The 138,486-nt window shown below is 40.5% G+C and overlaps 6 protein-coding genes across 11 annotated transcripts; 3 read left to right on the plus strand and 3 right to left on the minus strand.

Moving 5' to 3' along the window:
• Nucleotides 1–5,330: 5,330 nt before the first annotated feature.
• Nucleotides 5,331–49,181, minus strand: PMS1 (PMS1 homolog 1, mismatch repair system component). 2 transcript variants are annotated; one of them, XM_059853446.1, is made up of 13 exons: nucleotides 49,121–49,181; nucleotides 46,730–46,876; nucleotides 42,892–43,074; nucleotides 40,846–40,948; nucleotides 39,561–39,724; nucleotides 28,442–28,558; nucleotides 24,628–24,750; nucleotides 23,331–23,474; nucleotides 21,230–22,125; nucleotides 16,761–17,216; nucleotides 16,058–16,188; nucleotides 7,315–7,475; nucleotides 5,331–5,751 (listed from the first exon to the last, which is right to left on the minus strand). In XM_059853446.1, the coding sequence occupies exons 2-13, from the start codon at nucleotides 46,859–46,861 to the stop codon at nucleotides 5,560–5,562; spliced, it is 2,802 nt and encodes a 933-aa protein (XP_059709429.1). In that variant the 5' UTR covers nucleotides 46,862–46,876; nucleotides 49,121–49,181; the 3' UTR covers nucleotides 5,331–5,559. The 2 variants fall into 2 exon arrangements, with proteins under 2 accessions (XP_059709429.1, XP_059709428.1); XM_059853445.1 differs by lacking the exon at nucleotides 49,121–49,181 and adding an exon at nucleotides 48,847–49,001.
• Nucleotides 49,043–55,507, plus strand: ORMDL1 (ORMDL sphingolipid biosynthesis regulator 1). 4 transcript variants are annotated; one of them, XM_059853447.1, is made up of 6 exons: nucleotides 49,165–49,179; nucleotides 49,410–49,472; nucleotides 50,328–50,429; nucleotides 50,553–50,733; nucleotides 52,958–53,109; nucleotides 54,041–55,507. In XM_059853447.1, the coding sequence occupies exons 4-6, from the start codon at nucleotides 50,560–50,562 to the stop codon at nucleotides 54,174–54,176; spliced, it is 462 nt and encodes a 153-aa protein (XP_059709430.1). In that variant the 5' UTR covers nucleotides 49,165–49,179; nucleotides 49,410–49,472; nucleotides 50,328–50,429; nucleotides 50,553–50,559; the 3' UTR covers nucleotides 54,177–55,507. The 4 variants fall into 4 exon arrangements, with proteins under 4 accessions (XP_059709433.1, XP_059709430.1, XP_059709432.1 ...); XM_059853450.1 differs by lacking the exon at nucleotides 50,328–50,429 and having other exon boundaries at nucleotides 49,043–49,179; XM_059853449.1 differs by lacking the exons at nucleotides 49,165–49,179; nucleotides 50,328–50,429 and having other exon boundaries at nucleotides 49,366–49,472; nucleotides 50,540–50,733.
• Nucleotides 55,508–55,916: 409 nt separating this feature from the next.
• OSGEPL1 (O-sialoglycoprotein endopeptidase like 1) lies at nucleotides 55,917–60,535 on the plus strand. Its single transcript, XM_059853452.1, has 8 exons — nucleotides 55,917–56,156; nucleotides 56,275–56,524; nucleotides 57,164–57,551; nucleotides 58,213–58,417; nucleotides 58,498–58,646; nucleotides 59,210–59,340; nucleotides 59,485–59,556; nucleotides 60,398–60,535. The coding sequence occupies exons 2-8, from the start codon at nucleotides 56,313–56,315 to the stop codon at nucleotides 60,486–60,488; spliced, it is 1,248 nt and encodes a 415-aa protein (XP_059709435.1). The 5' UTR covers nucleotides 55,917–56,156; nucleotides 56,275–56,312; the 3' UTR covers nucleotides 60,489–60,535.
• Nucleotides 60,536–60,784: 249 nt separating this feature from the next.
• Nucleotides 60,785–64,497, minus strand: ASNSD1 (asparagine synthetase domain containing 1). Its single transcript, XM_059853451.1, has 3 exons — nucleotides 63,013–64,497; nucleotides 61,961–62,142; nucleotides 60,785–61,110 (listed from the first exon to the last, which is right to left on the minus strand). The coding sequence occupies exons 1-3, from the start codon at nucleotides 64,495–64,497 to the stop codon at nucleotides 60,849–60,851; spliced, it is 1,929 nt and encodes a 642-aa protein (XP_059709434.1). The 3' UTR covers nucleotides 60,785–60,848.
• A 12-nt stretch (nucleotides 64,498–64,509) lies between these two features.
• Nucleotides 64,510–67,571, minus strand: ASDURF (ASNSD1 upstream open reading frame). Its single transcript, XM_059853453.1, has 4 exons — nucleotides 67,414–67,571; nucleotides 65,773–65,826; nucleotides 65,182–65,257; nucleotides 64,510–64,590 (listed from the first exon to the last, which is right to left on the minus strand). The coding sequence occupies exons 1-4, from the start codon at nucleotides 67,486–67,488 to the stop codon at nucleotides 64,520–64,522; spliced, it is 276 nt and encodes a 91-aa protein (XP_059709436.1). The 5' UTR covers nucleotides 67,489–67,571; the 3' UTR covers nucleotides 64,510–64,519.
• Nucleotides 67,572–92,547: 24,976 nt separating this feature from the next.
• On the plus strand, nucleotides 92,548–108,895 carry SLC40A1 (solute carrier family 40 member 1). 2 transcript variants are annotated; one of them, XM_059853454.1, is made up of 8 exons: nucleotides 92,548–92,787; nucleotides 92,996–93,063; nucleotides 97,219–97,378; nucleotides 98,181–98,296; nucleotides 98,614–98,740; nucleotides 101,735–101,977; nucleotides 103,831–104,490; nucleotides 105,588–108,895. In XM_059853454.1, the coding sequence occupies exons 1-8, from the start codon at nucleotides 92,748–92,750 to the stop codon at nucleotides 105,905–105,907; spliced, it is 1,734 nt and encodes a 577-aa protein (XP_059709437.1). In that variant the 5' UTR covers nucleotides 92,548–92,747; the 3' UTR covers nucleotides 105,908–108,895. The 2 variants fall into 2 exon arrangements, with proteins under 2 accessions (XP_059709437.1, XP_059709438.1); XM_059853455.1 differs by lacking the exon at nucleotides 101,735–101,977.
• The last annotated feature ends 29,591 nt before the right edge of the window (nucleotides 108,896–138,486 follow it).

Here is a 138,486-nt window from a genome sequence, read left to right on the forward strand (position 1 = left end):
ACACTGCACTCCCAACACTAAGACATGCATTTCCAGTTGAAGAAGTCCTACTGGCACCTCTGAGCACCTAGTGGACACTACAGGTTTTTAGGAAACTTCCGGTCAGTTTAGGCATTAATTTGTAATTATTTTGGAACACTTGTTTTGGTTTTGTTTTCTAAGTACATGATATTGTGTCTGCAGTTTTTAGATATTTCTTTCCAAGAAGCTGTCATATTTATAGCTTCTCTTTAAAACTGAGGCAGCACAACACATTTGAAAATAAATGAACTGAAACTATTTTCACATGACCCCAAAAAAACCCCACCCTCTCCTGTGCCACCTAACTGGTACTATTCCAACAGCAGTGCTTAACCTGAGCACACTCTGCAAAAGCTTCACCTATAATCAACTTCACATGGAGTTCATATAAAATATGTGCTAGACTGGGCCCTTAAGAGCAATTCCCACACCCCTTATAAATACAGCATGTTTTATTTCAGGTGAAACTTCCAATACAGAAATAACCTTTGAGCAAAACCAAAATCAGGGTTACTTTGAGTAGCTCAGACCAATGAAATCATCAATAAAATTACTGATGTGAAAAAACATTTAGGCTGGGTTGATGAAAAACTACAACAGCTTTGGATAAACATTTACAACTTCAGATAAAAAGTGATTAAAAAAGAAAGTAAATATTCTTTAACTGCAGATGACAGCAGCAGTACAGTTAATATTTAATCATGACATGAGAATATTCAGTAGTGGAAGACAGGATTAACATATTGCTTTAAAACATTCCATTACTTTCTGCATCTGTTTACTGATAATAAAAGAAACAGCTGTTCTAAATGTAACATTAACAGGTGTAAACCATTCATTTGAGATTTAAAAACAATAATTCTCCTCTGTTTCCTCCTTAGCTATTCTGAAATGACAAACACCCCTCCTATTAGCTTACACAATTAACTCGTAATTGTTTAACCTCTCTGCATGTCCCCAAAACGTATACATGTGGAGTTAGCTTCCTTCTCCTTTTGGGCAAAAGGCTCTGTTCTCCTGCACTGCACATCCTGAACTAATGCACCAGATGTGTCCCATAAAATGGTTGGTCACACTGTTCAGCAGCTTTCCTTTAGCAACTGTTCTATATCAAATTTACTGTAAAAAAGCATCGTAATTATGAAGTAACACTGTATCAAATTCACAGACTGAATATCTCACTATGCTCGGTTAAACTATGAATGATAATTGAGCTTGAAATTGTATATTTACTTTAAATAAGTCCTCCAAATCATCTGCAACAATGTGTGCTTAATTCGAAGCCATTAACAAAAGATTTAACATTTCCCCATTTTTACTCTCCATAATTTCAGATATGATACTCCATACTTACAGAGAGAGGGAGAGAGGGGAAAAAAAAGAAAAGTTCTGGTAGCCTTCCATTTGCAAATCTAAATGGATGCACCTGAAATTTCTTATAATTGCTAACCCATCCTGTTAAATGCTGGGTACAAATGAAACAAAATTCTCAAGAACCCCCCAACATTCTATTGCAATCAAAAAATAAATTCAGAATTATAAGTTTGTTTAGCAAAAGAAACCAAACCTCTATACAAACCCAAAACCTGACCCACTTTATGGAAGATAAAACAAACTCTGAAGATCAAATATTACAACCCTTTGTTTGCTGAAGTTAGCTTTCATTAAAGTAAAACCAGTAAGCTCGCAGGAGAAAAAAAAGGAATGAAATCCTTGAGACTAGGGAATGTTTGCTTGTAGAACTAAATAAAGTGCTTGGGAATATTGTTCCTATTGATAGATATTTTAAATATTCTGTATCAGAATATGGAAATAGAGCAGAATCCATTCTAACAAATCCCAAACTCCATCATCTAGATTTTACTGTTGCCAATGACTGCTAGGTGCTCCTGAAATAACTTCAATGTTCCTCTGGTTTTGCTATAGTTCTCTGAACTATACTACTCATGATAAAGGGAAAAAAACAAACAAGAAATAGTCCAAACTCCTTCCCACACACAGAACTGGTTTACTGGAACAGAAACTTCATTAATAAGATTGTTACTACATTCAGAAAAGACACATATAAAAGGTGCTACCTCAATTTCACTTTCATACCCATATTTATATGCAAGGAAAAATAATTGTTTTTTCAATGAGATTTTCCTCTATTTATAAAGTCAAATTTATATTCAGTTGTTTCCCATTGAAGGAACGTGCAACTTCTCAAAATTTGGGTGAAGGGGACACCTGAGCTGCAAACACACTACCAGAACCAAACCTGCCTCAACCAATGATACAAACGATCCTCTGAAAAATGCAAAGCTACGTATGACCAAAAGGCTTTGCAAACTTTCCTACGAGTCTGGAAAGCTCCTGCCCCTCCCCTAGGGAACGCTACCACCTGCCCTAGGCATATTTTAGGAAAGCGAGCATGCACACCACGAGGAGCAAGGTAAGCAATAACCCTTCACCTGCTGGGGACGCGAAGGAAGGAAGGAAGGAATGATACTCATCCGCGGTCAACCCCAGACCTTAGTTTAAAGACCAACTTGTACAAAACCGAAATGCCAGCAGAGGGCAGCGCAAATACGACAAGTCCCTGGAATGCCCCGGCCCAGCCACTCGTGGGGGACAAGGAGGTGGCTGCCACTCGCTGGCCGCTGGGACACGCACCCACCGCGCTCCGCAGCTCTTCCTCCCTGGGAAGAGGTCAAGGACGGCAATATGCAACTGCACCCAACGTCGCACACTTCAGGTTTTCTTCTTCCTTTTCCACGAACTGCCCGAGGAGCTGGGGACGGACTGACTGCAGGGAAAGGCAGCCTTTGTGTGCTTCCCCGAGAGCCTCGCGGGGGTCACCGTGTAGCAGCCCGTGCTGGTGCAATGGCAGAAGCCCTTCTCCGGAATTCCTACCTCAGGCACACCATTTAACTTCTTCCAACTTGGAAACCTAGAACTGCGGTATTTCTACTGTTTAAACCAAGAACATAAAATAGATGCATCACTAGAGGCATCTGTGAGAACACCTCTAGGAACAGAAAGTAACATTTCTCTTTGTTCACACTGAATAAAGCAAGGAGAGACCTCCACCCTGTCCTATCTAAAGCCATCTCCCACCAGCAGAACAACTCCCAGTTTCAGCTTGCAGTCCCAACCATGAGTACTGTGGTGGGAAGACACCCACTTACAGCTCCAAAGCTGTGCTCCAGCAGTCACTACTGGCACCCAGCCACACAACATCCCCCAGAGACAGAAAACAAACTCTGTGTACACATTCCTAAGGAAGAACTCCAGAGCAGCTCTTGGAGGTATAAGTTCAGCAAACACAGCAAGGAAAGGAGGAAAGCCCCAACTCACCTGGTGCACCTGCACTTAAAATCCTGATGCTAATTTGCTTCCATAGCAACTAAACCCACCCTGGCACCTATGAATACCATTTGCCAATCGTGTTTTATTCTCAGTCTAGGGCCTGAATACCAATTAAGACTTGTCCTCTTGATGTAGACTCATGTGTTATGAAAGATACTAGCACTGGCTTCAGTATAATCAGGATATAGCTATCTTACCTTTTGGAAAAGAAGCAGCAATTATTTAACTCATTAAATACTGTATGTTATACTCCAAACTGATTAAAAGTAGTGCACACATTAATTTAATTTCCAACAACCTTAGGAGAGAAACTTCTATTCTGCAGCTTGCTTCTGGCTTTTCACTGTAATGGCACCTCTCTAAACTCTCAGAATTTGTATTCCAACAAGAATAAAAATAAACAAACTATAACCTTCTATATCCCATGCAAGGCTGGGATCCTGTTTCCCCATCAGAGCCAAGGGTCACGTCTCCTTTCTCTATCTCCATCCACCTTCTCACTTCCATTCTAAAAATTCACATCTTCTGCACTGAGTGACATTTAGAGCCAAGTGTCCAGTTTGCAAGTGACATTCTCATTTTGTACCTTGCTACCATTAAGCTTGGAAAGACATCCTGCTTATGCCCTCTGATCATCCTTGCTCTTTATGAAAAGGACACACTTACTTTAATGGCATAAAGAAATAATCATAAAGGTCCCCTGCAGTGAGCAGGGCCATCTTCACTAGATCGAGTTGCTTAGAGCCCCATCCCACCTGACCTTGAGTATTTCCACAGATGGGGGGGGGCATCTGCTGTGTGTCTGGATAACCTGTTCAAGTGCCTTACCACCCTCATGGTAAAAAAATTCTTTCTTATGTGTAATCTAGATTGATCCTCTTTTGGTTTAAAACAATGACCCCTTGCTCTGTTGCAACAGGCTCTGTGAAAAAGATAATCCTTGCCTTTCAGGTTAGAATTGATAATCATTGCCTTTCAGGTTAGAATTTACATGTTGTGATATGTGCCAGTGATGTGATTTCTTAAATTAGCACACCAGTTCAGCAACAGTGATTTACACATTCAAAGACTAGGTTTGTTTGTCTGGTCCAACATTCCTGTCCACAAACTAACTTGCACTTGGGCCTTTCAGCAACCTTCAACCATTTACCACAGAAACACTACACAGCTAGGTCCTACCACTACATTTTCATAGTGCCAAGGTTTGCAAACAACAGCAGGGCATAAACAGGAATTTTTCAGGTGAGCTTGAAACTTTTAAAACACACACTTCCAGAGATGAGGCATCTGCTGTGCACAGAAGGCCTAGGGAGTAGGTTTAGAGAAGTAGGCCACTACTTGAAATAGAGGAGTAAACATTGTGTTCTGGTAGGAAGAGAATGAACCAGTTTACCAAAATCAGTAGCTCTCTATATAGCAGACTGTGCCCTAGTTATGCCACATTCTCCCTGAGGGAGGACAGTTTATGTTTCCCACCCCCAAACAGTTTGGTATAGCACTGCACCAATAAACATCCATGGGCACCTGATTGCAGTGCTAACCTCTGCTCCTGTGACTCACACCCATTCTGCTTTCGTGGAACTGGCAGCTTTTGTTGATCTGAAGTTTTTAAACTTTTGTACTGTACTTCTGAGAACCATACTTCTGTAAGTGTAGAATTTTTGGAGACTAGACACTAGGACTGTCAATACTCATTTACATGAGCTAAGACTTTCCAAATGGAAATACACCACCATAATAACTGCACATGGCATAACTAACTATAATAACTGCATATGGCAATGCCATATTCAAATACTTACAGCTATCTGGCATTCCTCTGAATATTAACAGCTGATGTCCTTAGTATAATAAACTTTGCCATGCTCTGTTGAAAGCAACTTCTAACCACTTCACATCTAAAAAATTCTGACATACTGGTATTTCTTAAACCTGCAGCAATAAGAGGAGGAAACCAGTTGAGAACATTTCTTTAATAAATTCTTTTTAAAAAAATAGTGGCGAGTTGTTTTTCTACAGTATTTTTTCTGCTTTCAAATAGAATTTTTATTTAAATAAAGTCTTTAGGAGGTGAACGTGTAACAATGAAAAGTCATTAAACAAAACCTTTGCACAAAACATACTGAAATTACAGAGTAGTGATCGAAATTAAGCAAGAGAAGTATGACCCCAAACAAAATGTTCCATTTACTGAACAATTTCCATGGAGTTGTGCTTGTCAACTTCTGGAATATCTGTTAAGTGATGAAAAAAAGGACGACCATGAACGCAGCCTTTATTTTCCTTTCCAAGCTGTTGCTTCATCCTGTAAATTGTGTTTTGCACATCTTCTTTTGACAAATGTAAGGGCAGCTGCCGAGCTAAACGTACTGCTTCTCCCTGTGGAAAGGAAAAACAAAACCAAAACCCCAATAGTTTAAAAGTACCACTTTTTAGCACATCAGCCTGTGGCTACCAGAAAGCAGGAATTAAAAACTCACTGTTTAAAGGTCATCCTTTCCTACTGCTAAATATTCCAAATCTCAGAAATCTAAATATAACTTTAAACATTTCTTATTGGTCAGTTCATGACATTTCTACAATGGAGGCATGCACATTCAGCCCCCTGGTTATGTTTACACTCTTTTAGCCTACTTTTGCAAGATGCTTTGTCTTTCTGATTTCCTGTTGTCACCAGCATCAGATATACATGTTTACCAGTTCACAATCACACCACAAACTTTAGAACTTCAAAAAGAAGTTTTGTTTCCTCCTCCAAGATGGGCTTTCCTGCCACTGCCTTCTTTTCTGTACTTAAGTCATGTTACCTGGACAGAAATATATGTGGCACACAACCTCCCTTCATACTGTACAAACCTGAGCACCATTCATAATGATTTAATCTAAATCATCTCATTTTCTTTTTCTGAGATTTCTCCCACTCCTCCAAGTGGGAAAAAGATCACTGTGGACTGTTTTAACCCTGGAAGGCTGCTGCTTTAACCATTACCCTATGCTTTCTTCTCCATCTATCAACTGACAACAAAAGCTGCAGACATGCTGCCTGCTCAAACATGAAATGAATGATTAAAGTAGTGATGCTGAACATGACAGTGAATGGCATTTCCAGTGTTTAACCTCCCAGAATGGTCAAAAAATTCAGTGCTTATTTCTGAAGAGCAGTTTTCACAGTTGTCTGGGTTTTTTTACAAACCATTCCTGTCTCAACACCGAACTTATCCCTTCTTTAAGCTTCTTTCCTGAGTGCATGAGAGTGGTTCAGTAGTACCTAACAGAATCACTTGCTGCAAAAGCAGCTTACTACCTCCAAAAGATAGGGAAAGATTTGTGTAATAATGCTTAAAAGATAAAACACATACCCTGTGTAAGTATGTGCCTAGGTCCCAGTTTGAAGTAACCCAATTCAGGAAGGCATGTTATAAATGCCCAAGAAGAGACTTTACATATATTTTGGTAACCTTTTTGAAGAGAATTGGAATGGAAGAGCATTAGTGAAACAGCTAGACAGGAAGTGATTACCACTGCTGTTGGTTACTCCAGCTTTAATTAGTTCCACATCTATTAGTTGTCTCTCAAACTTCATGCCATTATTGTCTCTGGATGGACAATTTATTTTATTTGTACAGAAAATATTAACATGAGTCACTGCCATTCTGTGGCAGTTTTGTATCCTAACATGGAGAAATGCCTTTCCAGTCTGAAAAGTCCTTACAGAGGAAACACTTTGTGAAAATCACCTTCTGGCATGCGTTGCATCTGATGGAAATATTTTGGTAAGGAATACACAACTCAGAGAGAATATGATACTCTTTTTCAAGAGTAACTTCTGTTTAGAACACAATGAAATTAATTAAAATACAAAGCTGAAGAAAGATTTTCAAGCTGTTTCAGGAATTATTTCAAGTTTAGCTGGCTGATACTGAAAGAAAGCTTCTGTCTCACCTCCAAGTAATTTATCACTTTGAGAGGCCTACATTCATATACTTCCTTTGCATTTCTGTTAACTACTGCATTCAGAATTTCTTTCAAATCAGAAATTCCATAATATGGCAGACAATTTGCCATCCCTTCTATTTCCAGATGACTTTCTGTAGCCGAAACACCTGAAAATACAAAAACAAAACAGTAATTCATGCACTGCTTTGATTTCTATTCTATAGCAATTCACAGAAAATTAAACTGATGCAAAGTAATTTAGTACTTTAGTCCAATACAATTAGGAAACATTTTTGTTCCTCCCTTGGAATGAAAAGCATTTATTTGCACAATGTTTCATTATGATGATGTGTGTTTATTCACATCACGAATGTCTCAGCTTACATTAATCCAAATCCTAGTTGGCACCATTTAATGCTTAAAACATTTGCAGCATTCCTAGTATTGAGCACAGCTTTAATTAAAGCTTCTGTGACTTTAATTAAACATACATAAAATTAAAATTGAAGCTAGCAATAAAACACCACTTAGTTTGAAAAAAATTAAAACAGTGTTGGCACTATTTCCTATATAAGTGGTTTAAACATCTGTAGAGTTCAAATGTTATCATAACAAATTTGGATTCTACTGAAATAAAAAGCAGTTTTTTCTCCTACCACATCTGAGGAAAAACTCAAACCCATAAAACTAGAGGTTCTGTGACTGATTTTGTATTATCATTCATGTGGCATCACTGCTGGAGCAGGTAACACTCTGAGTAGGAATGATGAATAAGAAATTAAACAGCCTTTCTAAGAGAGTATCTATTCAAGCACTGAGGTCTATATGATTTCCCTCCTTATTAACCTTTCAGGAAAGAAAAGTGATTGAAGTTGTTCTGGTATAGCAACTTTTTTCCACTGCCAGTTAGAAGCAGGTTCTCTGGTGGCTCACATATTCTCATTCAGACTATCCTCTCATTCATCTTGTGTGCATCTGAGAAACCTCAGCCCAACCTGCACTGCTACCTTTGCTTTTCCTCCCCTACAAGCCTAACAAGTACAAAATTTGACACAGACAGAGAAAAACTGAATTACTAATGAAAATAAATCCACTCTCGTGTCATGGCTCCAGGTAGGATAAATTACCTTCAGCTCAAGTCATAAATGGTTTTTTGCAAAGTCAAAAGAGCTGGAGACAAATAGATTGCTCTAAGGGGGATTAAACTAACAAACTCTCACAAGGCATAATTCCTGTTCCTAATCCAAACAAAAACATGAAGCATTTCAGATGTGAGAGAAAATATATATATGCATCATTAGTCAGCAAGATGTACTTTCATGAGCTGGTAGAATCAAGGTCAGTTATCCATGTCCAGGCACTACCTGTCAGTCATTAAATAAGATGAACAGGATAACTGTGCAGGTGAAAACTTTTCCCAAAAAAGGACAAATAATGCTCTTGGGCCTCTTTAAGCTTCATGGCATGAGATACTTTGATGAGTGGGAATCTGATATAGAGAACAGCCCCTCATCCCCCCTCGCCCCAAAAATCACATAGCCTTCTTCCAACTATGTAATAAACACTGCTTTACATCTGAAACTTTATTTCATTTTTCACCCAGCATTGTCTTCCTTCTCTTTTTCAAGCTGCCTTTCCTGAATCACAGACAGCAAGCAGAGACATATTTTTATATAATACTGTAAACCTGTGTTCAGATTCAGCTTAAGGCAAAATGTTAAATTATATGAAAGTTTGCCAGATACAAAGGTGAAAAAAGATGATGTACTCTGCTAATATTTCTCCATGAGCAAGCCTGTCAGTAAAGGACAGGAGGAAAAGATAAAGTCTCTTTTTAAAATCTCCTTCAGCTATTTTCTCTTAATTTTTGTCCTATTTTTGATTTGATTACAGATTAGATTTGAGGAACTATTCCAGACCATTTGATTATGCTGCTTTCTCTCTAAAATTATAACTTAGTCTATTTGAAAACCTCTTAATAATTACCCCTCTATTTGCTACCAAAGACAGGACACAATTTTTTTTAAGTTTCAGGTATTTAGACATTCAGCTTAAAAACCTGTATTTCCTGTACTTCCTTTTAAAATTTTATGACAGTGAGGCTCTGAATTTGCAAAACATTTCCTCCTATACTCTTCAGCTTCACCAATAGCCATTGTTCCATCTGCAAATTCTGACAGCCAGATTTGGCTTCACCATTTTCTCTTTCATCTGAAAGTCAAAGTGGGCTTGAAAGAGTTTAACATAAGAACAAACAATACAAACCCTGGCTAAGGGAGATTTATCTCTTTGGTATTTCTGTTTGTGTGCCACTCTCCTTTTCTGCTAACATTCTTTAAACTGCAAAGTAGCCCCATTGCATGCTGATTAACAAGTATTTATCTGCAAGCCTCTGCAGGAACTCTGACATTGGCAATACTTGATGATTCAAGCAGATGTCCAAGCCTCAGTGTACTTGTAAATTTTTAACAGAATATATATTAGGATTTTTGAGTATTCAAACAGCAGTTCTCAAACAGTTGCCATAGTAGTTTCTCTGAAATACTTTGCAACTTCCAAGGAAAGTGTTTCCATGAACAAATAAACTAGCTTTCAAATGAGTAAAAATTCGGTTTTCTCATTGTTACAAATTTTCCCTTTCTCCTTCCAAACAAAGCATTTACAATCATTTTTGGATAATTCCTTCTTGATGGCCAGGAAAAACTGCTCCCTTCCAGCTGCCCCCTAGATTAGGTGACACTCTAACACTGTCTATCTCCCAGTCTATGGTCAAAATCAAACTGAAATCGAATTGCAGCATGGTTTTCCACTGGTGGGTTACAAGAGCTGAGGCAGTTCATATCACCAAGAACAATGGGTTATTTACCTGTTACTGCTCTTTGAGGCCTTATAAGCACATTCTTTGGACATATTCATGTTGACTGCATGAGGCAGACAATTCTACCCTAAAAGCCTGCCTTGGAGCATGGCCAAAGACCCAGCATTGATACAATACCAGCTAAGGTGTGTGTTCCTTGGTCTCAGTTCTTCTCCAGCCAAGAATTCCCATCTCTCTGTAGGCCCTTCCCAAAGGCAAACAGACAGATGTGCAGTGAAGGCACATTTAATAAACACATCTTAAGAAGAACCGGACAGAAAGTAATCCATCTTACTTCTTGAACTGTTCCCTGCACGTAGGGGTCACTGTGAGCAAACAAATGCCTGGCAGGTCCCAGAACACTGAGTATTAAGTAATTTGCTTTATTAAGTAAAAGCAAACAGACTGCTCTCCCAAAGGTAGCATCACTTGAAGCCTCAGTAAGGCCAGAACATGAGGGGGTGGGAGGGCAGTGGAAGACAGACTGGAGCTCAGCGTCACAGCTTTGCAAATTACAACAACTGGCACATTCCACAAAGAAACCATTGATTTTGCCTAACTGACACACTGACAGCAAGAAGTGTTTTCTTGGCTATTTCACAACATGTTTTTCACTATGAGCTATCCAGAGAAAAATCTAGTAGGAAACTCCTCAGACTGATGAGCAGTTAATATTAAGAGTAACAGGGAGACAATACTAAGATCTTAGCCTACCAAAAAGATGAAGCAGATGGGGGACTTCCAAAATCTAGGATACTTGGAACAATTCTGGCTGCAGTCATTTAGTCTCTGAAGAGAGTAAAGGTACTTACCTTTCTGTCTTCTAGCAAGAACACATTCAAAAGGCAGACTTATCCTCAAATGAAACAATAGGCAAGCAAGATCTCCAACTCCCACACTCTTGCAAAAATTAACAGCCAAAGGTGCATTTGTGAAAATAAAGACGTTTAAGGAGCTTTTTCACCAAAATGGCAGAACAGGAACAAAACTCCACGTGGAACTGAGTTCTTTTCAGGAAGTAAACAGCTAATTCCTATTAGGAATAGTGTATCTAGTGCCACATGGTGCCATGGAGTTCAGAGCAAGGCCTGTGAGAAAGATTCCTGGTAAATTATGAAAGTAAATAAAGCTCAGAACCACCCCACTAGCTAAAAGGTATTGGCCATTAAAGAACAGAGTTGTATTTCTATAAATTCCAAGCAGTGCAAGGAAATAAGATTCAGTTTCTGAGTATTAATCCCAAGATTAATGCAAGATTAATGAATGAGTCTTTTTTTATCCTATGAAAGACACTGCCCCTAACATGTCATCCAAGTAAGGAAAAATTAATACTTTCTGGGTGGGTTCTTTTTCAAGTAAGAAACCGTAAGAATGAAAATCTTCATAAAAAGCCCCTCTGTGCCACAAGTTACCAGAAGCTAACATTCTGAACCACAAAGAAGCCTTTTCTAAAAAGATCAGTTGAGATGAAAACCTAATGCAACACAGGATTTACTGGTCACCTTCCAGATTAAGGCAGCTGCTCAGGGTTTTTTTAAATAAATAAGCAGTCAGTTCTGTATAACACCCCAACACCACAAGGAAATAAGGAATAAACCTATGGTCCTATATTTAAATTTGAACCGTTTTGGGGATGCCTAGAGAGGCTACCTGGAACAGAGGCTAGACAGATTTAAAGGAATAAAGTAGGAATTTATTAAAAGACCTTCAAAGGATACACCTTGGGCAGTACAAGAGGCTGGCTGTGGCTCTACCTGAGATGGACCCCGAGTCACAAGTTTTCACACTTATTTAAGTTTTGGCCCATTTAAATATTTGGGCTAATTGTCCAATTACAGCTTCAGGTTAAGAAGTCCCATCCTCCCAGATTGCTCTCTTCAATTTGCCATTGTTGGCCTGAATCTGCAATGGTGTTCTTGGTTCTCAGGCTGGAAAAGGATTGTTTTGTCTGACTGAACTGTGAGGAGAAGTTGCTAACACTTTATATGAAGTTCAAAGTTCCACACTAAGGCAGTACAGAATGTGAAAAATATGAAAGCTAAAACTTAAGGCATCAATAGTTATCTAGGAAACTGTCCTAGTGGGGTGCACAGTACCAAAGGAAGAGGTCCAATGTTCCAAGTTAGCAGCTGGGTATTATGAGTAGACTTAATATATGGTAATGAGCAGCAATACTCTGGGTCCTTCTCTTTGGTAGAAGAATATCTGTAGAGATTTAAACAAAAAATCAGTGCAACCTATTAGACTGACAGTCCTCTTAAGAAACCACCATGGGTCAAGGAAAGCCTCTTCTATGACTAAAACATCTGAATGTCAAATTGGAGCAGCTAAATTTCCTTTGCTCTTGTTTTGGGAGATATCTTAGATCTATGATGGCATCACAGACTTATTTGCATGGATCAACAAAAAGGCTTGTTATTTTGCAAAAAGAAATTGCTAGAAATACCACTTGCACACTGAAATTCAAATCTTAAGAAATCAATCAATCAATCAATCAATCAATCATTTAACAAATCTGCTTGTGACGTAAGAGGATCTCTCTGGCAGAAAAAGCAAACATTCTACTACAGAAAAAAACCCTCTTCACTCAGGATGAAAAAGGAAGCCATAGTAAGTGTCTATGAATGAGAAATCAATCAGCAGTTAGAAAGGAGTATCTATTATGATCATATCAGGGCTAAAGTCCCAGAGGAAAACACAGACTTCTGAATATGCTGCATCAGACCCTGGCAGAGAGAAAGAGCTGATAGTTCAGTTCAGCTGAGAAACAGCAAATACAAGGACTGATCCAATTAACCCAAAAAGATAGGAAAGAATTAGTTACAAAGGTTGTGTGCACAGAGAATGGGATTTTGGTGTGCTCCTATGGATGCTGCTAAGGAGAAACTCTCCAGTTACCACGGGTTAATGGCACATTTCCATTCTAGGACCTCTCCACAGCGAGCATCATCCACCATACAAAGTATGGCCCAAAAAACTGACAATATATCCTGAAGAAACATAACTTTTCTGAAGGAAATTCTAGTTCACAAACATCAGAATGCCTCTCTCTCAGGATGTGTCTGAATTTCAAAAACCCCACAAAAACAGACAGTGAATACAGACAGTGAAAAAGGTAATGCTTCTAATAAGGATTGTGAAAGATGTTTTATGAAACAAACTGGTTCTTTCAGAGCCAAGAGATCCCACAGAATACTCAGGTCTAAGTGGCACAAATCACTCCTGATATGCAAGTCCCCTTCTGTAAAGATTATACAAGAATCTATGAATTAAATAACCTTAAACCTCTTAGTGAAATTCCCAGAGGACGACACATTAGGAATGTTAAAAATTAACACTGGTGTGTCTAAAAATCAACTCTAATAAGTATTTGTAGAAGATAGCGTATTTCAGTTTAAGAAAAAAGAGAAAAAGATTAAGAAGAAATCCTTGGGTCAGTCAAAAAAAAGCTGGGAAGAAGAAAGAAATTCCATTTGTTTACTGGTATTTCTACCTTCATCTACAGTGGCATGCTCTTTTAATAAAAAAGGCTGTAACTGCTATAATGTCATCAGCAGAAGCTTATAAACATGACTGACAAGACTCATTAAGTTTTCAGTCAAGTAGTTAAAATAGAAAAATGGGACAAAGAACTGAATTAGATTCCCATTCTTTACTGGGCTATTCCTATGATTCATCAACCTCCACAGTGCATACAAAGCATTTTCACTTACTGTAAACCAAGTGAGAACAGTTTCCTTGAGGTTTCATTTACTTTCATTTACATCTTAGAAACACAGGATGGGAAGACTATGTCCCAGTTACTGTGTCAAATCCTTTGTTATAATAGCATTACAATGCTGCTCTTAAACTAAGCAAGCTGTCTTAAAAACAGTTTGCCATTAGGTTTTGGCCAAGACAGCCACTTTTGTTCACAGCAGCTAGTATGGGCTGTTTTGGATTTGTGCAGGAAACAGTGCTGGTAAGACAGGGATGTTTTTGTCACAGCTGAGCAGGGCTTACACAGCAGCAAGGCCCTTTCTGCTCCTCACCCCACCCCACCAGTGAGGAGGCTGGGGGTGCACAAGGAGCTGGGAGGGGACACAGCTGGGCAGCTGACCCCAGCTGACCAAAGGGACATTCCAGACCATGTGGCACCAAGCTCACAGAGCTCGGGGAAGGAGAAGGAAGTGGAGTGCTGCGATGATGTCTGTTCTCCCAAATGACCATTCCATGGGATGGAGCCCAGCTTTTCTGGAGACAGGTGAACACCTGCCTGCCCATGGGAAGCAGTGAATCAATTCCTTTTTCTGTTTCATTTCTGTACACAACTTTTGCTTTACCTGTTAAATGGTCTTTACATCTCAACCCACAAGTTTTCTCACTTTTACCCTTCCAGTTCTCTCCCCCATCCCGCTGAGAGGGGACTGAATGAATGGCTGTATGGGGTTGAGCTGCTGGCTGTGGTTTAACCATGACACATGTACAGTGTCAAGATTGGTCAACAACTTTCTGTTGTTGCTTAGAAATAAATTAGAAATTAAACTCTTCACCCAGGATAAAAAATTATTTGTCTTCAAATTTTCACATTTAATTTATTCACGTCTAGTTTACATTAATTAGATTTCGAGCAAACTTAAAATATCAGGAGGTAAAAAAAAAAAAAAAAGTTGGTGAGCAGAAGTGCTAAGCCACAATCCCTCTCTCCCTTATTTGCCTGAAGACTTATCATAGACCTCCTCTGCTTTTGATTTGCTTGTCTGAATAACCATGTAAGAGCAGCCTCTTACAGTACATGCTTTATTTCCCTAATCATTCACTCCATGATTATTATCAAGAATAACATCAACACCTCTTCTACTAAGGTGTTGGTATTTATGTAGAGATGTAGTCAGTCAGAAAGAAGTTTCCCTGTTTTTGCTGTGCATGATCTAGTAAGGAAAACAGCTTTGGCTCTGTTCTTCACAAGAGCCAGCCTCTGAGTGAAGGAGTTGGTCTACATCCCTTTTTTGTACCTACCCTTAAAAGATCCCATATGTTACAGTACATCTGTCATCACTGTACATATGAGGGGATCTGTAACACATGAAGCTATAGCATTTCTAACAGCTCTGATGGCCAATCTTTTCCCTGAGCTGTCAGCTAGGTGCTACCCTCAAGGAAGCTTGCTTTTCTTGGAATTCTGCTATAGAATTTGTGATCTGCAGAAACTCCATGGGGTCACCCCTGTGCTTCCAACAGATCCCTAGAAAACATTCTTCAGAAAGATGTAAAGACCTTTGAGTTCTCTTGATAAACTAGAAAAATCTTCTATGAAATGCATTTTTCTGTGATCAACAGAGAGGTATTGAAAAGTACACACCTTCAAAATATATCCAGATCAAACTCTGAGAAAAGGTGTGGTGATCCTTTGACCATCTCTTTGCTGACCCCTTTGGGCTCTGGGTTACAATTTTAGTAGAAAAGTAGATTAACCAGGATCCAGCTCCTTACTGGACCTCCTCAATGCTCAGCAGTACAGGAGTCAGCTAAAGCACATACTTGCAGAAGGTGCCTGGGCTCAGGAATTTCTGTCAGTTTAATCTAAATTATATTAGAATGGCAATTGAGGATATGGGCATTGAGCATTTTGAAAAAAGAAGAAAGAACTAAGGAAAACATGCATTTCAGGGAATTCTTTGAAATACTATTAAAGTTTTCTCTTCAGTCATCAGTTTCCATTACTCAATGTTCTGTGTGGAAGACTACATTCTTTGCCAAGAAATAAAATCTCGATGTTAAGGAAAGCACAGTGATAGTGCTTTAAAAGACAAGGTGATGCAGAATAACATGATCCACATTAACAATAATTTAAATCATTAAATCATAGGAAGCAAGCTCCAGTGCAACTAACAAATTTTAAAAACATCATACCTTCTATCACTTTTATCTGGAATCCATTTGCTGCAAGCCTTGGATCTGACAAATAACCTGATCCACGGAAACTCAGGTAATTCCTCTGCATTTTATGAAGAGCAGCCATATACTGAGATCCACCAATAAGACTGGAAAAAAAATCCCCAAAGTGTTAAAAACCAACATCCCTAATGTGAAAATTACAAGTGTGCAAAAACCACAGAAAAAGGTATCAAGTGATAAGGAGTCATCAAGATTTGATGAAGTATTTTGGAATAGCAATTGTTTAAAGAAACAAAATGAGAACTATTCACTTATCTTAGTGAAGGGACTGAGCTTAGGCATAGAGTAATAATAATTCTATCAGCCATTTCCTAGTTCTTTGAGGAAAATCAGCTAAAGTGAAGTTGTAAAAATGTGGAGCATTTAATTTTCTTCCGGGGGAGGAAATCTGAATTTGCTGCACTTGGTCTTTATTTTTAGTTGAAATAAGTATGATCTTTGAAACTGGTCAAAGATCATACTTATTTCAACTAGAATAAGACCAAGTGTGCTCAGTACTTCAAGATCAAAGTATAAAAAACAAAACTCTGTTTTAATAGATAAGTGAGTGTACAAGTAAGCACAGCATTAGCAAACAGGGCCTTGCCAGAGTTTACTGTAAATAATTATCAACTGATGTTTCAAGTAACATACACATTTTTGCACAATATTACTATACCTGTCTGTTAACACAATTGGAGTGTCCAGTTTCTCTACTGGAAGCTTATGGTTCACCAATAATCTCTTACATAGCAAGGCCTCTTCCAGTCTATATGGATTCAGCAACTTGACATTTTTTTCAGTAGCAAGGATCCAGACATCAGGAAAACTCTGACGACGGATGAGGAAAAGCTCATGTTCATCTGAAACATTTCTCTCCTGTCTCTGAAGGTGACGTCTACAGGAACTCAGTGAAAAAGGCACTGTCACAGTTTTCACAGGCTGTTCCAGCTTCCCCTTCTTTTCAATCTGGTTATGAAATATCTTGTCAAGCTTCTGTTGGTCAGATGCAGAACTCTTCAGCTTGGCTTTGTGTTTTTCTGCCTCCTTTGATGGTCGGTGCATTGGCTGTGCATTGGCTTTCTTGACCTCTCTGTTGTACCGTTCCTGATCCTTAGTGGCTTTTATTTCATAACTTAAAGGAGAAAACAAACTGGTAGCATCAGCAGCTAAAAAGCTCCAGACCCCAACCCCTACCACACTAAAGCAGAAGGAAAGGTAACCAAGAACCCCATCCATGGTCCATTCAAGTACCCATATCAACATCCTGCCCACTGCAATGAAGATGGTCACAGGGCCTCTATTACATCACATCTTGAACAAAAGCTGGAGATTTTCCTTCATCAAGACAGCCAGCAACTACTCAGCAAGACAGCCTCAATTACTGCAAGTGGGAGGAACTATTACTGTAAGGAATAGAGTGCATCATCTAAAGATCTACAGCAAGGTTCTTTTCAACTCAGTCCCTTATTTAATTTGCAATCAAATACAGAGTTTTTGAAGGAGTTTCTTGTCACAGGCACATCCAGCTCAAGTCACAAAGTAGTTTAAGCTTCTAGAGCTCTACAGCCTTGCAGGGGAGGCCATGGAGCCAGCAGGACTTTGGAGCTGTAATAATTTTCCAAGCCCCAGGTCTTACTTACTTAAAAGCGTATTTGATTTCAAATGGCCTAAAATTAGCAATATGAAGTGTAAGAATAGAGGATATCTATGATTATCACAGAAATCTGTAAGTAATAATCAATCTTACAGATTTTTCAAAAGCAGTCAATAAAAAACTACTCCTAAATGCTGTCTAAATGGTTAAAACATTACTACATACTAAACCTCTACAACATGAATGGATTCTTAATGAGTTTATAAATGTCAGTGAGATACCTAAACTTTTATAGGTCCCAGGTTTATGCTTGACTACTGCTTATGAATTTTACTTTTCTGAAAGCAAGGGTTGTGATTTGCTGAACTCCCTCTTTTTGCCCTTATGTGATATTCTGAATTCTAGAAGGTAATTAAAACCAGTCTAATCTTCAATTAAAACAAAACCAAAAAAAAGTAGTACTATCATATGTTAGTATTGGAAATAAGCATTTTAGCTGGTCATATTTATTTATTGCTACTTGCTGGAACAGTTTGATTCAATTATGTGTATGCACGCTGGAAAATTAAGGTCAACAAAGGGGTCACCATTTGCAATTAATTATGATGTGCTAGCATTCACATATGGTACCAATATTTAGTTAACTAAAAAAGTCAGCTTAAATAGTTTCTTGCAATAAATCACGTCCTAGAAAATATGGAGCAAACATTAAGATAAAAAACATCTGCTCCTTTTAAAATGAATGGATGAAATCACTTGAACAGAATTTTTTTTAATCCCAAATTCATTTACAGCTTTGACCAAATCAATAAATACTTTGTTTTGAACAGACCTAACTGTAATGCAGAAAAATATTTAAGTGTAGGAGAATTGAGCCTTCAGTGATCACTGATAATCCAAAATGAAAGCACTTCCAAACAAAGTCCAACTTGCCTGTCAGTTTAGGCTACCACCAGAAAAATTCTAGTCTTACAAACTTTAATTGTGAGCACCTTCCAAATTCATAAACATCAATATCAGCGATTTGCCCAGAACCAAAGAAAAACTGCAGATTTACAAACTATGAGGGAACACCTTTGCCTTTCTGAAAATCCTTCCACAGAGGAACATATAATCAACAAGTGCTACAAGAACAGTGTTCCTCTGCTTTGTGGATTAAGACTGCAAATTCAGGATCTTTTTCTGACACTACAAAACCTAAAGACATGAAAATTTCCAAAAGTGGATGTAAGCAGAGAGTGGAAGAGTAGAACGAAGTCTAGTTTCAAAGGCAGCTTTGGTTTAACTAGAAAAATAGACCAATGATATATTCTTTCCCCCTTGCAATGTAAACCCAAACAAAATAATAAGCATACTAAGAAACCCCTTTTAATGTATGTCTCTCAGCCCTTATAAGACAAATAATCTGAATTTTAGTATTTGTTGCAAACTCTGACAGCAAAGACCATGCTACCTGAAAAAATATTTCTCCCAAGGTACAAATCTACTCATGAAGAATTACTGCAGAGTGCTGACAAGGTGATTTGTTAGTCCCATGACAGCGTGTGTAACTTTGAACCTTTCCTACACCTCCAGGGTAACTACTCCTGCCACTATTATGGCACTTGGAGTGATTTTTCCCACTCCTACCTGAGCCTGATATGCAGGAAACATGAAGGCCAGAAACACATTCAAGCTGTATCAAGCAAGAGCCGAGTGACTGCAAGGAATGAAATCTTCTGCAAAGCAGGGGGATATGTGATGCTGCCAGCATGGACATGCACGGAGCTTTCCTCCTCTATTATAACCTAAAGACCATAACATTTGACATTCCGGTTGTGAAATAAATGCTGGCTTGTTTTGAAAAGGCCATCCTGTGTCACTACGAGACATCTGGTGCTTGTACTACTCCCAAAAGGGATTTAAATTAATTGAGACCCGATGGAGGGGCCACAGAGAGAAACAGAGATGCTGAAACCATGCACACCCATTGCACAAGGCAGGACTTTATCACAGAAGGGTGAAGGACTGGAGCCCAGGAAATGTGGGGTTGTGCCAGCAAGGATGCATGAAGCAGAGCTGTGGCACTTGGCTGCCCCGATGTATTTACATTTGTTGTTACCTCTAGGTGGCCCAATTTATCCAGAGTACCTGGAGGCAAGACTCATGTTCTCTGCCTCAACTCCTTCTGGACTGCTGCTCTGCAGGAAAAGTTGTCTGTGTATCTTCTCCTATTTGCTATTCTCTGAGGCAATTTTAAGACCATAAATGTGAAAAGGTAAACCAAAGCTGGTACCTATAGATACAACTAGTGGTGAATTCTTCATTTCCCTCAACAGCCATGGGACTCAATTCTACATATAAGGAAAATATATATACACCGTGTGCAATATATTGCATTCAATCCCACATATAAGGAAAACTTGATTGCTAGAGAGGTCTCCTTCCTGAACTAATGCAAAGTTAATCTGTAGGCACACTCTTTAACATAACAGTTGTACCAGGAAAGCAACCATGAAATCTCAAAAGCTAAAGCAGAGCAAATTAAAATTTTCTGAAACAGCTGGCAGAACCTTTTGTTTCATTTCATTAAAAGCACGAATATAATTGGAGTAGATTTCTACTATTACATTAATATTTCTGCTTATGCAGAGATGGACAAAACACTTTCTCATATGTATGGGTTTGTGACCATGGCATGTTGCTTGCACAGAAAACATTAAATTATGTAAACAAGAAGCTAGGTGAAAAGATTTCAATTAACTCTGGTACAGCTAACATTCAGAACAACGCAGATGTCTTATTAAAATATTTCCTTTTCTTGCAGATGGATTTCAAAAACTCAGTAACAATTAATTTTAGAAAAATATGGAATTTAGCTATTCAGATTGTAATCCACGAAGAGACTTGATCTTGTTTGAAACCGATTTAAATTTAGACAGATTGATTTTTAGCAATTAAAATTGTTTTGAACCAGCAACAGAATAACTGGTTCGGGGAAAAAGTAATTCCTTGTGTCCTTTGACTGGGTTTTGCAAATACAATTCTGAGACAGCCTTGGTTGGGATACAAATGAAATTTAGAGGAATGGAATTTAGCCAGTGTTTGAGTATCAAAGTTCCTAAAAAAGAATTCTCACTTTATAGTAATAAAACTTGAAAAACCTCTGGAGAACTCAACAGTGCCTCATCCATCACCATGCTGGTTTTCAAGGACACTGCATTGGGAGTGATACTGTAAAGGCTGCTCCTAGAAGTTTGTAGGATTCAAACAGTCAGTTTCTTGCCTGTTATCTTAAATAACTGTTCAGAACTGTCCCTAACTACTGCTGTCCCTAATCCAACTGCTGCACAGCCCAGTGGCAAAAGGAGTAATTCCAACCTGCAGTGCACAACTGCACACAGCAAAACACAACAACTCTGCTGTGAAACAATACTGATTCTGATCTTGAGAAGTCAAAATTCATTATCTATTTTTTCATAAATAACTGGAACGTTACAATTCTTTTAATTCATTACAAGTTACTCTTTGGTAGCTTCCAGATTCAGAAGCAAGACACAGCCTGAACTTACTTCTGTTTTTCCTCTTCATTCAAATTCTTCCACTGCTCTTCAATTGTCAGCAGGATGTCATTCATGCTGGTCTTTGGATTATCATCTATCAATTTTGGACGACACTCATGTGTGAAAAATTCAAATGCAGACTTTGGTTTCTTAATTATTTTGCTATTAATTAAGTCATAAGCTGTCACACGTCCAAATTTTTCACTTATCACATTTTTTTTCTTTATGCTTTGATTTGAGCTTTGTGGTTCACTGCTTTTTTCACCAGTGTATTCATTTTGCTTATTAGTTGTCCCTCCAGCTTCAGGAATTAAGATCTTAACAGGTTCCAGCTTGCCTCCCAGACTGTCTTTAAATGCATTTCCCATACTCCAACTATCAGCAGAGGTTTCAGGTAGGTCCTTAGGGACTAAGGCTTCCTCATTTTTATCTATTTTGTCAGTATTATCAGAACTCAAAACATGCTCATTGGCTTTTTTAGACTCGGGGTCCACAGGAACACTATTACTTTGAATACCAGCCATATTCTGTCCATTCTGTTCTTCCTCACACAATAAATTTAAGGAACTGTCTGGAAAGGCATCACTCTTAGAAGCCTCTCTTTTGTCCAGGCAACTGTGTACATTATCACCACTAAATGTCTGATGATTTAAGCAGATCTCTGCGTTTTTTCCTGCTTGACAGTTTTGCATATCACTGCTGAGTGAAAGGAATGAAGTATGAGCATGTAGCTCATCATTTCCAGATGGTCCCATTTCACAAACAGCCACATCTGTTTGGTCTGTTCTATGAACAAACATGTCTTCTGAGGTAACATCTGTTTTATTACTTTCACCAGGGACTGCAGCAGGTAGTGGCCCATACAGTGATTTCAACACATTTTCAACTGCAAGTAAGACAGATTCCTGGGGGGGAAAAAAAAAAAAAGAAGAAAACACACACAGAAAAGTGCACCTGAAAATGTAACTGTCAGATACAAAGAATATGGAACAATATGCAAAGTGCTCTTATTTGGAATAATCTTTAGACACATCTGGGCGGATCATTGCATTTCAGTTGTTCACACATCCCAAAAGATTCTGAACTGGACACTTTCAGCTTCAGATATTTTGTGATAGGCATCCTGCTTCATTAGTCTACTCTGATATCACAGAGCAAATGAAATGCTTTCTTTATAACAGGGTTTTGACTTCTTAAACCAGTATCATGTAAATTTATTCCTACCTTATTTGGAGTTAGAAGTTTACAGCCAAAACAGGTGCACCAGCAACATCCAATTTTATGTGGATGTGCTTTCATGGTCCATGTTTCCAATTCAACTTTGCACCAAGTGATGGAAATGAGCAAGATAAAAAACCCAAACCCATAAAAACCAGGAATAAATTAAAAAAAAAAAAAAAGAAAAACAAAAAGAAAAGAGAGAAAAGAAACCCCAAACCTTTTTCTAATGCCAAAGGAAAACTAGATCAAATGTAAAAATGCTGTATTAATTTTCATACAAGTGACCCTTAACAGGCAGGACATTTACAAGAATAACACAGACAAATACAAAAGGTTTTTATGAATAAGGGGATTAACATACTGGTGTGACTACCTATATTCACTTTGAATAAGCACATTAATAACCACCAATGTAACCTTTCTTATTTTTGTGGCACTTAATTGATCAATCAATAATATATCACACACAATGACAAAAAAGTGCTTTGATGAGAAATAAACTCCCCTCCTGCCCACCCTCACCTTAATGGTGGTGTTTAAACAGTGGTTTAAATATGTAGTTAACCATCTAATCTATACAGGGCCACATAACATAATTCCACTTAGCTTCTCTCCCTGTAAAGCCATCTGAAACCAAAGTGGTACATGCAGATATCTGACAGCAGGAAAACCTTTTAAATGAACTGGGAAACTAATTTTGAAGAATCCCCCAGTTAGCCTGTTCACTTTTTGATCAAAACAGTGCTCTGACAAAGGCAAGCTGTCATGTAACTAAAAAAAACCCAAAACCCAGTGACAGTGCTTATGTTTGAACATTCTGGTAGTCCCAAGGCCCTTATCATGCTTATATAAGGACTGACAACTCAGAAACAGAACAAACCTTAATTACCTTATAATGCAGCAAAACTTGTGTTTTATCAGGTGTTATATTCACATCCACAGCAGAGGCAGGTACAGAAATGCTCAAAAAGAAAACAGGATATAAACGAGTGCAGTCCTTTTGTGTCACCTGACTGTAGTATTGTCGAATTAACTAGATTGATGCAATAAAGAGATGTCAGTAAAGGCAATAAAATAGACACAAATGCACAGAAACAAAATCTGACATTATAAAAGCATAACTGGTTTGCTGGTTTTGTCGTTTTTTCAAGTTAAAGAAATGCTTAAAAGGCCCTCATATTTATGTATGCCAAAATAATCACCAAAAGGGCAGTTCCTGGTGGTTTCCATGCCTTCACAGCATGGAGGTAAATGTGATATATAGCCTATTTTCCATGCAGGGCACTGTATTTTTACTTTGTGTGCTGAATCCCACCTTGAATCCAGGCTTCCCTGCTCTTATAAGGAACCATCTCTGTCATGGGATTCAAACTAAGCTTTGAACTCCCAGAAGAGCCAGGCACAACAAATGATGCATGGAGATGAATTACCCTTATGCAGCATTTACACACCAAGATAAGTTCAGGGTTTACATACACAAAGCTTTGCCTGCCAATTGAAAACTGTCATTGTGTCCACTTTAAAACCTGCAGGAACACCTTGGCATGAGCATGATTTTCTTCCCTGGCGATGACAAGGATTAGGACAGATAGGCTGCTCCAAGTGAAGTGCTGCAAGGTTCAGTAGTGAGAGAAACCCAAGAGTATCAAATTCTGCCTACACAATGCCTAGCTGTAGCCAATGCTGCTGCACTATCACTTTCATTTCTACCCAATGCATACACAAATTTAAAGGGAAAGCATAGGTGTTTGCTTGGTAAGCCCACAGCTTGAAGCGGACAAAATCAAAACTATTTCACAGAAGAATTCTCTTACAAGAAACTACATAAAGTTCCCTTATGGGAAATTGCACAGGTGATTTCTACAGGCTAATGCAAAGAATCAACTATCCTGGTAGATATCCTGGTAGATCAACTATCCTTGCATAGAGGATCTGAAATTAACTTTGTTAAACAGCCAAAAACACAACCTCCAGCTCTATGGTCTGGCTGCAGCAAATGGAATAGAACTGAAGCACCAGCAGTATCAGACTTGTGGAAGGGCTCTCTGTTGTAAATGCTAGTATTTTCACCTGTAATACTCTAAACTGTTGCATGGGGGGTGGAAAAAGTTGTAGATTGCTTAGGTGTCTCTGTCCTCAAAGAAATCACATTTCTATTCCTTGAATTAAAAGCTAGAGGATGTTACCTTCAGGATTTCTTTCTGAAGAACTGGACGATTATTTATAAAAATGAAACTCCTTTCTGAACTTGAAAGGCTTGTTAAAGAAGTGTCTGACTGAGCTTTTGGGAGAAATCCAGAAAGATTTATCTGCAATGATAAAACAGATACAGTGCAAAAGTCTTTTGAAGAACCCAAAATGTTTTTTTATAAAGGTGAGATAGTAAAACAAAATTGTACGGGAGTCTAAGTCATTCAAATGCATGCACTGCTTCTCAACAGCTACAATATACAAAGATAAAGGCAGTTAGAGGGGAAAAAAATAGGCTGAGAAGGATGGGTTTGTATCTATTTCCCTTGGTCAATTTATTGACATATTTCCCATTTGGACCACCAGCTGCAGCAGGATGCTGCCTGGAGCTGAGGCTGTGGAGAGCCAGGCCACCAGCTCTTGGCTTGCTGACTGTGGGGTTGCCAACCTCAGCCCTGTCCAAGCCAAAGGCACAGAGCGCTGCCCAACCTGGCCAAGGCAGCAGTGAACCACCCCTAAAGGGAAAGCCCAAAACACACAATCCCTCCTTCTCTGTGTACAGGGCACCTTAAATAGCCTGTCACAGGGCATTTATTCAGGGCACCTAAATTTACCTACGCCACCTGTATCCAAATCATCTGACTCTCAAGAGTGCTGAGCACCCACGATTCACAGGCTGCAGCAGAACCTGTGAGCACAGCACTGCCAGGGAGCCTTGGAAACAGCACATGATTTGTGTACCTAACATGAACTCCAAGTTTTAAGATTTTTCTGTTGAGATTCTTTACAGGTTTTTCAGGTCAAAATAAGGCCAATGACTCGTTCTGCTTTTCCCATCTCTTCCCCCTCTCCCTCACTAAGCAACTTTGAAACTGTTGGATGGATTTCAAATCAATCTGATAAAGAAGCAGAAATCCCAAAGATGTATTTCTACAATTCCTGTGATAACTGACAGCTGTTTGGAGAGAACAGCCTCAAGATAATGACCTTACTAAAGAAAAGGCAATTGTAACTTTTCAAAAGCCAGGAACAGCAGCATGCAAGAACTGACATGCTGGGCAGCCCACATCCTGCCCCACACATTGCCCTCCTCCACCTGCCCAAACTAAGAGGTGAAAGAACACTGGGGCAGCATGAGGATTTTGCAGACATGAGAAAGTCTGGAGAATGTTCTGGTAGCAGGGTGGATCACTGAACACAGAAATGAGTCCTCATAAGCTCTGCTTTTGGCAGAACCCCTTGTATTTGCTAAAATCCAAATTATCATGCATTTGAAATGGAATTTAAGATCCATGGGACTTGGCCTATCCTTCCCATTCATCTACGTCACACAGCTATCTGCTCATGTGCTCCCTTATTCCCTCCTGACCTTGTACCAAGCATTCTGTGCTAAAGCTGGCGTGTTCTGGTCAGCAACGTCGCAAAGAACCAAACACCACTGGTCAAATTAAAGAGGTGTCAAGTATCTGTTGGATGATTATCAGAAAACAACATGCAGCACTTTGAGATTTTATTCTGCAGCTTTAGCACATCCTCCCTCAATGTTCCTCCTCTGTGCTTCTTCTTCTAATTCACAAATATTTGTACAAGTCTTTCACTTCCAACAATATTTTTATATGCAGAAAACATTAAAGCAAAACTGAAAGTCTCTTAATAACTCATTTAACAAGCTGCCAGATTTAGAAATGGCTGACTGCTGTTACTATTTACAGCCATGTAGAATATCAGCATGCTCATTAAAAGTTATCTACAATTTATAATACTAGTCTTAGTAGAATTTTCATATATTAAAGTATGTGAAGTATGAAGACAAAATTACAGACTGGAAAATATTAATGAAACTTTGATTTCACACTAGATCAACTGTTTTCAAAATTATTACTTTAATAAAAAACCCACAATTTTTATATGCATTAAAATATATCTGTGACAGGTGGACAGCAGAATGCCTTTCTTTTATACTTATCTTTCTCCCAATGGCACATGTAGCTGCTAAACTTAACCTTCATAGGAAAAGAAGACACTAGGGAAATTTCCTGTGTGAAAGCTTTCGGCCCAAATAAATCTATCCATTTACAAGACTGGGGATCTGAAAAGTTTAAAAAGTTGTGCCAGTTCTTTATTTTCTTGGTTTTCTTTTTGTTTTACAAATAGCTCCTGAGTTTGCATGCTTCAAAGCTAATTTGAAATGTGTTCCTGTTTCATTCAGTACCCATAATGGAGATGTTTTCAAGAAGGCCAGTCTTTAAAATCCCTGGATCACTTGTTGAAGAAGTTTGAACTCTGCAGTAAGGAACAACAGGATTAGTTTTGTCTTCAGAGTAGACTTTGCAGCAAAGGAGCATGAAGCTACACAATGAACAAATAGGAGTTAATAGAATTAAAGAGCTGCCCTCTGGTCTGTGTAGCCAATAAGAGACAGACTGAATGGGAAGGAAAATAAGCAGGGTATGCCTTGCCCTTAAATACCTGCTCCAATACCTGCAGACAAGGGAGGAAAAAATGATTACACAGGCAACTTAACTCTGTCACTCCGTAGTGTTTGGCTGCCTAGTTTAGAAATGTCCACAGTTTCTGACTGTCAACATTATGCATGGATCACTTATACACCTATAAATGATGCACATGGTATTTTACACACTATTTAGAGACAGAGAGAGAGATGGAATGTTCCCCAACTTCTATTCAAGGAATATGGATGCCTCACGATATAGCAGAGAAGTAATGTGAGAACCTAAGTGCCTCCTCCAAGCTAGTCCCTTCTAAATACCCCCTTCTCTTCCCTTTGGAGCCCCCTGCACGTGTCCTGGGGGCACATCCAAGCTACATTCAGGTAAGAATAGCTCTGGATGTTCAGTTCAGACATAAAGAACTAAAACTTTGTGAAGTACAAGAAGTGACTTTGCTTTGTTCCCCCTCATTCTACTGCATGTATAAAAACACTCTGGCAAACTCAAGATTTAAGTCTGAATAATGCTATTAAGCTGCACATATAAACAGTGAGACCTTAAAGTCTGAATAATATTATTGAGCACCATGCTGAATGCAGCATTGGGAAGCTGTGTCTAGGAGCCATTGTGACTTTACAGGGATTCATCTCGTCCTGTCAAGGTTTATTACCATGTGATACAGGAAAATGCAGCTTACAAGGTTCCAAGTCAGCAAGATTCCCCTTTAATAAAAAATTTCTCCAACAAAAATTGAAGCAGAGTGAAAAATTTTTGAAAACATTAAACAAAGGAGGGTATGATGGGTAATTCCCTCATTTTCAGAAGGGGAAAAAGAAGCCAAGAACACAGAATTTTTTGAAAACTAGGAAGTGCTTAGTTGAAAAACGTGTTTGGTGGAAGTTTTGCATAACTTGCCCTTCTAAGTATGTGTTTCTTTCACTGCTCAGGTGGCCCCACTGAAATTGAGGGAATACTCTTTAGAGTACAAGGCTAAGAGGCCACAAAGATGAGAACCATCTAAATGCTCAGATATTAATGAGAGCACAACCTGCCTGTGAGCCAGGAATCCCAACTGAGACAGCTCTGAGCAATCAGCAATTCTGCATTTGTCATCACAACTGTTTTTACTGCCATTTGATCAGTGCCACATGAGTCCTGATGAGGTGATTCTTGGAGTGGATTTTCAATCACCAAACCAATTAATTTTACAGAGAGGACAGTAATAGAATCAAATGCATTAATCAGATGTCAATCTGGAGACACACCTTCTTTTTCAAAGTCTTCTTCTTTTTGAGTATTTCTTTAGCTCTCCTCATTGACAGAGCTGAAGTGAATTTGGGAGAAGGAAGTTAAAACTCACCTCAGGATATTCGCAGCAGTGTTGAAAAGGTACCATACTGCTCATAACGGCTGTTCCCAGAACTGACATACAGGCCATTTTGTGATCTGATACCCTGGTCTTCTGCCAAATAACTGCCTGAAACAAATGGCACAGAGTCAAATTTTTGACATTATATTTGTTGAACTCATGTCATGTCTATGAACATGCATATGCAACTGCACACACACTGTATATGTAACATTCTGTACCTTGACCCTCTGAAAATCACAACTTTCAGTGTTAACAGACTCGATATGGTACCTTTTGACACGTCTTCTCATATTCTCTTACTCATTTAGACACACAGCAATTGGAAAACTAAGCAAAGCTTGTATTCATGCATGTTTTGGGGCTATTCTGGACTTCTGTACCCGAGGGCAACTGCTAAAACCAAGTCAATACAAATATTACTTCTCCTCTTAGATACACAGCAGTGGGATTTGTGCTTTTCCTGAGCATTAAAGTAATCTCTCACAGACTGGTCAATATTTGAAGGTGGGCACTGCAATACTTAAGTAACTTATTCCAAAGAGCTTGTTTCAGCAGAAATCAGGCTATTAGTTGTCCATCCATAGCTCTCACCTGGATACTCTAGGTGTATGATAAGCCTGCCATTTAGAAAGAAAAGCAGTTTCTAAGGAACTATATATTAGAAAAGCAGTTATTTGTCTAATGAAAACTTTGACAAGTTAGAAGGATGAAGGACCATCTGCTGTATTAGCTACATGTCTTGAAATATAATTACAAAGACTTAATAAATAGAGTAAGGCAATATGAACTGCAACTTGCAACAGAAGTTACTTGTGAAGTCCACTTATGCATACAGAAGGTATTACTTACTTTGGGAAGTGAAATTTTTTCTATCACTAATGAGAAGTTCTATGCCAAACAGTCACAAATTTAATTCTGAATCTGCTGACTTTCTCTGTTGTGTATCAACAACAAAAATGCTATCCTTGGTTGGTTTTCTGCTTCTAGGCAACTGAGACTGCTACACTCGGGTCCACTTCATTTGGCCACTGCTGGTTGCCTGAGTGTATTCAATGTTTTCCTTTAAATACAAAAGGAAAAATAATGCAGCATGTTGCATTTTAAATGGGATGTTACAGTGCTGTTGAAATTTATACTTTCAGTAGGTACTAGGTGTCCAATAAATTCAAAATGAGCTTACAGTATTCAAGTACATGCTGTTAAGTGAAAGGATGGTGAGAGAGCAAAAAATACACGAGCACCCATCTCAAGAAATGCTATACATAGCCTTAAAATTCCACTTGTCCAATGGATTATTTGCTGGCCTTCAGGGGTGAATTCCACAGAAGAACACAGTTCTCCTGGAACATGATATTCCCTTCCTACAGGACAGGTGGAATTGTAAAGCTTTGAGACTGTTGACCCTAAACTATTTCCCAAATCTTTAATTTCCCAGTTCCCCTACCTTCTACAGCATTTGTGAAGTGGGGCTTTTTAGTCCTGCCTGAATGTAATTCATCTCCTATAGAGCAGCCTGACAGCCCTCTGCACATGCTGGATCACAGCTTGGTTACTCTACAGTGAGGTGAACCCCTCAAACATAAAACACAATTTACATCGGGGGGCAGGGAACAGAAAAAGGGGAGAAGGAGAAATGAGTAAGGAGAGCCATGGGTTGGGTGCCCACAGCTCTGGCAGGGAGTCCCCCTGTGCTCCAGAGCAGGCAGAGGTGAAGGACAGCCCAGGGCTGCCTCAGCCTCTCTCCTCTACACCTGCTCTGAGCCTCCTCAAAGACATTCTGGAGTGATGAAACAATCTGTCCTCTTCTTTATAGCTCCTCTTATAAAACATATCCTGTACTGCTTCTATTTTAAAAGTGATTACTTAAAATGGAAACAGAAAGTGCCAAGTGATTTTTTTCTTTACTGGATGTATTTTAAATTAAATGCATGTGACCAAACTGAGAAAGACACTTGTTACATGACTAATATAAACATCATGCTGTTTATTTTCGGGTATCCTAGTGTGATGCTGCAGGTACAGATATAAATCTTAGCTGCTGATTAATGCAAGGCTATTACACAGCTAGACCTGCTAGAATGGCTGATACTCAGAACTTTGAAAAGATCACTTGAGTAAGGCGGTTTTAAGAAAGCTGTGGAAAATGAGAATTTATTAAATGCAAACTTGCTAAAAGCAGATACTGTAATAGGTTCAGATTAATTTTTTAAATAGTCATATACTCACCAGATACTCAGTACTACAGACAGAATTTTAGGAAATAGTTACCACTGTAGGTTAAATTAAAGTCACAAACTAAAGAGGCCATGCAACTCCTAAATTTCTATAAAGACAGAATAGAGTGTTACTCATTTCTAGCCCTGACTGCACATTATGAAGCAACAACATAGGAAGAGCTGGTGATTTACAGAAAATTATTTTTCTATATTCCCCAGATGTATCAACAAGCATTAAAAAAAATCAGAGAAACAATTCTATTTCATTTATTTTGCAAAGTGTTGCCATGAGGTTCCTGCACTACCCTATTTTTTTAACCTTGCTTATACCCTTTAGTTTAGCTAAAAATACACCCCTCTCACACACCCTCCCATATTTTTTTCTAGGTCATATAAAGCGGGTGTCTGGATGAGCCAAGGAAGAATCTGACTCTAGTCAGTATGATGACGCTGCAGAAACAGCCTACTCAAAGATATATTATTACATATGGCCCATCTTAGATTCTGCAAGAGCCAGCCAAATATATTCCACCTCTCTGTTTCATTGAAGGGGATTGCACGATCCAGATCTTACAAAATGTCCTAATGCATATAAAATCTATTGCACATATGCAGAAGATAATGATGTGTGTGTCTGTGTTTACCTATTCCTCCACCCCATGCAGCCCTAGGACACAGGCACAGTTTTTTGGAGGATGACAATGTACATTTCAACCTAAATGATTGTATGACTCCATGCACACACAGACTAGGCATCTGTTATTTCAGGATGAACATATATAGTGCAGGAGGATTCCTTGAAAAATGTGTGAAGTGCAGAGAAAGAGTGTGCAACCTCTTCCCACTGGGTCCCTGCTATACAGGACTAGAGAGAATTAAGAGTTGCTCAGTATTTGTTTCTTCAAAGACCTCAAGGAAAAACAGAGACAAAAAACCAGTTGCTCTGCATCCCTAACCATCCTTTATATTTTAGAATTTCAACCAGCAGCTACAGTGATTTGCAATCCCAGATAAAAGGAAAATCTTAATTAGAGCTGCGACCAGATGCTTTTTCCAACTGGGGCTACTTCAGCACAATTATGATTCTGAGAGTCAAACTGACTCATTCCATTTACCTTATTACTACATAATGGCAGTAGACTTAAAGTAGACTTTTAGTACCCAAACCCCACCTATTTTCTTTATTTATTTCATTACCATCATATTATTCACTCTGTAATAAGGTTTGGGAGTGTAAAAGTCTAGTTGAGCAAGCAGTTGTACATGAGCTGTAGGCTGGTAACGTAACTCGAGTTAGCTCTTTAAAAGAGAACTGCATTTTAAAGTCTCTCCAGCTTTGTGCTACATGCTTCAAAAATCTTGTCACCCTGGCATCTGAGATCTCACTGCAGATAACTCTTTGGGCCAGTATGTTCCTCAGCTCCTTGACCTAAAACCTAATAGTCTTTTAGGTTTCAATTGGAAGCATTGCTGCCTACCTGCTAGAGTACACAAACAGGAAAAAAATGAGGCACCAATAACCCAAGATTGAATTGAGCCCAAGGGAAACAAAACCACATCCTCCAATACTATGTGTATAACCTCTTCATCTGAATGATGCACAGACACCCAGCTCCAAGGGCTGGCACATTCTCTGCAGTGGAAGAAAACCCATCTGCTAAGATAAAACTGATCAATGGGAAGACCTCACCACATTCTTTAGAATGCCAGCCTTGAGAAGCGCTGCTGTTTTTCAGCCCCACGCCTTAACTGGTGTCCTGTTTTAAAACCAGTGCTAAGTTACCTTACTAAAAGGGAACCCTTACATAGACTGCCCTTGAACAAGGAATCACAAAAAATTTTCAATTTAGCTTATAAAAAAATTAAGAAATTAATCAATTATTTTCCTAGATATTTTACACCTACCCCGAAGGAATCAGTTGCCCCCTCCATTTGTATGTGATGCTGGGACAATTACCAGTGGAGGAGATACCTGGTACAGAAACTCAAGGCACCATTTTTCCCCTCATCAGATGCAGCTACATACCTGTCTATCCAATGGCATCACATATTAGAGCTATCAAGGGGATTTGTTGAAAGACAGTCATATTCCACAGCACTGTTCATTCTACAAATGCCAGTGTATTCCCTACTCAGATTTCCCTTTCATGGCATGAGAGCACCCTCCCAACAAAAAGACTGTCTTGAGCATGACACAGTGGAGAAACTGGATTTGGGAGTTAGGAGAGGAACTAATGGATATTACAGGAGCCAAGGATCTTCATCTCGTAACATCTATCTTCAAAGCCTTTCAAGATATTCCAAAGACTATTGAGAGACATGTGCTTTTTGAATGCTTTAATCACACATGTTCAGCCACGGCTGTTCAGAAAACCTGATCTCCTCTTATGACCAGGTGACCCACCAGGTGGATGAGGGGAAGGCTGTGGATGTAACCTTAACTTCAGCAGAGTTCTAGGCACTGTCTCCCACAGCATTCTCCTGGACAAACCATGGCTTGGACAGGTGCACTCTTTTTGGATGCACTCTGTCTGGATGGCCAAGCCCAGAGAGCGGTAGTGAAAGAATGAAATGCAGTTGGCAACTGGTCACTACTGGTGCTCTCCAGGGCTCAGAATCAGGGCTTAGGCCAGTTTAACATCTTTTTCAGTTATCTGGAGAAGGGGACTGAGCCAGTACCCTCAGCCAGTTTGCAGGCAACATCTGGTTGGGTTGGAGTGTTGATCTGCTGGAGAGCAGGAAGGCTCTGCAGAGGGATCTGGACAGGCTGAATTGATGGGCCAAGGCCAGTGGTGTGAACTTCAACAAGATGAAGTGCCAGGTCCTGAACGTGGATGACAACCCCCTGCAGCACTACAGGCTGGGGGAAGAGTGGCTATTAAGGTGCCCACTGGAAAAGGACGTGGGGGCACTGGTTGACTGCAGCTGAACATGAGCCAGCATGTGGCCAAGAAGACCAATGGCATCCTGCTCTCTAGCAGGGATAGTGCAGCCAGCAGGACCAGGGCAGTGATTGCCTTTCTGTATTCACCACTGGTGAGGCCACACCCCATGTCCTGTGTGCAGTCTTGGGCCCCTCACTACAAAAAAGACATGGAGGTGCTGGAGTGCTTCCAGAGAAGGGCAATGAAGCTAGAACACAAGTGTGATGAGGAGAGCCTGAGGGAGCCGAGGGTGTTTAGCCTGAGAAAAGGAGGCTCAGAGGAGATCTTATTGCTCACTGCCTCACAGGAGGTCATAGCCAGGTAGGGGTCAGGCTCTTCTCCCATGCAAGCAGCAGCAGGTCAAGGGGAAATGGCCTCAAGGTGCACCAGGGAGGTCCAGATTAGGTGTTAGGAAAAATTTCTTCACTGCAAGAGTGGTTAGGTATTGGAACAGGCTCCCCTGGGAAGTGGTGGAGTCCCCATCCCTGAGAGTGTTCAAACACTGAGCAGACGTGGCACTTCACAATGCGGTTGAGTGGGCACAGTGGTATTTGGTCAAAGGTTGGACCTGATGCTCTTGGAGGTCTTTTCCAACCTTAACGATTCTCAGACTCTGTGAAAAGGTTCATTCCCCCAGAGGGTGGCTGGGCACTGAAACAGACCCCCCATGCTTGTGGTCACAGCACCCAGCATGACAGAGTTCCAGAAGTATCTGGACAACACTCTCACAAACATGGTGGGATTCTTGGGGCATCCTGTGCAGGGCCAGCAGTTGAACTCAATGATCCTGTGAGTGCCTTCCAACTCAAGATATTCTATGATTCTGTTAAATTTCACTTCCTTAGCAGGAGGAAAAAAAAAATAAATAAAGCCTCCTAAACAATCAAACTACTGTCAAAACCCAGTTTTCAATCTAAAACTGTGATTCAGAAAACATACATCACAGTGAATTCTATTTAAATAAAGGGAGGTTTTAAAGCCTTTTGTAAAGCAGCAGTCAACAAAAAGAACATATATAACAGTGACAAAGTACATTGCTAAAGAAGAGGGAAAATTGCCATGCAGCTTTGGAAACATCCTTTTTTTCCATGTACCTTTTTAAGCTGACAGTGTGAGTGCAAAAGCCTTGCAAAGGCACATCTCAGATTCTGCAACACACTGCATATGTGAAACAGTAATTGTTTTGAGATTTTTGACATATACTGTGCTGTCATTTGTAAAAAGTGATGGATGAGAAACTGGAAACCTCAAGGAATTAGTAATAGGATATAAAGCATTTCACCTCTGGGTCACCAGTTCAAATTCAACCAGGTTGGTAGTGAGCAAAAGTAGTTACCATCTGGCAGCTGTTCTCTGGCTGATGTAAATTGAGTTGAGGGTCTCAGCGCATTTCCTAGTGGACAGGTGTCCTCAGCACAAAAAAACACCATAATTAACTCTCTGTTTGGCTTTCTCAGAAAAGCCACTGAACAACGAATAGAAGCAAAGACTGAGCTGTATTCCAGGTTAGAATAGAAGCATGTTGGCTGCAGAGCACTGCAGTTTCCTAATCATAATTCCTCTTTATATTTTAAGACACACAGATTAGGGAGGGATTTCATTCATCATCATTACATTAAACAGAGTAGCCTTTCCAATTCAAGACAGAGTTTATGTGCTGCTATTTCTGTTCAATTCTGATTTTTTTTAAACATGCAGCTACAGCAGAGTTTGAAAGCACAGTGAATGAATGCAAAGTATATTGACATTATTAAAAATGGTAAATTTACCCTAACACACTCACTCTCTACAAATCCAAACACACTCACTCTCTACAAATCCACACTTATTACAGAGGACAGGGACACAGAAAAAAACCCCTGGATTTGGATTACTTCATACAAACTGTTGGTTAAGATTATGCAACTTTGGAAAACAGAGGAGACTTACTGTAAAGAAAACATAGAGATGGCATCCTTTAAATAAACTCTACCAACGAAAGAGGTTTTGGGGAAGACTACTACCCACAGTTATTACAAGACTTTTTAAATGGACTTTGCATCCAAAAGTTCTGACTCACGACTCTCATAAGAAATAAACAAGAAAGTTTTAGGCAGAACTGCATGTGACCAAGCTTCAAATGTTATGTGTGAAAAAGACTGGGAAAAAAAATTCACTTATGCCAAGTTTTCCTCAACAGGAACTGGAAAATTTACTGAGCCTACTTATGGCCCATCTGTACTTTGCACAAGACATGGGACCACTTGTGCACAGCATGACCTGTTGATAAGCACCATCTAAATCATCCGCTGCTGAAATTTTTTTGGCTCTGCTATATATGATATTGTTAAAATAGGTACAGTTACTGGGTGTCCTTGCTCATTTTGGCATTTGTGGAATAAAGGCAGCTGAAACAGAATTAAAGCATTCCTCAGTCTTACAAAACACTGATGAAATACCCTTCCTATTTCTTCAACATCAGTGGTTCATAGAGACTGAGCTGAGGGCTACTGGTATTAAACAGAGAAAACTGCAGTTCTAGAGAAGAGCTGGAACTACTAAAAGCTGTGTTTTACCACTTTGAGTAAAACACAGCCAGAGCTCACAGGTTGCAAGAACACAGCATTTGGGGCTGAAGGGTTTGAGGCAGTTTAAGCAGTAGCTGACTTTGAAATGTTCTTAACACGCCTTCAGATAACATTAACTTTAAATAAACTTGCTGAATACTCATGTAAATTATTTCCATTTGGCTGTCTCATTATTCAATATGCTTTCAAGGAACATGGTGATGAAAGAAGAAAAATACCTCTTTCTAACATAACCATACTGGCAAGAGGATCAACATTATCAGTATTCAAAGAATGTCTTGGCAGGATAAACCTTCATAAAAAGAAGGAGCACTAGCTAATCCAAGTTGTCAAAATAGCAATAGTACCTCAAGGGTTGATCTGCAAAGTGATTCATTATTTATTGCTAATGCAAACAAAACATTCTGAGCAGAAAGAGCAATTGAGTGTTTCCTATCTTGAAAAGCCACTGATGGAGAGTCCACAATAAATAAATCTGAGGAGGAATAGAGAATATCTATTTTCTTACCCACTAAAAATCAACCAAAGGCTGGAAGAGGTGGTTCTTTTCTGGGAAGAACCACACTTAACAGCAATCAATATTTTCAAAACTAACACAGACATGAAATGTAGGAAGAAGAAAAAAATTCAGGAAATTTCATTCAAAAGCATAAGACACACACCTTCTGAAAAAACTCACTCAGACATGGTGGAAATTCACCATGCAATGTAGCATGCATCCTAAAACAATCTAAACTTCAACAGCTCAAAATAAGTTTCTGCTGGAATTCATCAGGCAACCATTTTCAAATGCCTAACCTCAGACACTTCATGGCAGCTTCAGCCTTTGTGCATTCCTCCTCAGTATCGCCAGGACTATGCTCTCACAGAATGGTTTGGGTTGAAAGGGATCTTGCAGATCATCTGGGTCCAACTCCCCAGCCATGGGCACCTTTCTCAAGACCAGTTGCTCAAACCCCATCCAACCCACCATTCTCCTTCAACTTCATATAAAATACAGGACTGTAAAAACTGGGGGGATTTGGTTTTTCTGGGGGAGGGTTGTTTTTAGTTTTATTTTCTGACGTGGCTTTTTTTTTAAAGTATCGTTTCTGCAATTTATTTAGAAAACTTCCTTGAAATACATTTTTATTTACACTTTTTTCACTTACTATCTTTTCTAGTCTTTCAATCCATCTTTCCTTTTCTCCTTCTGTTATAGCTCATCTCTGCTACCTTCTTGCCCTTTTAAGCCCAGGAACCTGATTGTACTCTCAAGGTGTACCTTCTTCCATTGCAACAGAAAGTACTGGTTCAGCCTCAACGATTTGGGATTCTAAGAAGTCCTCTGAATAATTGCATATACAATTTGTCTTTTAAATGAGCACATTATCTATGAGCTACATTAAAAAAAAGCTATTCTTAAAACAAATGCACCATTGACCTACTACAAGTTGCTACACACTGGAAATACAGAATTTCAAATCTTTTAAAAGGTGTGATATGACAGGTGACTTTTTATTTTGTACAGAATGCCAACAGCAGTAGAAAAACAGGAATCTGAATACATATTTTATAAAGTTCAGTTCAGTTTTTAACTTTCAGACTATTTTAAAGCCTCTCCACACGCACAGAGACAGACTACACTTTCTGTCTACTTAAGCCTTTAATGTTCCTGTCTCAGCAATGGCTACTGAGCGACCTCTTGTGATGAAACATGTGAGCACTTTATCACTTCTTTCCTCCTTTTAGAAAATAAATTAAACGAACAAAAGGCTGGCAGTACAAAACGAAAAACACAAAAAACCAGCATCATCTTTATCACTACAATGAATGAAACCTTTTTACCCATTCATACAATCCCTAAAATTGGGTATCGAAGAATGTACCTCTGAAGCTAGTAAGTGAGGTTCAAAAAAAACCCCATTGTGCAATGGCAACTATCATGCCACCCTTCACACCATTTTTGCAGGAAGTGTTGGGAAAAATACATGTAATCACCTTCTTGGACCTTACTGCCATTGTATTAAAACAGGCAGAGAAAAAAAAACCACCCCAAGATACTCAATAGTCTGATCAAAGGGATGAAATCAAAATACCATAAAGAAAATAGCATTTGTGACTTGTTGAAGAGGGCAAAAACAAACCACCAAGAAGACAAAATTAGTTTTATTGACCAGCATCAGTATTGTGAACCACTGGTAGATATGTCGAAGAGCTCAATACAATCTTGGAGGCAGATACCCCCCAAAATATCTGGTTTCAAATTCTCAGTGATCTCAGTGAAGTAAGACTGCAAGTAGCTACTCCTTCTCAGCCTTGAAATACTAATTCTGTAGCCAGCTTTAACTTTTTACAGTATCTACACAGTGATATTTAAAAATACTTACAAAAATACAATAAAAGCACATTAAACAAGTCCAGAGGAGGATGGGAAATCTGTTGTCATTTCAGAAAAGTACAGTGCCTTTTCCTACTCCCACTGCAAAGGAACTGAAGTGTGACCGTTTGATTGATGGGGTAACTGATCAAGTCTCAGTGAGCATGACAAATATCAACAAACAGCATTATTTTAGAACAGAAACAGAATTACTGAGGGATCTGGCCACGAGATGTCACTCTCTACTTTGTGGCTTAGAAGTTCATCAGCACAGCCTCCCCCTTAGAAGTGTAAAAAGCCAGGGTACAGCCAATGAAATCTGTTCTGTTAAATTTGGGTCAGGGTAAGAGGAACTGCTCAACATGTCATTTCTGTAGCTGTAATGCAGAATTACCATTCAGCATGCAGTGAAGTCAAAGTAACCTCCAAGAAACCCCTGCATTCATCCTCCCAGGTTTAACCAAGAGCAACTAGCTCAACTAAATGCTGCTGTTATAACATGTTACTGTTCTCACACCAATGGCACAAGCTGTTTTGAACTTTCCAGCCTTTGTAAATAAAATCATTGTTATGTACTGAGCTCTTATCACTCAGAATAGAGCAAGCTGCCTGTGTGAACTATAGCTTCTATCCAGGTAGACTGCATAAAATAGTAAGTTTTACAAGTTTTTCAGGCGGCTTTGGTTAACATTTTATCAGGCCCTGTGGTCTAGTAAGGTCTGACGTCTTGGTTTGAAAAACATCACTACCATCTTTACTAACCACTAGCATGTAAAATAATTTTTATACTTCATATATCTAGCCAGGCATCTTCTGCAAGAGACCAAAAATACCTGACACTGAGTTTTAGGAGCTTAACATCAAAATTTGTAGCCATTATAAATATACACCTATGAAAGGAGAAAGTAAGTGGAAGTCCAAAACAAAGCTATAATGAAAGAAAAATTTTAGGAATGAAAGATTTTGTGTATTACACGAACTGCACGGATTCATCAGAAACTGATCTTTAAAACAGCTTACAGAAAAAAATCTCATTATTACCTTATTATGTGTTAATGTTATCCTCAGGTCTGGTTTTATGATACCATATGCTGTCAGTAGATCTTGGACTTTTTTCAGTTCGTCCTTACACTTTCTATTTGTTGAGTAAAACTGCTTTCTTACAGGAAGATTCTTAAACAAATTTAGGACTGTTACTGTAGTACCTGAAAGAAAATAAAGTAGAAATTACACTGAAAGCAAATCACTGACTGGATATTGAGGAAAGTATTTTTACATAAACAGACACATTTGTATGCTGCTGCACTAAATCAGGTTATTAGCATGAGAAGAAATATACGAAATTAGCAGCCATTCCCCCCAAAAAGGCATCACAATTTTTGATGCTTCTCCTTCATTTAGAGTTATGACTGCAGCATTCATCTTTCTTTCATACGCACTAACAACAGCAAGAACCAGCACTAAATAAAGCTGTCTCAATGCATAAGTTAGCTTTCATTAGCAAAATGATTGATTTAAAGACTAGAATCTAATCACACATATCTGGAGGCAAAGGAACACTGTGCTTCACTAAGGGCCTTCACAAGTCTTTGCTTTAGGGTAGTACCTGAAGTGCCAAATATCTCTGCTCAAGGTACAGTACACATTAGGAGGAGGAGGAATACTCATCTACCAGCACAACCACATGAATTCCTAGCCCATAAGGACACTGCAAAGCATCAGATATGTCAGAGAACTTAACAATTTCAATGAAAGACAAGGCATTGCAACCTGCAGGCATTCTGGCTCTCTCTTATTTAGAGGCTTTATACAGGCTAAATCTTAATTTTTACTAATCCTTAGTAAAATTTAGGCACACACCCTTCCTGCAGGTTAGAAAGAACTGTGGCTTTGCCTGGTCCTACAGCCATGCTGCTTCCAGCAACGCCCATGTATGGCAGCAGGGCAACTCCCTCCGTTAAGCAAGGATTTTGCTACATACAGATACACTACTTCGGTCCTGAAGAAATCTTTCATACATATACTTATACAGACTTGGAGCATTTAATTTTTACAGGTTTTATTTCCACTGTCAGCTTGAAGAAGTGAGTCACAGAAGGAGAAACTAGTTTATAATTACAATCTAGAACAACTTCCAAGACGTATCATTTCCTACGCTATGACAACACATTCTCAGCTGACAGACACAAGGCATGAAGCGTTTACAGCTGCAAAGATTTCATACTCAGCCTTTAAGTACCCAACAGGTATTTCAACATCAGACAGAGCCTCAGAGAAACACAAAATACACCTGTCACCTTGCAACACCAGAACAGTGATAGCCTACCTTGCCCAAGATGGGAAGGCTTTTTAGAGGTTACACGTCCATTGCTATCCAAAGCATACTGCATGCTGAAATCATCAGCAGCTGTCTTTGTGGTGACCAAAACCTGAAGAGAGTGATGTAAAAAACCCCTACGTTAATCAGGGATAGACAAAGTTCAGAATGAGCTTAGATAAGCTTTGCTACCACACTCACCACACCAATTGCTGTTACTTTAGTCACCATAATTACATTTAATTAGTTTATAAAATTTTTCTTGAACAGGTACTTCTTACAGGCACAGAAACATTCAGCCTTATTCTGCATGTTTCCTGCCATTTAACTAAAAGCATTTCTATCATGATGATTCACAAAGCACAGCAATTCCTGCTACCTACAACATACACTGCTCTATCTTCTATGATAGCACAGATTAAATAAACTTTATCAATTGACAGTTCTGCATTTTTACCCTCTGTGAGACAAACACAGTATGATAACTTAAATTCAAGTGAGATTCCACAAACTTAAAGACTACTCTCAAACGAACAATGTATTTTCTTTCCACACCTAAACATATCTGGCAATCAGTCACAGCAAGTTTTGTAAGCTGTTAAGGTAATTCACAGATTGCTTTAGCAAGAGCAGTCATAAATCAGAGTTCAGTTACCAACGTTGTGAGTAACAGAACCACTGCCCTTTAACCACCTGGAAGACACAGTTTAACACACACACGGAGTTTCAGGATATTTTGGTTTATTTTAGTGTCTCCCACGAATCATTCAGCACTCAGTCATGCCCCTGGAGACAAAAACAACAATTGATTAACTGGGAATTACAGTATTGCAGACCTACTTAAGGGCCAATAGCAAAGGACCTTCAAACTGAAATTTCAGGGGGCTGTTTGGGTAGGCAGAACACAATTAATGCCAGGAGTGTTAATTAACATAATTACTGATACAAGGAGTAATACTTATTAAAGCACTTCATACACTCAGGACACCTCCCATCTCTTATGAAACGTACCATAGAGCTGATTAGAAGCCCTGAACAGATGGCATTCTGCTCTGAGAGCTCATTAGAAGGAACCAATGATTGAGGTCTGTCATCATCTATCAAAACACCAATATTTTCAAAAGCATATTTGGAAATCTCCATCCCAATACACAACTCACTCCTGCTTAGTGCAATGTGAATGCAGCCCAAGGGACCAAGGAGTGAAGCTGTACCATCATCTCTCCTGAGTTCAACAGCTGATGGTTCCAACCAGACACCAGCATTGGTATCTTCCTGCATGATCTAATCCTCGGCAGACTTGCACCTAAAACTTGGCCTTGGTGCAGCAGGAATTCAGAAAGGGAGAGCACAAGAGATCTGGCAGACGCTGTGCCTTCAGCAGCCTGAACACTTTTCAGATGGTTTTGAACAAACATATTTACTTTTAGCCAACAAGTTAAGTAGCCAATGTCAGTACACTGCCAATCCTCTTAATACAAACACATGGCTCAGACTCAGGTAGGTCAGGTAGCAGGTTCCTGTTTACTCACAGGGACAAAGTTTGTGCAATTGCAGTCACACACATGTCAAAGAGCAACAAGGAGCCCAGCAAGATCCCATTACTGCTGATCACCTAGATAACAAGGCAGAAATCATTAGGAATGGTGGCTATGTGGGCCATCAGCTCCCTGAAATTACTTCTCCTGGCCATCACCTTCTGCTCCTTTCTTGATCAACCCTAATTCAAGCACCAAAGCCGGCCATACTCTTTGACATGATACTCCCTGCCACAAAAGGAAAGAAAATACAACACAATCTGTCTGTTACCTGTTCTGACTAAGCAAAATAAACAGAGCACTGCTGCGACCTGTGTGACAGAAAGGTAGGACTGACACAAACAAGAAATTTGTATGACATGGATTCTGGGGCTGGGGAGAAAAGCAACATACACAAGCATATCCTTGGCAAGTCACTGGAACATTTAAACTCTTTGCACAGAATAAAATTTCCATGAACACATATAGGCAACAAAAATCCTAAGGCAAAGGCTCCACATTTATTGCAAGTGCTCACTTCTGATATGCTGCAAATCGATCCCAAAGCTTCCCCACGGAAGCCGTACGTTGTCAGCCTTTCCAGGTCCTCAGAAGAGCTGATTTTTGAGGTGTAGTGTTTGATTGCCATAACTGGGACATCATCAACCTTGATCCCACTGCCATTATCTCTTACTTCTATTTTGCCAAACCCGTAATTCTCCTAAAAAAAGAACAAAACACAAAGGAGCAGTAAAACAACTGTTTTGAAGGTTACAGCTTCTAACTAGCCATACAGAAATGGAAGCTTTGCTTGTTGGGAGGAACTGAGCAACCATTAAATGTTTCTGTTTAAGGAAAAAAAAGAAAAGGAAAAATACACCATGTTAGGATAACAGTGATGGTTTCTCTAATGAAATAACATAATTCATCTCCTGTGATTTGGAAATGGCAAAACCTAAGCTCAAAAGGAGATCTATAGCTGGAAAGCTGAAGATTTTTTTGTTTCTTTTCATCTCTCTTACCTACTCAGTACTGATTTTTTTGAAATCACTTGAATGCAGCTCTGCATCCACTGAATTCAGCAGACCCTCACTTCACACCATTTTCAGTTTCAATTTTGATTGATGTGATTCCACTACATTTTCTAAGTTCTGCTTTCCAAGTTCAATACACAGAAGCTGAAATTTTAATGTGAGGCAAGGCATGAATTGTAAGGGTAATAAAAAAGCTTGTAAAGAGATACAGTATTTTACAAAAAGAAGTAAAGGTTCCCAGAGGCTCTTTTAAAACAGCCTTCAAGGAAGCAAAGTTCAATCTTTGTGATCTACCTTTACTTTTACTGAATTCCAGGTTAAATTTGTCATTCCAGTAGGCACCAGCATAAACAGGGTAAAATTCTGAAACCCAGATACTTACAACAGCTAAATAAAAGATGAAATTTAGGTTCTGTAACATCTCAAACAAGTGCAGCAAAAAATTCTTCCTTCCAGCTACACTATAGTCTGCACAAGAGAGCAGCCCCCAGAGGAACCACAAGCCAGAAGGAGAAAGTAAGCAAAGCTGCATGATCACTAACTAAGCTTCCTCCACAGAAGCAGCACTGGCTCTTTGAAAAGATAATGTTGCAACACACAAAAACTGTGCTGTAGTGTGTAACACATCTAGGTGACCTTACAACTAGTTTTGCTAAGAAATTATTATCTTAAAACAGTGGCTGCCATCACTGATGCTGGACAGAGCATGTGATGGTTGATCACTGAAAGCAGGTTGATTAAACAGAACAAACTTTGCTGTCCTACCTGGGCCTATGCTGAAGACAGTTATGAAAAATTATAATGTACTCACAAGGTTATTTCTTGAAGTAAAAAAACTGATGCAATCAAAACCAAAAGAAAGGTATCTAAAGAAACCATCTGCATTCACACATAATCTGATTTAGGAAGCATCAAAAGCCTGAGGTAGGCTCAGAACCACAATACACAAAAACCAACAGAAATATGGGTATATTTCACTTTCTGTTTTAATGAATGGTGCAAAAGCTGTCTTCAGGTGAAAAACAATGCTTTTGCTCATGTTTCAGTCAACTTCCTACTGGGCAGCAAAACAGAACTAAGCAATACACCTCAACTGAGCACAAAAAACCATGAGGAAATAGACAGAAAACCCTCTACCCTGCTGCTCTATGTGCCAATGAAAGGTTTGAGAATTTTACAATGAGCCCCTATTTTCCATTCTAATTTTTGCTTTCTAACTAGTTAGTTGTTTAAGAAAGGTGAGATTTATCTGGAATCAAAATGTTACATAAATGATTCTCTCTTTCTCTTTTAACCTTATTAATTTTTACTTGTGCATGTTTTATGTAAATACTATGTAAATATGCTTAAACTTTGTATTTTGTAACACCTCCCTGCATGAGCTGAATCTTAACAAGGTTATGAACCCATGAAATGTTTCAGTTGCTCTGCCAGGTCACTGATGCCAATCAGTATGATTCAGCTTTGGTACACAGTGCAAAGATGCCAAATAACATCACCTATGGCCAGTCAAGACAAACACCAGCCAAAGCTTCCCACTACAGTTCAGCACTGCCATGACTCTTATCTGAGACCCATTCCATCTTCAGGTTAATTTCTGTCTGTCTGTCTATCTGTCAGAAAGGAATTTTATCTTTGTTCAGGCAAATTGGATAAACTATGCCCTCCTATTCCATCTGAAAAAGATTAAAACAATGCAAATGCTGCAGTTTCAGGCAAAACCCATCAAGCTGTAAAAGGGAATTTCAAAGTTTCTCTTCTCTGTTACGCTTTTGAACTAATCCAGAATTAATGTGGTCATTGACCTCTATTACATGGTCAGAGTTACTTTAATTTCCCATTAAAAAATACCAGAAAAAAATCCATTGTTTCACAGTATTACTTTCTAGTGTTGTACAGAGTACAGGTTTTCTCTTCTCCCCTATTACCCACAGAAGAACAATCATCAAATTTCTTCTAACTGCTGACAACTTGAGTAAAGCCATGTTTGTTTGTTTGGAACTACAGTGTTTTGGATTGGGCTGGACTGACACAAAAATGTCAGAGTAGTGTAGATGACTCATGCACTGAAAATGGTTAAAAATGCTCTTTTTCATTGATTTGGGACAAAGCTGGTTACTGTGCTGTGAAACCCACACTAGTTAGAGGGCTCTCTCCTCTGCAAGGCTTGTTCCAACCATTCTGGAACACTCCAAAACCTTTCTGTTCACTTCTTGCAGCTACTGATCAGCTCCCAGGATCTGATCCCAATACCCTTCACCCCCACAACTGTGTACACACCACTCACTCTGGAGTTACTCAAGAAGTAAGATACTCTGCAGTCTAAATATTGAGAAGACAGAGATTAGGAGAGACATGGCAAAGACAGAACATCTTCAGCTCACTCAAAGCAGTAACAAACATGTGCCTTGGCATCTACAGGAAAGCATTCTCACATGGAACAACTCTAGACTCATTCAGAAAATATAGCAGACATGGACAGAGAAATAAGGAGAAAATGAATTGCCCTCCTAGTTAAGAGGATTGGTCTAACACTTAATTCAAGAATATCCTATGCATTCACTGTTATCTGCAGAAAGGAAATTGGATACTATTCTGAATACATACATTTATACAGGATATAGCAATACTTCTTTCTTACTAAGCAGGAGATACTGCTACTAGACAGCTGCTGAAAAAACACTGCAAAAGCAGAAACAGGACAGCAAGAGGAGCTGACCAGTTACCCACTTCACCCAATCTGTTGGGTAAAAAAGGCTCAAATTCTTTATTAAAAGTAGTAATTTCTATTGTCAGAAACTATCCCTGAATGACATGTCAACTTTTTTGAACAGCTTATAAAAATAAAGAGTTAGAAGTAGCCGGAGTTCACCATGTTAATTAGAGACAGGGTGCTGATTTGTATTACAAAAACATCTTTTGTTTTGAATGGCCATCAACCTCTTCCACTGTCTCCATTTTCACCTTTCTCACAATACTTTCTAATGAGAATTAAATATGTCAGCCTAACAGCAAACCTAAGTCCAACATATTTTAAAACAGGCTATTAGTCAGACAACATAAATTTTAAGTAGGAAAAGGAAGATTAAGAAAGCTGACAGTTTTTTCCCCACGATACACTCAGAAGCACAAATATGCCTTACTGTTTCAGAGCAGGGCCTCAAAACACAAATGGAAACTAATTTTGTACCATTTATACTTGAGGTAAGAATGTATACATATAAATAGATAATAATCATTGCCATTCCCCAAATTACAATAGCCTAAAAAATCACATTTGCAATGGAACAATTTTATTGGCATCTTATTTTATATCCAATTATTTCTGAGAGAACGACTTACCAGTTTAATATCAATGCCTGTAGCACTGGCATCCAAGGAATTTTCTATCAGCTCCTTCACCACACTGACAACTGAAGTAATCACCTGAGAACTTGAAAGGAGCCGAATTGTCTCTCCAGGCAGCTGTTTCATGGTGGAAAGATTCAGCTGCACAGAAAAATAACAGAAAAAGAATGTAAAAGGAACACTACAATTACACAATTCTAAGAAACTGTTTCACAGGAACTTTGAAATGTAGAAAAACACAACATTATGGCTGCAAAGTGAAATTTTCAAGTTACAGCAGGAACCAGCTTCCTCTGCAGTCAATAGGTGTTGGGAGAGAAATGGGGAGGCAACACACTGGTGCTGAAGAAAAGCCATATTCAATGGCAATGGGATCTACTGGCAAAAAATGAAAACCAAACCCAAAAAAGTTCTCTATTACAGTCTTGCCTCTCTGATCTGATGTAGTGTGCCCTCAGTCACACATTCCTATGTCACTCTCTCACTTGAAAATGAAGATGCCTTATGAAGCAGTGGAGATTTATTTTTTTAATTATTGGAAATACAAAGGGTTATAAAAGTCCTGCTATATTATAGATACACTCTCCCATGAAGGGACTATACACTGATCTGTGAATTTTAGCATGCATTTCTATTTAAGTACTTACATTGACACAAACAGCCAAACCCCAGGAAAACTATTTTGCTGATCCTTGTAGCTTGCCACAAAAGAATTCAACCACAGTTTTATATGTATATGAGAGAGGCAGGGGAATGGTTCAGACAGGTTTCTTCTCTTCTCTAGTTAATATTATATAATGCTATTTACACTGAATGACAAACAATCCTGGCAGTCCTGGCCTTCCCATTGATTCAGTCCAAGGTGTGCTGAGGAACACAGACTGCACACTCAGCACCTGTCCCAAGGATATGAGCACACATGGAGGAATGGAACGAACACAGATTTCCTCCTGACACAGCCAGGTCCTGGTGAGGGATTGCAGCCAACATCCCTAAGTAGCACTGCCCTGCAGGGTGTATGCAGCCAATACAACAGTTACAGGACATTTCTGTGCCTAAACATCCTTCTAAAGACAGCTGCCTTTATACATAAAAGACAAAGTAAAAATGTGGTTACTTGGCTTTGGGGGGGGGCAAGGGGAGGAAGTACAGTGTTATGAAGTACAAGAAGCACTGAAACTTTTCTAGAAACAGCTACAAAGGGGGTTTCTCTTTATTATTGTTATTTACATTGCAAAGGGAGTTTGCCTTTCAAATGTGGCAAAAGGATCCGATGAATCGTTTTTCCACCAACTGGAAAACAAGAGGAGCAGGAGAACACGTGCGCTGCTGAAGACGGGCGATGTTCGTATCATACGCGTGTTCAGAGAGGCAGGTTTGGAGGCATTCGTGCACTGTACAGGACTCCTGTATCAAGTGCTTCATGATTTACTCATGGGAGTAAATCAGATGGGAGCTGGATGCCTCTCCATCAAAAGACACTAACTAAGATATGGGAGGATCTTAAAACAAAAACGCTGGATACCTCAAAGGCAAGTTTTCTATGAGGTGTGACTGATGCAGGCAGCTTGGGAAAGGGGTCAGCTCCTGGCTGTGTGCCGTCCCCTGCTCTGGACCCCAACTGAGGTCACATCTCGGGAACACCTCTTGGGAGGCACAAAGGGACCTCTGGGACGTCTAACCCATGGAAAGGAACCTAACCTAGGATGCCTTTTAGCTAAGAGACAAGTATCTCAGCTCAAGCCACCTTACTACTGTAACTTTTCACGGACCAGAGGCGTTACAGCCGTGCTCTGTGGGAAAGCGCAGCATTTTCTGCGTGGGAGCCCCATCACTGATCTAACCCTTGGATCCTCCTACAGACATGTCCGACATGCCAACAACTGCGGTTCGACACATCCTCAGCTAAGCCGGGAATAAAATCTCCCTACATTTCACGGTTCTGGCCCCACAGATGTCTAGAGCCACACCAAGAACCCCGCCCCCCCACCCCGAGCACCGCCTGCCTCAGGGGCCCTCCCTCAGCACGCACTGAGGCATTTATTCGGTTTACGAGACAAAAAAAAACGGGCGAAAAGCTGCAGATAAACCCTGCGGGCCCTCGAGTTTACCCCAAACCACAGAGCCGTCCGCGGTTCCCGGTTCTCGCTACGAGAGGCGGGGCGCCGCTCCCGCTCTGCGAGGCGCCCGCTGCTCCCCGGGGCCTGCCCGGTCCCGGCCCCGGCGCGGCCTCAGCGAGGCGGCGGTGCTTCTCTCCCGCTCCCGCTCCCGCCCCGCGGCTGCGCTACCTGCGCGCCCGCCCCGCGCCCGTGGGCGGTACGGGCCCGGCCCGGCCCCTCCGCTCCCCTCCCGACCGGCCCTGCCCACGGGCACCGCGGGCTCTACCTGCGGCCGGCGCCCGACGCTCCGCTCCGGCTCCTCGGCGGCCGCGGGGCTGCGGAAAGGTGGGGCCGCGGCGGGGGGCGGAGGGACGGGCGGCCGGGGCCGCCTGCGCGCCGGGACCGGGGAGAAGGCCACGGGCACGGCCGGCCTGGGGTAGCGGCGGCGCCGGAGCGCGGCCGGCAGGGGAGGGATGGCAGAGGAAAGGCGGCGGTGCAGCGAGCCGCTCGGATCGGGCTGGAGTCGTGGCGTAGAGTGGGAAGGGATGGTGGGTCACGTCAAGATGTCTGTCTAGGTGCTGGCTCGGCGGCTGCTGCATCCCGGAGAGAGAGGAACAGCCTGGCGTCGCCCGCCCCAGGTAATGTGTGCCCGGCAAGTGCAGGCTTGGAATGCTCTGCGACAGGTACTGGGTAAGGTCCGCAGTGCCTCGGTTCGGGTTCAGGTTCAGAGTAGCTGTTTTGGGTCTACTGCTGTTCATATTGCAGAATACTCGGGTATTTTATATTTAGTTTATACTCCATACCTCACTAAGTAATTGTCAGAAACAAATTTCCTACCGAAAGCAAGCTTGCTTTTGCTGGTTAAGCAGTGCTTTTGTATTCTGATTCAGATGATTGCTAAGAAAAAACACTTCATCCTGCTTCTATAAATGAATATCTATAGTCCCAGAGATCACGTGAGTTTTAAGTAAGCAGTAGTTTAGGTGTTTAAAAAAAATTATAATTACAAATTTTACTGCAATAGGATGAGAGTGGCATTGTAGCTAAGTTCTGTCAATTTCCTGGATGTATCAGCACATGAAATTATCCTCTGTATCTCTGCACGTGTCTGTTGCTTGGAAAACTTTTGAACCTGTTCTCTAATTTAGCTGGATTTAGAAGATGGAAATGTCTGTCTGGAAGCTAATAGATGGGGAGGGGAGGGAATCTTCACTTTGTTTCAAGAAAAAGGCATAGATTACTCCTTCATTACTCTTTCTAGAAGTAGGTGGCTGGGCAGCTGGTATATGCAGAATTCTTCTCTAACTATTATATGAACAAGAGAGAGGAGGAAGATTGTCTGATGTGGGAAGTGGAAAAGAGCTCTGGATATTGTAAGGGATGAAGAAACTTAATTCAGAGGATAAAAGTTACTAGCTTGGTTTCTTACAGCTTTGCAACTGTAGCTTCTGACATCACAGCTTACTATTTTTTTTTAAATGTCCCTTCTATAGGAGGCTTGTGAATTTTATTTGTTTGCACTCATTTTAAACAAATGGTTCCCAACTGTCCCTTTGTGCTGATTTCTCCGTAAACCATAGCTTGAAGATCTTGAGGTACATCTGTGCTCTCTCCAGACCTGCTTCTTTAAAGCAGCTTTTTCCCACATTTGTAAATTGCATATGTTAAGTACTCTTCTGTAACAGTAGTCTCAGTCTTCAAACAGATCTGTTTTATAGGGTAAAAATGAACGTAGGAGTTGCCCACAGCGAGGTAAATCCAAACACTCGGGTGATGAACAGCCGTGGAATGTGGCTGACATACGCGCTGGGAGTCGGCATGCTGCACATTGTCCTGCTCAGCATTCCCTTCTTTAGTGTCCCTGTCGCCTGGACTTTAACAAATGTCATTCACAACCTGGTGAGTACCCCCTCTTGGAACAGAGTTTGAATAGAGGTTGTTCATAAGTACTTATTTTCAGTAGCAAGGGAAAAGTAGCCAGTCTGTATGGACAATGAAATCCTGCTATCCAAAACACCACCTCTCCTTGGCCTGCCCACAAAGGACTGGCTGTTTTGAGGAGGAGGGGTGATACACAACCACTTTCAGTTTAAGCATGAAAGACATGAAATATTGTTTATGTTTTCTTTTAAACAGCATTTAATTAGGCTGGAAGGTTGCAGACATAAAATCATCATGCCAACCAACTTTCACAGTGTTCTGTATGTTATTAGAGAGCTGTGCTGAATCCATAAACTCCCACATTTTTAATTCTTGGACACTATCTACTAATTTTTCCACATAAATCTGTTAGTATCCCGAAGTGTCACCATACAGGACATGAGAGAAATCTCGCTTGAAAGCGGGGGGAAAACTGAACTTCTTTGACCCCAGCCCTGAAAACCATTTGTTACTCAGAGGGTTGTGACTTGCATGATGACTTTTGTATGCAAAAGATTTTGTGAGCTGCTCTCAGCTCCTCTCCCCAGGATGCTATCATTTTCCTGTAACCACTTAAAGTAGTGCAGCTATCTATATTGGTCCTGCCATACTTAGGGGAGAGAGGACCAAAACCCAGCAATTTAGATCATACTTGAGGTTTGCTAGCTCAGCTTTCTAACATTGCCAGCACAGAAGACAAAAAGATAGCTCCTTCCTTGTTGAGGAAAATGATAGTTCACTGAGGATGGGTAATATCCTCTTGAATGTCAAGTTTTAATTTTTATTTGAGCTTTTGTTTTGTAGATAGGTTTAAAACTACTGGTGGAATTGTAACTGTCATTAGAGCGTTTTGTGTGTTATCTTTGACAGCATCAGACATGTCTGACTTCAGAAGATGTTGGCAGAGACAAGTATTACTAAATATTTCCCACATGCCTTACTGAACTCATTGCAAGTAGCTGTAATGACAACAGGGATGAGAGCATGCACTGGCAAGTAGTTTTGTAGTGGAGCACTAGAAGATGAGTATAAATTGCACTGTTGGATATTTCAGAATTTAAATGGCACTTCTTTTGGAAACAAATCCTCAAATGGTTTGACAAAAAAAAAAAAAATCTTGGATTTCCACTAATGGAAAACTCTTAGCTAACCTTGAAAGCATTTTTGATGGTTCTTTCTGCAAGTATCACTGGGAAATAAAATACAGAGTAAGCATTTGGATCTGTCCTAAAAGTGGTTTTATGGCTATTAAAATAGACACTGCAAACGTCATGAATCAAAAAATTAATTAAACAAATCAATTGTCCTAGGTTGACAGGGCTCTAGTCTGGAGGCTGTTCCCAAAAAAGGTGGAAGGAGACATGAAGTGATTTGCTGAGATTTCACCTCCATTATAAGAATTTGGAAGAAATATGATTTTTTTCTATATAAAGCTTTCTCATGAAAATTATTGTATGTGCATAGAAAGAGAAGGAAATCTTTGATATTGTCTCATAGAGACTCTTCCCTGAAGTTGGTGTGCTCTCTGATAGAAAACAAGTGTTTTTCAACTGGAAAAGGGTGTACTCTCCTTTTTGAAACCAAGAGGTCCAAACTGGTCTTTCAGAACAAACCATACATGGCATGTTCCCATCAAACAGGAACAGTCGCAAGGAAAGTCCAGCTTGTTAAGGAGAAGCAGCAAAGAGGTGGGCAGATGGTATTGAGCAGAATGCTTAGTCAGTTTCTAAGGATTTGAGGCTGGTAATGAGGTGAGAAAGCTTTCAGGAGCTGGTGTGATATTGTCAGTGTTTGTAGGTGGATTTTTGCTTTATGCACACTCTACTGCTCATCACACTGTTAACGCTGTGCTAGGAAAGTGGTAATACAAATCAGCCGCCCCACACTTGTTACAGTGCTTGGTAAAATTCTGTTGAATTCAGGGAACTTTTGCCTACTGGTGTACAAGGCAAGGGAGTGGATTGGATGCCACACAGACTTGGGCTTCAATTCTGACTCTGCACAAGCTCAGGCAAATCACTTCTTGTCTCTTCCTTCTTCTTCAATAATTTGTCATTACAGGCTAGCAGCTCTTCTGGGTGAGAATTCCCTCATTCTTTTTTTTTTTTTTTAATTTTTAAATTTTATAATGCATTGAACAATGTAACAATTATTTAAAAATATTACTAAAAGTGCCTCTGTATTCACTTTTCATTTTCCCCAGGGAATGTATGTGTTTTTGCATGCAGTAAAGGGAACTCCTTTTGAAACACCTGATCAGGGCAAAGCTAGGCTACTAACACACTGGGAGCAACTGGATTATGGAGTACAATTCACATCTTCAAGGAAGTTCTTCACAATCTCTCCTATAATTCTGTGAGTTCAAAACTGTGTTATAGATCAAGGGACACATAAAGCCATGGTTTCAAAAGCTGCAACATGATGGGTTGCAATTTACAGTCTAAAAGCATTTTCTGTCTTTTTTTCTTGTTTGTTTGTTTATTTCTACATCACAGCTGTAGGGAGTATTTATTTACAGTCTATGTAATCAACAATCTTTCTTCTGCTTTTGACACTCCACATACTGAAGTCAAAGTTTGGAAACAGTTATTAATGGGGCAGGTTTTAATGATTAGAAATGTGAGGAAAACTTTCTGTTAACTCTTGAATTTCTGTAAGAGACTGTGAAGTCATAAATATTGAAAATCTAAACTAATTGCTTTTGTGACAGCATTTGTTAACTGTTTTGCAGCTTGTGAGCTAGAAATGTGTCAGTCCTCAGTGAATGGGATCTGGTTTCAGTTTTCTGTTTACACTATGCAAATGGCGTAGGAATTCTATACAGCTGTTTCCGTTGACAAAAGTGTGGTTGTGTAACTTAGAAAAATCAGATGCATATTTAATATCCAACTCTAAAAGTCTTTCTGTTTGTCCCTGAAGAAAATTTACATGTCCACTTATATGGCAGAGTGAGAGGGGAGGGAAGATCCTGCATGATGTTTAGAAAGTGTGCTCATAAAGGACAGAAACTGAGAAAATAAATATAACTCTTTAAGGTGGGGACAAGTGCTGGAAGAAAACAGTAAACTAAGAGTTGCTTTTTAGCACCTTGAGAGGTGTGGGAAGAAGAGCCTTAGACCATAATTTTGCTGTAGATACTCTAGAACCTCAGGTGAGATATTTAATACAGATACAGATGTTAAACAGTAAAATCTTATTAATCACTAAAGCACTTCTTTCAACTATGCTTTGTATGTGTTTTAGACAATGCTGCCATCAGCTAAGCTTGCTCCCTTTTCTCCTGCAGGTACTTCCTGACGAGTTTCTATACAAAGTATGATCCCACTCACTTTATCCTCAACACAGCCTCTCTCCTGACCGTGCTTATCCCCAAGCTGCCACAGTTGCATGGGGTTCGAATCTTTGGCATCAATAAATACTGAGCAGAAGGTTCAACACTGGCTGCCCCTGACATGGCTACTGCTGCTCCCCAGGTGAAGGAAATGAGTAGTCTGCTGTGCTGAGTATCTCATCGTAGCCAGGGAGTGATGCTTTAACGTCTGAGATACAATTCCTGCTTCCTGCAGCATTGTCTGGGATGAAAATCGACTTTGTAAGAAGATGCCTTCAGATACTTCAGTGTGGATTGGAAATGTGTAGAAGAAAGATTTTCATGAAGAACTGGGCAGGCCCAGTTCTAAAGCCTAATCCCCACTAAGACTGTACGTGTGGCTGATGCAAGTGGCTTGTCAGGAAAGTTCAAGTAACAGCTGAAATGGAGAGCAGTTTCACAAATACCCATCATCCATAATGCAGGTGGTAACTTTACATATAAATCCAGAATCCTTGATGCCAAGGACTGGTGAGGCCACATTCTTAGATTAAGAGAAATTAGGTAGTTTCAGCTGTAATGGATTGTAAGTGGTTGTGCTTGTTTTTGCATTGTAAAAGTTTGTCCCACAGTAACTACTGTAACAGCAAGTGTAAATTGATGGTATAATTCTTGCCTTCTCTGGTCTTGTGGGTTTTTTGTTTGTTTGTTTGTTTGTTTTTTTCTTTGGTCACAATAACTGAACAAAGTCCTTAACTGCCAGCTCAGGGGAGTTCCACATCAACTCAAGAGCTCAGTTTATATCTGCTTTTACAAGTTGCCGCTGTTGTGTTTATTTCATTTTGCTTACCAGGATACTGACTTTTCCATGTGTAAGTGGGACATCCTGAAAAATTGCAGTTTCATTTTAGGTGTGAATTTTTGACTGTTTTCTCTGCTATTCATTGATGGGTTATTTTTCAGTAGCTGAGAGGCCTGTGAGGTGGTGGGGAGAGGCTTGCTGCTGTTGTAGGAGAAGGTGCTCTGTTACGGAGCAAGTGTCTGAACATGGAAGCTGTGTAGGTCGTGAGCTAGAATAGAAGCTGAACTAGAAGTAGGTGATTAGGCAATTCACATGGACTAACTATGCTTTTGCAGAAAAAGGTATAGATAACTTGCATGTCTTGGAAATGTGGAGGAATGCTGTGTTTTAGGGGTACTGTGTAGTATGGGGTAATCTTGTATATTATCAGCTCTGGAATTAGAGTGAAGGAGGTACATCTACTGCTCTGAGCACTTATTTCTCTGTCGTGGAAAAAGGATGAATTCTGAAATCTGCTGTGTGTCTGCCAGCCCAAACCAGCTCAGATTTAATGGAAGACCCCATTTAAAACTTGATCTACCTTTTGGTTGCAGTGGCAGCCAGTGAGCTGGAAAAAAAAAATTAAAAATATCAAAAGACAAGCCTACAGTGGTGTACTTACTTTTTTGTTTCTACAGCAATTTTCCGGCTATTTACTTTATCGATAAAGATGCTGTTAAAAAAAGGGCAGGAGTTACAAATTTTCTTTAGCAATTGGAAGTAATTGGTTTTGCCTGTCGCTTGCACAGAAAGCGGTAACTGGCTGATTTTTAAATAATGGCCATCGCAAGGCTGTGCTGCCTTTGGCAGTCGCTGCCGAGGGGCAAGAACTGCAAGACACGGCCCGAATTTGGTGGCCGGGGGCCGGGGTGCCTGGGCACGGCGGACAAAGCCCGCGGCTTTCGGAGCCGTCCCCGCTCTCCGCACGGCGGCTGCGCCGGCCCCGAGCACCGCCCGCGTCCCCGGCGGGGCGGAGCCGGGCCCGGGAGGGGGTGGTGACACATCGCGACACGGGGACGACGCGAGAGCGCCGCGACTCGGGCGGGGCGGGGCGGGGGGGTTGCGGCCGCCGCTCCCCCTGCCCTGGGCCGGAGGATCCGCGGAGGTGCGGCCGAGCCCGTGACCCGGCAGGGCGGCCAGACCTGCCCTGTCCTGCCCGCTTCCCGCCGCGCTCCTGCTGCCGGCCACAGGCGGGCTGCGACCTCCACCGCCACCGAGCGTAGTGAAGGACTCTCTTCACACGTAATTCAGGTAAAAAAAGACGTTACCCCCCAGCTATTTGCGTGGCCATTCCTGACTTTAAAAGCTCTTCAGAAAATCAGAGCAAAACACGTGCTTGAAAACATTCCACTAATAATAAACGATACAGTTCTCTTCTAGACATAAGCACCAGGTAGATTATAAACAATGAACAGCCTTGCCAAAAGCGTTTTGCGGTCAGTGAAGCACGGCCGAGCTGCGTGGCTGAGGACCCGCTCTGTTCACTCTGGGAGGCAGCGATTTCGCAGGCTGGTTTTGGGAATAGAGACGAGCTGTGACGACACCGGCGCTGCTGTGGTGGATGAAGCTGGCTGTGTTCTGGGAGAAGCACTGCACTGTCAGAAGGAAGTTCATTTACAGTAAGAACAGACTTCTCTCAAGGCTTCTGCCTTAATAACGATTTTATTGCTGTTGTTACTTATAATATCATCCATATGAAAGTCTCCCTGCCCCATGAAACTCAGTAAGTGGTGGGTAGGTGTGAAGATGTATCACTTTGGCCTCAACACATACTGCCTGAGATAGTACTGAGGGGAAGGAAATAAATGCCATGGATTTAACAAGTTTCCTCCACTGTTTTCTTTCAAAGAGAGACAGATTACTTTTCTAGCTTGAATAAAATATGAAAACATTGCTACTGTTAAAATCAGCAATTTTAATTTTCCCTTTTTAAAGAGAAAATTAATTAAATACAAGCATTGGTGTTTAAGAACTTGAGCTGACAAGTGAGGGGTTATGAATATTGTTACATTGTTTTGGACCAGTGTTGAGATACATTTAAAAAGCAGCTGTACCAAGAAAGGGTGAGTTACATCCTTTTCTGGCCTTCTACTGATAATTATGCTCCCTTCAGTGCCCTTGACACTAAACAAGGCATTTGAGAATGCACTAAGGAAACAGGCAGGATGTGACAAGGTTAAGAGGTGCCTGAAAACTATTTTTATGGCATTCTATCTGTTATAAACTACCAATGCATTGCAATTCCTTGGTTTTACTAGATCAGGAGGAATAATTCCCGTGGTGGCACAGCAGCTCCACAGAGAAAACATCGAGCGAGTGGTTCAGGAGGCCCTTCGTGCCAGCGGCGTTTCTGTGGCCGAGCTTGCGGCTGTGGCCACCACGGTGAAGCCCGGGCTCGCCCTGAGCCTGGCCGTGGGGCTGCAGTACAGCCGCAGCCTGGTCAGCAGGCACCAGAAACCCTTCATCCCCATCCACCACATGGAGGCTCACGCACTGACCATCAGGCTCACCCATCACCTGGAATTTCCCTTCTTAGTTCTCCTCATCTCTGGAGGCCACTGTCTCTTGGCAATAGCACAAGGAGTTTCAGATTTCCTCCTGCTCGGACAGTCCATCGACATCGCACCGGGTGACATGCTGGATAAGGTAATCTTTCCTTACCTTTCCTTAGTTGTCCTCTTCTTTTTATTGCATTTATGCTACATAATGGTAGTAATATCATCAGCCTGGGGACAGCAATTCAATGCAATGCAAGTTTTATGTAACTTTTTTTCTATTTTGAAATGCCATCATTTTAAGATACGAAAGAATGTTAAAAATGTACACAAAATATCAACTGTAATGTATGTACATTAATTATATTTTAGCAAATAGGCAACCTAACCAAAACCTGGTGTTGGATGTTTCATTGACACTGATTATACAAAGAAGTTGTATTTAATTAGAGAAGATTTTTAGAGGTATTTTAAAGAGGTATTACTATGCTGTCAGGTTTACAACAATGCATGTTAAAGTATTTCTTACTAGCATGGTTTGGCCTTCACAATCTGAAGTTTTCTGGGTCCCTGAGTACAGTCTGTAAAGTTGGTCACTTATGGTCACTTATGGCTTTGTTCTCAGCACTGTTTTTGAACAGTATTTGTACATATTAATTAAAAAATTGGGGGAGTGGATGGAATCACAAAGGGGATTTTCAAAAGTTGAAACCAGCTTTGTTTTGGTGTCACATTTTACTCCAAGGACTGCAGTACAGTGATGCCGTTCCAGGAAGAACTGATTCTAAGTCTGTTGTTTGTCATCTCCTTAGGTGGCACGAAGGCTGTCTCTAAGAAAGCACCCAGAGTGCCACAGCATGGCTGGGGGGAAGGCCATAGAACACTTGGCTCAGACTGGGAACCAGGACCTGCTCACCTTCCGACTGCCCATGCGGCAGTATCGGAACTGCGACTTCTCCTTCTCTGGGCTTCAGAACCTTGTCTATAATGCCATTGTACAGAAAGAAAAAGAAGAAGGTATCTTTAGGCAGTCAGATACAAACTGAGCTTTTGATGACCTAGACTCAGGAGCTCCCTTTGATGATATACTTTTATAGGTATTCAGGAGGGTGAGATACTGTCCTGTGTTAAGGATGTTGCTGCTGCCGTACAGCACGCAGTGGCTGTTCATATTATCCAGAGGACATATCGAGCCATGCTCTTCTGCATCAAAAACAGCATATTACCATCAAAACATGCCACTTTGGTGGGTATACCTTTTTTTTCCTTTGTATAGCTGACTCTATAACATCATTTGAAGATGCAGATGCCTTGTTGCACTTTCTACCTTTTACATATGAAGATCTAATATGTCTGTATGTATTATATTGTTAAAATACCAACAATATTGAAATAACAGTCATATAAATATTTAGCTGGGTTTTAAGCTAGAGAGAGATTGTCTTACAATCTAATCTAACCTCCCATAACAACTTGCCCTCATGCTGCCCAATACTTGATTGCTGTTCTAGTTACAGTAGAACCACAGACGGGTTTAGCTTGGAAAGGACTTTAAAGATCATCCTGTTCTAACCCTCCTGCCATGAGCAGGGACACCTTCCATCAGACTGACATGCTTCAGGAATGTCTTTTTGCAAAAGAAGCTCATTTGGCATACTCTTTTCTGGAATCTTTTAATCTTGAAATGCAGCATTTATTGCTGTCTTTAGAACTTCAACTGGTAACCCTTTTCTAAATATGATGCTAGTTGTGTGTGACCTATAAGTACTTATGAGTTAATGCCTTTTTTTCTTTTTGAAATGCTGTCAGGTTGTATCAGGAGGAGTTGCAAGTAATCAGTATATCCGAAAAGTTCTACAGAATCTGGCAGATGCAAATGATTTTGCTTTACTGTGTCCTCCTCCGAGACTCTGCACTGATAATGGTGTTATGATTGCATGGTAAGAGTTGTTTCTCTAAACAACATTACAGGAGCACATGCAAAATTGCCATAAGAGTCAAGCAGCTCTTTTTGTGCAGACTGAGCGATGTGCTGGAATGCAGAGCTCTGATGTAGGTTTTTATGTAATTGCTCTGTTGCTCAGGAATGGCATTGAAAGGTTGCGTGCAGGGCTGGGCGTCCTTCACAGCGCTGCTGGCGTCCGCTACGAGCCAAGGTGAGTGACTGCTCCTTGCCAGGCTCTGTCCTCACTGCCTGCTGCGGGCTGGGAAAGGGGAACAGGGCACATGGAAAAGAGGCACATGTTGCTGAGGAGTCTCTCTGCAGCACATGGGAATTTTAAAAGTTACCTTCCAAGGCAGTTTTAAATACAAATGATTGTGGCTGGTATTTATGTTCGTTTTGGCTCAGAAATTTAATTTATCATACATCATAACAGTTCAATGTGTATGATCGTACAGATGTTAGGCTTAAGGCCAAACAAAATGCGTATATCTCAAAAGTACCAGCTGCTCTAAAGTTGGGATTTTTTTCAGTTCTTTTTCCCTTTTCAAAAAAACAGACTTGGATGGTCTCAATACAAAAAAAAATTGTATTACAGTTTTCAGATGAAAAATTTAAAACTCTACTTCAAAAATAATTTGCTGTATATATTCCAGTGAATAAAAACCTAAGTTTTACTTTCTGTAGACAGTGCATTATTTAAGAATATCATGGGAGTTACCTGTGATTCTTTAGTGTTTTGCATGTATCAGCAGGACATAAAATGAATTATCAACTAAAATCAGAATCTAAATAGAACAATAGGCCCAGAAAATGGCTTTGAAATCACAGCTGTGGTTCTTGAGTTTGGAATGGCTACAAACACAAATATTTCCTCATTGTAAAGATATTTCCAGGTACAGACTATTTTAATGGTCACAGTCTTAGAAGTGCAGGGAATGTACTGAAATACTTTGAATTTTGTGCTAATTATAAAAAAGGTCTGTGAAGCTGTACGTCTGTGATATGGCAATGGCAATGTTAATTTTTAACAAACACATAATTTTGTTTTCTAGAGCTCCCCTGGGAATCGATATTTCAAAAAGAGTTGAAGAAGATTCCATCAAGGTGCCGAAATTAAAAGAGATACGATGGTTGGCATCTTAAAAAGTAACTTAATAAAATAAAAGCAACTGTAAATAGTTCAATGAAAAGTGTTTCAATGCTGTTATGTTTAGGGACAATACGTGGATTACAAGTGTTGAAAATCATTTGTCAGACAAACAAATGCTGCGTTGCTATCAGCAAAGTGATTCCAGTTATTATTGCAAACTAAGTATTCTCAGTATTAAAACAAAAAAACTTAAAAGTGCAGGATGCATTCATGTGAGTTCCTCGTAGACATGTACAACTCTGATTATTAATAATTATGTCCAAGTGTGTAAAAAAACCCAGGCCAAACATTGTACAAAAACTTAATTTACTGACTTTGTGTATAGAATAAATGCAACATCTCCAGCTACAGCTCTATAATTCATCTACTGAAAGTAACTTCAGCCTGCTGCATGTGTCAGATGCTTTTTCACTGTTGCTCTCTAGTTTTGCAATCCGAGATCCAAACTGTACTGCCCTTTTTGGCAAAACAGTGGAGGCTGTCAGGCCCAGCTCCCTGGCTGCAAGGCGCAGAATCAGTTTCTCGCCAATTCCTCGAGGTAAAGTCAAATCAGCTTTTTCTGAGACAGGCAGAGAATTGAGGAATGAGACAACATCTTCATCAAGAAAAGGAAACCTGAAAGAGAGATTTGCATGGGGAAAGACCCTTTAAAAATTCCATCAGAATAATATTGGTTTTCTCCTTTACCACCTGCAAAGACCGTGTGAAACTACTCTGTAACTTTGAAACAAAAAGATTTACGCAACAAATGCTGGTATCGTTCTGAATTTCAGGCTTTCACACCTAATCATGTGCATGGTTTAGAGCACTGCACATCCACACTCCAGCTGTTCTTGTGCTGAAGTGAAAATGTGCAACTAAGAACAGATTTGGAAAAATACTGGCACAAAGATCACATGAGAAAACCTTTCATGCACCTGAGTGGCCTCTGCTCCTGGACAACACCTAAGGAATTTTTTTCAACTTGATGGTAGCATGGAGGAAGTAGGCACAAATAAAATGATTCTTCAACCCTTCAGACTTAACAGCCAGGAGATGTGGTGGATATTGACTATGCCTTTACTACATGGATGGATAGAAATACACAGCTCCTGTTACACTTTCTCCAGAGACACTCCCAAAGGTCCACACCAGAACCCTTCCAAGTTGTGCAAAAGACTGTTTAGCTTAGAATTATAAAACCAGCTAGAATTTGCCTATTTCAACATCTGTTGTTTCTTCTTAAAACTTCTAGATGGAGGTCAAGTTGCTAAATTTCCTTAAGTAAACTCTTCCACAATATACTACAGACCACTTTTTTAAAAAACAAAACCAAAAACTGCACAACACAGTACACATTAACAAAACTGCAGCCAAACTAGAGACAATAAAACACACAGGAGTTTCAATTAAGATTTGGTTAGGGGTGTTAAAAGCTGCATCTAACCAGTAAAATCAGTTTTCCTCCATGTTAAAGCAGTAGTACCTGGCTTCTTTTCCGTGATCACCGATGATCCTGTCGTCTCTCCCGAGATTTCGAGAGGAAATGCGCCCTAACTCCATTTCTAGTTCTTTATTAAGACCCTCTAAGCCAAATTTTGTGAAGCAAACACGATGTCGAGAATACCCAGCAAGCTGCTCATCTGCTCCAATTCCTGTAAGCACAACCTGAGGAAACAGAATAGAAGAAATCTTAGGATCTATGTGAGTTAATATGTAACAGACCTTAAATCTTTAACTGCATCTTAAGGAGAAAAATTTTAATACACATCTTTTAAAAGTATTCCTTGTCAGAACGGGCTGTGCCTTACACATTTACAAAGCCTGAAACAATTCCCAGTACAGTCACTGGTAACTTAAATTATCAGACCTTAAAGTACACACAAACATTGCTAGTGGAGCAAGGAAAAAACCATCAAAAGAATGCCACGTGTGTCACAAATACACCAGTGTATTTGAAGAATGTCTTTGTTAGTTTCTAGGATAGTAAGCAGCATTTGTTAAACACCAGCCTTTAAAAATTATTGCCAAAGACTATGCCATATGTTGTAGTAACAGGAATGTACATCCAGAGTACTATTCATTTACCAGCTACTGGGTTAGTAACAGCTACATTACACAAAGTAAAAATGGCTTATACTACTCAGTAAGTACAGTAAAATGTTTTATCAAGAGAAAAAACACTATTACATCTGGCCCATTACTGTGCCTTCAACAGCTGAAATGAAACAGTTCCTTCAGGAACAGAGAAGTGAGAAATCAGAATCGAAAATTATAGATGGTGGTTATTTGTTTCCATTGGATATTATTGCATATCCAAGTTCACTGAAAAGCCATGCCCATTACATGACAAAAGAACTGAATGTGATTTTTAACTCTAGAATTACACAAATATTATAATTATAGAATATTCTACACTCTGACACTGAATTTCAGAAGCCTTATGAGTAGCAAAAATCCCAGCTGATTTCTAAATCAACAAAACTGTTTTTACATTCAGAAGTCAAATGCTAGGCAGAAAACAAAACAAAACAGTACCTTTGCAGGACTTTTATATGGTTTCAGTTCTCCTTGGTTACTAATGAAGCCCTCTCCTCTGGAAGCAAACCAAATTGCACAGCCAATACTGTCATCCAAGACTGTACCCAGTGGATAGATTAAGTAATTAACACGCTGTTTTCTCATTTTTTTCAATTCCTCTAGTGTAACGTTAATTTCCACAAAGTTCCAGGTTCTTGAAGGGTTAATGGCTTCTAATTCCTTCAGTCCTGCCCTACCAGTGATTCTGTCAGGAACATCAAAGCAAGATAAATGAGTACCAGTGTCAGCAGCAGGATCTTGACAGCTTTCTTGAGGACCCAGCAAATCAAGCTGTACTTCATGGCCGGTATGTCTTTTAGTGGTACCCCTGTGCTTAGCTTGCTCTTTCTTCATGAAAGCTACATTAAGGAGATCAATTGGCTCTTCCATAGGCACGTGTTTATCAGCCAGGGCTGCAAGAACCATAGAATCAACGCCACCAGAAAAGAGCACTGCAATGTGTGCTCTCTTACGAGACATGCTTGGAACTTCTCTTGTTATCTGATCTGGATCTCTAAAGAGACAAAGGACTCGTCTCTTGACTGCTTCATTTAAAACATCAATAAACTGACAGGCTAATTTTTTCTTGTGTTCCTCTGCAAGAAATCCTTGAAGGGTTTCTACAGAAACCATACAGTTAATATTGCTAAAATTAGAGCTTGGACATGCACCTGAAGCTTTAGAAACTGTTTTATTTAAGGGGATAACTGGTGCTCTAAGACACAGCTTTGATTCATTCACCATGAGATGTACATGGTTTGGTAAGTCTTTTGACACTTGGTCAAGAACATTAATGCATGTTTCTTCTTCTACTGCTTTCTCTCTGCAGCTGTACTTCCATGGAAACAATGTTAAAGACAAAGATTTAGCTGCTGCACAAGCTTTGAGATCAATTTTGAAAATTCCAGATGCTGGGACTTCTTGCCATTGGTTGCCTGATTCAGAAGAACCACTTACAGATGTGAGACAGAAAGCGCTGTCAACCTCACTACTGAACTGCCAAAGCAAACTACGGCGGCCAAAGTAATCTCTGCCAAACCATAAACTGTGTCTGGGTGCTTCATAATAAATAAAAGACCAGGGACCCTGAAGTGATGAAAAGAGTGACAAAATGTCCACTTCACTACTGCATAAAGCCAGATGATGAAACATTACTTCAGTGTCATTCTCAAGATTTCCTACATGCAGTCCACTGAAAATTTCTCCATTCCAAAGAAAAACATTGTTACTGGCATCTTCCAGAGGCTGAGGAGTCACCAGTCCCCTCAAGTGAAGTACATGGCCTGAAAACAGGCATTCATAAGAGAGATCAGACACAGTTTTTATCAACTCTTGGCTACTGTCTGGTCCTCTTCTTCTTAGATGGCAGAGGATGTCTTCACTGAGGAAATCACGGATCGCACGCTGGCTGCACAAGGTAACAACACAGCAAATACCACACATTGCAACGAGGAATTCACATCCACTACTTCTTGATTTTAGCTTTTTCTGAATTTTCCAGCTCCAGATGTGCCTTCTTTAATTCATCTAATGTATCTGTGTAAGAGAAAATTAAGCAAATAATCAGTTTCATAAACAGGAAATTTTATGCATAGGTAAGTTTAAGTGTATATCTACAATAATTAATAATTAATAATTCCAGCCACTTGTTCAATTAAAGTGATAAACATAAAACACTAAGTAAGCAAAGTGCTATGTTTGTGTTTCATTATTACTAACACAAGCTATATAAGCTTGCTGTAGCATATTCCTTTTTAATTATACAAAGATGATGATTTTTTTCCAAAGAAAGCCATAATGCAATAGGGGAATGGCCAACTCCTATATAAGCAGTATGACTTCAACATGTGTAGTAGGAAAAGGGAACTGACAATAAAAATGGCAATGCTATTAACCCCACTCAAAGAAAGAGAAGCAGCAATTGTTCACTTCAGAAAATTAAATGTATACTTCTAAATTTATACTCTTCTAATGCTTGTTCCATCATCACCTCTATTATCCATTCTCCTATTACTTTGTATTGGACACACAGCTGCAATTTTCTCATTTTAATATACCTTTGAAATCAGCTACAAATGTAGCTTTTAAACATGAACTATTTGAGATACTTTTACACTGCAAACTTACTTTTGCACTGAGACAGCATTTCTGTCCGGTCTGCAAGGAAGAATATGTTGCTATTGGGCTGCTGCTTATAAACTTTCTGTAAAACAAAAGCCACACTGTATTAAGTCAAAGCAGCAGATTCTGGAACCACACTGCAGCAGAAGCTGGTGTGAGTCCAGAGAGACACTCCTGGTATAAAAGTGAAGGGGTAAGTTCTGCCCTGTGAACACCAGCATCCTGATGCTGTATCATCAAAAGCATTTAATGCTCAACCTAAGACAATTCTGAATTTCTCTTTTCCTCATCCACAAGGGATCACATTCTATTTTAAACAAATGCACAGAAAAAGTAAGAATACTTCATGAATCCAAACATCTTAATGAAATAACTTAAATAAAACATAAAAAAGCAAAAAACTCCAACACTGCCCAAATATACATAATCAAATAGTTTGCAGGACAAATTATTCTGAGCACAGCAGACCACATGTTTATTAAAATCCGGATTACAACAAATTAAAGACAGCATGCTCTGATTTTGTTGCCCCTCTTGCCTCCATGTTTATTTCTCTGCTAAAATGAAATAGTTAAAAGCAAATTTGTAAAACCTTACCCGGTTCTTCTTCAAATTAGAAAGCTCATCGACTACAACCTTCTGCTCTTTAATCTGAAAGACAAAGGTGCATTTGAATTTAATGATAAAAACAAGACATCATATTATAACCCTAGTGGTGAGCATGTCTACTGATATTTTAAGACAGCAACATGCATGTCTAGCTGAAGACAAAGTATAAAAATTACATACTTAATTTCTCTAGAAACAGGCTATTTTGCATGCATTGGTATTTCTCCTACCTTCAAAAGCCACAGTGAGGTCAGCCAAACTGAATGTGGCACACTGAAACTGCAACTCTTCCAGCAGCTACATCAATCTCTTTTATCTACAACACCAATAAGGCAAAGCAGCAGAGCCATCCTCTGCTAAGGACTACACCAGCCACTGAGGCACAGCAGAAGTGACAATCTGTAGCTCTGTGATGTCCCAGCTTTGCAGCTTCCATGCAATCAAAAACATCACTGTCTCTATGTGTGGCCATGCAGAAGTAATTTTTTTAAATATAATCACATAATGTTAAGGGATTGCAAGGGACTTTAAAGATTATCTAGTCCCAGCCTGCCCCTTGCTATGGGCAGGGACACATTCCACCAAACCTGGCTGCTCCAGGCCTTATCCAACCTGGCCTTGAACACTTCCAGGGTTGGGCCATCCAGAGCTTCTCAACTTCTGAGTGGCTCACCATTCTCACAGCAAAGAATTTCTACCTAGTATCTAACCCAAATCTGCCCTCTTTCAAGTTGTACATATTGCTCCTGGTCTTCCTTGTCACTACAGCTCCTGACAAAGAGCCCCTTCTCTGGCTTCCCTGGAGGCCCTATTGGAATACTGGCAGGTTGATATGAGGTGTTTTTTGGAGTGAAAGTTCCACAGGCTTGGCAGATTGCATACTGAACAAAGCTGTGGGCACCAGGGAGGAAGGAGTGGGTAAATGAGGAGCACCAGCCTCTATGGCTGAAATCCCTTGGGACATTGTGGGCAGACAAAGTTGAACTAGGCTAGAAGGAAGCCATATGAGAAGCAAGTAAGGGTACTTTGAGGGGAGACCCCACAGCAGTCTTCAAGTTCCTTAGGAGGGGAAGTGAAGGGGCAGACACTGATGTCTTCTCCCTGGTGACCAGTGACAGTAGCACAGGGAACAGCCTGGAGCTGGGTCAGAGCATGTTTAGATTGGATACCAGGAAAAGGTTCTTCACCCAAAGGGTGATTAGGGATTGAACTCCTCAGGGAAAGTGGTCACAAGGCCAGCCTGACAGAGTTCAAATAGCTTTTGGATAACGTGCTCAGGCACGCTGTGATTCTTGGGGTGTCCTGTGCAGCGCAGAAGTTAGACTCGACCATTGGACGTCTCACATATTCTGTGAGAAAAACCTCACTGCGTCTCACTTGACATTTCAAACAGTAAGACCAAAAAAACCGATCTGACAAGCGAGCTATCAGCGAGGCAACACGGGCTCGCTAAATGCAGGGCGCACTGGGGGCCCGAGGGCGCAGCCCCGGGCACAGGAGCCCCGGTCCCTGACAGCACCCGCCCTCCTCTTCCTCACGGTGCTCGCACCCCAGGCGACAGGCTCCGGGGGCCGCCCGCGCCTCGGCCCGGAGCCCGGCACAGGGCCCCGCGGGGCCACCTCCGCTCACCCGCCGGCTCAGCTCCTCCTTGTGGCGCAGCGCCGCGCTCTCCCCATCCTCCTGCCGCGGCGGCCGGCCCGACATGGCCCCGGCGGGCACCGAGCGCTCTCACCCGGCAGCGGCGACAGCCCCACTTCCAACACAGCCGCCGCAACCAGCCGCACCAGAGCGCATGCGCGCAGGCGGGGCCGCGCGGAACAGCACCAATCAGCAGGGGCGGCCGAGAGCGCGCTTGACGCGGCACCAATCAGCAGGGGCGGCCGAGAGCGCGCCTGACGCGGCACCAATCAGCAGGGGCGGCCGAGAGCGCGCTTGACGCGGCACCAATCAGCAGGGGCGGCCGAGAGCGCGCCTGACGCGGCACCAATCAGCAAGGGCCGCCGAGAGCGCGCCTGACGCGGCACCAATCAGCAGAGGCGGCCGAGAGCGCGCCTGACGCGGCACCAATCAGCAGGCGCGGCAGAGCACGCGCGGGGGCGCGGGCCGGACGGCGCGGATCCTGAGGGGGCTCGCGCCCCCGGGCGGGGGAAAGCGGGAGTGCGGCGGTTTGTCCCGGGCGGGGCGGAGCTCCGGGAGCCGTGCCCGGGAGCACATCGGGACAGGCCCAAGGTGGAGAGGATGTTTGGAACGAGGCTTGGAAACTGCTCCTTGTGGAGTGTGTCGGCTTGGTGTGGTGTGACCCCGGGCTGCTGTCGGGCTCTCAAACCCCTTTGAGCGGTTTGCTTATAGGTATTCCAGAAGAGATATGGATCATTCACTATTTACAGACATTAGGATCACGTGTTTCATTATGTTCATTATTGGGACATGTTTCTACAAGAAAGATAGAGAGGGACTTTTTAGAGGGGAATGTAGTGACAGGACAAGGGGGAATGGACTCACACCGACAGAGGGCAGGTTTACATTAGATACTTGATGGAAATTGCTTACACGGAGGATGTGAGACACTTGCACGGGTTGCCCAGAGAACCTGTACCAGCTCCATCCTTGCAAGTGTTCAAGGGCAGGTTGCACAGGGCTCTGAGACCCCTGCTCTAGTCCCTGCCCACGGCAGGAGCTTGAAACGAGATAATCTTTAAGGTCCCTTCCAACCCAAAGCATTCCAGGATTCTATGATTTTATTATTATACAAGATGGGTGTTTCAGACCGTCCATCTAAGATGATCCTAACATTTCTTTGTCTCTTCCATTCCACTATAGATATGTCACAGTGATGCATATGTCTACCTGTCTTTATAAATACATCATTGTCTCATTTTTATCCCTTTCCTTTTTAAACATTGTATAACGATTCTAAGCTCTTAAGAGTAATCCAAACATACAGACCAATTGCTAGCAAATTCTCAGTTGTAGGATTTTATGAGATTTCTATTGCACTCGTGATCCTTGTGGTACTGACTGCAGTGCAAATATAGTTCAAATCTTCACGAACCATTTGGAATATTTGCAAGTTGAGTAAGAGAGGTAGGAGTGTTTTTTTGCTTTAATCTCACATAATCATTCACATTATATATTTTGATAATACTTAGAGTTTGTGACCAAGATTACACCTTGGCTGTGTCCATGAGCTTGGCTGGAATGTCTGTGATGTTGATCAAAATTTTGGCTCCTAGCAGAAGGATGAAGAAAGACAATTTGGCTATGAGAATATTGGGCAATACACTTGCTTGCCAAAGTTGTCCTTGTTTGCTTTTAACAGAAAGAGAAACTGAGGTTACACTTGCCTCAAAGGTCAGTCTTGCTCTTGTGTCCGCTTAAAGCTCACACTTGTGCCTCCCTCCAGCCTTGCCCCACAAAGCTGGGTGTGGGGCTGTGTGGTGGGACAGGTGAGGGGGCTGATCTGTTTTTCTCAGCAGTGCACAGTGCCGCTGTGATTCTGGCAGTCCCAAAACAAAGCAGCTGAAGCTGCTGGGGAGTTGTTGCCCAGGGGTTGGAATGGTTCCAGGGCTTGTGCTCTGACTTCTAGAAGAAATACACATATCTGGGTCACACAGATCAGTTTTGGTGCTACTGCTCAGTGTGCTTTGTAGTTTGTCACTGTTGTTCTGGTGAGTAATGTGTTTAATCTGAGTAACTCCCAACCCTCTGCCGCCCGAGTTTTATTTATTGTTCAGATGTTACAAAGGTTGATGATCAAGTAACACAGTAGTCAAAGTATAATTTCCGTACTGATTATCCTTTTTATGTTCAGTAATAGGTGCAGTTAATGTTTATTAATCAAAACCCCATCACTCAGTGTTATTGACTGTTTCAGAAGAGTGATGATAATGGTTTTGAGGCATAATAGCAAATGGGGAATGGTTTTAACTTCTGGTCTTACCACAGCTTGATGATTCTTCTACTGATATGGAGTGGGCTTTTGACAGTTCCTTTTAAAATGAATGAATTCCTGTGACAAGATCACTCCTGAAATTACAGTGATACCCACAATAAGAGCAGCTGTGTTTGCAGCTCAGCAAAGGGAAAGGTTGGCACCTTTTCACTCCCTGTGCAGGGCAGTGTCATCTCCATTCAAGCTTCTTTCAGGGCTGCTGCAGTTCTGGTGTTGCAATGTGCCTGCACTGTTATTCCTGAGAGCTGGGGAGGGCACTTAGAGCTCATCTGGCTGACAATTAAGTGGGAAATGTCATTCAGTGACACATCTCTGGTCATTCTGCTTGTGTCTGTGCACTTGTGCCCCCTCTGGTGCTCTAAACTATTTTTCTTTTACCGGCATAAAACTATGTCTGGAGGTTAATAATGCCTGACACAATGTTAATAAAGTATCAAAAAATATTTCAGTCTTTTAAAGCCCTCACCTTTTCAGTATCTGGCATCTTTAAAAATATAAAAAAGAACACAAATTACCCAACAAGTCATGTAAACAGCTAAAAACCAGAAGCAGTTACTGATGCCAGAAAGTCTTCGAGGTTGTCATGACCTGTTGCAAAGGCATGGCCAAACCAGTAACCTTTAAATAACCAAGCTCAAGCTCCAACAGGCTGCTGTGAAAACCACACTGAAGAGCTGAGGCCATCCTTGTAACAGCACTGTCCAATCCTGAAGACCTCTGTTCATGATGTTGGCAGTACATTTGTGTCAGAGGATTTTACAGCTGTGAGAGGCACGGGGTAGGACTGATACAGCCTTGGGGGCTTATCAGTCCTTAGCAGCCTCAGAGTTTCCCTGGCTTTTGTGTGGGCTGGAAATCCACATGCTACTCGATTCTGTGTCTCTCAGCTGACACTTGGAAACATGTCCAGCCACCATAATCAGTGTTGGGCTCAAGTCTGAGGTTCAGTGTGAGTGACTGTACTCTGAGGAGACTCGTCATGCTTTAGAACCACCGCTCACAGAGGTCCTTGAAGGGGAGTAGCACCGCGACTATTGGAGCTCTAACGTTGGCCACAAGAGAGCAAGCTGAAACTGTGCTGTCTGGCTGCTCAGAGACAGTCGAGGGAAGAGTGGGGCTGGCCGTGTAACACAGGTGGATGAGGTCTCTAAAAGGGGAGAGGATATTGCATTTATGTGGGTTTTTTTCTGTTCTAAAGCATCCTCAGTTCCGATCTCTCCCTCAGTTCCTGGGTTATTTTGTATTCAGACATTGTATCCTCATAATCCAAATAAGTAGATTCTTGGATGTAGCATCATCTCCATGTTAATTTCTCAGTTGAACCCATATTTTAGTAATTTTCTAATTTATACTGGTCTAAGAAAATTCAAATTATTGAAATTCGTTGGGTTTGCTTTATGGTAATCCTTTTTGTCTGAGACATGAGGATTTGAAGGGAGTTAGGTTAATTTACACAGCCAGGAATCTGGAATCTAGGCAAATTTGTGGTTTGTTTCCTTATGTTAAGTACCTAGATTGTCAATGACACAAGAAACCTTGCAAAACCTATAATCAGTCTACTTTAAAAGTCCTGCAACTGCAAGTAAAACAAGAAGTTTGAGCACTTTTATGGTCTTGAAGTAGTCAGTTTTTTCAGCACTTCTGATACACTGTTAAAGCTTTTTGAGAACTTGTTTGCACAAAAATTCTGTGGCGTTCACAAGCATTAATTTAATTTTTAAATTTTCATTTAATTTTTATTAATTCTGCTTTTATTATTTTCTAATTAAAAGCAGAATTTTATTTTCACATGGAGGATTTTAAGTCTGTTGTCAAAATAGCTGAGAAATATCATCAGTCTCCCATTAGTTTTTACAATCTGATTGCATACCTCAGAGCTTCTTAAAGTGCTGAACCGAACAGCTTATTTGTAAAATACTCCCAGCAGTCTTTCATCTGATGATTTAAGTAAGAGAGGATTCAAAAATAGACTTTTACAAGTTCACTCTGTTCTTCAATGTAAAACTGAAGTAGCTCCAATGAGAGCCTTTCTCAAGGTCTTCTTATGTTGCTGTAGTTGAGAAGACAGTTTCACCTTTAATTTTCATAATTTTTCCTTCCTTAGTGCAGAACAATTTGTTGTACACTTTTGCACTTTGTTAGACTGTAGAAGAGAGTTAAGTTCATGTTAGTGCTAGTTTCACTTACAAATGCAGAGCTATGAGATTTGGGGTTGTCTGCTGCAGGGCAGTCCCTCACATGCTCTGAATAACCAATGCACAGGTTTACTGCAGTAATTGCTTTGAGTATGGGATCAGAGTTCCAGATACACATTTGAGCAGCAAAATGTTCAGGGATCTTAAAAAATCAAATACTGTGTCTTACAAAACAAACATTTTGTTTGCAGCATGAAGATGGAAGCCTGGTCCCTGGATGCTGGAAGCTCTTCTGTAGGTGCCACCAAAGAGCAGGCATATGAGAGGCTTAAAACTGCTCAGGAACTTTGGATAGACAGATGCCTCATTTGGAAGATCTTGGATTGGGCATCTTGATATAAAATCTGATTCATGCTAATATTTCTGCCTAATGAGAAAAGGAAAAGAGCTGCACCAAAAAGTCTGAATGAAGAGTCAAGAAGTCACTCAGGACTTACTGCCCAGTAAGTACTTTTTGGAAGCTGCAGTAGGAAGTCTGGAGAAGACTGGAGGGATAATTATGGGCTTGCTTCTCTTTCCTGTTGGGAGTGCCTCCATGACAGTAAGGACTGTGTTTAATGCTATGAACAACTGATATTTTCTGGAAGATAAAACCCAGAGATTAGATTGTTTGGAGGAGTTGGCAGGCCTGAGCAGGATGGGCTGAAGGCATGGAAGTGGCAGCCTGCTTTTGCTCCCATGATATGGGTCTCCTGGAATCAGGAAATTGGTAATTTCAGCTGAGATAGGTTACAGCCCCATCAAGCACGTTCCTTAGACAAACAACAGACACCTAAGTGAGAGCTTGGGAAGAACAGAACATGTCTGAGCAGGCTGGAGAAAGGGGGAAATGCATAATACCTTTGCAAGGCTCTCTAAGGCAAGAGTGAGGGTAAGGATGTTTGCTCTGAGATGCCCAGTTGGATTAGAATCTTGCCTAGGATCTTTTATTAAATCTGTAGCTCTCATGTGCTTTTATTGCCTTTGTTCTCACTGTCACATACATTTGGACTTAGCTCCTGCTGCTGGGCAAATAGAGCCACTAGAGAGACTGTTTTTCCAAGTTTGGAGATGGGAGTTATTTGAAAGGAAACACTAGGGTTTTCAAATTCTAATGTGCCAGAGGCCATGTGATCAAACAGCTTATTGGCCTTCATTCATTTTTAAACTTCATTCTTTCTGTCTTAAGCTGTGCTGAGGCCTTCCCATTTATTCCATTACCCACTGTCCTTATTCCTCTTCAGTTTTGTTTTTATTTTTCTTCTCTCTACTCGAAGTTTTGGTACAAATCAGCTTGCACACATGGCAAAACAATCTGGGACCCAAAGAAATGGAACCCTTGGTAGAACTTTAAGTCTTGAGGGTTATACTTGTTCACCATCCTTTTATGGTGAGTGAGATCCTTAGTGCTTTCAGGTCCATACAACTCAAAATGCCCAACTGAGACCAATGAATACAGAGAGGAAATCTAAGCCAAAGCTGTGTGAGTTTTCAGGGTGAGAAACAAAACTTGGAGGTCCTAGCTTTTATTCATCATCCACCTATGAACATTAGCATTCCCATGTTTAAATTACTATTTCCATATTTAAAATTGGGCTTTTTTTTGCTTTAGGAAGTCACAGTCAAAAAACTACTCATTGCAGAAATATTCACTGCACTGAATGACAAATGTGTATCTATTTTAATTATATCACAGTATTTATGCTGACTGTTTCAAACCTCAATTTAAAAACCAAGCAATTCTTGCTTCGCAATCTAGACCTTTCATCTCAGTAGCTGGAGAGAAAATATTCTGATCAAGTTCTCATGGAGTAGCAGACTAAACATTCCACAGCTTGGTGACCTCTGACAGAAAAGCTCACAGAAAAGAGTTGGTGAAACATTTATTTTGGGTTATCACAAAACATTTCTATTTGTCATGTTGACATAAAATTTAAAAAGGCAAAATTCCCTGGTTGCAAGTTGCTGTGCCTTAAGCTTTACAATGATTGTCATTGTATTTGAAGTCTAAACCTCACTGAGATGTAACTGTTTTCCCCAAATGCTCTCCTGTGAAACACCATCACTGATCCTATACTCTTTCCCATTTTAACAGATTTTTTGGAATAAGTACAGCTGTTGCAATTAAGGAAGAAGGCCTATGGAAGTACAAAGGGCAGGCTGTAAGGTGCCTCACTACTGTGAGGTGTAAGAATCTCAAGTTTTAAGTAGTTTAATAGCCCTCAAAAGATTTCCTTCTCTTTCAAGGAGGAGCCACTAGAATGGAGAAACCAGCAAGGAAAATGCTGAATGTTTGCCATATCTGTATCTGGTATAGTTACTTAAAATGCAGTAATGCTGTCTGCATTCCTGGTATTTTCAGTGCTGATTTTGAAAATGCTAATTCATCATTTGGAGCAAATTCATCATTTGAAGCAATATCCACAAGGTATCACTGCATAATTTCTGGTATGTATTTTGATTGTTGAATATTTAGCAAAATTTTGCCCATGGCTCTGAATTTAACAGCAATTTAAGTAATAGAATTAAGGTCTTTCTGCCACTGACATACATTATCACATGTGAGAGAGGTAGCCTTCTACCTAGATAAAATCATACAAATTTTTAACATTGAGCATTTGAGTAATATCCTTTTTACGAATATTCTGACATTTCTTTAAAGAAAGATACAGGTGTTTAGCACTTCAGAAATCAGTACAGTAGCTGTCTGGAAAACAAAACAACCCCAAACTAGCACTAGATACTTGTAAATTAATATCTCAGCCTACACACAATGTAAGTTCAGTTAATACTGTTAAAGCAAACTTTTAAAACCTTTTTACAAAGTTATAAATATAAGGCTGTCAGTGTAACGTGACAGACTTACTGAGAAGTAGTGACCTTTGTTAGCAGTGGAAGTCAGAAATAAAAATACTGAATTTACAATAAACAAGCTTTGCCAAATTTTGCTTATAGGTCGCTTATAGGTCTCAGTTGGTTGAAGTGACAGTCCTGTCAGCATCAGTTTACATGGCATGAAGGAGGAAAATTTAGAGTGGCCATTCGTAAAATGGAAAAATTGCTAGTAACATGGACAAGATGTGACTACATTTGATTCTCTCCAGACCAGAACAGATAAAAAGACATGACAATAAATTGTAATGAAGGAACATACCTTACTAGAATTATTCCAGTCCAAAAGGATAAAAGTTCTCCCTAAAGAAGGGAAAACAGGCAACTATTTTTTACTTCCTTTGTATCTGCTTAGCCTTGTCTGCTAAGATTTCACTTTCAATGAAATCTTGAAAAATTATTATCCAGGAGATAATCCATTGGTCAAAATCCTCTTATGGACAGTGTTCAGAGCTCAAAAGACAACTCAAAATTTAAAGCAACTCTTAGACACTGAGTATGGTTAAGATTTGACTGCAGGGGTTCTTGAGTTCTCTGTCCCAGTAGGAAAAAACCCTGAGCCCCTGAACAGTGGTGTCACAGGCTGTGCTTGGCTTAATGGTAAGCGGAGTTAAAGCGATAAATCTGTCACAACTGTTCTAGAATTTATACAGTAATCAGCACAATTAAAGCAGAGCAGATTTGGCCAACACTCACTGAAGAGGCCTCATAGTCCTTGCAACTATCAGATTTACCCCATTACTTACATAGATTGCATTAAGGTATCTGATTAAAAATGGTATTAACTAGAAGGAGGTCATGATCTCTTTAAAATCAGAGGAAGACAATAATTGCTCTTTTTTTTTTTTAAATGTTACTTTTTATCTGAAGTATTTAATTGACTTTTAATCCTCTGTTAAGTATGTCCACCAAATACAGCCTAACACATATTGTTTACTACTGAAATGGATGCATCAGCTCCTCAGCTGCACACAGAGGCATTGGAAGTATTTTTGGCTAAGAAATGAAGGTTTTAGCATTCAGTTACTGTTCATGTAACTTATACTTATTTGTTTATTGTGTTTTCCACAAAGTGTTGCCAGGAGACTTTGCCAGGCTTATTTTCAATCATGCACTAAACTAGACTCCAGCAGACTGTATGCTTCCTCCATCAGTGCTCTGCCTTTATCTTCTTAATAAAACAGCTAACACCCTGCAGAATAAAATATGTTATTTGAATGACTGAAAAATTGGAAAATTTTTTCAGAGATGACACTGGGAAATGAAATGCATTTCTTGTTCTGAGTAAGAACAGTAAGTGCATTTATTTTTTGTTTACTCTCATATTTAGTATTTTAAACTGTAATAAAGTCATTATCATCTTATTACAGAAGAACTTGGATATGTGATCTGCATATTGCTTATTTAAATGAATAGTACTCTGCAAAGCTATATTCTGCTGCTTTCCTCCTGTAGATAATCTGAATCAAATGACTTGATTACACAGTAAGATGAGCAAGGTTTAGGTGATGAAGAACTGTTTGGGTTATTGCATTCTTCTTGCAGGGAATTTAAGCAGCACAGTCTTGAACATCTTGCTGCTGGGGGATTTGCACTAGATTTAATAAAGTTTCAGGTCTCATCTGTATAAATTTAACTGTGTAGAGGTTTGTGAATACAGAAATACAAGTTTATATATGCACATAAGCCTACTGCATTAGATAATTCTACATATTCTATTTATTGTTAGTAGCATTTCTTTATATTGCAGAATTCTATGTCAAATAAGGACAAATATGGAAGTTAGAAGATATTAAGCAATTGGAAACACCTGCAAACAAACGACAACAACAAAAAAAAAAAAAAAAACCAAAAAAAACCCACAAAGAATTTTAAATAGCTTTATACCTTAAGAGGTACTGTTCTTGCTCCACATCTGATCTGTTTTGCCTGCTGATACACAATTTTGTCTTGGGCTTGATGACCTCTGAGAATGCCAGATGCTATTTTGAAAAGGATTTTTAAGTCATCTTGGATAACTCAAATAATATTCTTTCAAGTTTACAGAAGTCATTAAAAGCTAAACTCAGGTGAGTTAACATTTGGTTAAAATTAAAATTCCTACAAACAGAAGAGTAAAGGAAGAAATTTCCCATGTAATCAATCAGACCTAGATGTGCATCTGATACCACTGCAGTTTGCTGTTTTCTCTCAGGCACTGCCCCACTCCAAAACCATGCAGGATATCTTAGTATTTATCTTGGCAAGCATATTCAGTACTTATTGTATACCTCAATATATTATCTTGACAGTGTAGTCAGTGCTCAAGCTGCTTTCAGATTTTCAAACTGAAGGTATTTTTCTTTGGCCAGGCTGCATCATGCACATAGCTGATAAAGAAGGCTGAACATTTGACTCTAGTTACTGAACAACTCAGTTTCTTGCCATTGCAGTGTTAGAGTGTGTCTCATGTTCTGATGCTGAGGACAAAGCTGAGGAGACTGACAGTAAAGGTTTTGTGTTCTAACATGTAGATAGGGAAGTGGAGGAAGAGGAGGTTTGTAGCATTCAGCCTCTTCCCAGCAGAGCTTCTAATGACAGGTTGCACCATCTATTCTGCCTGCATATCTATCCCTATGCAGAACAAAAATGAGGAAATACTTGCTAGATGATTGGCAAGATGTTTGCCAGCAGTGTTGACAGTAATCTTTCTGATCTGACACTTCACTGATACTGTGTGTTTGACATGTGGGAGAATTATTTACAACTCTGTCAGAACTGGAAACATGGTTGAAAGAGGCATCCAAATCGTAGAGATTGTTGCCTCTTTTAAATTTAATTTTATAACGCAAAAAGCACTGAGTGGTGGGGTTTTAATATATTTAGAACTGAAAATATTTCTGTTGCTCATGGTTGGTGAAATGTAATGCCACAAAAATTGCTAGTTTTGAAATGCTGATTTTTTTTAATACACTAATTTTCTGAGCACTAATGGTATTTTTTTTGTCATAGAATACAGTTAAATTAGGAGAACAAAATCTCACTCTTCAATAATTCTCAGAAGGGAATTAATTCAAGCCCCTAAATCTCCTGTAGTTGTGTGTATAAAAGGAGCAGTGAGTTGCACAGCTATTGAAATCTGCTCTGTAGTACTGGCTATTGTAGGGCAGACCAGAATGCCAGGGACTTAGGTGAATCTGATAGATCTTGTACTGCAGGGTCAAATATTCCTGTTAAGAAGTGAACAACAGCCACAAAAAGGCACAGTATCTTGCACTACACTCACTGCTGCTCCTGCTCAGTATTCTAGCAATTGCACAAGTGCCAGTGTACTCTCAGTTGTTTTGTGTCAGAAGATAGGCAGCTGGCAATGCTAAGCTTTGGTTATCATCTTCACTTTTGAGGCTTTCACTGTGCTAATTAGCATGACTAATTAAAAAATAACTGGATTCCCTGAGGTTTGTTGCATTTGCTTTTTAGCATTAGAATATTGTTTTTCCACAGAAGCATTTACTGGAGTTTTCCTAAGATACAACTGCAGGGCATTCTGCTTAGACATTAACACAATTAATTTTTCATGGTTTTTCCAACTAGTTCATCTTTAAAAGTAAGATTTTACAATATAAATGTATCTAGTAAATAGGTCTTTTTGCAAGGATTTAATTATTATATATCTGTCAAGTTCTGATTTTCAGAACAGAGCTCATGCATAGCCAAATTATTTAGCAGCATTTTATTGTTTAATTCTTTATGGTGTATTTCTCATCAGTGGACTGTGTGTTTGGATCAAGTGACTCTCACTGCCTGTGGAGCATATTCTGTATGATCCCATAGGTGAAATATTTCTGGTAAACTCAGCTCTGATTAATTGGTGTTCCATGTGTTACTGTGATTTGATGTTAGACTGTACTTTCAGTTCTTCGTATTTGAAAGTCATTAAGATACTTCCTGCTTGACTTCAGTGCCGTTGCTTCATGTGTTTATTTGCTTATGGTTTAATTGTAAAATAAAACTTTACTTCTGAGGATATTTAAAAGTCATCACCCACTCTGCACTAGGTGTGAAGTAATCTCCATTTCCTGGCCTTAATTGTTGCATAACACTGCAAGGCACAGCGGTGGGACAGCTGCAACATCCTGACTGAAAATTCTGCATTATGTCTGAGGAGGGAGTGGTGTAATCAGGCCAATATTCTGTCCTTGAGCACCCTGCAGTGTCTGCAGAATTATACAAAACATGCCAACTTCAGAGAGGAAGGATTATTCATTGGAGGAAATTTCCTGGGTAACCCAGCCAGATGTAGAGTGGTCATTATGAAAGGCTCTTGCTAGGCAGTAGCTTTATCTAGCAAGCTGTTTTCCTGCAAACAGAGATTTGATGAAAGATCTGAGTGCCACACCTTGTGCATAAGTGTGGGAAGAACATTTATCATTGTTTGGTTTGGTACCCAAATGACGTTGCTGATTTTTAATTTGCTGAGGTGATGAGCAGCCTGACCTCTGTCTCAGAGGGCACAAAGGCATACCTCAAAATTAACAAAAATCTTTATCATGGAGTGTCTTGCTGTCCTTTTCTATTTCTTTTATGATTTAATGGCTTCTTCCACAGCTGTTGCTCTCATTTTGATTCTCTGTGGTTCTCAGGGTGCAAAATACACAGCCATGAACTCCAATTACTGATAGTTATGTTTTGTTGATTTTTTTTGGCAGGAATGCTTGTACAGCTGCTTGTTTTCTTTCATAAAACATCACTGGGGACTGAAATCTTTGTTCTGATGACAGTGAGAATATTTTCAGCTTGTACAGAAGTCGGGTGGTTCTCCTAAAAGCACCTCACTAGAGCCTTTTAGCCTACAAAATTTGAATATACCAACTGTGAGACTGTTCATAATATGGCCATCCTCTAATGCTTTATGATTCCCTGAACAAAGGGGGGGGGGTTTAAGATTTTAGCACAGCATCATCTTCCTTGACTCTTACTCTCCTCAACAGCCCATACTGTATGAACAGTGAAAAAAACCCCAACAAACCAGCTAGTTATGACTCCTTAGCAGAATAAAAAATTCCAAGGTGCCACTATTGGATGAACCAGGAACAGATATAGGTGATATTTGGCAACTGGAAGCATTAATTAATTCCTCAGATGAGATAAAAGAAGATGCAGATGATGACAGAGAAGCAGTGGAACAGGTTGTTCTGGGAGATTTTGCAGTCTCCAGCCTTGGAACTGGATAAAGCTTTGAGTAACCTGATCTCATAGCTGACTTTGCTTGGAGCAGGAGAATAGGGAAGAGACCTTCTGAGCTCTTTTCCAATATGAATTGTCCTAGTATTGAAATTTTTTTGAGATCAAGAAAAGCTTGAAAAGGTCTAGCATCTCACAAGATCCATAAAACCTGCCACAGTGTAGCCTAATGTTTACCAGCAAGGTCTTCCTTTAGTCCATGACCCCTCTTTCCAATGAGCCTGCTCACATCTCCTGTTTCTGTGAGATGACCAGTGTGCAATGCTAGTTAAACCCATTTCCCTTATTTACTGATCTGCCATGGACTCCAATACAAAGATTATACTTATCAGTTGGCCCCAAGGCTGCAAGAAAAACTCTGTTTGTCTTCTGTTTCTCTTCTAGTGCAGAGAGAGAACAAGGACAGTGTATACCATATTATTTTTATTTGCAATATACCTTATTTTCTTCTGCATGCTTAACTGCAGAAATTTAATTCCTTACTTCTTCCATGCTGACAATACTACTGGAATCAATTACTCTGCTTTTCTTCCTTTCATGCTTTTATCACACTGTTTGCTTCAACCTGGCCAGTGAAGCCACTGTTCTATTGTTCTACTCTGGCCATTCTTTAATTTCCATTTTTTCCTAATACGTAAAATAAATGGCTTGCATCTTGCATTTCAGATGTTACTCACTCCACATTTCTTACTGTCCCCTCTGATCCTCAAGCTATGAGCTTTGCTGTGTGGCTGCACAGTCACTGCTCTAACAGCTGCACTTCATCCCACAATTCCTGTGCAGACTGCCCACCAAAAAGCTGTTGCATATCAGAAAGCACACAGCAAATGCCTCCAAGGCATGCAGTGAGGAGAGAGCTCTGAAGAACCTTCAGGGAAAGTGATGTCTGACTAAACTTAGCACCTCTTTACTCATTACACAAGGATCTTCTTTCCTGGGGGAACTACAGTGAGGTCAGACACACTGGATATTAGCTGGTCAGTAGTGCAGGTCAGGAAAAGTACAGTGGTAGCCCCAATACTTTGTCCATGTGCTCCGTGTTCTGAGGAGCACCCAGTACTGTGGACAGTGTGCAGACACATGTTTTAGGTGTTACCAGTGTGACAAATCATGACATGTCAATCCTGCAAACTGCCCAATCTGTCTGCAAACTTTTCTTTTTCTTGCTTAGATTTTAAGAAGGGCTCAGCATCATGGTACCATTGGGGGAGGAGCAGCTCATTTTTAGTACAGTAGATCTGTAAACTGAATTATATATTTTCTATAAAACCAATTCCCAACAGTCAGTTGATAAAGTACCATCTGCTTATAATGGTCATTAATTTAGTGTCACCCTGCTCACCGTAACATCGCTGTTCCACGCCTCCTCCTCCCTGGTCTCTCTGCAGAGTTAAACTTCATGAAGTATGCTTGTGGTGGAACTAATTTGGAAACTAATTCAATGCTGTCTCCATTTTCTAGTTTTCAGAATACTTGACTGACACTCATTAATTTAACATCTTAGTGATACATAGAAAAATCCTCATTCTATAGATGAGAAAATTGAAGGACATAAAACTAGACATGCCTGCATATGACAGCACTTTGAATTTACTGTGCAGACACTATTCATCCACAAATTTTAGAAGACTTTAGAAAATCTCTCCCTTTTTATAGCACAGGAAGTTAAGAGAAAAAATGCCCTTGTTTGGAAAGACACCAAAAAACCCTGTGATAGAACAAAAAGTAGGCTGACCAGTGGGTTCTCACTCTGCAGACACTGAGTTGCTGATAAAACTTAGAGGAAAATACAAGCTATTGATATGCTTTTCCTGGAGTTGGGAGTTTGTGCAGCACGAGTTCAGCATTGGTACCAGCAGGTTTGGCAGCATCAGTCTTACCATGAGCTTTCTGAGCACGTACCCTATTTCCCTAGGCAGGCCCTGTAGCTGCTGCTCAACCCCATGGTGCCAGAACGAGACTGGAGGGAGAGACAGCATTAGAGATACCCCCTGCATCAGTGACAAGACCCCCAGGCAGGGGGAATCCAAGATTACTGGGATGACTGGTTAGCACACTGCTATATAATTTCATTTTGGTATCAGTAGGGAGAAAGCAAGCTGTGAATTATCAGTGCTTCCATCCAACTTTCAGTTAAGCCAGTTAAGCCACAAAAATATCCCTGTTTTTATTTCATATTCACATGTGAAGATATAGATGCAATGTCATTTTCTGCAACTTCTCAAGACATGTTATACATGGTGTTCTTGAAAAGTAGCAATTGTGTTCTATAGTTTGGAGATGCAGCCTGTATTTTTTAAACTAGCTGTTATTTTTTGTTAAATAAGTACAAGTTGCTGTAGTTTTTTTACAAAACCTATATGTATCCTTGGTTGTGTTCCCACCTGAACATCTTGCAGAGATGTCAAATTATTTTTCACTGGGTTGCCTTGAACTACAAATGTATTAAGCTCTATAAGTAAATTTCATCTCGGAATTTAATAATATTTTGGCCTTTCATCAGTCTTTCTAGTTCTCCTTAGAATTAAAAATATGATTTATTCACTGATTATTTAGAGGAGAAACAGAAGTGGACTAGTCACTTGATTAGTGTGGCATATCTGGTATTTCATATACTAATTCACACTGAATAACTGATTTTTCTATTCCTATATTAGATCATGATAATATACTTTAGTCAGTGGCAGTACCTGACCAAACACAGCAAATCTTAATTTTCAACAAACTAAAAATATAATTCAAAATATTTAAGAAATAATTTGTTTGGATAATTTAGAAATAAACTTTATTTCAGGATGGCTAATGAGTTTTCTCAAGTGAGCTTTCTTCTGTTATGCAACACTACCAAATTAGGTCAAGTTGTGATTTCATAGATAGTTGAATCTATAAAACCTGACAAACAAAACCTTAAGTAGATTCATAGAATAGACAGGCATATTAAGTTGGATGGAAATTGCAGTTGATTTATGGCACCCATAAAACACTACTGGCCTAACAGATAAGACTGTTTGGCCTTCCTGAAAGACTTCAGTCTTGAGCAGAGGAATTGTTAGGGAAAGTCAGACTGTGGTGATTTTTATGAATATATTAAAAATACAAAATTTTAACAAACACCTGTCATCAACAGTTTACTTTGATGCTAAGGTAGGAAAAAACCCTTAAAAATGGTCCTAATTTCAGAGAGCTGATGACCAATGCTAAATATATTGTCATATATATGATAATCCACAGTCCCATGTATATTATTTACTCTTGGAATCTAATCTGACAATCAGTTGGGCACATGATTAGCTGATAGATAGTTGTACACATATGATTTACTGGAATCAAACATTAACTAGACACAGTATAATAACAGGTGAAAATGGGTAGAGAAGGGAGTAGATGGCAAAAACAAATGGTAATTTCTTGCTTGCTCTCTCTAAGCATAGACCATTTTTGATGCAAAGCAATGAACAAATCAGCTCAATGCCCTCCTACTGTGAATTTGGCCTTTCATCTTCAAAGCACTTTCCAAACGTTTATTAATTATCTTTACAGCAGTCCGTAAGGCTAATAGATAAATCGCCGCCTTCTGAGGAGAAACTGCCCCACGAAGGTGGAGCCATTGCTTGGCGGCCGCGTGGTGAGTCAGCACGGAATCTGAGATCAAAATCCAGAAGGGGCCGGCGCCCGCGCTCCTGGTCACTCGCTGCAGTTCGTCTCTTTCGTGGTCTTGTCTTCCTGTGTGCCCAAGACTTGATTTTTTTGTTTTCCTGGTTTTGTTCCCATTTGCCTTCTGCTTCCTGCAGGCCTCACTGGAGATCAGATCATGTGCAAATTGGCAGGTACAGTTTTCATTTTTCTTTCTTCCCTCAGCCTTCCTACTTAAGTAAATGCCCAACCTTCTTGTCCCCTTATGCCCTATCCTTGGACTGTGCATTTTTGAGAAAGTAATAAACCTTGAATTGACTGAATCTTACATTCATTAATTTGACATATCAGAGCATAATGATGTAATTTTTCTAATTAAATTGTTGTACCTAAAAAATCACAAGAATGGATCTCATGTCTTGAATCAATTAATGAAATACTCCTTTGATGGTTTCCTGTAAATCTCCAAGTCTAGGTTCCTGTACAAAATGTTAAGGATCTCAACTATTTTATTCCAGTGATTCCCACAGCCTCTAGCCATGTATTTAACTATCTAAGGAGTAATGATTGTGAAGACAGGCATGTTCCCTTGGACAATTTGGGATGGTTCTTAAACTTCTTAGTCAATACCTCATCCAGTTACAACTGCAATTCACTACCAGAGCAGAAGCTCATGTATCGTAGAGGCCTCATTTTCTCTTTTCAGACTGCCTCCTAAAAACCAGTCAGGTAACCCACTAAGACTCCATCCAAAGATTCTCTTGGCTCCAAGGGATCATCCTGGAGAAAGCTGGCCAAACTCAGACCATGTAAATTGCTACTGAGTGATAGCATTTCAATTGGTTGTGTGTAGGGGTTTCCAGTGGAAAATGCTGGACACAAAGACTTCTACAATCTGAAGTAGATTTGGGAAAACTGAAGGTGGCTGTCAATCTCCCTGGACCTATGTTCTTCCCTGTAGCTGCTGTAAAACCTAGTGCAAAAGTGCTGCTGAGTCTCAGTGTAGAAAGATTGGCAAAGTACTCTGAGAAAAGACGAAAATTTGCCAAACACGTGCTGTCCTAAGTTACAAAAGCCTCAGTAAGGTTATTATAGAGCAGGAATTTGATCTGCTTTTCTAAATGTAGACATCTATTACCATCTGAGATGACAGAGGCTATCCTGTCTGCCACTCCATTAATTCACCTGTAGAGCTCAGGTCTCTTACAGGACCTATGTTGTAGTTGCCATTTGGATGTTTTACTTACACAGGATCTTTTGAGTTAGATGCCTATGTTTGGCAACTTATTTTGACCCTACATAACATGTAGTCGCTGTGCAGTTTTTCATCTAAATTAATCACTGTCTTGGAACTTGTTATGGACAAAGCATAAACAAAACACTTGTTTTGCAAGGGGAGATATGAAATCGATTGCTGACAATAAGAATGTGGTCAAAACAGAAAGACTACAGAAGAAAGGAATTCACAAATGAAAAACCTGTGCTCCTCAGGATGGATGTGAATATTGTGTAAATAGACATTAGTTAGAGGTTTAATTGTGACAACGTTGTCTCTCATAATTATAGGTTACAACAACTCTTCTGTTTGCTCGCAAGGTTAAACACATCACAACAATGCTTCTGACCATGTCTGACATCCAGAATTGCACCTTCACTTAAGAAACATCCTCTGCCTGTTTATCCTTTATAATTTCCCAACCACTTTGGAGCCCTATACTTAATTGACTTTGGCATGGATTCTCATCCTGAAAACACTTGGAAGCACGTGCATAATTAATGTTTGAGTATTTCTACTCAACACAGTAATGGGCAGTTATGTGTTTTAAAGGACTGAAGACATTATTAGTGAGCAGCCCATAGATTTAAAAGACTACTTGAAATTTAACTTGAAATGCAACTTAAGTCAACCTCTTCTGCAGTGAAGCAAGAGCCCTCCCTCAGCCCCAGCTGAGGCCAGAAAAAAAAAAAATCAATGTACTGTATTAAGACAATTTGAAATCCTTTGATCTTGCCATTGTTTTATGTTTTCTGTGTGTGAACCCATGTGGTGTAGTTTAAGAATTTAGCTATTATACATCTGTTCTTGGCAGTACCAGTAATATACAGACTTCTTCAGATTTTTTTCCTTCTCCTAGTTGTTTTAAGTTGTTTGAAAAACATTTTCCCTTTTTCCTGACATTAATGTGTCAGGAAAGGATTTTTGTTACCTCAAGACTCACGTGCCAAGCTTCATATGACCAGGACCCCATGATGCTGCTAACTTTCCATATCAGTTCCCTTAATTTATCAATGATCATTTCATCCATTTGGGAGTGCTAGCCATAATAATAGGGTGGAGAAGTATTAGATAACAGCAAGTTATCAGTCATATGTGTGTTTTCTTGTTAGATGATTAAGGGTACTTAGTAGATTCGTGCTTAAGATATTTAAAAAAATAAGAGCTCTGCAGAAACAGGTAAGCCACGTTTCCAGTGCTGCTAGAACAGTGTTTGCACAGAGCTGAAACTGAGGGTTAAAGCCTCCTCTGGGGCCAAAGGCTTTGAAGAACTTTCTGAGGCAGAAATATACATAAATATATTTCTGCTAGCAGACTCCACGTTCCATTTCGGACATTGCAGGGTCTCCCTGGCAGTATCTCTGGAATATGATTCAAGCCCTGGGTGTCATTAATGAAACAGAGAGAGTGCTTTCTGTGGTATTATCTGAACTTTCACTTCAGATTAGTTAGAAATTTAACAAAACAACATTAATATGAATGTTCTTATTGGAGCCCTTATAAAAGATATTTCAGAACAAACTGAATTTTTCAGGTTTTGGTTTTTTTTAAATTTTTGAATTGATTATTATGCTTGCCACCCTTAAAGAAAATAGCTTGAAGATGGATAAAGCTTTCTGTGGGAACAGCTTTCCCTGTCTCTTAGTTGAAGTTTGCTGTGTTAGTGAAGGCATCAGTGACAAGAAGGCATCTGATTGAGTCTGAAGGGTAAACTGTTCTTTGAAAGCTAAGGGTAGGATTTATGAGAATTGAAGGCTAAGTAATTGTAGAATGATGACTAGTTACTAGATGATTATGTTGTCATTATTATTGTAAATAATCAATATAGCACTAACATCAAAGGGTTATGGTAATGACATTGCAAAGGGAAAAAGACTGGCTTATTATTCTTAATAAGATATGGCAACTTAGTTAATCACTGTCTAACATCAAATACAGGCAGGTGGTAGTATGAGGTTTTTCTGGTACTCAGAATTGTGTGTCAGACTCATCTCTGCAGGTTTTGCTAAAGATGCATTTGGCTCAGTGTCATGCCCCAGTGCAGAGCCCTGTTCACACGGGGTGCTGTATGTGGGTGAAGGGCTCTACCTGCAAGATTATTGGCTACACAATTGATGGCTGTTGAAGTGCATATTATTTGCATAACTCCAGAACAGTTCAAATAAATGATTTTGTTTGTTGGCATATGCTTCCTTCACCACATCATTCTAAGAAAATCTTGTACTTTATGCTTTACTTCCAAAAAATTGCTTTCAAATTGTGGCTGGTTTGAACATAACTGTATCTTGGTCTCCAAAGACAAACATGTTTGTATAAAGACTGTTCTGGAGACACCCAGAAACAGAAATTGATAGTGCAACTGAAGCTCTTCCCTTTTCCTGCTGTGGGATCACTGATATTACAGGTTGTTCATGCTAGTGGCAGGTCAAAAGAAACTTGTATTCCCTGATTCACTTCTATTCCAAGAAGTTTTTCAGCATTTTCTTAAATCTAGAAATGTTTTTGTTTGGTGTTTATTTCATTGAAATCAATTGGAACTAAATATGTGCCTGCAGTTAAAAATGTGTTTTTAAGTATTTTCTTGGCATAGAATCAGAGTAAAACATTGCAGAAAGTTGAACAGGGATATCAAAATCTGATTGTCTTAAAGAGGTCAACCATTACCCCCAATAGGAGTTATTTAAGAGAAGGATACCTTTTATTTCTAACAAATGCTTTTTTTTTAAGGGATGCAAATGCTGTGTGACTTGTGTTCATATTTGATTTTATTGTATGTTTCAAAATTTCTTAACAATGAATTAAGGAATAAAGGCAAAATTCATAGGTATTAGAAAGCTGTGGGAAAAATAACAAATCCCAGCTTTTTCATATTGCATACTAAAATACACACAGGAAACAAAACACTGTTTATAAAGCATTATTTTATTGTTTAGTAACAGAACAATGCCACACGATAGGAGAAAGACTGCAGTAAGTTCTAATGAAGAAAACAAACCAAATGAGCTTCAATTGCAGATAGGCTGTTATCTTACCCTCCAGACTCATTTCAGTCCCTTCCTCAACACAGTGTTCCAGTTCAAGTAAATAATTCCCTCTCTTGAGAGTGAATGTGCAGTATGATATAGGCAGTTTGCAGAAATGGTACTCTTGACATTTGGGTGCAAAACATCCACTTGTCCCTAAGTAGCTGTGGTGACTTCTTTTAATTACTTTTTTCTCATTTGGTACAAGATGTTTTCTTTATTTGAGCTTAGGGTACAGTGTTTTCTTATGACAAAAGGACTAAAGGAGTCTCTTGTTGAAACCAGTTGTCCTATAACATATGGCATAACATGTAAGGTATGATTTTCAGTTGTTTTGGTCACTAGTCAGGCTATCACTTATCAGTTACAAACGTTTAGCTTGCTTATGTGAACACAGAGCTGGTTCAGCTCCCTGAGCTGCAGTTGTGTAGAAGCTAGATAATTCTAGCTTCTCCAAACAACCCTCTCAATTCTGAACTTGCTGGAGGTTCTGCATGGTTTTCTCACAAGAGTTTGTCACAGGAGCCTAGCTCTGGTCCTGAAAATAATGATTGTTTCAGGTTAAAATGACTGATCTGTCATCTAGCTCTGAGAGACAGGAGCTGTCACTTTGAAGTCTGAATGAAACAAATCCCATGAGAGATCCCACTGTGCATCTTAGAGCAAGCAGGAGGGAGTAGATGTTTATTAATGACCATTAGTAGGTATAGATGTTCAAATTGCTGACTTGTAAGCGACCTGAACAGGTCTGGAGTAAAACCAGGGAGACTTTTCTATCCCACCTCTGCCTGTTTCCCTGTGCAAGAGCATTGCAAACTCGGAGTATCAGCTGATCCAGATGGCAGTTCTGGGAGTTGAACATGTGGGGTTATGAGCAGCAGAGCCACAGCTTCCCATGCCTAAGTCATAGCAGGGGGCAGTGCAGTAAAGGCTTCTGAGCTTCACCCTTCAAAAGACACAGATTATGTATATACTTTCCAATTTTGCTTGGCTTTGTGTGAGCTGAATGAATAAAAAACCACTTTGCACACCAAGAGGTGTGTCTTAATGAAGAATGGCAACAGCATGATAATTAAACTTCATGAAACCTCTCAGCTGAGTGTAAGATCTGAGTATGCATGAGGTCTCTCACTATGATTCATGCCTCTTTGGTTAAACCATGATGACAATTGTGAGTATTATTTGGTAAAATTGCTATTGTTCTACATTCAGCAGCTCTATTAGAAACACAGTGCTTAAAGAAGCTGCCACTGATGTGGGCAGTTGTTTAAAGCCAAAATACATCCTCTCTTATTTTTTAACCTGTGTCTTTCCTGAAAGTGTGTCTTTGACTATTACTGACATCATAGTTATGCACTTACCAATAATGAAAATATTTTCAGTTGTTTACATCTAATAGTTTAATTGTTGCCCTTGTTGCCAGAAAAATTAAATATAAGGGGTTTTTGTTCTAGACACCTGTCTTATTATAAATACTTTGAAGAATGCCTTTTGAATGAAATTTTTTTATATTTAAATCAGAAACTTTAAAAATCTAAAAACTACTTTAGTATTTATATTTCTTCAATCAAATAATAACTAGAGAAATTATATTAGTATTATATTTTTTAAAAAGCTAATGGAATTTACCCACTGAAAAAACTTTATCTAGGAAGACTATAACATAAATATATGTCTTGTTAATTCAAATGTCCATGTTCATTCTGCCAGTGACCATTAGTCAGGCCTGGTCTCAAATCCATGGCTGGTGTGCTGTGCCATTGTGTAAATTGTTGCTGCAAGGCTGCTGAGTTGGGGGAGTACCAAATAAAACTGGCAACTCCTCTCATACAACTTCCAGCTATTAAACATCCTAACTACATCAGAAATCTGTAAATGTTGTGAAAAGACTGGGGAGCCAGTCAACCTGAAAAAAAGACCTGCATCTTTAAAAATATATTTACAGGGGCTTCACAAAGCAATCTGATAAAATTTGGATTTAGTGGAGTATTTATAAAAATATTTGAGGCTTTTTTTAGCAGCATCTTAGATGTAAAAATCAAAGTGCTCAAGCTACTGTATTATGCTGGTCATCAGTATTGTAAGGGAAAAAATCCTGAGCACAGGCTGACTTTAATAAGCATGTTGGGAAGTTCATCAGCAAAGTGGTGGCAAATTTAGGAGAAAAACTATGAATTTCCCCTACCTGCCAACTCAACTCTCCTGCTTTTGGAAACACCTCACAAATCAGCTATGGCCTTTTAGCTATATATCTAAGTCATCTGGACATTTGGCAGGGAAATTGTTAGAGAAGGGTATAACATACATGCCCGTGGATGTAAGAAGTTCTGGCTGGTGCCTGCTGGCAGCAAGTACCCTGTGTCACTGTGTGCAGTGACTCTGGTGTGGCTGGGACACGTGTGAGCTGCAGTGGACAAACTGCAGGTTTATCTACACCGTGCAGTCCTGTGCATCACCCACTGTGCACCGAGGACAGGCTGACCTCACTGCACACACAATACAGCCTCGGCTGCCATCCCCTCCAGCAGCATCCCAGACCACACTGTGCTCACTCTGTGTCCCACTGGACAGAGCACACATTCTTCCATGACAGAAATCCCAGAGACATACAGCAACCAAAGGATGTTGTCCATGTTTTCTTTGCCTCTTGGCAGAGCTTAAATATCAGCCAAACCCAATTCATTAGCAGTAGAAAAAATTGCCGAGATGATGATTTCACCTGTATAGTCCAATGCACTTGTATAAAGTTCAGTGAACACTCAATCAGAAATTATTATTTAAACTCTAATTCTACAGAACTAGAATCTAGAGAGCACATCATTCTCTAGTAATAACCAGCAGTACTGTGTTGTTAAGTGTTCCTGGTGTTCCTGGATGAACTGCTACAGTATCACATGTATGTATGTGAGCATTATGTACATCACAGACCAGATCAGACCTCATCAATCCAGTAACCAAACCACAGCAGTGGCCACAAGTGCCACCAGGGACAGGGCTGGAAAAGATGTGAGTCCAGTGGGATGGTCTGCAATGGAGCAGGGCAGGCATCTGTGCCACAGAGCTCCTCCAGATTGTGCTGCCTTCCTGCTGAGATACAAGGAACAGCCAGGGCTTAGACCCGAGTTCATCTGTGTGTCTACCTGTGGAATACACTGCCCTTGTCAGTAGAAGTGCAAGAACTGAAAGTTAAGAGATTTAAAGCCACAAAATATTAGTTTTGATATGCTGTGGGGTTTTTATTTAATATGGGCTAATAATATTAAAATTGTTAAGGTTTAGGAAAAGTAATTATCTTTTGAGCTGTTAGTAAAGAAGAGTACAGTTTGAGCAGTAAGACTGTATAAGAAAAACCATCAAGAAAATTTACTCTGCTTTTGATGACTATCTGAGAAAAGATTTTCTGCAAAATTTTTAGGAATATACCATAAGAAGAAAACACTTAACTCACCTAGGATAACCAATCCCATTAAAATAGCAATTTTAGGCTTCCTATGTTTATATTGCATTTTATTTCTGAATTATTTTTTCCTAAGGTATAGTTCCCATTATGCAAAGTATAATCCATGATTCATGCATAGAAAGTCATCTAATTAATGTAAGAATACTTTGAACAAGATCACAGGAGTGGCAACACCAGGACAGGTTATTGGTCTGTTATGTCAGGCATTTGCTTCTGGGGTGGCCTATATACTTGGGGGGAAAAAAACCAACCAACCAACAAAACAAACAAAAAACCCCCCAAAAAACAAACAAAACAAACCAACCAACCAACCAACCAAACAAAAACACAACCGAAACCAAAAGCAATTTTACACACAGATGAGGGAACTTCACAGTATTACACAATGAAAATATAATCTCAGCTCTGGCAGCCAAGAACAATCATTATGATTTCAACCACACAAGGACAGATAATTCTTAAATATTTTCATAGTATCCTGAAATAGATCTAGCTTATTGTACATTTTGACTGTTTCTTGAGTTCTATAAACATGCATTTTTTTGTGGTGGCCAATACCAAAAGTAGGTCACACAGAGTACAAAAAAAGTATTTACGGTAGGAACTGGGATGCTTCATCTGAAGCAGAGAGCCTGAGCCAGCAGCAACTGGGTCAATTCTACACCACCTTCATTGGAATAGAAAAGCTATTTCAATTAATTAGCTTAAATTTTGGTACCCTGTTTACTTGGGATTTTTTTCCTTGGAAGTTCAGAATTGACAGCACCGTCCTTGGCAGTGTTTCAACCACCGGCTTGAGGTACTTGGCGCTTCTCTTACAACCCCAGGTTCTTCAATCTGCATATTCAAAGACGTCACGTTTTCAGGATGCCAGAAAACAAAAAGGCAACAGCAGAGAGCCGAGCCAGAGGCAGCACTGAGGGGCTCACGGTTGCCAGGGTGCCACCCGCGGTGCCCGGCGCCGAGGCTCAGCACCCAGCGCTGCCCACCTGGAGCGGCGCGGGGCGCCCCTCCCGCTCCACCGTGCTCTGGCGGCGGCGGGGCCGGGGCCGCCCCCGGGGCGGGCCGGGCGGGGGCGGTGCCGCCGCCGCTACAAAAGGCGCTGCGCCGCCGTTCCCCCGCCCGACGTTTTCGGCAGCCAGAGCAGCCTGCCGGGCGTCGAGCGGCGCTCGGCCCCTCCGCGGCGGAGCGTCCCCGCCAGCCGCGGCGCATAAGGCCAAGGCTTTCCGACTTCAGCTACAGTGCTAGCTAAGTCGGGGAAGGCAACACGGAGCGAAGCCGCGTGTCCCCCCCCTTCTCTCGGCAGCGGGCAGCGGCGGAGCGGGCCGGCATGGCGCGGGCAGCGGAGCCGCAGGGCCGGCGGCGCGGCGGTCAGTGCGGACGGGCCGGCCCCGAGCGGTTCCGGGCGCGGGGAGCGGGCGGGGCTGCCCGCGGGTGGGGGGCACCGAATCCCGCCGTGTCCTGGCGGCGCCTCCGCTCGCAAAACGGTGTCCACGGCAGCGAGCTGTGCCTGCTGTAGCGAAATGCGGTGGATGTGCCCGCATTTGCTTTAGCATCTGTTTCTTATTTCTCATCTAGGATCTGTGATTGCCTATTTTACGTCTGCAAAGTTTCTTCTTTATCTTGGACATGCACTGTCCACTTGGGTAAGTAAAATACTGGCCTGGTAGAAGTAGGATTTTATTAATCTGGCTATGATTTACCTGAGCTTTATTGGTGCTTTCCAGAAATCTTCACAAATTAGCACACCACCGTAGAGGTCTTGTTACAACACCTTGCTGTTAAAAGTCTTCATAATCTTTACAAGATATGTTCAGTAGGTTTAGTTTTAGTACAGAGTAGTGCAATAGTCAATTCTTGGATGGACTGGTTCTGTACCTTTTAATGTTTTTAGATCACTGTGGAACCAGTGAGACTCTTTGTAGAGGAGCAGAATGAGAGACAGCCCATTGCAGCATTATGTGTGAAGGACTCATATTTACTAATGGGAATTGCTCAGTGTTTACAATGCACTCAATACTGCCACTCACTAGCTAACTTTTTGAAAGCATCTGGAGTTGTCCTCTATAAAATCACTTACCTCCTGAAATTATTTCCTTCTCTGCTAATATAACTTACTATACCAGCTTTTACTCACTTGAAGAATACTAAAAAAAAAGCTACCTTAAGATATGCACTAAAAATAGACAGTCTGATTCTGTTCCACAGAATAAAATTAAGAATATGTGTGTATTTTAACACCATCTTAAGTCTCCATGCCATGGCTTGGTTCACAAATAAATGGAAGGTTTCCCCCCATTTCCTTATTCTGTGTTTTGGTCCTGTGTTGGAACATTTGGGTTGGTTTGATGTATGTGTTGAACAAATGGCTGATCTCCAGTTACAACAGCACATGCCTAACTCTGGAGCTTCGTGCTTTCGCTAACCTGAAAGGTTGTGCTGATGTTTCTCTTAATGAAAGCAGTCTTTGAGTAGTATCATATGTTTGTTTAAACAAATGCAATATTTTGGCAGTTGTTAATATCAAAAAGCAGCGAGCCAAGCAGCTCCTTCAGAGCCCAGGGCTTATTGCCTGCCAATGTTTTTGTCAGTCATGCCCACAAAGTGCCTCACTGGCAAGTTGGCCAACCCTGCTTACTCCTCTCTGGCCAGTGCTTCACAGCTCTGTACTGGGCTTGCTCTGAGTCCCTGAGTAAAGGTGGCAAAGCAGAGTTAGAAAACAGTCTTGCACAAAGTAACAAATTATAGACTGCAAGATGTCTGTTTAGAAATATTAATATAACCTGGTCAGGTCCTGGGGGGTTTTGTGCTGAAAATCTTGACTCAAAATACCCCCAACCAAATCTGCTCAAACAACAGAAGTTATTCTGCAATAGCTTATTTTGACAGAACTGGGTGCAGGACTTCACCTTTTGTATCTCCTAAGCTTTGGTGTTCCTGTAGTGTGAAGGTTTTTGCTACCAGAAACAGTAAACAAATACCTGAATCTTCAGAATACCAAGTAAGAGATCATCTTTGTTTTAGAATGGCTCTGTCCACAGCACAAAACCCAAGAGAAATGGGGTTTTGCTGTAACTGAGTGAGCTGATTAGGTTTCTGTGTTACTATGCCATTCCCAAATGCCAAGAGAGGCTGTAAATGATTAAACATGTCACATCTCCAGAAATGTTCAGACTTGAACAACATCTAGACTCTGTTGGGCCCTTGCTCAGTCAAGTATTTGAATGTGTGCCTGGCCTCAGGGATCTTAATAGGCTGGCCAGCAATGCTGCCCTGGAGTGCCAGACCTTATGCTCTTGCTGTCTATCCCTCAGCAGTAAAGGAACAGCATGGAACTTGGTTCACCTTGTTGGTGTCAGACCTAATGTTTTCCAGGAGATCAGCTGATTCCAGATTCCCAGCCTTATCTGTGCCCCTCAGGAGGTGGTGGCTTGGCTATTCCTTAACTTGTTGGCTTCAGTTCTGATGTGGATTGTATATATTCAGTATAAGGTGATTATAAGTAATTATAATTACAGAAGGGGAGGAGCTGTCTTTAAAAGGATACTGATGCTGAACAGCTGTAGCTATTTGAAAGTTTTCAAAAAGCCACATTTTAAGGTGGGACTAAGTGTATGTAATCAAGGATCTGTCTGTTTCTGTAAACAGTATTTGCTGTTCAAATTTCAATAGCTCTTAGCTTGAAATGACATACCTGCTACAAAGCTCTGCAATCCACTAATACTGTTCTTCTCCTTTATCTTTGCTTATTCTTTATGGTTTTTAATTCTTGAAAGAAAATCATACTTTCTGGTTGTAACAGCTGTGGTTTCCCCAAAAATCTTCTCTGTGGGTTGACCTGATCAAAATACTCTGGGTAAATGTGTTGGATCAAGTTGAACAGTGTTCACGGGCTCTCAGATAAGTGTACAGCAAAATCATGATGTCTCTGGAGTCAAATTAACCTTTTCATGAGTTTGAAGTGAGGTTCAGTTTTTCACTCCGACAGTAGTGACAGGAACTGACTTGCACATGCTTAGGTTTTTTTAAAAAATGCCTTTTTCATTTTGTCTGAATCCAGTAACTGAAACATCTTGCATAAACAAAAAAGCCAAACTTTGTATGGAAGGGGTTTTTTTGATTGTTTTTCTAGCTTAATAAGCAGTTATCTAGGTTAATTCACCTGCATGTATTTTAAGTGAAATTCTATAAAGTACCCACCTCAGGAGGTCATATTAAATTTAAGGGAAAGCAGGAATTGGGAAATGATATGCCTGTGGATTCATTGCTGGGATATTTTCTGTATATTTCTACTAATTAACCGTGGAATGTAAATGGAACATATTTACAGAAGGATTTAGGTGTCTCTTGAGTAAAAAATGGTTTATAATACATGAGAGGAGACACAATATGATCATGCTTATAGTTGCATTTGTCAATTTAGTTTAAAAAAAGCATACAAAGTACCCTGGGGATTTTATATGAAAAGATGGAATTTTTCTTTCCATGATTGGAGTATAATTTTTTCAGCCTGTGTTTAAGGAAACAAGTATCAAAGTTTACATGTTACAATGTTTGCAGAAAACTCCAGTGAACTCAAATAACATTGAAAGGCAAGTGCTTTTTGTGTCTGTACTATACTGAGGGCTAATCACACTTTGCAGTTATTTTGACCCTCCAAATAGTATGCCTTTTATGTAGCTTTTGATTGCTGTGTTACATGGTTAGATTTGGCTGCCTTTGATTTTTAAAAGTTCTTTTATGTTACACCTCCCCCCAGCCCTTCTCAATATTTGAGGTCCTTAGAAATTTTACTCTTTGCTGTATCACATAGCAACTATTTATTTAAGATAAGGCAACAGAAGAAAACAGTTTCATGTTTGGTTTGTAGGAGACTAACATCAGAGACCCTTGTTAAACAACCTGTGTGCCCTAGAATGGTATGAATGATTTCTATTCATCTGTTTTTTTTACTGATTACAGAAAGGATTTTCTGTCATGTATTGCTGCAATATGTTCAAAAGTAAAGTGAGATGTGACAAAAAAACCTCCATGTATTTATTAGCAAACCTAAGAATGTTTTGAATAGAATGAAGATTACTTCACTTGATGCCCAAATTGCTAAAGACATCCCTTTTTGTACCTGTAGCAAGTGGTTTTCAGGACACACTAGGTTAAATTAGCAGTAGGTTGAACTAGCAGTGAGTGTACAAAAGATTAAATGAGTTATGCTGTTCTGCCTCCTCTGAGTAATATGCCAGTGCTGAACACTAAAACCAGCTGAAGTCCATTGATTTTAGAAACTTCAGTTAACATTTACCCATATCTATCCTGATTTGTATGATGACTTTTTTCCACTTGACTCATTCTTGTGTTATAAAGCAGCAGTTAGGCTTTGATCATCTAAGAGCAAACTGCTGCCTTGAAAAGTTATTGAAATAGTGATGGTAAATCTGTTGTTAATATTTGATCTGTCCTGGAGAATTTGTGTAAGCTTCTTGAGGCTTGTTGGATGTGGCTGGGACAGACTTTGTCCAGTAATATACTAATAGAAAATATCTGGGATTTTTTTTATTTGTGGTATTACAAACTGTAATGATCCACTTGATTAGGGTGGATGATCTTAATGACACTGGGATAAAATCAATGGTGACAGGATGCATCAATCAACAAACCTCCCAAGAAACCCACAACCACAAAACCCCCACACCCCCTCTGTACCTGTAACAAACCTCTGTCTCAGTCCAGAGCTTTAGTAAAATAATGGACCTGTGTACCTCTGAAGAGCAGGCAGTAATGTGTGTGTTCTCTTACTCTTGAAGGGAGATCGGATGTGGCATTTTGCTGTCTCTGTGTTCCTGGTTGAGCTTTATGGAAACAGCTTGCTCCTGACTGCCGTCTATGGCCTGGTCGTGGCGGGATCAGTTCTTCTCCTGGGAGCCCTTATTGGAGACTGGGTGGACAAGAACTCCAGGCTCAAAGGTTAGATGCCTTGAGCAGGTTATTTACCTTCCCAATTCATGTTAAAAAGGTGAAGCTGGCAGTCAATTCAAGACAAATGTGAGAATGAGGCTTGCATGTCTGAGAAGGGCAGAGTGGTTTCAGAGTGGTGATGGTTATACAGAGATACTCTCAAAGACAGCAAAATCATGATGTGTCTGTTACTCTGGCTAAACCCATGGGATGTGTAGAGATGCATGGGAACACAAGAGGTAAAAAAATGTAACTTTAAGGACTACAGACCAAATTCTATTTACATTAAGACATTAACATACGCCTGTATTTTTGTTGTTTTTTGTCTGGATACAGATATCTTTCACTTGAGTGTAAACACACTGCATTTGCATTATGCATATTCTATATATGCTGTAGTCTGTTTTACAAATAAAATGGGATCAAGTTCTTCAAATGAATTTTTACTTCCCAAAATTTTTCAAAATAGTATTCTTTCCATGGTGGGTTGAAGATTAATTTTAGAGGTTTGAGCTAGGTTTTTGCTACTTGAAGCATACTGTCAGCATTTAAAGAGGGACTTACGGAGAAGACCTACAATGAGTGTAAATCAGGAGCTACAAAGTTACATTAGACATTAGTTTGTTTCTCTAAGACAGTGGAAGATTCGGACTCTACTATGAAGTATACTTTTGCCACTTATGTTTAGGGGGAGACTAGGAAAACAAGGCTATTTTATAAATCTGTGTGCTCCTTTATTATGTCCACCTTAAGGCTATAGTTAGCTCATTCTTATGTTCATAACTGTTGCTCTCTGTTTGGTTTAAAACAGTGGCCCAGACATCCTTGGTTGTGCAGAATTCATCTGTCATCCTGTGTGGTGTTATCCTGATGATTATCTTCTTGTTTAAGACACAGCTCTTGACATTATACCATGGATGGCTTCTTGTGAGTGCTTCAACTTGTTAATAAGAAATTCATTTGTGAAGAAACTTCGGGAAGCATGGGAGATAGATGGATTTTTATCTTAATCTTTAATTCTTTAATCTGTACATATGTTTCTGGGCGTCAAAACTGGCAAATGAAACTGCACTTGTTAGGTAAACAGAGATGATGATTGTTTTTTGCTAGGAATTGTAGACTTGATCTTGTTTTGTGTGAAGAATAATGTTGAAATGTATGGAAGCAAATATAACAGTCTTTTCTGCTTGTGGAGATGTCCATCAGTTTTCTCACATTATAACTCTTTCCCCTCATCTCTCTAGACATTGTGCTATATCCTGGTTATCACAATAGCAAATATTGCCAATTTGGCCAGCACTGCCACAGCGATCACAATTCAGAGGGACTGGATTGTTGTGGTTGCAGGGGAAGACAGAAGCAAACTGGCAGGTGAAATATATTGCCTTTATAATACCTTGCATGTCTTATTTTCCAAGCTTGATTTTATTTTTGTTTTAAGACTAGAGTTTTACAGAGATCAGTGCATCTTTGAGTTCCAGATATTATGAGAAAACATCAAGTAAAAGGCCAGCCTTTATTTTGCTCTTCCTCACTCTGGACTACAGCTACTGAGATCACAAATTACTGTTGTGATTACAATTCAGCTAGGCATCCCCAAACTTGTTTTGCCCTCCTCTGAGTCCTGCTGCAGCTCTGTTAGGAAAACTAGTCTTGCTGAACAAGCCAAGTGTTGCAATACTTTATTTTTAGGTGCCTGGAATGAAGCAGAACTCTTGCGTAACTGGGCTCCTCTCACAGGGATCAAAGAAAGATGCATGAGAATGAAGTCCAGAACAGTTAAGCAGGTATATTAGGGAATTGCCAGTAGGTAATACTGTGCATGCAGGCACATTTGAAACCTTGCATTTCTCTAGCATTGGATGTCTAACTCAGAGCTGTGAACTTTATTCAGTGGCAATTGGAAGCTTTCCTCTGACATTGGGTACTTGTGAGCACAGACTACAGACGAAATATCTTCTAGGCAAAAGATGATTTATGTTTGCTTCTCCCCCTGTGCCCTTGCACAGTGACATGATACTACTAGGAGAGAGAATTAATTCCCATTTATATCCTATTGCAGCTTGATTGTCATGGTACTTCTTGGGTGTGAGAGATTGGGATTCTAACCAAGGATGCACAAGGCAAATTAAACCAAAGGGTCTGCTACAGTCTGGCTGTGCTGCTCCTCTCATTGTAACACAGTGTGGGAAGCAGCATTTTTTGTGAAGAATTTGGTCAGGCTGTATAGGCTCTGAACCAACCCCATTAGGGGACTTAAGCCTTCTCAGATAGAGGAACTGATACTGAACTGCAAACAAGGCACAGAGCAGTTTAACATTACCCAGACCTCTATAGCTCACCTCTATAGTTTAGATACCTTCAGGCTTAGACAGCATTTCAGCTTCTGAACTGTAATTTTGTATAAAGCTGTCTGAATTGCCCATAGAGTTCAGAGTCCTTTTGGAAGTTTCAATCCTGTATTCCAGATTTTTACTTGATGTTTATCTCCAGTGAAGGAATATTTACCCATTTCATCCAGGAAAGGCTAATTCTTAGATGCATTAAAAGTGTCATACTTTTATTTCCCCGTCTACAAATTTTTTTCCTTAATCTTTTATTTTGACCTTGTAGTGCCTTTCTAGGTCATGCCTTTTGTAGAGCAGTAATGCAGGTGAACTTTCTTTAAACATGTGAATCACAGGTAGAAAAATAGCAGCTATCTGTAAAAGTTTTAGGTTAATGAGAACTATTAAAACTTTTCTTGTTGTGTCAGATGTTACTCAGCAAATCATCTCCCCCATCCCTGTCCCACATAGACACATGAGATAAAGTACAGACCACACCTGCAGAGAACTGCTGCCTGGGAGTCAGTCCTGCCTCTTTACTGCTTCATGAGCTCAGGCACAGTTGTATGACTACTTACATTTTTGTACTGAGAAATCAGGCAAGAGATTGTTGTAAATTCTCTTATGACTTGATTGAGAATGAAAACCACTGGATTAAGCACCTTAGTTCAACAGATTTATCTGAAACATCCTTTCCAGGCTGAACAGGCTTGTTTTCTGTTTACCCACAAGGTAATGTAACCTGGAGACTATTGAAACTCCCTAATGGAGAAAAAAAAATGTTAAGTGCTGACACCGACTTTGCAGCAAATACTGTTGTCCATCTCTGCATTGTTACCTTTCCTCAAAGAGAAATCTTAATTATGCAAGTTAGTGGAATAGGGAAATAAAAAATTATCTTAACTTCTCCTTTGTTGCCCTTGATTAGTTTTCCCACTCTTTGTACCTTTTCTGAGTGGAATTATAACTTGACTCAAAAAACAACGGTTAGTTGGTTGGAATTTTTAAAGCCAAATATTAGGCAAGTATCTCACTTAACCTAGTTAACCCTCAGTCAAATAGTTAACATTGAATTGACTTGGAAATAGAGTAACTCAAATGTTTCTTTGAGGACTAATTCTCTACAGATTCAATAAAGCAGCTTCATACTGATGTAGAATTTCACTTGGCCTTCACAAGCTCTAGTTTTACAGCAGGACTCTAAAAGGGGCTTCATGTGTGAAACCACTGTCTAGCAATTTGTAGGAGTGCAAGAATGGCACTATGAATTGGAGACTTACTGGAACCCAGACCGTTTAATGACAGTAAAGTAGATAAGATTGAGGAGGGTGAGGCATTCCCCAGCAGCAAATGAAAGATGCATTTGAGCTGAGAATGGGTTGCTTGTTTTGACTGCAAACATCAAAGGACCAGAAAGGAGTGAGGACTTTGCTCAGTAAGATCTAAGGATGCCTACAGCTGCCATCAACCAATGTGACTGAACAAGGAAATGTAAAAGCCATTTCAAAGTTCTGCTGCTATCACAGTGGTTCTTTGGCCACCAGTTATTAGAAGTGAATGGAGGAGGCTAAGAAATACGTGCTCCAGTGTTGGGAGATAGATTACTATCTTCCCAAGAAACAATTCCACCTTCTGAGATTCCTGGAGCTGTGCATGCTAGGTTTGAGTGTTACAGGGCTAGAGCTCAGAGTCCACAGTGTCAGTGCTGTGTAAAAGTGATCTCATCTCATGATGAGCAGTTTTACCCAATCTCATGATGAACAGGACTATGCTGCCACTGTAAACCCAGCATGCTAAACCTGGAAGACCTCATGCAGGCAAAACTGTCAGGAGTAGGGTTTTAGCTTATGAGCACCTTGGTTGATTGCAGTGAACTTAAATATTGAAACAATCTGAAGGTGCTTCTGGTTACTTCTGGAACCAGTACAGTTGGAGCAAGACTTGTAGCTTTACCTTTATACATGTGCAGTTCAAAATTATGTCAATGAATATTTCACTGTGTTCACCAGTCATTTCATCATCAAATAATTTCTGACAGATATGAATGCCACAATAAGAAGAATTGATCAGCTGACCAATATCTTGGCCCCAATGGCTGTTGGTCAGATAATGACATTTGGCTCCCCCATGATTGGCTGTGGATTCATTTCTGGCTGGAACCTGATGTCCATGTGTGTGGAATATCTGCTGCTCTGGAAGGTTTACCAGAAAACCCCTACTCTGGCTCACAAATCTGCAAAAGTTGAAGCATCGGAACTGAAACAGCTGAATGTAAAGCAAGGTATTGAAAACAGAGCAATGGAACTACTCAAATATACTCTATGTTCATTGCATCAGTCAAGCCAAGTGCTGACTTTTGTCTTCCACAGGCACTGCTTTGAGGCTACATAGCTTTCTCCTCCTAGCTTGGAGGTTGCAGGTTTGGGGTATAGATACCAGAGACTCTGATTGAAGCAACACTACTTTGTGCAGGTTTTTGAGGAATTTTTTAAAATGCAGCCACAGAATGAATTGTCTTCTCTTTGTTAACCCCTTAGAGCAAGTCTGCCTTGTAACTTCAGGCTGATCGTAAGGAATACTCCTACCCATCAGTAAGCTGGACCAGGCCCTTGGCTCTGTAGTGTCTATAGGCTCTGTGAGACTATTCCTTGCTAACTCATCTCTGCTTACACATAGTACTGACAGGCTTTCAGGAGGTTCTGGAATAGATGGTCATACTTCTATTCTGGAATGACTTCATGATTTTTACATGCTTCAGGAAATTGTGTAGGAAAAAATAAACTCTTTTGGCCTTCAGCTCTGCTTTCTTGGCCAAGCAGTACAAGTGGGATTTGCAGTGTAGATGACTATGGCTATTACTATAAGTAGCACTAAAATTTAATATTAAAGTTACTTTAGATAGACTCAATATCAGAAATTTAAATGCAGAAGCACAGTTTTTATTGTGAAGTATTAGCAATGTCAGATGCTGAAATACTGAACTTAAGTATTTCCCCATTTTTACAGTACCAGTATATAACACTACTGAAAGCTCATGTCATGGCCCCGAGCATAGATGGGGGGTTTTGTTTGTTTTGTTATTGGGTCTTTTAGGGTTGTTTTGAAATATGAAGAATTCATCGATTGTGTTTAAATGCTAACTAATAATGTTGTCGTCTCACTATATTGTGAGTTAGAAAGCTGCTCTGAAAATTGCTGAAGAAATCTGTCTTTCCAGCCATCAGATCCATGGTGGTAATAGCTGCACCAGTAAGCTGTTGGCAGTTGAATATTAGAGAACAAGAGAGTGTGGAAGGCTCCACAGCTTTGGAACTGGCTCTTAAATATTTCTGGAGAATGAAGCTTTTAGCAAACGTCAATATGTAGGAAGCACTTATTAATCCTTGCTGTTGCAATATTCTGATTTCATTAGAGGACCTGTGTTTTTAAAAGTTGCTGAAGTACTTCATGCATCTCACTTGCTGTATGTGGAGTTAGTTTTGAACTTAATAGTGTAAAAGCACTGCTCAGGCATCCAGACATTTGTGGAATTTCTATCCTCCTTACTAGAGTAAATAGTGCTGTGAGTTTTTGGATTTTTGCGATCAGTGGAAGTGCCTTTATCCTTTATTGCAGTGAGAATGGAGTGATAACAATGCACAGGTTTTTGGTTTGTTTGGTTTTTTTTAAGTCAAGCTTTGAAAGCTTTTGACTCTGGATAGGCTTCAGCCTTGACATGATATACTGACAGATTTTTAAGTATACCCTTCTTTTTTTCAGTCAGTGCTTTTAAGCATACAAAGCTGTGTTAAAATGCCAACTGACACTGGCATTTGTTAAGCAAATAATTTCTCTGTGGAGCTGGGGCATTCGGTCACAAGTCCAGAAGCAGGCAGTGCTTTTTCTTATCACTGTTTATTCCTATCACTGGTAGGGATAAACTTTACTTGATCTCACTCCCCAGGTAGGATTTAAGAACGCTTTAAATGATTTTAATTTTGGTAATTAGGAGAGAGCTTGGCAGTGGAGTTTGACTGATGCCTTTCTGCAGTAGTGAACTTGGGGCACGCAATTGTCTGTTGCTTTACACAGCAACAGACAATTTGTGTATTTTGCAGGCAGGAGTGTATCTGACAGCTCCATTTCTGTTTACAGAGAGTGACATGAAACCTGCTGAAGGAGTGCAGCTCATTGTTGAGAAAGATGTAGCTGGCTCTGAGCCCCCGCAGGAGAAGGAAGTGGGCTGCAGTGCCCGGATTGCCGAACCTTTCATAACCTTCCGGGACGGATGGGTTGCGTACTACAACCAGCCGGTGTTCCTTGCAGGCATGGGCCTTGCATTTCTCTACATGACTGTTCTGGGATTCGATTGTATCACTACAGGCTATGCATACACTCAGGGCCTCAGTGGCTCTGTGCTGAGCCTCCTCATGGGAGCCTCAGCAGTCACTGGAATCCTGGGAACAGTGGCTTTCACTTGGCTTCGGCGCAGATGTGGCCTCATTCGCACGGGCCTTATTTCTGGAGTGGCGCAGTTTGCTTGTCTGATCTTATGTGCCATCTCTGTATTTATGCCTGGAAGTCCAATGGATTTGACTGTTTCTCCATTTGCTGACATCAGTGCCAGGCTGTTTGAAAATGAGCCATTGCCTACTATAGCACCTCCAGAACCTGAAATGATTTTTGCAACTGGAATGCCCAACTTGTTAAACGGGTCTATTGCTCCTGCTAACAGTGACCCAGAGATGAGTCCTGAGCCCGTGCCTTTAATCTCTGTTAGTCTCCTGTTTGCAGGAGTCATTGCTGCTAGAGTTGGTAAGTATTATGTCTCTATTACAATTTGGTTTAATATCTGCTTTTAATTCTAAAAGTTACTAAATACAATTGATTTTAGAGTTAGAGGCAATAATTGGAATGTTTCATCTTGTTTCTGGGGCTAGTTGATTATGCTTCACGTAAAAATGAAGTGATCCTGCAATATTATCACAGGGTGAAGACTGCAGTACTAACTCGATGTATATTTTATGTCACTAATAGGAGAAAAGTTACCACATTTGGAGATGATTGTAACATATTTTTTGGAAAGCTTATCTCTAAATTATTTTTGTTCATGACCAAATGAAACCACTTGTTACTAGGAAACAGCACCAAACACATCTGCTGTGAAAAACCTTCACATTTCAGAGTTTACTGAATCCATTTATTTAAATTGTCTTGGTGTTTAGAGGGGAAGCTTTGATTTGGATGACAGCTTCATTTTTTTTTTTTTGAGGTATTGCTGGTTAGCATAATATTAGTATCTGTCAACAGAATAGGCAGTCAAATATATAAATGTAATGTACAGTAATGGTCATCTGTAGAATCATTATCCTTAATTTCTGCAGTTCTTGCTGAATTCTGGAGTAATAAAATACTTGATTCACATCCATTAAGGTTTTTTGCAAGATAAGCTTCTATAGCTGAGTCGTGAACAGACTGAACCAGTATGAAAGCTGATGTCACCCATTTGAAATTATTGTGTATTCTGCATAGTTTAAAAGATGTTTGTGGTTTTTTTTTAATGCAGAACTTTAGTGATTGCACCTAGCATGAATACACTGTAAATACCTGTAAGCCAGCTATTTAAACAAGAAAAGGATGAGTAAAACATTGGCTCCATAGTCATGATGAAACAGGACATGACAGGCAACTTCATGTGTCAGATTTATATATGTATTATTTCATGAGATTTTTTTGTAAAAGGAAAGTAGATTGCTCTTGTCTGTGAGTGTGAAATCAGTTCTAGTCAACAAGAGGATATCTTATGCTGTGCATTTTTGGTAGAAGTGAGTGCTTGGAAGGATGAATTGTGCCAGTGATGAGTTTGCCATGGGAAGCCCAGCAGTATGGATAATTGTTTTCTCTCTCCATAGGCCTTTGGTCCTTTGATTTGACTGTCACACAGTTACTCCAAGAAAACGTCATAGAATCTGAAAGAGGCATCATAAACGGTGTCCAAAACTCCATGAATTATCTTCTGGACTTGCTGCACTTCATCATGGTCATCCTGGCCCCAAACCCTGAAGCTTTTGGCTTATTGGTGCTTATTTCTGTGTCTTTTGTTGCAATGGGCCACATAATGTACTTCAGATTTGCCCAAAAAAGCTTGGGAAAACAACTTTTTGTTTGTCACACTCCTGATCCCAAAGCAGCCCCTGACAGTTCACCACCTGGTAACACATCTACTGTCTGAAAGGATCCACTTCTCTTTACTAACTTTGCTTCACAAATACCATGGTTAAGCACATATGCTTCTTTTTATGACCCTGTTTGAGGTGTTTCTCTAGAGTTGAATGCATAACTTAGCTCTTTGGGGAAGCTTTCCCAAGAGAGAAAATTCATTTTACAGGGACCCTGTAAATGTTTCATGTCTGGCAGAGGACAGCCTGGTTGGATCTTGATAGCTGCAGTATCCAAGGCTCCCCACGAGTCTGGTGTTTGATCACTAAAGTACTGTTCAAGTTCCATGGCTGACCTCCACAGTGATATTATGGTTAAGTGGTTATGCATACTCAATTTACCATGAATTCTGAATAATTCTTGTGTTCATTGAGTAAAATTAGGTCTTTCCCTTTTTAGTTACTTCAGAATAATTTTTTATACAGTATTTGATTGTTTGGAGGTTTTCCTCCAATATTCCTTTACCATGAACAGTTCTGCTCACTTTTAGTCTTAAACTGGTATGAACATCCTCTCTAAACAGTGGACTGTGATGGTCCTTGGGGGTTCCTTCTAACTCACAATATTCTATGATCCTTCTTGGATTCTTTTAATAAACAATTTTATTTTTTTTTCCCCAAAACCTTCATAGTATTTTATGTTTTGATTTAACTTTATGGAAACACCTTTGCAGGTTTTTTGCATGTTTCCTTACAAATTAGAATACTGTTAGGTACAAGGTATTGTATTACACTTTTGTTGCACTTCTTAGAGTAAAGCAGCCTCATTTAGCAGAAGCTATTGATGTAATATTACAAAGCATGGCTTTTAAATTGCAAATTGCAGGTTTGCTCAGGTTTGATGTAGCAGAAAGTGCTAAGGTCAGGAGTACTGGTACAGAAAGATAAATTCTAGTGCTAACATAGTTTTTGCCTCAGAGTACAAGCAGCTTTAGTTAATTTTCCAATATATCAGGCTTTAATAGGGTTTCTGAAAACGATTGCATTTTAAAATAGTTAATATTTAATGCAAAAGGTGGATTACTTGCATTTATCTGATGTGTGTGTGAATTTTGACTTTGTTCTAAAATATTGCAAAACTAGTGAGATGATGGACTGAGAGGCCCTCTAAAGCAACTTCAGAGCAATGAAAATGATACATCCCCTCTGTTCAAGAAATTCTTGCCTTTTTTGTTAGTTTTGGGGATTTTTTACCCTGCATGTGTACTAACACAGTACTTCCATGGTCATTAACCCTATGTGCACTTTTGTGGGAGTTCTGCGCTTTGCTTTCTCAGTAGAGTTGAACCTGGTGGTGTTCTGAGCTTTCCTATGCCTTGGCAGTCTGACTTCCAAGTTGAAACATTGGTTAAATGTTTGTTTGCAGAATAAGTAGTATGTGAAAACATAATGTCAGCAACTTCTGAAAAGTATCCTCTGTAACTTCTAAGCATTTTTTTTAATTTTAGGTACTGTCCTTCATAGTCATGTATGCTGCCAGACTCAGCCCTGGAATGGAAGTGTGGGAACTCCATTGACATTAAAGGCGTTACACCAGGGCTGAATCTGGGCCAATCATCACAAATTTTGTAACAATTACATTATCCATCAAAGTATGTAAAGAACCTCTAGTGGCTTTTGTCTCAGACATACTGTTTTGTGAGAGGTGTGAAGTGGGATGAATGGGAATCCAATGTACAACCAATGCAGTTGTAGCCCATAGTTTCAATAACTGGATGTAACAATTTTTCTCCTCCAATGGACCAAACCTAATAATTACTCTATCTTGCTGAAAGCTTCTCAGGGATGTTTTCACTAGGTTTATAAGTGTTTATACTTTGACCAAGCATTTGGGTTTTGTTTTGATATAATAAAGTAAAATATGTAATTTAGAGTAGGTTTAAAATTTGTGACTCAATCCTGAGTGTAACTTAAGGAAAAGGGAATTTTGCCATCTGCAGAATTTGTCAGAAGACAAATAAAAAAAGCTTATCTAGATTTTGTAGAGTAAATATGTCCAAAGGATAGCTTTATGTGGTATATGATAAGTAAACTAGTAAATAAAATAGCTCTCATTTGCCAAATATATTTTCTCATGTGTATCTAATTTAAATTGGGACCAGATTTTAATATTGTTAAATATAAATAAAGGTAGTCCAAATGTCAGTGAATGCCTCTATACTGCACTTTGAAAAACATCTGAATGCCACTGTATACCTTGGACTCATTGGCCATCAGGGAAACAAAGCTGAAAATGCAGCTTTTTTTTGTGCTGTCTACAGTGCACAGAACCCAGGGTGCCTAAAATGTAATGCTGTAGCACAAAGCACCAGCCATCCCAGAGAGGATGTATTTCTCAAGTCTAGAGAGCTCCAAAAATGTGACAAATAGAGCTGGGAGTGTGCCATGTTCCTGCCTGTTCCCAAAGACTTTTTTTTCCCCTTTCTCCAAGAACAATTTAGTCTTGTTTAATTGGAGTAGCAACTTGTTTCATAAGTAGTTCCACTAGGTAGTGCAGTACTATTAGAAGAGGACTGGAGCCTTGTATTTGGTAAACATGATGTGGTTAGGATTCATATGTGCACATCACAGCTGGAAGGCAAGACAATCCTAAAATAGAAAAGTGAATGCTAGTTTGAAGACAAACAAGAAGGTTTAAATTTGAAAACTTGTGTGTATTGGTCTGCATTGGATGTCAGAAAAGAAAAGTGTGCTGCTTGAGCACAGCCCATTTGTGTGCGAGTCCGAGATGTGTGCAGACACCTGTACTCAGTAGTGCTTTGAAGCAGTGTGGAGCCTGAAGTCTTACTTATCAGGACTTTCATGAAGTAAGCATTTTTTGGCCTTGTATTTATTTATTTTTTTAAAAAAATGTCCAAATTGGATGAAAACTGCCCTTAAAAATGTACGCACTAGAAATCAATCTTACCAGAATATTTTATTATACAACCTTATGCTGGACATAGTATTGATTTATGTATTACTATTGTTAAAGCTAATTAATAAATTTGCATAAAAACTCATTTGTCCTGTATTTTTCAGTTTGTGGGTATCTGAGTATGCTACACTGATCATGGATCTTGTGTAGGAAGCTTTTTTGTATGATGGGCTGGAAGTGCCATGAAGCACAAAGAGCATTGGGGAGGAAGCAAATAAAAAATGTCAAAATCTTTCCATGATCTTGATCTGTTACTCTTTGGTGAATTGATTTTTATTTACCATCCACAGTGCTAAGTTAAGACACAATAGGTGAAGGTCTTGCAGCCTCAGCCTGGATCTTGCATTGGCAGTAGAACAGTTTTGTGTCTTGGCCTGCTGAGCAACAGAAAGCAAATTATTTTACTTTGCCATGTATCTTTACCATACTGAATTTGAGATGATGGCCTTTTGTAGCAGCAGCCTGTAGGTAAGAGCTCTGGGGATAGGAGTGGTTGAGGTTTAGTAGTCAAGAACTTTTCAATACCAAACCCAGAATGTTTATAGGACTGATTCTGGCTTTGTGTATTTAGGATATGTTTGCACAAAGGATGGACCTAGACAAGGATGTTGGATTGGTTCACTAGGAGCTCTCTGAACTGATTCCTATTTGAACTAAGAGTTTCCTAGAAACAGACCTTTATGGTTGTTTCTTCACTGCCACTTACAGTTAAGACAAGTGTTAGAATACTGATTTGAAAATGTAGGTATGCATATCCACCCCTGTAAGTATAAAAGTACAGAGAAAAAGATTTGTGAATGGTATTGTGTACTTAATAGATAAAGAATACACTTTTTTAAATGGAAGAAGTCCCTTCACAATTTACTATTTGATGGTTTCACTGTTGCTTTTTTTTTTTTTTTAACTCAGTTGTAAACATTTTGCAAAGTTCTGACATTTAAGCCCCTGAGGAATTCACTGCTCAGCAACCAAAGGTAAAACCATTGGAGATACCTACCACTATTTGTTTGCTTGTTGAACTACTTTGCTTACCAGGTAGTTGAGATATCAGCCCTGTCTCTGGAGGGTGAAGTAAATTGTATATTCTGTACTGAATTCTTCTCCTCTGAAATATTTAACTGCTTTTGCTTTCAAAAGCATTTTTAAAAAGTGAGCATGGGTAATGGGGTATGAAAGTTGAATCTTCTTAAAGGGAAAAGACTGAACTCAGACCCTTCACTTTAAACTGTTTTGTTTCTTTGGTGAGAAATCTAACTCAGAAATTCCAAAGGAGTAAATAGGTTCATATCTAGTAATTTTAAAATACTACAGTCCCCTCTGTATTTGCTTCTGTAAAGTAGGTGGTTGATGTCCTAGGAATCAGTATATCAGAGTATAGACTGTTTCTGCTAGGGAAGAGTGCAGCTAGTGGGTGTGGCTTTTCTGAATCTAGCACTCTGGAAGTGGTAATGCCTTTCTGTCTGCCTCAAGGCTGGCCTACCTTCAGATTCTCCAGGAACACCTTGTGCTGTACTCTGCATTCATGTCTTTCTCAAGTACTTAGTACTAGAGAAGTTATAGTAAGTATTAGAGTAGTAGTCCTTTTTTCTCTTGCCCTCTGTAGTTACACATTCTCTTTCCTGCTTGTGGGTACTTTAACTGCATGGTGTAATAAGTATTTTATTCCTGGAATAAGACTATGCCTTTAGCTTCTGCTTAAGGGACACCAGTTTGCCCCTCTGAAGGGCAGAAAAAACTGAACAAGGATATTTGCTTAAAGGCTTGCAGGGAGTATGGACAAAGTGCATGCTGCTCAATAATGCTTTTTCAAATACTTCAGCTTGTCCTCGTGTGGGTCAATATTTCTTTCTAGTTAAACTTTATTTCCCTTGTGGTCACAAGGGAAGCATGCAACTGTGTGCTTTTTACTCTTGGTGTCAGGTGATGGAGCAATCTGTTTTCATACTTGCAGTGTTAAGAGTTCTTAATCCTTTGTACAAAGTGTAAGGGAAGTTACTTCATTTACAAAATCTGGAGTCACTTCATTGGTAGATAAGGGAAAGAGAAGATACAGTAGATGTCTAAGCATAACTCATTAAGATCAAAAAACCCCACCCACAACAGCAAAACATGATTTAAAGAGTGGCTCAGAAAACATCCCAACTTTTTCATGGTAAGTCATTGTTCATGTCAGGAGCGAGGGAGACAACATAACAGGATATCCTCATCCCAGTGCTGCAGACTCGAGTCCCAGGGTGAGTCCTGCCTCGAGCAGCACCGCCAGGGAAGCCTGGGTTTCTGTCTGTGCCTGTCCTTGGCCCGTGCCAGCTGCAGTAGCTGTGGCTCCTACCCCTGCCTTGTGTCATCCTGTCCCTGCCGAGAGCTGGTCCCGTAGCGCGGCCCCTGCCCTGCTCAGTGGGCAGAGCAGAGCCTGTGCTCCCATCCTGATCCTGGGCAGTGCCACAGAGCCTGTGCTCCCATCCTGATCCTGGGCAGTGCCACAGAGCAGAGCCCGTGCTCCCATCCTGATCCTGGGCAGTGCCACAGAGCAGAGCAGAGCCCGTGCTCCCATCCTGGGCAGTGTCACAGAGCAGAGCCCGTGCTCCCATCCTGATCCTGGGCAGTGCCACAGAGCCTGTGCTCCCATCCTGATCCTGGGCAGTGCCACAGAGCCTGTGCTCCCATCCTGATCCTGGGCAGTGCCACAGAGCCTGTGCTCCCATCCTGATCCTGGGCAGTGCCACAGAGCCTGTGCTCCCATCCTGATCCTGGGCAGTGCCACAGAGCCCGTGCTTCCATCCTGGGCAGTGCCACAGAGCAGAGCCCGTGCTCCCATCCTGATCCTGGGCAGATGCCACAGAGCCCGTGCTTCCATCCTGGGCAGTGCCACAGAGCAGAGCCTATGCTCCCATCCTGGGCAGTGCCACAGAGCAGAGCAGAGCCCGTGCTCCCATCCTGGGCAGAGCCACAGAGCAGAGCCTGTGCTCCCATCCTGGGCAGTGCCACAGAGCAGAGCCTGTGCTCCCATCCTGGGCAGTGCCACAGAGCAGAGCCTGTGCTCCCATCCTGGGCAGTGCCACAGAGCAGAGCCTGTGCTCCCATCCTGGGCAGTGCCACACAGCAGAGCCTGTGCTCCCATCCTGATCCTGGGCAGTGCCACAGAGCAGAGCCTGTGCTCCCATCCTGGGCAGTGCCACAGAGCCTGTGCTCCCATCCTGGGCAGTGCCACAGAGCAGAGCCTGTGCTCCCATCCTGGGCAGTGCCACAGAGCAGAGCAGAGCCTGTGCTCCCATCCTGGGCAGTGCCACGTGTGTGTGGGGCCCATGAGCTCTGGGGGAGGGATGGACGAGCTGACAGGACAAACAGCACCTGCCAGGCCTGTGCTCTACCAAAGACCTTGGGGAGCCCAAACAGTTCCAGGCTTCTCCTCTGCCCACCTGCTGAAGTCAAACTTTGAGACTTTTCTCTTTCACCATATTTAGATGGAATTAACCAAATGGTTCAAATGTTTCAAAAGCTGTTTGTCAGGAAGTGAAGGAGGAGGCAGAGAGCAGTGTGATTGAGCAAGTTCTGTGTCCTTGGAAAAAAGTGGGTAAAAATATGTCCTGTGTGAAATGTCAATGTGTCTATTGCCAACAGCACACTGTAACAGACTGATGAAGTGGTCCAGAAAAAAAACCAGACGCAATTCAAAGCAAGGCCCTACATTTAGGCACAACCAACTGACTCCCAAATACTGGATAGGGAATGGGTATCCCCTGTTGTAGGAAGTAATTGTGGGGTTATAGCATAAAAAAGAGAAAACTTAGGTAAATGTGAAAAAATAAATGGAAATGGGATCTGTAGCATGTATGCTTCATTAGTTGAATCATGCAGGATGCTGTTCTCTTTGAAATTGAAAAAATGGAGACTTGCATCCAATTTTTCAGCAGTGATAACCAGAGAGAAGCCAAAACAGTGTAACAGCTGCAGTCAGAGCTCTGGGAAGTGCTGAGTGAAACTCTCTAGGGAACCTTGCTTGAGCAAGGAGGTTGGACTAAGTGACTTCCAGGGGTCCCTTCCAACCTCACCTGTTATGTAATTCTGTGAAATGAATGAAAGAATTCAGGACATTTAGACACTGAGGTGAAGTGCTAATCATACCTGCCTGTGTAAAGGGGGATGGAAATGAGTAATCTTGCTTGAGAAGACACGAATTAGCCAGCATACTTGAAACTCTGCAAGTTGTGGAGTTTCCAATCCTAAATCTTTAAGAGCTGGTATGATTTTTTCCCAGCTCTGTTTTTCTTCAATTGCATGTGGTGTATTTCTACAGTTCTTTCAGTTCAGTGTTTCCTTTAGTACTGCTGCTGAGGCAGTGGACTAGTCTTACTGTTCACTTTCAGTTTATAAACAATTTCTGGACTTGCTATTATAAGTAGTTCTGCAGGATTAGTAAAATGTTTGGGAAGCCTGTTTAAGAATTGAAGGGTAATTTTTTAGTACTGTCAAAACAATTACCATAAGTGCTAATACAGCAAATCTTCACTGTTTTCCAGAATGCTCACATAATATTCCTGTGCAGAGCCTGCCTGCATTTGATGTGTACATCTCCTGTCCAGCCTCCTTCTTTGAGCTCCTTTAGCTGTTGGTATCGTGCTGATTTTGGTAAGAGCTGCAGCTCTTGGAGAATTGGGGCTGTGTATTTTTGGGGCTAGCTTCTAGAAAAGCACAACTTGGTTCTCAGGCTGCTGAAAAAGTAAATGCCATGTGTGAATTCCTGAATTTCTGGGAGCTTCCTTCCACTGGCTGACCACATCACATGTAAGAACTGACAGGGAGTTCTACAAATACGTGGTCTGTCCAGCTGGGAAGGAGGGAGGAGGAGAAGTCCATGTTAGAAATATTTGTTCAGCTGCTGTTGGAGTAAGGCTAGTCAAAGTTACTGTTTACAGTGTGAAGTGTGCTGCAGTTCATTTATCTTCTAAAGATAACCAATCAAGATAAAGAATCCATTCTTTGGGACAGTTTTGGCTTTACCTGCTTGACTGCAATATACTATTCTGTCATCCTGGACTGACCCTGGCATTGTTTAGCTGTGCCTGATGGGAGCAGACTGTGACACAGCCAAGCAGCCCATGCAGACTGTGGAGCTTCCTCAGTGGCTGTCTAAGCACAGCCAGAGCTGCTTTGCACAAACCCCCTGAAAATTTCAGGAGTGTAATCTCAAGGTGTCTGTGGAGTGCATGGATGTATGAAAATCTCCTAGAACCCCTGCACACAGTGAGGCACTTGCAATACAAACAGCTCTTGGAGAGAAATGCACAAAATAGCACTGGTAGTATAGGCTCATCAAAGGAATGTAAAAAAAAAAAAAAAAACAACTAAATGCTTCTCCAGGGAGAAAAGTTTTATAAAAGAACATCTCCTAAATGCCTTTTGAAAAGTTTCTTCCCCCTCTGGAATACCAAGAAACTTTGTATGTGTTGGGAAGCCTCTATTTACTTCATTTTAAGACAATGTTTCTCTTATATCTTGCTATACAGCCATTTTTGTCTTACATCCATCAAGGAACTTTAACTATAATTTTAATGCCTTTACTATCCAAGGATAGCCTTGTCAGGGATTTTCAGTTGTCAAAGAAGTAGAATCATGCTTTGGCTTTCTTATTTTCTTTTCTTTCTTGCTCTGATTAGTGCCTGATGCTGGCAGATACCACCAGCCTCCATGCAAAATTCACAGTAGCTACAGAAGAACAAAATACATCTCATCACCTTTAATTCCTTCCCCTGAATCTGTGTCATTAGGCTCATCTTAGCCAAAAGAGGGAAAAGAAACTGTTCTCCCACTGTTTGTTTCCTCTATTTTCTTTATTTTTTTGTGACTGTGTGGACCCAAGGAGGAACAGACTTTGTGAATAGCAGAATCAGACCTGAGGAGGCCTAGTCTTTGGTTTCACACCAAAGGCAACTGGATTAGAAAAGAAGAGAGCTTGTCCTTTTCTTAAGGTGATTGCTTAGGTATGTTCTCCCCCTACAAATAATGAATTCTTACCCAGTTCTGCTTTGCTAACAGGGAGTAAATTTTCAGTTAGAAAATGGTAACATGGCTTATTTACTTGGATTTTTAGTACAGTTGAAGTTCAGGGTTCTATAGGGATGTACAGTTTAATTTTATCTGCTCAGCTGAGATAAAATCTAAATGTTGTCTTATCTAAATAGAACGGAGCAAAAAGGAGAGACCAAGGCTGATAGCTGGATGTTCAGCAAAGCTGTCACTTCAGGCTAATTTTGTACTTCTTTTTCATGTTGCCTCTACTGTCTAGTTGGCATTTCCCACTTGCTCACAGAGGACAGAGATTAGATCAGTATCAGAGCATGGAAACAGAAGTGCTGGAAGATCATGTGAGTAACCTCAGCACTTTCTGGCAAATCCTCTCAAATGTCCAAAGGAGCTGAAGCACAGGCCAGCATTCTCCTCAAGCCTTGCCACACTCCTGCACATCCACAGAGCTGCACACCATGGAGGCTGTGCTGTGTGCTCAGGAGAGGTGCTGATTTCTCAGTCTGTACATTTCCAGGGTGTCACGTATTTGCTGAAGATAATTTGCTTTGTATGCCTTGACAAATTTAACACCAGGAAAGAGGGATAAAGAGGGCAGCCAGCTGGGGGCACCTAGCAGGGTTCTTAGTGGTTTTCATGGACTGCCCTTGTGACCCAGTGCCAAACATGGTGGCCAAGGCAACAGCATTTCTGGTTTTATTTCTGTAGTTCACCTAAAATGTGCAGCATTTCTTGGGATCATACTTCAGCATTACTTGAGGTAATTCTGTGGAGATCTCTGTACACTATTATAAATTCCAAGAACCTTCACACTGGGAGAGGACAACAAGCAAATGTTGTACTGAATTACCAAAAATACATAATCAGAGAATGATTATTGCCATTTTGGTCTTCTAATTCTCTTTATTAAAAGACAGAATCAGTAACAAAATTTACTATTCTAATCCTCCTTGCTAATACTTCAGAATAGGAGGATATTAGTACTCTTTCCTGCTTCTTGTCAGATATATTAAAAACAATTTAGTCATTATATATTGCTGCTTGTGAAAACTGTTGCTGAGTAAAAGTTTAAGCAATAAAATAGTGAGGAATATCTCATTTCAGTCAGTGTCAATTGTACTGTGTCAATGCCTATGGTGCATTTTTATTCAGCTAACTTTGCTTACATCTGTGAATGACACTTGCTGAAAAGGGAAAGACCAGTTTCTCCAGACCATCCTGAGGAAGTGATACAAGGCATTATTAGGCGTGCTTGAGGATGACTCAGTAATTCTTAAGTTACATCATGCAAAATAAATTATGCCAGAAGTTTGGCTACAATCACAGAACAACAGGATGGGGAAAGTAAGCCAGTCCTGGAGGTTGAAGTACAAGCATTAGTTTGGAGTATGCAACACAGTTCTGGCTGGGTTTCACAGAGAAGCAAAGTAAGACTGATAAAAAGAGAGGCATGGGAGCCTGGGATGAGAAAAGGAAGAAGGAAGTGCAGCAGCCCAGCAGTAGTGTGTGACACAGGACATGCTGCAGATTAAGGATTTCTGGTCCATGGGATTGCTTCTCTCTGAGTCATTTGAATCCTGCACCCTTCAGCTCGTCAGTTTATTCCATGAACATTCCCAACTTTCCCTGGTCCCTTAGTCTGAAGCATCCCTTGGTCCCCTGCAGTAAATTGCCTCTAGATCCTCCTGCTGCCTCTGAAGTCCCCTGGACTAAGAGAGCTGTGTACCATCCTACTGACACTGACTGAGAGCTAATTATTACAGCTTGGTGGTGTCTCAGGCTCAGTGACTGCAGGGGATCAGCCTTTCTGCATTCTGAACATCTCAGTTACTTGCTGTTGAAATCTAAAAGACTAGGATCATGAAGCAAAACATGTTTGGGATTTCAGCAAAAATAGCAGCCTATAAAGCAGAGATCAAGAGGAATTGTTAGAGCTGTGCTGAAGAGTTCAATGAGTTACTCATGAACTTGTGAGACATACACAGCACAAAGTTAACTGTGATTATCATGTGCTGAGGGCTCATTCTGTGTAGCAGAAATATGTGACACAGACTACCTGTAACCCCCTATGCCGTGTGAATACAGCAGCTTGGCTAAAGCAGCAAATTAACTCAGCCTGTCTCTTCAACAGACCCCACGTGCCCAGCCTCCCTCAAGTTACATTCTGTAAAAGAAACTCTGGAAACACCACCCTCTGCTTTCTGAGTGAATTACCCTCCACAGAGCCTGGGGAGCTGGGCCACCCACTATTCCTGCTTAGAGATTATTTTGCTTTTCAAAGATGGATTTTATTTGTAAGAAAATTTACATAATGAAAGGTAAGTTACAGACAAAATGCAAGAGCTGCAGCTTCAAGTGGCTGTGGCACCACAGACCTTTATCTTACCCCTCTTCTATTAAAAATGGCATAAGAATGTTTCTTTTTGTGAGGCCCAACCTCTTGGGTAAAGGTAACAGAGCAGATGGTTAAAGGGTAATGCACTTTCTGTTTTCCTTAAAAACACCAAGATGTTTTAAATAGTCAGATACTACGTGGATGGCAGCTGGCCACTGTGGGGAGGTTAAGTCAGCCAGAGAGGTGGGAAGGAGCACTCTCACACTGAGAAAATATGTTTTCCCTTCTTGGTCTCCCCTCAGCAATTTTGCATTGGCTGTCCCCTGGCACTTCTGATGAGAGGCTGCTCTACCTGACTTATTCCTTCCCTTATCTCTGTTCCTATCCTTAGCAGTGCCAGGGGGAGCTGGCCAAAGCCAGAGGCCCTGCTCACAGGGGCTGTAAGGAGGGTGGCACTTGTGCTGCTGGGAGAGGGGTGTCCAGCCACCTCAGACAGACGTGTCCAAGTCCAGCCCAGCAGCCTGCATGGCACCCTTGCTGCTGATAAACCCAGGACTTCAGTCTAGGGCTCAGTCACTCCAGGCCACAAGGAATAAGGGAGAAGGTAATGAGGCACAGAGAGAAGCTCAGAAGGCAGCTCTTGTCTGCCCTTTCACCTACGTGATGCTGAAGGCCAGGAAACACAGTCAGTACAAAGCCTCTTAGAGAACATAATTAACTCCAGCTGGAGCTTTTCAACTCAACTTTTTAAAACCTTTTCACTCCTCAGTTAGGGCATTAAGCAGTCACTTTCCCTAGATCTCAGAGAGAATAACTTTCCTCATATTAATACAGTCTTTAAATGACCGAGAAATGTTCTTTTCTCCCCTTAGTTCTATGAGATAGCTTACAGATCATGCACTGAGACAATCAGCCTCACCAGGGAGGAGTACAGCTGGGAGATGAGTGACATTTGCTACCCATCAATTCTAGGTAAGAAGGCACACCTGTTCTGAGGTGTACTACATGCAGAGAGCTCACAGAATGCTTTGAAAGGTTTTTTTTCTGTTAAAAGCTGATATTGTGAAAGGGAGAACTACTGTGGGAGAAAACACATTTGCTATTCTCTTTCTCTCAAGGAGACAGAAAAGGTAAGAGAAAGCTGCTGGTCACAGAGGATGAAAAAGCAAATCAGCAGGTTGGAACAATAGGAAACATTAATAGCTTGTATGTGCTTTGCCAAATGCTATTTTTGGTGTGAGTCTAAGGGCATGATTCAGCAATTTCTTAAGCAGCAAGTAGTGCAGACCTATCTCAAAATTATTTTAAGACTCATGGTATCACATGTTTCTTAGTAATGGTTTTCCTTTCTTTCTTTATCTGTGGTTATATAGTAATTCCATTAATGCATCACTCATGAGTCAGTATGGGAAACATTGGGTTTTACAATATAGTGAGAGAACTCAGTCAGATGGGTACAGTGATCACTGAAGGTGTTCCTCCCAAATAGAATTGTCTGTGGGGCTCTTTGACAAACTATAATTCTTGTGAGACACTTAATTTGAATTAAAGATAGCTGAAATCCATGAAATATAACCATGGCAGGGCCAACTCTGAACCATATTAGTTTTACTAACTTTGCAGGCAGGTAGGAAGGTTAGAAACCTTCTCAAGGCTACTAATACCAGCTTGGATGTCTTTTTAGGATTGGGGTTCTGGTTGCAGTTACTCATTTGGCATTGTCAAGAAAAAGATACAATGGTCAGAAGTCAGCTGTAAGGCTGGAAATTTGAACTGACAGTGTAAGTGTGAGCATAAGTATAATGAGAGAGGTAGGATTCAACTACCTTAAAATACAGGGGGTGTGTGGAAAGCTCTTGTTTAATCTGCTGTCAGATTAAACCCCTCATGTTCACTCTGTATAGGAGAAATACAGCTTCATGGGAGGAAAGCAGTGTTCTCGCTGCCTTTGCCATAATATCCTGACCAGAACTAAAAAGGAAACAAAACACCCATGCTAGAAACTTGAGCAGTTTAATTCCCTTTTCTTTATTCACACTGAGCACTGCACAGATCCCCTCTCCTCCCTGTCCTGCCATCTCAGTGGTTACTGGCTCATGGCATCTGAAGGACCTTCCCTGGGAAGAATCCTGATTTGGTGTTGCCCTGTGGGAAAACCCTTTGGCCTCCTTGCTGCAGTAGCCTGCATTTTCCTTAACTCAGCTTCCCTGGTTCCTTCCTAGTTTTCAGGCAGGAAACAGGGTAAAGCACATCTGATGCCCCTGGGCAGGTTCACCCCATTCCTTGCATGGAGAAGAAAATGTCTGTGTGGGCAGCTCCCAGGATCTGTGAAATCAAACATGTTCCTCTGGGAAAACATTTCATGGTATTTCCTCTGCTGGGAGGGGCTGGCAGTGAGAGGTGGAAAGAATCTGACCTGATAATGCAGTGCTTGCTGAAAAGGTGAGAGAGAACCAGCCAGCTCTCAGAGGAGGAAGGGATTCCTGCTGTTCATGTGGGAGCCAGGCTCCAAAAAGCCTTTGCAGCTTCAGTCCCTGATCTAGAACTAACATGAAGTGTCCATTAGCAGTGGAACAAGATATTGGTTCAGTGACTGAGCTGGGGGAAAAGAGACTCTTGGCTGGGTGAAAAACGTCCCAAACACATGGGTCTCACTCAGCCTCAAGCACTTGGATGTTCTTGGCAAAATCAGCAAAAAATTAACGACAGAAGAACACACACTCCAAAGTATATTTTGGGAAAGACAAAATACTGAAAGTTACCTCTAAACAAGGGTAACTCTGCAAAGTAGAACATTAAAATGTTCTGAAGTGTCAGAACCCAAACAACTTACTTGCTTGTTTTTCTTTCCTACAGTGAAGGGGAAAGTCTGTGTATATTGTTTGAAGCTGTTCTGTGATTTAACACAAATTCCCACAAAACTTCCTTACTGCAATAGCCCCAGCCCACTCATTTGTATTTTAGAGGGGTAAAAGGTTCATGAAAATGGAATGGAAAGAATGAGCGTTATGTCGCATCATGGCACCAGAATAGCAACAAACAAAGACATTTTTAACAAAATAAAACTCTTCCAAGAATATATAAGTTGTCCTTTAGTAAAGGTAACAAGAAAATAGCTGTTGAAGGTTTGGGGACTCCCATGTTCCTTCAGCTGCTCATGAGCAAGAAGAAAAACTTCAGCAGTGAAATACAAATATGGGACATGTCATGTGAGGTCTCTTGTGTGTTTCTGACAAATCAGGGCTCTTGAGGTTAAGAGATGAATCAATCCAGCCTATCAGGCAGTATGTGGTCTGTGTGGGAAGTCTGCTTGAGAAGGTGTATTAAAGGAATTCTGCAGTAGCTGGGTACCAGAGTGAAAGCTGAGGTGTGACTACAGGCTTAGCACAGTGGGAATTAGTTACTTACAATGGGAGCTTTTTCCCCCTGGATTCCCACAGAGTTAACAGTTCTGTAAGCAAGTAAAGCCAAATGAAACCATGAAAGCTGTACAGACCTCTGGCCTTGTCAGCCACTATGGAAGGCAAAGTTCAGCTCACTGCTCTCCATCTCCTGCCTGACATTCTTGGCAGGCAGGACAAAGCTTTCCTCCTACCCCTGCTGGAGCCCTGCCACAGCTGTGCTGAACATCTCCCTGCTTGAGTCTCTGAGAAGCTGATGGAGGACATTTGACATTGTATCTGTATCTTTTTTTAATGGGAAAAAAAACTACAGCTGTGCTCTCAAAACTGCTGTGTTTGCTCCTTGAGAAATTCCTTAAGCACTGAAATTTAGTTGGAAGCTGCAAACACCTCAAGCAGGTCCTTCCATTAGACAGAAACACTGGTAATTGTTTTACAGGATCTTGCAGTGGTTTCAGATTCTTTTAGCAAAGGTGCTCATGAAATTCCTCAGTGGTGGCAGCCTTTTTATGTCCTTGTGAGAAAGTCCCTTACAACACACACTGTGTTCTGGATGGAGATGTGCCTTGCTTTTACCTGCTTCAGTTTTGTTCTTCTGTGTGAAACATCCTGTTACTCAAACTGCATGTGGTTCTGGATGTCTGGAAAATCAAACTCCCTTTGGTGTAAGCACTGAAATCTCTTCACTTGGATGTGATGTAAACACATTAAACAGTGTTTAATGAACATGGGGGAAAAAATCTGTACAGGATCTTCCAGCATTTCAAAGATAAAAAAAATATTGCTTTTACAACTGGACTTCATTTTTGGATTTTATAAATGTTTATTATTAGAATGAGAATGGTATAAACTTAAAGGCTGAACACTGTGGTAAGTCTATTGATTTGAGGCCTAAATCTTTATTTTTATTTTATTTTCAAGTAAATTTTTATTTTAAACTATTGCATCAAGCACTTTACACAGATTCCCTGCATGGACTATTACCTTTAGGAATGAGAAGGAACTAAAATCCTTGTGTATCTTACTGGTGAAGAATGATCAGAATGACAATTCCAGCTGATCACAGAGTAACAGTCCACTTTGCTGACTGCAGACTACAAGTCCTTCTCACAGGCTCAGGAAATGTATGGTTTCTACTGGCAGACAGGTTTATTACTACTAATACATATTTGGAATTGCATTAAGTATCACAAACCTGAATTCTGATTACAAAGTCTCAAAACTGCTCTTGCAGAACACAATAATGTATCACCTTAAGTAGGAAGCAATTTTTTTGCTTTGAGGTAAAATAGTTATAATCTGCTTGCTAGGATTGTAAATTTTTTTGCAAGTTCAAATTTATTTTCTGGAAGTTTCTTTTCAATAACCAGAATGAACTAAGCTTTGTGGCACTCCAACTCAAGTAGTGAGTTCTCCCTTTGCCTGTAACAGTGCTCCTTATTGGGTCTGTTTCCTGAGTTAGACAAAAGCCAGGAAAACTGCACACTTTAAGTTGAGAGACTGCAAGTGAAAAATTGAAATTTTCCAAACAGTCTGGGTCCTGTTCACTGGCTGAGGTGTAGGAGTGGATGCAAGAGAAATTTTCTCTAATAACCAACACTGTAAAAGAAGCTCTCATGTTTTGAGAACAGATTGTTGTTGTTCATCACCCTTTGCAGAAAAACAACAGAAGATTGTTGGATTCTGGTAACTTCTACCTAAAAACTACCAACAAGGTAGAAATGTCAGCTGTCCTGCCCTCAAACAGAGTTGATACAAAGGCTCTCTATGAGCTGGGAGTCAGCCACCTTTAAAGGCTACTTTGAAATTCAGACCTGCTGGACATCTTCAGCTTGATATCCAAGCTTGAGCTTTTTCCTCCCCTGAGCTTCCACCTGAGTGGTAGCACTTTAAAGGGATTTGTTCAGAAATGTCCCAGAGCTCCTGCCTGCACCATCCCCACTTTCCCCTCCATCCCCCCTGGCCCACTGCACCTCCAAACACAGTGTGTTACAGGCTCAGTCCTTAGACTACAGCCCTGTCTTAGTGTGCTATAACTGGAAAAGATTAAGCTCATTTTGAAAGAAAATCAATAGTCTTGACTGTATTTTGTCTCTGAATACTAATTTACTGACAAGATAGTGGAAATACTTCCTTAAGGAGAGATGCAGGGTGCAGTAAAACATTTCTCTGCACATTGAAAAGAGGTTATGAGGTCAGCAAGGTGAAACAGCATCTGCAGCATGCCAGGTCTGTGCTTAATGTACACAATGAGCTTCACCTCAGCCATGAAATAAATGCCTTCCATGCAGCCACTGATAAGGAAGATGGTGCTGGAGAGCAGATTCACCTGCGTTTTCCAAACCTGGGAACAGCAAGGATGCATTAGCCACTGAGCAGCCTGCTCCAGGAGGGCTTACTGTGCCTTTTGTATGAGAATCTGTGTACTCCAAAACATTAATTCTCAGTGAACCAGAAAATCCATGTGGTGCCCTTTACCTCAGGGTCTCTTGTTAGAACATGTTCTTTCTGTCCTTAGAAAGAAAACCTCATGTTTTTCAGATATTGCAAACGTAATTGTGCTGATACTTGTACTTGGAGAGTTTCATTTCCTTGAAGTCCTTCTCTTTCCCCTGTCCTTGGAAAAACAGAAATACAATTAGGAACTTGAATTGCTGTCCATTGGCTGTTTATGGAAAGTTGGCACATTCCTCACATGATCTCTGGTTTTGCCCTTGAAAAGAACTAATGCACTCTTTCACCTTGCATGTAGTCTAGAATGAACCCCTGCTTCTTGTTTGCACTCTTTCAGAGAAGTCATTTTTTCCCTAAGAGAGGCTTAAAAATTCAAACCAAACCAGACCAACTTAAAGGAAAAGTCAATATTGAATGAGTCATAAATATATGCACAACATTAGTTTCAAGGAATTTCAGATTCTAGGATAAGAAGGGATTCTCAAATGAGATTTTGATTAAAAATTGATGTTGTAGAAATGGTCTTTTGGGCCAAAAGTCATTTTTACATGGTGCAGACACTTGCCAGAAAGGCAGGGATGGCTGGCAGAAACTGTGGAATGGCTGTGTATTGCCAAGGGGCTCTGAGCAAGAAGATGTTGCAAAGATGTTTGGACACTTTGAGAGGTGAGTGGTGTAAAATGAACTAGAACAGGACAAAAATCCAGTGAGGTATATCAAATCCTATTCTGTCTGCCCACAGAGCTGTAAGAATAAATTTCCTTACCTGTCATTTGCTAAAGTCAGGTATTTTCTCTGCCTTTTGGTGAATGGGAGTTATTTTTCACTCAATTTGTTTTACTACAGCATCAGAAATGCAATTTTTTTTTTTTTATTACTCCTGAAAATACCTGTGCCTCTGCAAACAGGGAATGTGGGTTTCTCAGGTGAGTCTGATGGTTCTCTCTGGTGAAGGTCTCAAAGGAAAATGGGTTGTGCTAGATCAGCTTTTTTACTTCAGTACCAAAACCACAGAAAGTGCACTGTGCATAAAGGTGCAACCTCATCCAAGCATTTAGGTACCATCAAACTCTACAAGTGCAAAACTTTTTGAAGGGAAGTTCCTTCAGAAAGGAAACCTTTGCTGTAAATAGTCTATTTTAATAGATCAAACCCTGAGTTTAGTGCATTCTGATTCTAGCAATAAGCATCTCTGTGATTTGCCCCTGGGAGCAAGCAAATTCATTGTGCTCATGACACGTACAAATATACAAGAACTAAAACTTCTGAGGTCTCACATCCTTCCCCAGTGTAAACAGAAGACCCAGGAGTAGATGACTGAGCAATGACAGGAGTGCAGTGGAGTCACATGTTTCCCATGGAAATCATTTGTGACTTCCCTCTCTTTACTGCCACACATCTTCAAAGCACAAAACCAGCTTGTATTTTAGGCAGAACAATTATTTGCTTTACATCAAAGTTTTATGTAGCTCTTGACTCAAGCTGGATTTCAAAGGAGTGAAGTTAAGGGAGGTCTCTGTGACACATGGGTGGTGATGTGTTTTCTGTTCCTGGTACACTTTCTATTGATAGATCTTGACATACTTTACAAACATTAATAATTCAGCTGCTTGCCAGAAAGAAAATGTGGTTTGCTGTTTCAGAAGAAGAATTATTGCCAATTCCTTCTTCTTTTGCAGGGAACTGTAAAAGCAGTCATTTCTACACCTAAACTGCTGTGTAATCACAGGGTGATTATGATCTGGTGTATCTCCAAGTGTTTCAGTTGAAATGTCTGAGTGATCTAATCCTACATTTTTTATTTTTGCCTCTCAGGATCCTTTTTGCTTCAGTTTTGAAAAAACAGGCCTGTTGTCTTTTATTTAATGGACTAAACTGCTCTCTGAACAAGTTGTTTGCCATTCCCCTTACAATACAATTAGAATACTTGTAAAATTAATTAAAAGCAGAAAGGGGATTACTTATACTAAAAAAATCAATATTTTTATTGTAAGACTCTATCAACAGAGAAAGCTGTTGAACATAGTAAACCCAAATTTTTTTATCCATATGTTAGACAATTTGCTTCTTCCTCAAAAGAATAGTTCAGTGTTAACTAGAAAAAAAAAAAAAGGGACTGTAATATTATTTAATTTGTGCTGATTGGATCATAGAACAGCTGGAAGCCTTGTCTGGGATCCCTTGGTGTAACTGTGTACACTTTGTCACCGTGGTGACAGTGGCCCTCCTGTCCTGTGGGACTCTTAGTTCTGGCTGTGGAATTGCTGTTTCTGCACATTATTTGCAGAAGGCTGGTTGTGAACATCTTGCTTTTGAAATTCATGCTCAGTCCAAAACTGGTATGAGTTTCTGTTTTCTGGAAAGGTTAAAATGGCTTCACTTCTGTAGTGGATTCACAGTACACTGCCTGTTTGAGCCCTTGTGTCTGTGCTTCTCTCAGGGAGCTCTTTGCCTCCCTAGGACAGCAGGTGAGTGCAGGTGGTTTGCAGTGTCACATTTGCCTCCCAGCCTTTATAAAGGGCTCTTTAGGCTTGATGGATTTTAAATGGAATTGGGTCCTGATTATGTCCAAGAACAAAACTAAGGCAAAAATTGTTTTCTTCTACACCCCTTGTGGTCAGGAGCTGAGGCAGCACAAGTGTTTTGCTTTCCAGGCCTCTGCTGCAGCAGTAACAGCCAGATCAGGGCTGTCAGCTCTTGCAGACAAATAACTGCTTATGTGGCTGAGATGGGCAAAGGCTCCTCTCAGAACAGGGAATCCTCTCTCCTCAGCCCCAAACCTCCTTCTCAGGCCAAATCCCACTCAGGACCAACAAATAAAGATTTCTTTTTAGCATCTCCCTCTTTGTAACTCAGTGCTGTCAACATTTTTATTTTCTAGTTGTACTTTAACCTCCATATTTTCTTTTTGTACTTACAGCCTCTTGATTCTTTAGCAAGACTTATTTCTTTCCAGGCCAAGAGAGGTGTTTAGGAAGAGAAATAAAAGTGGAGTCTCTAAGGAGTCAGTTGAAAAAGTGTTCTTTCTTCAACTGCTTTAGGCATCTCTCTGCCTTCAGACTGGTTTGTTCACACTCCAAGACTTGCTGGAGTCAAATCCAAGGGGAATCCCAAATATTCATTAACCCCACTGCACAGTCCAGCTCTCCCAGCTGGCACTCTCCAGTGCCTCTATCTGAGGGCTAATTCCTGTTAAACATTTAAATTGTTTCTAGCAACTAGAGCCCAGTGGGAGTCATCATTCCCTTATTCTCCTTCACTGGTGGATGGGGTGAATTTGCATGCTCTGCACTGTTTTCCCCCTTTTTTCTTCTCTTTCACAATGGGTTTTGGGGCAGGATGGCTGAGGTGTTGCTGAGGGCAGGATTGCTGCTTCCACACCCAGCCCCATGAAATACATGCTGTCCCATGAAGAAAGCCAGCTCTGGGGAGCTGGAGGAAGGAAATACTTTTCCTGTTTTGTATTGGCCCCAGACACTCTAAAGCTACTTTTGTGATTAATTTAGCCAAGTGCAGTTTGAGAGATGTATATGTTGTTAATCTCTGAGTGTCTTTTGTCTTTGGAGTTCAAACATGGTATGAAATCCCTGGTATAGCTACATTTTTTAAATTAAAAAAAGTATATTTTTTCTTAGTCATAGTTAGCACGCATCACAAATGAATATAAAAGCACTCAGCAAAAGGCCCACTTCATGCTTCCTCTCCATTATTTTACAGTGAGGTTTTGTTTCAAAAAGTAGATTTTTATCTTAGACAAAAGTTGCTTTTCTAGGCAGCTTCTGCAGGGTGAGGCCACATGGCACAAGGTGTGTTTGTAAGAAGCCAGTTATTAGGGATTGTCTGTGTTTCTTGTTGTGGTCCTTTCTGGGGCTCCAGAGGCCTTTGTGGGAATATATTCCACTGAAATAACATAATCATCCCTTACTTTATCTACTGTGTCATTAATTCTTTAGCAAAACAATTAAATAAGTGAGGTAAGAAAACTTAATGGAAAAACTGAAGAAAAATCCATGTTAAAACGGGACAGGGGAGCACTAAAATGAAGACTGCACATTACTCAATAGTTGTTTTGTGTTTTGTGGTTAGTCAAACTGTCCTTTCCCTGCACAAGTGAGGATTGCTAAGCATGAAAGATCCCCTTTTCTGAGCAATCCAAGCCACAGCTTCTGTGCTGTGTCAGCTTTCTCACCACTCGAGGTACTGCTAGCAGCAGGGAACAGCTGTGCCTGGTTCAATGACCACAAGTCATGGTTAGGGAATAAAAATGACCCTCAAATCATATGATTTTGATCTGGAGAGTAGGCTCTTAGAATGAAGGCAAAGTTTGGCATGTTTTTCAGCTTTCATTTACTAAAAGACAAGGTACTTCACATGGCAAAATCTGAATAAAGTCACGTGTGAGAAATGAAAAACCAGAAAAGATTAATGGAAACTGCTTTGGTGCTGTCCACAGCAACATTATTGTCCCATGCAAGATCAGCACTCTCAGTAGTCATGGATCATGATTTTGGCTTTAGTCTTTGGGATATGTGGCCTCAAAACTGTCTCATTTCATGTGACAATTCAAATCCACCACTATGTCACCGACATGTTCTATGAAAAATCCTTTCCTTGGGATTTTCCCTCCTGAGAAGCTGAGAGGCCTCAGGAACAAACTGCAAACAATGATTCTCTGCTGCTGTGGAATGCACCAGGTGGGTCTGGGATTGGTCTCACCTGGTTGTTTCTCATTAATGGCCAATCCCAGCCCAGCTGTCCAGACTGTCTCAGTCAGTCCAAGCCTTTGTGATTCATTCCTTTTTTTATTTTTAGCAAGCCTTCGGATGAAATCCTCTCTTCTATTCTTTTAGTATAGTTTTAATATAATATATATCAGAAAATAATAAATCAAGCCTTCTAAAACGTGGAGTCAAGGTTCTCATCTCTTCCCTCATCCTGGGCCCCCTGCAATCACTGTCACACCCCTGTCTGTCTGCTATGGAAGCTTTTGATTGTTAGTTGGGATTGTTTCAGTTTCTCCAGAAGTGAAAGCAAACCCTGTGTATTTGACCATCACCAGTGTGCCTGGAGGCATTGCTGCTCATTCAAGCCCTGGTGTCTCCAGCTGGATATGTAGCAAGAGGCCTTGGTAGCCCAGTACAAGGTTTTCCTAATCCTTTACATTCATACAGAACAGCTTTTTCTTCCTCATATTGTTTAAAAGGCTGTAGGTTTAAAAGCTTTTCAACCATATTGTACACAGAACAAATTTCTTAACATGATCCTTAATTCTCCAGTAGAGAATCCTTGAATTGTCTGGTAATGCAGATAGTTACCCAAATAAACCCTGGAAACAAATCTTTAAGTCCCTGACACAGGCTAAAGCTTTTCAAGAAGTTGGGGTTTTTTTTCCCCAATTGTTCATAATTTATGATTAATAAATTCCTTGACCACTGAAATATTGCAGTGACATCTTCCCTAAGAGTGCAGAAAGTTTATATCAAGCTACACATTTATTCAGTGCCATGGAGCAGGAGTCCTCATCCTTTTGGTGGCAGCCTCTCTTTCAGGTTTGTGGATGTGTGCCATCATTTCTCTCTTAGAATTAAATGGTTTGAGCTTCCCACTGCCTTTACAAGCCCCAGCTCCTTGTCAGGAGTGCCTGCAGTAGACAACAGCTCCTGCTGTGGTGGGTGCTGTGTGTGTAACTTGAGACAGTGCAGCCCAGGGACATGAGGTAACCTGTGTCTGTCATGACTCTGAAAAAGGCTTCATCCACATGCTAGCAGATAGAGAAGGGTGTTTATCATGGAAAATGTGAAAAAGCATCTCCAGATATGCACTAATATTCCAAAGCTGTAAATTCTCCTAAGCCGTGCAACCTTAGCAAATACAAAGTACAAAGATAATTCCATGCCTGAGTATATAGATATAGATATAAATAAATATATAATTACACCTTGAGCTGTTGTGTGCTACAGGCATGAACCAAGGAAGATCCAGTCACTGTTTGCACAGCTGAGACTTTTGCTCAGCAGAAGGGTCCTGTGTGCCCAGCTTTTCCCTCTGATTGACCTCATGGGCTCCAGCAGCATTTGTTTGTAGGTTTGGATGTGGCTGTAGGCACAGGCAGCTGAACTGCAGTCCAGTTAGCTGGTTTTTTGGTAGATCTAGGGGCTCAGGTCTTTGGGAAGATAAAGAATGTCATCAAGTTTTGTACACCAGTAGCTTGTGCTTCATTTTGGAACCCCTTCAGCTTATGTGGTGGTGGAAAACCAGAAGCTGGTTGAGCAGCTGTGGTGCCTACCTCATGGGCATGAAATTTCTGTCTCCTGCCCTCTGAAAGGGTCTAGAAGTCTCTGATTTTTGCAAATGTGTATGTAAGTAATTTCTAATGCATCTGAATTGTCCCAGTAAATTGAATTAGACTCTCTGTGCTTGAGCTCATGTGGAAGGACTGGGTCTTCTAATTTCTAACTTTAGTGCTATTAAAGTACAGAGAGACTGAGAAAAATCCAGATCTTACTTGGACTAGTAAAAATGGAAGCACTAAAACTGCATCTGGTATTGTAGGAACAACTTGTCTGGTAAAGAGAACATTTTCTCTGGCTGGATCTGCATAATTACCAGTGTCCCTTGGTCTGCTGCTCTGCCTTCCCTGCACATGCAGCTTTATGTAGGTACAGCCAGGGCTTGATTTGGGGGCAAATATTAATTGCACTAAACTACCATTATTGCAAGTTGACTTTAATTAGAATACCTTCTTTTTATCCTTTGAAGTAGTACTGTCTGCCCTATTGTTTTAGACAAATTAAGCTAAGGAAATAAGGAATTTTCTGTGTACATCATCTGGTTCTGATTACTCACTTTATTTTCTGAATAGCAGTGGAACTTATTCAGCAAATCAGTGTACAATCCAGAAATGTGGTATTAATTAATGAGGTACATGCTTTGGACTTGGCTGCCACCAGCTCAGTGGTTTCTGAGCACGTTGATGCATTGCAGAGAGTTCCAGATTTCTACAGCTTCCTCCCAGCTGGGAGTTGATATTGCTTAAACTAAAGACAGGGCAAAATACTGAAGGAAATACTGGAAATACATTTTTTGCTGTGTATCATCCTGTATTGTATTTATGGGGTGCTCAGAGCATCATTTTACAATAATTATGACTTCTGTAGAAAAAACTCAGCATTACAGGAAGTATTACAGGAATATAATTTAATTACAGGCATGAAATTTAGTGTAAATAAAGAGCAGACAGTTTTCTAGCAACGTCTTAGTAGGTAAATGGAAAACCAAATGGTTCCAAAAGTTGCATTTCCTCTTTCAAAGTAACCAGTTCCTTTCAGGGCAGCAATAGACACCATTGAAAGAACTGAATGGAACAAGTGGTTAGAAAAATCTGTCCAGGCAGTGATATCTGTCTTCACAAGAGTGATACTTGAAAGTAAGAAATTCTTGGCTTGTTTTATGGAATATACCATTGGCATGTCCAGTTCCTTTGAAGAGGTGCTACACACATCTGAAATGTGTTCTGCCTTTCCATCTTTTCATGTCCTCTGGTTGAGGACAGCCCTGGGACTGTATTCCACTAGTGATGGGTGCTGTTTCCTTCCCAGCCTCTCTGGGGGCTGCAGCCAGCCCTGCAGAGCTGCCCGAGGCTGTCAGGGGGCACTGGCCCCGTGCCTCTGAAGGGACCATGCTGCAATTCCAACATCCCCTCTCACACCTGTGGGATGTGTCAGGGCATTTGCAGGAGGTGGAGGAACAGAACAAGCCCAGACCCACTGGCCAGGCCACTGCTGCAGTGCTTCCCCTCTCTGAAAAAGCAGAAGTGTGACAGAGCTGTGTTCTCTGGAAACTGGAGGCTGAAGGTAGATTTACTGTCAAGAAAACCTTTCTGAGTATTTAACCCATATTTCTTTTATTTCTAACCATTACACACAAGTGTGGTGTGCCTTCCACCCCTTGCTTCCAGATACAGCTGCAGCAAAAGAGTACATAAAACATTAAATTAGTTAATTTCTAATAGTCTACAAACATTTGAAGGATGCTGTGAACTTTCCAAACCATTTTTGGAGGTTACTCATTACTTCAATCAATTAATGTTTGTTTAAATGCAAACACAGCTGTTTTGTAGGGTTGTTTGGATTTTACCCCACGCTCGAGGGACTTACAAACTCAGCAAATGAAACACTTTGAGTTAACCAACCCTATTCCTCCAAAGCCCATAATCTCAAATGACAAATATTATTGCTCATAGAGCTGGGGGCATGAGGGTGGCTGGAAAATCAGCCTGGGTTTTGGTTGGTTTTTTTCTGATGTTGTTGCCTTTTGGTTTGTAATCCTCAAAGCCATAAAATCCATAAAATTGAGCCTCCAGTAATGGCTTTTAAGATGGATTTTGTCTCCAACAGTGTGTCAAGAAAAGAGACAAATCCCTTTGCAGTGTCCCCCCTGTGCCATATCTGGAATATATATTTGGCCTTACCAGCCCCAGCAAACCTGGTGCTGGCTCTCATCTCTGCTAGTGCCAGTGCACCCACCAGATGATGTTGGTGTTCTATTCAGACAGCAGACACCCCTGGTATGACAAGACAGGCTTTACCTAGTCTAAAAAAGCAATGGTAACATTTTTCCCTCCAAAAACTTGGACCTGCCTAATATTTGTCAGTACCTTTCAAGCCCTCTGATCTGCAATATGCACATTACAGCCTTATTTCACTATTGGTTTACAGAAAATAGCCCCAGAAGTGCCCCTTGTTTTGAATCTCTCAGTACTAACCTTCCAAGAGGGCACTTCAGCATTTCTGAATTGTTCATTTTCCCAGATTTCTATTACTCTAGTTTTTCTTCCCTTAAACAGATATTTCTTTCACTTACACTAATTTTCCTTTATGAATATGAACTCCTAAGCTTTTTGTGGGCAAAAAGTAAATGCAGGATTAGCAAACTTGCACAATGGCTTGGTTCACATTTCACTCTTTGCAGTGTGTCTCATTAATGAATAGTCAAGTTGAATTTGGAAAATGAATACAGGATAAAAAAAAAAGCTGCTTTGTACCACTCAGATTTTACTTTAGAAATAATTGGTGTTGACTGGATCTAATAAAAAGGTAGGCTTTTCAATTTAACATTTTGAGTTGAATGTTTGCTATGGAATTTCTTATTCTTCTAATTTCTTGAGAAATAGCAACACCCAAAGATCCCAAGATCATTTCCTTGGAACCCTGCTGGTTTCATTCTTACTAAATTCTATAGATCTGAGCCTGTAGTTATTAAGAAACTTAAAGTAAAATGACAATTAAAGTGATTATTTCAGTAAAATGTTAGGAAAATTAACCTAATCCCTATTGTTAAGCAGACAGATTTTTTTTTCCCTATGGAGAAAAAAAAATTTAACAAATAATTCATTAAAAGTTTTAGTTTTGTGAGTTCTGTTAAGCTGTTAATTTTTTTTTATTTTGATGATAGCCACATTTGCATTAGTCTAGATGTGGTTTCCTTGTAACTCCTGAATCTCTTTTAAAAATATGTCAGAAACAAGCACATGTTTTAGATTCCTTAATGAAGGCAGCCCACCTGTCCTGCTCAGCTCTGCTTTCTTGTAATAAACATTTAGCACATTAACCTGAGCACAATGGCTTCTTCCACAGTTCAGGCTGGATACTAAGCAGCTGTGAACTCCATTATTCTTATTTGTGAACTCTTCTGTCTCCTGCATTCTGTTTGATTCCTTGGGAGTGGGAGAAGTGTGCAGGATTGGAAACAGCAAAATTCACTGTTCCTCTCAGGGCTTTGCTTGGGCAAGCTCTACCTCACCTGTAAGAACCACACATGTGATGTCCAGAGCCTGATTGTGTCTGGAAATCAAAACAGAAGCAAAACAGTTTCCAGATGCCATCTGTATTTTCCTCCTCTCTAAAGCTTTGATCTTTTTTTAAGAAAAAAGTATTGGTGTAAGGCTCTAGGTCCTGTGAATTTGGAGCAAACTAGTGAGATGGTAATTAAAACAACAGCAGAGATCAAAACAGATGAAAGAAGAGCAGCAGATGCTACAGAAAACTCTTACAGAGTAAGACTTCAGTAAATCTACAGGAAAGGAATATCAGTTCTATAAAGCTCCAACTGATATTCAGGGACTAAAAGCAAAAAAGGATCTTCTACAAAAATAAAAAATCAAAGCTTAGAATAAAACCCAGAGTCAAACCTAACTGTTGCCCAGAGTCAAACTGAATCTGTTGTTCTCTGTGGTGTGAGCTGCTGTGTTGCACATGCAGAGTTTTTGGGTTGTCTCTGGTTGAACAGCTTGTCACTAATTAGTGTAATAAAACACTTAGGAAATTTCAGTAATCTTTCAAGTCCATTTGTTGTGCCTGCAGGAAGCCTCCTTTCTGTTCTTTCCTCATTATTCTTATTTAGAACAATGACCTAGGCTGAATTTGTTAGGTTTCATTTTTTGGAATACATTTCAAGTCGATAGATCAGCAGGGTCTTAATGTGAGATTCTTGTCCCTGTGCACTTGTGTGTGATCATCTGGATCCTCTTCCCTCCCTGCTACTGCAGGTGGCCCAGTGTGTGAGCTCAGGGAAGAGGCTCAGCAGCTGCCTCTCCCACTTGGCATGAGTGCCTAGGAGGGAGCTGTACAAAAGGAGAGAATTGATTTCTGCCTTGGTTCCACGAGGAAAATGAAACTCCCTGCAATTTCAGTGTGTGTCTCCCTCAGCCCTGCTCCCCTCCCAAATAACTTTTGAACCCCTGGGGCAGGTTTGGCCCTGGTGGATCAGGAGGTTGCACTGCAGGGAGTTAATTGAGATGAGCAGCTGTAAGAGCAGAGTCTCCATGAACATCCCATGAAGAGGAGTCTGTGGCTCAGCCCCAGAAGATTCATACAGAAAAGGGACGTGAATGCTCCAGGTAGATGAAAAGTAATCATCAGAGATAAACCCAAAAAACCATGGGCAAAACTAGCAACATTGTGCTGTGCATAGAACTTCTTGGGTTGCTTTCTCCTAAAGCTTTAAGGAAGGGGTTTTGTAGCCTCTTCCCCTTTGCTGCTCCTTTGCTTGCTGACACTACTCTTGCACCAGTGAGTCTCTGCAGACTCCTCCTCTCTTAACAAAGAACTAAGCATGCTTAAAAGTTATTTCTCTGGATGCAGGACTTCCATGTTAATTCATGACACAGTTGTATTTAGTCTGGAAAACCATTTAAGCACGTCTGAAATTTTTGGAATGTAAATAGGAAGCTCTCCTTTTCTTGACATGTTTGTGTTTGCATTGGTGTCCATCCACAGTTGTATCACATTTATCTATCTATAGAGAGATCTTTGCACCATTTCTACAGGATCTACTGAATTGTTTTACCTGAACTGTGTAAGTGGCTTGATTTACTTCTGAGCTGAGAGGGGCAGCTGGAAATCTACACTGTTTGTTTATCTCAGCCCATCTTTAATTATTTTGTAAGTGGTTCTACTTACACTGCATTATTCTGAGTTGAGATGGTTTTTGGAACATTCTTTGCTGGTTAATTGGAAAGCTTTTATTTATGTCTTCCAGGTGATTTGCACTGATGGGCATTCAGGGTGGTTTTCTGGCTTCATTTAACCTGTTGGTTTAGAAGAGGGTATTTATTTTGCAACTGATGCGAGTTTTTCTTTCCACTTAATCCTTGAGATCAGCTAGCAGATTTCATAGAAAAGGAAAAATAAACTGTCTCTGTATCCTGAGCCTACTCACAGAATATGCAGTCCAGAAATAACATACTGCACAGACTGATGGAGCAAGCACGATGAAAATTTTTCTTTCCTACAGATGTGATAGTTCTCAGAAATCCAGCTTTCATTTGCACTATGCCAAGGGAAAAAGGGCTCTTTTCAGGATGGGATATTTCAGGGTTTAAATAGTCTCTTTGTACTAGGAGCTCATGCACTGTTTTTTAGTGTTTATATTTTTGGTACTTTTCCTTCTTTGGAGTGATAGGGGAAATGGAGCAATCTGCAGCTCCCAAGAAAAACCAGGAGCCTAAAGCAATGTGCCCTGGGACCTGCTCTTCTCTGTCCTTGCAGCTGTGATCCCAACAGTCCCTGTGCTCCTGCTGGTCAGAGGGCAACAGCCCAAGGTGTCAAACCCCCTCTGATCCTCCTCCTAAGGCTGGACTCAGCTGTCTTTCATACTGAGAACTCAACATCATTTTAATGAATAAGAGCTACTTTGTGCAACATTAAACTTCATTTTCAAAGTGGAAAAGGAAGAGAACTGTGAAGGATGTCCCTGCTTTCCCTGTATTTCTTCCATAGGAGAGCTAGGACTGCAAATTAGAGAAGAGTAGGGCCAAGGAAGCTCAAAGGCCAGGGGAAACTTAGCCTGAACAAAACCTGTCATTGCAGAAGTGTCTGACTTTGGTGAAAATTATATATTGCTTTTGACTAGCAAACTTTATGAGAGAGCCAAGTTACTTTATTTTTTAAAGTCAGTGACTAAAATGAAGAGTTAACATTTCAGATAATGTTGGAGAGTTTGTTTGTTTGTTGGCTTGTTCCACTGGTTTGAGGAAGAAATGAAAACTCCCTTGGTCACTAAAGGAAATCAAATAGCCAAGATATTCAAAGCTTTGATCACAGTCTCAAATCTAAAAATAAAATAAACTAAGGCCTGCAAACAAGCAGAAGTTGAGGCATCAATAACAGTAACTGATAAGCAGCTTTATGGCTGGGATAATTTAGCTAGTTTAAAATAAAGGAGCTAGCAGTAGAAGAAAGCCATTTTGAAAAAATGGCAAAACCTCTTGCTTTTCTGGGCACTGCCTTCTTCCTACTGCTTTGTTGCTGCTCTCATGAAGAAATGAGATGAGCTGATGGCTGCAATGTCTGCTCTTGAATGATAAGCCTAATTCTTAGTTACACAGCTTCATCTGGAGGGGTCAACAGAAGACAAAGGTCATGGCTCCAACAATGATAATTACTTACATGTTAAAAAGCTCCCAATTCTTGAACAGTTTTCATTTTAGAAGCTAACAGAACAATCACCCTCAGCAGTTTAATGCCATCAGCCCTAAAGTATTTGCTTTGAACTGCTGGCCACTGCTTTATTTGTTGATTTACCTATTATTTTGGGAGGAGGAGGAGGGTGTAAGGGGAAACCAGGAATTGCTGCAGGAGAGCTGGGCTGTCTCGGGTATCACACCAAACAAACATCTCTTGGGAATGTTCTAGCTGTGGTTGCAGCTCTCCTGGCACAAGGGACAGGTTCTGGGACAAACGAGTGAGTTTGGCTGTATAGCATTAAAACTTAATGTTCTGAGCATAGAAAAACCTCTGGAAGAAAAGTCCTGCCCTGTTCTCAGTGGAACTGCAGTTCTGGGAACATCTTAAACTATTTATTCCTGAATTATCTGGTTTTGCTGTGTGCAGATTGTTTCCCCCACCACGGCAATGGGAGCTTGTGCTGGCACAGGAGATGCAGCAGCAGGCAGCAGCTGTCAGCTGGGAGGTGGGAGTGCTCCTTTCCACGGTGGCCACTGGTGTGTTCAAAGCATTTGAGAAACCACAGCCTCAGGAACTGCTGATAGGCAAGTTCCAGAGCTGGGGGGTAACTTTCCTTACAGCCACATGGTGGTATTTACCTAAAGGGCTTTGTTCCCTCTATTGCCAACAATATTAACAAGAAATTCTTTGTAAGAAGCTTGGGCTACATTCACTTTCCAATCACACATACAGCTCAGAACATTGCTTAGAGCAGTATTTTAAGATTTGGTGCTTTACCTTGTTGTTGGCAATGTGACTTTGTGACCCTGGACTGTAAAGTGAAAGGGTGCTTTGTCAGGGATTTCATTTTGAGTTGGCTTTACAGTACAAACACAAATATTGTTCATTATTTCTGCCCTCTGATAATGATTTCATCTTGTGAAGAGACCCTACTGTGACAAGCTCACCCTTTGTGTTAGTGAAGCAGTTAAAATGCAGAGCTGTTCAGAGTATTATTTAAATGTCTTTTGCAACCTTAGAGGGGAATGACCTTGCTGCCCTGGCTAAATTCCAGTTTACAGCATTACAGCCTACTACTTAACTCCTCAAGGAAATGCTGTGCTGAGGCTAAAGCTAAACCTGCCCTGCTCAGTCTGAACTGGGATATCCTCAGAAACCAGTGCTCTGCAGGGATTCTGCACTGGGAGAGGGGTTTGCTGAGAAGCACTGGGGTGTTAGCTGATGGACAAATTGCTGCCTTTGCTTCTGCCATCACCAGAAAGATAAGCAGCAAGGAGTACAGGCCAGAACAGAGAAAGAACAGGCTTTAGGACTTGCCAGAAATGTATTAAATGGCCCTGACAAGTTTTGTCCTTGAAATTACACATTAGTCAGAACAATATTTGACCTGTAAGCAAAGAAGGGCCGAAGAGCAGTTCTGGTGTTGCTAAGGACCAGGAAAAAGCAAAAAAAAAAAGGGATGTTATTTTATTTAAAGGAAATAGAATAGCATGCTTTCATTTTTTTCTACAGATTCTTATTGAAGAATGGTACAGAAATTTTGCAGGAAAGGAAGATTACTTTTATTAGGAAAAACTGTGTCTGTCAGAAAAGGTAATCACTGAACAGATTCCACACCATAGAATGGCTTTTATCAGAGGCTTGCAAAATTGGTCTAGTATCTGTCAAGAATAAATACACCTCAGTTCCTCTGCTTTGGGGCAGAAGGTCTGTTCAGGTTTCTCTGAGTTATATTTGAAGCTGTTGTTGTTTTCCCCTCTCCTATTTTCTGCTGGTTCTAATTCTGGCTGTTAGCATGTGCTTTACAAGGCTCTCTGCAGACTGAGATTTGGCACATTGAGGTATCTGCAAGAGCCTCCCCAAGGCCAGCCAGCCAGTGACTGTTAGGCTGAAGTACAAAGATCCAGGTGATCCTAAAACACGTGGCACAATTTGAAGGGGTTTTTGTTTTTTCTCCGGTTCTTGAACTCAAAAATCCACATCAACTACTGCCTCTCTCCCATGGCTCTCCTGCCAAGTCTGCCCACCAAGGACAGGGCACACATTGCAGCTGCTGTTAACTGATAACTGCTTTGGGCCACACAAAATGCCAGTGAAGAGCAGAGATTGTCAGTCTCTGTGGAACAAATGGGCTGGAATTCCTGGTCACCTCTCCAGCATTTAGAGCAAACCTGAGCAGTCTCAGGGGAGCAGCCCCTCAATCAAAGCCCATTGCCATGATGTGCACCACAAGGTCTTGCCTGTATATTTATTTTTTGTAATGCCTGCCACAGCTGCTGGATTTCCAGGTTCTCATGTTGTCTGTCCACTTGTCTGAGTGGAAAATTTGGGAAGTAAAGAAGCCCCTTTCGAGGCACCTGCCACGCTTGTGTGTTCTGTCCCTCAGCCCAAATAAAGCTGTGACTGCTTCTGTGCAAACTGGTGTCCTGCTGTGATGCACAGGGCACCCACAGGTATGGAACACTGTCCTCTACACGTTGCAGAGGTGTTTCCTTACCTG

The sequence above is a fragment of the Haemorhous mexicanus genome, chromosome 8 (genome assembly GCF_027477595.1).
Source record: "Haemorhous mexicanus isolate bHaeMex1 chromosome 8, bHaeMex1.pri, whole genome shotgun sequence".
NCBI lineage: Eukaryota > Metazoa > Chordata > Aves > Passeriformes > Fringillidae > Haemorhous > Haemorhous mexicanus.

What these genes read in the sequence shown, in the direction of transcription:
- SLC40A1 (XM_059853454.1), top strand. Translation starts at nt 92,748, where the DNA reads ATGGCGCGGGCAGCGGAGCCGCAGGGCCGGCGGCGCGGCG. An exon ending in CAAGAACTCCAGGCTCAAAG is followed by an intron (nt 97,379 to 98,180) that starts GTTAGATGCCTT and finishes GGTTTAAAACAG; the next exon opens with TGGCCCAGACATCCTTGGTT. An exon ending in AGACAGAAGCAAACTGGCAG is followed by an intron (nt 98,741 to 101,734) that starts GTGAAATATATT and finishes AATTTCTGACAG; the next exon opens with ATATGAATGCCACAATAAGA.
- OSGEPL1 (XM_059853452.1), top strand. Translation starts at nt 56,313, where the DNA reads ATGAACAGCCTTGCCAAAAGCGTTTTGCGGTCAGTGAAGCACGGCCGA. An exon ending in CAGAAGGAAGTTCATTTACA is followed by an intron (nt 56,525 to 57,163) that starts GTAAGAACAGAC and finishes TGGTTTTACTAG; the next exon opens with ATCAGGAGGAATAATTCCCG. An exon ending in CATCAAAACATGCCACTTTG is followed by an intron (nt 58,647 to 59,209) that starts GTGGGTATACCT and finishes AAATGCTGTCAG; the next exon opens with GTTGTATCAGGAGGAGTTGC.
- ORMDL1 (XM_059853450.1), top strand. Translation starts at nt 50,560, where the DNA reads ATGAACGTAGGAGTTGCCCACAGCGAGGTAAATCCAAACACTCGGGTG. An exon ending in CAAATGTCATTCACAACCTG is followed by an intron (nt 50,734 to 52,957) that starts GTGAGTACCCCC and finishes CATTTTCCCCAG; the next exon opens with GGAATGTATGTGTTTTTGCA. An exon ending in ACAATCTCTCCTATAATTCT is followed by an intron (nt 53,110 to 54,040) that starts GTGAGTTCAAAA and finishes TTTCTCCTGCAG; the next exon opens with GTACTTCCTGACGAGTTTCT.
- ASDURF (XM_059853453.1), bottom strand. Translation starts at nt 67,488, where the DNA reads ATGTCGGGCCGGCCGCCGCGGCAGGAGGATGGGGAGAGCGCGGCGCTG. An exon ending in AGGAGGAGCTGAGCCGGCGG is followed by an intron (nt 65,827 to 67,413) that starts GTGAGCGGAGGT and finishes TTTGTCTTTCAG; the next exon opens with ATTAAAGAGCAGAAGGTTGT. An exon ending in CTAATTTGAAGAAGAACCGG is followed by an intron (nt 65,258 to 65,772) that starts GTAAGGTTTTAC and finishes TTTGTTTTACAG; the next exon opens with AAAGTTTATAAGCAGCAGCC.
- ASNSD1 (XM_059853451.1), bottom strand. Translation starts at nt 64,497, where the DNA reads ATGTGTGGTATTTGCTGTGTTGTTACCTTGTGCAGCCAGCGTGCGATC. An exon ending in CATATAAAAGTCCTGCAAAG is followed by an intron (nt 62,143 to 63,012) that starts GTACTGTTTTGT and finishes CTGTTTCCTCAG; the next exon opens with GTTGTGCTTACAGGAATTGG. An exon ending in GATCACGGAAAAGAAGCCAG is followed by an intron (nt 61,111 to 61,960) that starts GTACTACTGCTT and finishes TCTCTCTTTCAG; the next exon opens with GTTTCCTTTTCTTGATGAAG.
- PMS1 (XM_059853446.1), bottom strand. Translation starts at nt 46,861, where the DNA reads ATGAAACAGCTGCCTGGAGAGACAATTCGGCTCCTTTCAAGTTCTCAG. An exon ending in TAACATTAACACATAATAAG is followed by an intron (nt 28,559 to 39,560) that starts GTAATAATGAGA and finishes CATTTGTTTCAG; the next exon opens with GCAGTTATTTGGCAGAAGAC. An exon ending in AATGAAGAGGAAAAACAGAA is followed by an intron (nt 17,217 to 21,229) that starts GTAAGTTCAGGC and finishes TTCTCCTTTAAG; the next exon opens with TTATGAAATAAAAGCCACTA.